The sequence below is a fragment of the Oreochromis niloticus genome, linkage group LG14 (assembly GCF_001858045.2).
Source record: "Oreochromis niloticus isolate F11D_XX linkage group LG14, O_niloticus_UMD_NMBU, whole genome shotgun sequence".
Classification (NCBI taxonomy): domain Eukaryota; kingdom Metazoa; phylum Chordata; class Actinopteri; order Cichliformes; family Cichlidae; genus Oreochromis; species Oreochromis niloticus.
Window position 1 is genome coordinate 34,683,762 of NC_031979.2, and position 121,311 is coordinate 34,805,072.

A 121,311-nucleotide genomic window follows, 5' to 3' on the forward strand; every position below is an offset into this window, starting at 1 on the left:
GGGGTTTTGATTATCTTTCAATGAGCTTTTAAAGGGGGCATGTTTTCAGGTTTAATATTAAACAGTATTATTTGCTAATAGTTCTTGTCTGTTAATCAATAACAGCAAAAACAAAGGAGATGTACAGCAGCTGTTCCTTTCGATTGTTATTTTTTATTTGTTTTTAACAATGAGCAGACCTGCTGTTTAATTCATACTTTAAATTATCAAAAAATGTTACTTCCTTTGTGATTTTCAGCAAAAGCAGAAACAGATTTCTGGTAATATTAGCCTACTCTGTCTCTCTCTCTCTCACACACACACACACACACACACACACTCAAGCATGTCTGTATGAATGGAGTAATTGTGCCTTCATGCACACTGGGGGGGAAGGGTGTTGTGTTCTGATGCTGTTGCAAACGTGGTGTTTTGTTTAAGCTTTGCATGCACATGAAACACAGAGCTTAACTTATCTGGGTGAATATTTCAGCCTGCATGATGAGCTTCTTCAAATTTCAAGCAACCACAGAAATAAAGCTGGTGTATTATTCGAGCTCTCATCTACAGCCAGAAAGGGGCATAATAGGTCAGGAGGTGGATGGTGGCCTCACTTTATCAGAGGTCAGTCACCATAATGTGGTTCAATAACTTTTTAGAAGCCGTATCCTTGACATGGTCCCCAAAATTTAGGGTCCAGCTTTAGGGTCCAGTTTCTGCAAAGCTCTGGCTTTTGGAAAACTACAGGCTAGAGGGATTAAACTTTGCCTTATCCCTATTTATTTTTCACAGTCCTTTCTCAAGTGTTTTCCTCTGACTCTCTGCAGTTTGAGATATTTAAGAAAGCAACAAATCAACCAATGTCCTCTCACTTGAGCCAAACAAACACACATTTCTGTGCCTCACATTGAAAGGCTTGGAAACGCAACAAATTCACTCACTATAGATTTATAGTCATTAGTTAGATAGTGTGCCTGTGGGCCATGCACGTAAAACCCATTTGTATATTGTGTGTAATTTAAAAATGTTTAAAAATTACTAGATAATAAGTAGATAAAAAAAGTGCTGATAATAATCTATTAAATATTACTTTAAAGGTACTTTTTGTAAATACTATATATAAAATTTAACTTGACCTTCCACCACCAGGGGGCGGTGTTTCACAGGTGTGCTGATTTTCTTTTGACTTTTAGTTTTTAGCTCTGCCTCCATTTCTTCAAGACGCTTTGCCCTGTAAATAAAAATGTTTTCATAATGACTTGGCTGATTGAATTGCTGCACCATGTTCTAGTATAAATGTGCAGAAGTACCGATGATGACTCTTCCACAGTCATCAGCAATTTTAATTATTCTTCAATGGCTGCCCATTTGTTTTAGAACTGATTTTAAGATTTTACTTGTTTCATTTAAAACACCTCATTTCTTGCCTGTTGCTTCCATAAGAAAGAGAGGTTCTCAGCCAGAAACCTGCTCACTTTTCCCACCTCACATTTATTAGTTATTATCATATCATATCGCTTTAAACATGTATATAACTTTTCCTTTTTTTTCTAACTTCTCTTTTGTTTTGAAGGTGTAGATTATATATATTTCTAGATTTCATTTCTTAGCTCATGAGTTACTTCTAAGAGTTACTCTTAAGTTTTGCATGGCTCTGTTTCAAACTTAAATGGTGGAACTTTTATTTATTTATTTTTCATTTTGTAAGACGCTATAAAGGATGTATCTAGGCATTATGAAGTCGCCCACTGGTTTATGAAGCCCAGAGCTAAGCATTTTCACCACTGCCATCTTAGTGTTTTGAAACTGGATGTGATATGTGAGTGGTGAACCTGATTGTAAAACTCCACTATCAGTGAGTCATTAGTCATGGGCCTATGTGAAACACCGAATGGCCAAACCTTTTAATTTTCTATGCAATATGAGATGAAAATAGCGACGGAGCCCATAAACGCACCAAGAGTTCACTGAGGTAAGGGTTTTTCTCCTGCTGGTCATTAAAAGGATCGCAGATAAAAGACACTTTCAGGCCTTTTATAAACAACCTTTATTAACACAATACATCGCTGTATGGGACATAAAGTCAAGCTGATAGCTTTTGTTCATCCTGGAAAGTTTACCATGGGTCTATAACAAGTATCTTTAACTTACGAGCTCTGATAAATTGCCGGAAGACTGATTTTTTTGCGGGGTACCTGAAGGCAGCTCAACAGATGAGAGAATAGCGCGTGTCTGTGTGCGCGTGCGTGGAAGGCAGCAGCAGCCCTGCCTACCGTTGACGTTCCTCTCTCTTTCTCTTGTCACTGTTTTTCGGGAGGCGAACTGGGGGAGAGGTCCGCTCTTCTCTCGTCTTTCTTAGAAAACAGATGGTGTGTTCGTGACCCAGCGGAGACGTATCTTCGCCCTCACACGCCGGTGACTTCTTCATTTACCGCTGCAGCACTTTTAACCAAATCAAAGAGGAGCGGAGAGGAGCCAAGGGCGGACTGGACAGAGAGGAAGAACCAACCGGAGGACTCACTCACTGGGAGGCTGCACGTCCGCCTGCTCTCTTCAATACATTGATTTATTTACCCGGGCCCTGAACGTCTCCCGGCGTCCAGAAGTGCTGCCTCAGCCGGTTCCTGCTTCCTTTTAAACTGACTGCGTCTTCGTGGACTGTCCCCCAGAATTATTCAGCAAGCTAACAGGAACACAGAAAGTCCCCCTGCTTTTTTTTTCTTCTGAACTCAGACCGTGGTGGCCAGAGGGACACTGAGTCCTCGCCTCTGTTTCCTCTTATCAGCCCCTATCGGTTGCTGTGTTTTCCACCGGCTGTGCGTGCTTTCCTCCTTTCTCAGCAGAAGACGATGCAGGTGGAGGTAAACCGGTGACCACAGGGGCTGTTTTGTTAACTATCCAGCAGCGTGTCAACAGAGATGATAGGATAGCGTCTGGGAGGATTTGGGGGAAAGTGAAGCGCTAAGTGGGGGGTCAGTGTTGGTTTTCCTTCTTCAGATGAGGCAGACACACCATAAAGACATGAAGTGGATGTAGCCAACCGGTTCAGTTTTTTTAAAGCATCAGTTTAAGCTGGATCACTGTCTTGGTGATCTGTGCTGCCTTCGCGGACTGTGACAATGAGGATTTTATGAGAAGTGAAGCCTTTTCCCCCCCTATCTACATACAGCTAGGCTAATCTGGGGTGGCATTTCTTTCTTTCTTTCTTTTTCACCCGGTGTGAACACAACCCCGACTTTTATTTTTTTCTCCTGGACGGCGAAGCTCACTCAGGGACAAAAAATGTCTTTACGCACAGCACTGCCTGGAAACGAGCGGAACCCGGACCATGTAAGTAAACAATTAAAAACCATAGGCGTCTGTCTGTGAGAGGTTGCACTTAGGTTTTTATTATGCTTTTCAAGGAGCTGATCATAATAACCCCCGTCAGCCCGCGGGCCCAGAGATTAGTCTGCCATGTGCAAAGAGCAGCTGCAATCAAGCAAGGCGACGCAGACGCGCTAATCTCCCCTAGCTCATTTGGGACAGGGTGCAGTTGGACACACATGCTGTCCAGGATGGAGATATGAAGATTAGACTTTCACCTCCACCTTTCGTCTACCGGTGTTTTCATTGCGCATGTTTACCCCCCCCTCAGCTCTCAGCTGATCAATAATTAATGCATCTGATGCAAGACCACCCAGCCAACCCTCACCTCCACTCCATCACCTCCACCCTGTCTGGCCCGCCCAGTTTCCACTTTAATAAAACCGCGACAGAAAGCTCAGTGGGCAGCTCAATATTGCAAAATCTGCTGTGTCAGGCTAGCCTGGTCCATCCTGCTGATAGCCTTCTGTGTCTGTGGCAGCGTGGGATTTTGGCAGACTGGGTTTGAGTTATGTGTTCTTGATTCAGTTTTTAGTGTTTGTAAATATGTTTGTAATTACTGTGAACCTCTCTAATGTCCTATGACATCAGTTGAGCAGCTGTGCAAAATATCCCCACCTCTGTCTCAAGGGCACCCAGCTCAAAGCAGCCTGGAAAATCACTCACTCTTTTTGGATGTGAAGGTCTAACAAAGACCACTTCCTCTTAGTGCAGCTAACAAAACACTGAATACTTCCTTTCCTGCTTTTTAAGGTTATTTAAAGTGTATGTTGTCACTACCTCAGGCCGTGTATATCTTTTGTTTAGATAGGTACAAATATTTCCAATACCAGTAGTGTCTCTCATTGAATTTTCCTGCATCCAGGGTTCTCAAAGTGCAGACCCGAGGCCAGTGGTGGCCCTTGGTAACATTTATTTGTGGTCATGAACACGACATGGAATGATAAAGCATACACAATGTTTCCCACATTTCACAGATGGATTGTAGGTATTGGTAATGACTAATTATTGCAAACGTAACACTAATAATGTGGAAGATTTGAACTGTTGCACTACAACAATAAGAATGTAAGACCTTTAGAAGTCTAACTAGCAAACGACAGCTTTTAAACATGTAAACTTGAAGGGTTGCAGACGTGTATTGGTAGCTACTGATGAGAATCCTGCTTAGTGAAAAGACACGACATCCCAAGGAAGTTAACATTAACAGCATTCATCCTCAGGACACATAGACATAATAGACAAATTTTAGCCTAACTGACTCAGGATATATCAGAGGATCAGACTCATTCCAGTGAAAGGAGCTGAAATATATGATGCTGAAGTTGGTGGAGAATGATATACTGGAATCTAGGCAGTGTAACACCTTACGTTAGGCTCACAAACAGCATTCCTGTGCAAGTGTACAAATCTTCGAGCATTCAATGGGCGAATTAGACTTTACTTAGATGCAATGCCTCTATGAATTGACAGCAAGTGCATTATTAGTAGGACTGCAGCCAAAGATCATTTTGGTAGTTGGCTAATCTGCCAATTTTTCTTCGATTAGTCAACGATTATTTCAGTAAGTCTTATCTCCTCTTCCTGTGGGCACACCTGTTCTAGGCTCCAGTGCCTCACCTCCTCAAGTCTACCCACCTGTGAATATCACCCTGTTTTCTCTCTCTCTCTCTCTCTCTCTCTCTCTCTCTCTCTCTCTCTCTCTCTCTCTCTCCCCACACATTAGCTTCTTAATGTTAGGTGGAAGAGGTTTGCTATAATATTAATGTGTGTAAAAAAAAAAAAAAAAACAAACAAACAAAAAACAACAACAAAAAACCCCCAACAAAAACAAACAAACAAACAACAAAACAAAAACAAAAAAACAAACAAACTAGGAGACAGTGTAGCTATCTCTGTTTAATGGTTTACTATCGCATTTCACTCATTAGCTGCCAAAAACTGATTTCTAGTATTTGCCAAAAATTAATTGCCCGTATTTAAACTGCTCTAAATAACGTTTTGGCCTTTAATTTGTGAAACATATGTCAAATGTATCCCTATCAAGTCATCTTGAGCCACAAACAGCATTCCTATCGAAAGGTGGAAGCCCAAAAGTGACGTTTATATCCTTTATTTATCCAGTTAAAATGTCTCATTGACATTAAAAAATGTATTTTTAAGAGTAATCCGGCCAAGAGGATCGCAGAAATTGCAACAAATATAAGAATAGGTTTAAAAAGATGTCTTATGTGGCCAAAATGGATTGGTTTGAATGTAGGTACTAACACATAAAGTCATAAAGATACTTGAAAAACAGGTAATTTTTACATTTTATATATAATCCCTTTGTTAATCGTGTTCACCAAAGTCTATTTACCAATATAAGTAAAGACATGACACATAAAAAAGTACATGAAAACAATGGAAATCAGTTTTTAGCAGATGATCTCTTTTTGGCACAACACCGGCATTTTAAATGCTTGTGCACTGCAGTAGTGCTGTCATAGAAGGAAAGCTCTGCTTTGCACTGTCTGTCCTGATGAACAGAACTAACTTTTTGGGATTTCCTTACCTGGATCATTGAGCATGCATCAAGACATTCTTCTTCGTTGGTATTGAGTGCAGTATTGGCAGATGATGATGGCGATAATGGCCACCATAGTTTCCTGCAGTGTATTACAGTTACAAAAACACATTTATGTTGTATAGTATATGACGCATCGACAATAAAATTTTGCTTCTGCATCATCGAGTATGTTGACGAATCGTTGTAGCCCTAATTTTTAGTAGCATTTTTTAATCCATCCAAGACAATAGTGTTATTGATTATTATGCAGTCCTCTTGCTCTTATTTTAAAAGAGGATGCTAACTTGAACTTGCTAGTGCCTCCAGTCTAGTCTTTCCCTGCTGGTTGGCTATTAAGGATGTCGTTGCTCTGAGCTGTCTTTACTGTCCGATCCATTGCTCAGACAGATTTGAAGTCCATTGTCTTGGATTGCAGCTGCCGGCAGTAATCTGGAATCTGCACCATATGGAAAGATAGCACACTAAGTTCACAGAGTACCACGATTGCAAGCAGCAGTCCAGGACCATGGACTTTGAGTCCATACACTGGACTAACTGGATAAGAAACTAACTGGAGAAGCAGCTGACTAGTGCTCCATCATTTATTGCCCCAGTTTATATATCATTTTATAGCATATTAAATTATCTAAATACAGTCAGTCGGAAACACTGATATAGCAATGTAGAACCAAGGGAGTGTTGCTTTTAAATGTCACTTCCTCTGTTCTTGCCATCTTAAAGTACTTTTGTGTCGAGAAGTGTCAAGAAATACTTCCTTGCTAATGTTTAAAAATTAGAAGAAGATTAAAAATGATAAACCATTCTCTGAACAGAAACATTTCAGACACTGTAAGGGATCAACTGGCACTTGGCCATCAAAACATTGAGAACCCTTGGGCTGCATCAGCTGGTTTCCTTGGTGTTCACACTGACCTTTCGAGTTGATCTACTGACATCAGTAAAGTGTGGTTTTTCCTGTAATGTGAAGTATGGAATGTATGAAAGGTATGATTAGGTCACTCTGGTTATGATATTTTATTGCACGACTCATTCTGGATTGTAGCAGTTAGGTGTTTATTGCTTATACTGCTTGCTAGAACGCTGAAGTACTTTTAGAGGTGGCAGAATCTTCTTTGACTTTTATGCAAACCTGTGTAGCTGGTTTGGACATTTACACCACATCCAAATAATAAAAATTCAAAAACATTAAAGTTAGATCGAGGCTTGTGTTACAATAAAGATTAAGACTAAAGAAGCCCAATCTTCACATTGAGGAGGATCTGTTGCAGTTGCTTCTACGCTTTCTGAAAATGCTGTTTTGTCCACACTGTGAGATACCAAATAAAAGCGAGAGCCACTGGTGGATTCTTTTCCCTGTTTTTTAATAACTGCAAGAGTCATAAAATGATTTCTCCTGAAGCAGAGCAGTAAACTAATAATAGAGCCTGTTAAATGCTTGATGCGGTCTCCTCTTGTCAAAAATGATCCTTGTAGAAATGCATATGTAGCATTAAAGCTGGTGAGAACTCGACATTGCAGGGAATAAACCAGAATGATTGCTGTCCTTGCTCAAACACAAGCCTTTTGTCTTAGTAACCTCACCATGGCTACAACATGGGGTCCTGCACACCCCACCCCCACCTTCCCATTATTCCTCACCCTCTCCTGTTCATTTTAACACACACACACACACACACACACACACACACACACACACACACACACACACACACACACACACACACACACACACACACACTCGTTCACTCACCGACTTTGTGCCTTCAACTTACAGACCTTATCCCATTTTGATTTATAGCGACGTCCTTCCGGAAGCAAGTTTAGCCACTTGGCAGACATCTCAGCAGTGCATCCTGGCAGCTGTTTTAAGGCCTTTATCTAAATGAATGGTCAGACATCAATAACTTATATTTCAGGCTTCACTGCATCTACAGAGTCACCTGGGTTTGCTCAATTATAGAAAAAATCCCAGTCACAATTATTTTGATCAATACTGAAATCATAATTGACAGGATTACTTACAGACTCTGGAAGAATAGAAGAGTTATTGAAATTTTAAAAGCGGATTTCTTTGTACTTTCATTACAATTTCATTAGAAAGAAAATGTTAACTGAACCTAACATGCTGCAGCTTGGCAGGGAGTGGAAATAAAACGGTTGCTCTAAAAGAAAAAAATAAGAGCATATTTGACAACAAGCCAAAATTGTAATTGAAATTAAAAGTTGTCAGTTTGCACAGCCCTAGACTTATCATTCAAATCTGCTGAATGATGCTTGATTATCGTGCTTGGTGCAGCTTCGTAGAAAAGTAACTACATGTCGACACAAACCAAAAACCAGCTGCTTACAACTAGATCCGCTTGGTCTTAATATGCAGTGCAAACACAATATGTTGATTAGCACAAGCATAGTCACAGTCAAACACAAGGTAATTGGCAGTAAGTGTCTCTCACAATGCTAATGCACATGCTATCATTCTTCCAATATAGACATATGCCATTTTCCCATTTTCATAGCTCTGATAGTTTAGCTCCATCACCTCTGAAGTCTTTCTCCTTCCTCTGTTGTAGTAAAACTGTTGTTCAATACTTATTACCTCCAAGTCCAACAGGATTAGCCCTATTTCACTTGTGATTGCACCAGCGCACAAGTATAAACGCAAGCAGTATGTTGGCCAGTAGGTGTAGGGGCTGCTGTGATTTGATGCAGGACTCTAAACCCACCCAAGAACAATTTCCAACACTGATTAATTAAAAATGTTGTTTGTGCTTCAGATCTTCACGTTGAATGCCAGATTTCATCGCAGGATAGTTACAGATGGTAGTAGAAAGACAAATAAAAGTAAATGGAAGTTTTGAATGCAGCACACATGTGGTTGAACATGTTGGCGCATGTAATTTTGTGTTCTGCATGTAAGACAGAAAACCAGAGACCATCACAAATGAGATTATCGTGCTGTGGCTTCGTCTTCTTCTGAGATCATCATCACCACATTGACTTATCATTCAGTCACATCACACATGACATGACAGTCTGCACTTTCACACCACGCTCTACAATTTACATGTTCTTACTCTCTGTTCTCTGCTTTGCTCTCTTCTCTTGTTCAGGCCTTTCATTTCCTTTAACCTCGCCGTGTATATTTCTGACTCTGTCACAAAAGTCACAGAAACCAGAACTAATACCTGACATGTCCTCCATCTTTTTTCACCTTTATACCCCAAAGTTAAAAAAGTCCCAGCTGCTTTTGTACTCTTTAACTGCTTTAAGTCCTGGTAATTACTCTTCTGTATTGTATCATCTTGTGCTTTTTTTTTTCTTTTCTTGACACACACTAATCAGAAAATTGCTAGTTGTACAATACTTCAAACCTGAACAAACCAAACCAGAATATCGGTGATGTTCTTGTCCATAATGGCAGGATTATGCTTCCCTGTAGGCTGTGAACATTTTAGTAAAGAATCACTGACAGAAGGCACATCAACAGTTTACGGTAGACGACATGAATAGCAAATAATTTCTAGGCTCCACCTTTCAGGACGAATGAATAAATTACATTTTGTTTTTTACTTCCAATCTTATTTTGTGTGCTATGGATAATTGAATTGTTTTCAAGGACGTTGTTAATATTTTACATCTTTGTACCTTACTGAGCTCAGTCTTGAGCTTATTGTGACAGTTTTACATCTTTAATCTAAGGGTACAAAAGTAAAATGATGTGAAGCAAAAAGGCATTGATATAGCACTTTTCCCCAGTCAGGCAGTCATTCGTGTATTTGACCAGCTTTAAATTCTTAAAGGAAAATGAATATTTTCACTAATATTTTTGTTAAACTTATATGAGGTGTTATTAAAAGTTCCAGTAAATCAACTTGATCTGTTTTGAAGTTGCATCTGTGTCAGTGTTCATCTCCCTCTGTAGTTTCCTTGTTTCCACATGCGGATGACTTAACCCAACCTACTAAACCTGCATCTGTAAAAGGCCTGTGAGAATTTTCATAGAATCTTAAATGTTTTATTTAATCACAGGATCTTTTCTCCTCTTTAACTTTGTATTGCCTTGTATTTGTGTTTTTAGAAGAAAAAGTTCCGTCGGATTATCTCTTGAGTTTAGAATATTTTTAAAGTCTCAACAGCAAAAGTTAATTACAGGTGTAATAAACAGGTTTGCATTGCTCTTAATGCTGAACTGTGGGAATGGGCACACTTTTTTGCTTGGGGCTAGTCATAAGGTTTTAATGTGTGTGTGAGAGAAGGAAGTCATATAGAGGGTGTGGGTGAGTGCTTGTGTGCACATGCACAGCTGTGTTTTCTTACAAAAAGGCCAGCATGTCTTTCTGTGCGCCACTGCAGGGCACAGCGAGGCTTTTGTGTTTCCCCGGACAAGCAAAAAGATTCAAGTACTTGCTGTCCAGACATGTTACCCGAAAACTGGCACCCTCCTTTGATGCCCACGTTGGCATTCATTTCACCTAGAAACACTCCAGATACAGTCATAAACAGCCTTAGGCTTTAATTCATCTGGTCCGCCGAGGCCAGCCGAACCATGCATGATGGGTATGAAATTAAGCGGGCTGCTGTTAAATTGCATGCCCAGTTCTATGGAAAAATGTGTATTTGTTTGTGTTTATAGATACAAACTGTCATGTTGTTTTGTGACAGCACAACTCTGAAACTGAAATTTTTTAATAGGAGGTATATTTTGTGCACGTAGCACTGAGGCAAACAAGAAAATCGACCTTTAAAAGACACGAAAAACTTTTTGTTTTCACCAAACCACGATCTTTTTCTAAATGTAATCAAGTTATTTTTAATGCCCAACCAAAACGAGTCGTCTTTAATAGCCTGACCTAGTTGTTTTTATCGTTTGAGCCACTTCCAACAGTAACATATTTGAAATTAATAACACTTTAAAAATAAATGAAAAACAAATGAAATGGAAAGATTTGTTATTCGTGTAGAACTTTAACTGAGGTTTCTTGTGTGAGCAGCAAAACCCCGCGAAGCCTCCACATGTGGACCTTTTTGCCCTTTAAAAGTAGAAGACATGATTAGTACACATGAAAATTCATGCCCAGAAATACAAATCTGCAGATGAAAGCTTGTGATTATTGCACGAGGTGCATTGAAACTGTGAGATAGCACGTACTGATCGCAGTGGCTTGCTGATGTTTACTTTTTTGTAAGCTTGCCAACTGAATCCAACTTAAAGGCGTTTTGGATTACAGCTGCAACAGCGGACCCAAAAGGTCAGAGAAGCAGAACACTTGGAGGGAAGTTTCCAGCTCAAATCCCTGGAGACGTGATTGAGTTACCCTCTGTTTAGCCTTAACAGCTACAGCAATGTTGCCCATGAGCGGGTCACAGAGCCCCCAGTTTCCCTGGTTATATTTTACAGCGTACAGTAGTAAACAGTGAAACTGCGAAAGCATGAGTGTAAAGCAGGGCAGCATCAGGAAAAGAGCTTAAGAGCTTACTGGACCTTCCTGAAAATGGCTTGCTCAAGAGCCTCTCAGTGGCAGATTTTTAAGGAAAATTTAAGGATTTGCATTCCCTGCTCACATTACTGGCTTAAATGCTATTGACATTAGCCGCTATCTGTTGTTTTTGAATTGCATTTTCTAAATTGCTTTTCAAACACCCAGTGTGTCACTCAATGGGCCATATTGTTCCTGTTGATTTAATTTGAGCAATTTCTGATGATTTTTTTGGTTTCATCTGTGCCCATAGCTACTGTTAGAAATCTAAAATCAACAATAGCTACTTATAGTCTGATAGAAATGTAGTTTTTTAAAAACAAATGCATTAAAGATCATCATTGAAAAGGTCTTAAATTAACGCTGAAATGATGAGATAATAATTGGGATTAGCTTTATGATCATTCCAAAGAAGGAACACGGTGTTAGATGCAGGTTAAAGAGCCTAAGCCAAAATAATAAACACAGTGATTAAACTTTGCTGGCACCAAATCCAAAATTAACTGTCTTGGCATTTTGTCAACACAGATTGTTTTCTCTCTAGCAATTATGTAATTCTAGTTAAGTGGTTAGGCGACAAACGCTGAACAGGTGGCGTTTTCTGCAGATCAAGCTACCATGTGCAGAATGACACTTTTCACGGAGCCTATGCTAACTGCCAAACGCTCACAAAGACCCCTGCAGACAAGCAGATTTGCACAATTACAAAATCTGAACCAGCAGACAAGAATAAAAGACACTCAGATATTCATAGTCAGAGCACACAGTCAGGCTGTTGTGTTCATTGTGTAGAGGGCCTCTTCGGCTGTCAGGTGTCGACTTACTGTCCTCAGTGTTTCTCCTCAGGCCTCAGCTGCTGCAGTTTAACCAAAAGCCCTTTTAGTTAACAGCCATCCAGTGTTTTTCAACCAGGAAGACCAGGTCGCTCTCCAAGAGCCATAACTACAGTTTTAGTGCTCGCTGGGAGATCTCATCAAATCTGCAAAACTTGTGTGCCCCTTGAAAAAAATAATTTCATGCCCAATTTGGGTTTTCGCAAGGAGCCATAGAGTGAGCTGGATTTTTGGGAGTGAAGGTTTGTGTGATGTGTCATTCAGCTGCCTTCTTTGGCGTCTTGTTCCCACACCTGGTCAAATATCAGATCTCAGAATGAAACTGGTGGTTTCTACACAACTAACAAAAGTTGGTCCTCATGTACTTAAGGCAAGGAGTCTCTCTTTGGGTGCTATGATGTCTTGTTTACAGATGAAACCCTGCTTACCAACTTTTTAAAGTTATTAAAAGCTGTATGTGATAATGATGGAATCATGTCATTCATGTGTGCATGTGATAATGTTTTAGTAACTAAAGTAAAATTTTCAGCTGTCCAACATCTCTAGCTCATACTCAAAAAATAGTTTTTTTTTTTTAATTGTGGTCAGTAGAAACGCAGAGCCTATGATGCAAGCATTGTCACAATACTTGCTGTTCCTCTATGTGTGTTTTTGTTTGAGCTAAGCTGACTTTTTTTGCATTTATCATCTGGTTATAGACAGAGAGCTAGAAGTACATTGCAAGTGTTGTCAGTAACTATGGTATGACTTCCCCTTGGCAGTGTGGTTAATAGCTTCCTGCAGCAGACCATAATCTTAAAGAACACTACTTCCGAACTTAAATGCCTAACATTGACATCCATTATTCCCGCTTTGTCAGAAAGTCTGCAAAATCCTTGTCTGTGAAGCCAAACCAGCAATTACATTTAATTTAAGAGATGTTACCAAGCAGGTCATGTTTCTCTCCGATCAGTGTGCATGGTTTCATTTTCTAGACAAATTGCTTTGGGCATGAGGAACAAACATAATTGTGAGAGGTTGTGTAGGTCTTGTAATTTTAGATTAGGTAGCAAAAAGGGCAGAAACAAGGACTGAGCTGTGGGAATGATGGAAAAGCGAGTGGGTAGAAGGTAGTGAACAGAAATTAAGAGGTCAACTGTCAAATGATTAAGAGGACTTGACTCAAAAGTGTATGCTTATATGATATAGACTGGTATGAATGTGGAAGTATGCAGCAAACTGTGAGTAAGACGGGCTGCTAGTTTCACAGATTACAAGTTGTCTTGACTAATCCAGTCATGTTCAGTATCATAAGTTTTATCTATGAAAGGAAGTAAAGACTTCATACGATTTGCCTAGTTTTAGCAATTTTTAGTCCCACCAGAGATAACACTCGATCGTACTCATCTCTGACATTACTGAAAAAGAGCCTGATGAGCTACTAGCTCAGAAAATGAATTAAAAATTAAAACATTATTACAAAAATCTTTTAAATGGAAACTATTATGGTTCGACTTCTATTCTAAATTTCACCCTGTGTACTGAACCCTCCATTATTACATGTCCACAGTTTTTGTTTGAGTAATACTGAATGCTGCCGTATACTTAAAACTAATCTTAGTAGTCAGTATTTCCACTTGGGTGATTCCTTTGGTGAGGGTGGGGGGCTCCCCAGCCTTCCTATTTAGTACACAAAAAAACAGACTATACAAAAGTTGGTTTTGATCTCTACAATTTGACGTCTAACACTGAAGTTTCCTCTGTTGCCACCTGGCAACATCTGGTTGCTATGGAAAAATGTGCATTCTCTGACCTGTTGGTGAGTGGTTGCTGGCTGTTGCTAGGTGAAATTGGTTGCAAACAGGTTGCTGTACCATAAACCTGTGCTGGTTTGCTGTGATCACTAGCAGATCACTACGTCTGCCTGTCGTTTGCATGGAAGATGCCGACTTTTCTGAAAACACTTTTAGATTAATTAACACGTGTTGGGAAGTTTTCAGTGTATTTACAGTAGGCTGTCATGATATGCTGTTTTCATCTCAGTGTTGTACCTCCCTTACTGTGCATGCTCAATCCCTCAGTCCTACCACAAACTATGAGAGAAATGAATGAGATCATACATGACTGCAAAAAGCAGCAGAGAAACTGACACTGTGGGGAAATGACACAATGTCACCTAAATTAGCTAAATCAAGTAACTCAAAGGTTATTGAAATGGACAGTAAAATTTTTCCCAAATGGAATTGTGCCTTTTCTTTGCATTTATGGATATAAATTTATACAGTGATGCAGGGTTTAGGGAGAGAGGAGCTGAGGTCTAGCCAAGGAGTGACTCAGCTCTTTAATCTGCTGCTGTTGATCCACACAGAATAAATCTGACCCTTACTCAGCCTGTACTGATGATTACAGAGCCATGGCGAATGATATGCTGAGTAATGTGGCACATTTCCAGAGGCAAAAAGAAAGCGTGTGTGTGTGTGTGTGTACATTTGCAGTCCTGCCTTGTCCAGACAGAGGAATCCAGTTACATTTTGCATACTGTGGGGCCAGATGATGTCACACTGGAGGAAGGAGGCCGCATTTAACCCACAGTGTTGGGTAGTTGTCCTCTTAATATTTGTACCGTCTGCCTCATGTAGGGGATGATATTTAAATGCCTTCTCTTAAAACCTCTCTGAGGTATTTTGACCTAAGAGGGTAATGGATTTAACAAAGGGGGCATTGTGGTGCAGAAAACAGTGATTTATTCATATTCGTTTTATTTTTTTTTCAGAACAATTACTGCTTTTAGTGAAGACTTGGTCATCACAAGATGACTTTTTTTAAATGGGGTGTTTAATAATAGCCAGAGTAGCTGACACTTAACAGGGTAGTTAACATTGTCTTGATTTTTCAAATTAAGGTCAATTTAATGATGATTTAAGCCTTAATAAGTGCTATAATGTACTCGGCCTGACCCGAGGGCACAAAGAACCAGTTTTAAGCCATGTAAAAATAAGAAAATGGAATCAAATCAGGCTGCTCTGAGTGAGACTGCTAAATGCCTTGCTGTGTTATTGCATTTAGATCATAAATCAGAAGGTTAACATTGGACTTCCCATAAAAGACAGAGAGGGAGAGGAGCAACACTGGTCTGACTCAAGTTTGGGCTAATGGTATTGGTAGGAATTTGACTGACTGTGGCAGAAGCCAACCAATGTCTATCTGCTTCTTTGCTTTAGTCATCCGCGGATAATCTGAAACACAAAAAATGCTTTAGGGATGTTTGAATATCAGTCATTTATGTTGTTTAAGGGGCAACATGTGGAAGCAATGCTTATTAGTCACAGCGAGAAATAGTTGTGGGTTATTTAGACTCCCTTTGAAATAAAGTCAATTCTTCTTTCCGCTCTCATTTCTTCCAAAAATACACACATTTTAGTCCAGTGTGACCTTCATCTATTCATCATACTCTTCTCTCACACATTGCCTGCCACTCTTTATCATCTGTTTACTAGTACAGCAGAAAGTGTTACAAAATGGTTCATGAGGAAATATCAACTCCAAAAGATTATTTCCTGCGATGAACACAACACGATGGTGGGGACACAGTGTAAGCGCTGAAATGTTTGCGTAAGGACTGATAATTATGCTACATAAATACTGTCAGAAATCAGTATTAAGTTAATTAGAACAGAACTCTTGAGCTTTACAGCATAGCTTTGAAAGTAAAATAGATGAGCCATTAGGAGATTTCTTTTGTGATTTCTTTTGTATATTGATATAGACTTAATATATGCTTTTTATAAAATAGAGCTGGGTAGTCTTATCCATGATGAGGGTTTTTAGCCAACCCTAACTGGCGACCAACATTGAATGGACATCAGCTAAACGACAACATTTGCCTCGCCTTTCTTTACTTTTATTCTTCCGGACTTTAGTTTTACTAACTTTGCCATGTTGTTTTTATACTTGCATATAAAATGGTTGTGTTGTTCTTTCTCCACTCTTCACCGTGCCTTTGCCACCAAGACTCGAGTCTTTCACGCACAGACATCTATGCCTGGTGAGACAAAATGTTTAGGAGAGGATGTAAATGACTGTCTCTGCAAGTGCATGGTTAACCACCCTCTATGTATGCTGCAGTTTGCATAATTTTCCAGCTGATTTTAGGTCTTTGGTTGACACTCTTATTTATCACTCTCTCATATGTCAACGTGTATGGTCCCTGAGATCATCATCTGTTAGTGCAGTACTGCTACGAAATGCAATATCTTGGAGTTCTGGCTTTAAAAGACTGGTTCCTCTTTCGTTCTCAGATATAAACAGATGCAAGATGACTAATGTGATTTTTCACTCCTTTGTGTAAGCCACACAAAATGCTTCCTGCTTTTTCAAACAAATCGGATCACATGGAATCGATCACATTATGAGGAAAGTGAAGCTACAGCAGCTGGTTGAGCTGAAGCTCCATTGCATCAGACAGCTTGTCTGTTATGGTCACTGGCATGTTTTCAGCTCTTTCTTCCTTTTGGGGCCTGCCAGGAAATGCTCGCTGAGTGTTGCAGCGCAACATGTGACACGTCTGCTGTCATTGCTGTGACATCTCTGTCTCCAGAACAGGATGTGACGCAGGTTAAGTTCATGCAACTTCCCGCTGCTTTTGACACACACTCCTGATGGATGAGTGAGATGTGACAGGTTTATACAGGGATCCTGAGCTCTTAGAGAGGAAGAGGAAGACTGTCTTGCGAGCGTGGACAAAGCTAATGTCTTTCATGTGTACTCCCACTAGCAGTTAGACTTAAAGCATAGATTGCCGGTTGCATGAGAGGAAATTAGAGCTGCCAGTCAACCTCAAATTATATGATCTGGGGCCAGTTTCACAATAATAGAGTTTACTACAGCTTAGATAATGGAAATATACTTAAAATAGATGTGTAAATTCATGTTGTGTATAGTTTTTTAGCTCTTTAGACCTTAAGACCTTAACTTTCTTAAGCAGGAGTACAATTAATAAGTAAATAAAGATGCTTACATCAAAAATAATGGCACACTAAGTAACTGCTGCAGAAATTGTTTGTCTAAAAAAAGGAAGAGGGACTAAGAAGCCTAAAAAATGCTGCTGAGATTATAGTGGGTAGTGTAACTCTCGTGTTGGTACTTTCTAATGGTCTAGTGGTTTATGTAGGCTAATTTTGATGTTGGGTGTAGCTGCTTGACTAATAATTTAATTACACAGCTTAAAGGAGAGCTTAAAGCAATTTATTTCAGTAAACACCATAAATTGGTTTTGATAACAAAGTAGTGTTTGTTATGTGTTTATTATTCTTAGCAACACATCATGAGTCATGTTGGGGGTTTTTTTGGGGGGGGGCGGTGCTTCTTCTAAATGAAGGTGTAACTGCGTATTACAATGGTAAGGTAAGGATTTAGTTAGCTTTGGCTTCAAATGAGTCAATTTTTATTTTTATGTCAAAGTGTAAGTGGCCAGAAACCAGTGGTCCCCCAGTTGAATTCTTGTTAAAACAAATAATAGCATAAGGTCAGTGTAGACCACCTGCTGTGGCTCTGTGCCCCACAGAGAAAAGCACTGCCTTGGACTAATGCATAGGAAAAGTCAAAACTGTCTTGGTGAAACTAGCGCCTGGTCGGCTACATTCAAAGCAAACTATTGGAGTAAAGTCATTGTGGGACTTTCCTATCACTGCAATAAGTATGTATTTCCCTAAACTGGTTTGCTTCTTTGTTTTCCTTTAAATACCTTTAAGTTTTTCCTCCTTCATAGTTTACAGCTGAACATGCTTTAACCTCTCGGGCAGGACGAGAAATCTAACATATCGACCTCACTTTTACTGATGGCAATTTCTCTTTCCTTTTTTTAGCATAAGATAAGAATCCTTTTTATTTCCATCCTTCTTATCTCTTTGTTGTTTTCTGTTATGTTATGGAGATGACGTGTTTCCAGTCCTGTATAATAGAGCCAGTGACGTACCAGTCTGAGGCCAAGAGCCTCGGGAGCAGAAGAGGAAGCTGGACTGGTACTGTAGGTTACTGTGTCTGTGACGATGGCTGAAAGTTACACCATTCCTCTGCTGGACATAAGGTCACACATCCTGTCTTTACTTAGTACCTCCCTACCCAGCACACACACACACACACTCAGAGCAAAAGTACGTCCAAGACACCTCCCTCAGGGTGTGGTCCATTGTGTGGAAGCACATTTGTATTCGTCATAGTGCGTGTCTTGACGTAGTGTTGCCTGCCTCGCCTTTACATTCCTCCAGCTTAATTTAAAACTAATATAACAGACCACAGAAAAATCACATTTTAATTCTGCCTTTGCAACAGTGAGTTGAGTCTTTTGTATTGAGTTATTTATGAGTCCTGCTACACCATATAAGCAATAATCCCTATAACAACAACAACAAAAGTTTAATTTACAGAAGAGAAACAGCATCCAGAGAACTGATAAACTAGACAGGCATGTTCCACGGAGTATAAAAGAGGAAAATGTTCCTCAGTCAGATGAGGCCCATATTGAGAGTTGATGAGATTCATGAGTTTCCATTCATCGATTCATATCCATTTTGTTTGGCTGTACGCCCACACAGATCAGTGCAGATGGAAGATGACTCCTATGCTGTACAATGGCCAAGCCAGACATGCAAACATGCATGCCACCGCAATGCCACCACATACCTGAGCTAACACTTACCTCTTATTACAGACTAAAAGTGATTTCCTGTGATTTGTAGCTCATGATATCTCTGTAGTTTTTCATAGAAAAAGACGGGACCAGAATGCTGCAGATCTGCTTAGAAAAACCAGTTAAATGTGTTGAAATGATAAGTTTCTGTGGGAAACTGTGTGTGTACTTAAATCCACAGGTGATCTGCTCAGAGGCTATGAATTTTTTTAAAATTTTTACCAAAGTAAATGAACATTCACAACTCGTTCATTGCTGATTAGTTGGGAGTTCAAACTTGACCGGACCATCTGTTGAGCATAAATTCAGTCAGTCATGAGGTTTTATTCTTATTTCCATCTTCAAATCATGTTTTGGGCTGAAAGCACAGTTTTTGTTTTGTTTTTTGTTTTTTAATATTCCGTCTGATATTTTAAGAAACTTTCCCACAAACTTTTTATTTTCAGATGTTAATACGTCACTTTGAAACACGAGAGAAATGGCTAAAACCATATTGAGAAATAATCAGAACCATTTTTTGCTCTTGGTTTAAGAAAGGATCTTTATCTGCTTTGTTGACACCTGATCACGATCATCATCCTTCAGGCATGTCACACCATCATAAAGATCTGAAAATTCTGAGAAACCGCACGAGAGGCTGTAGTTTTATTTTATCTTATTAATTATGAGATCAAAATTATTCTGTTATAGCAGCCAGCTTATTTTAAACTAACACAAAATCTAATAAGAAAACAGCAGCCAAAAGTAAATAGCTCCACAAAATCAAATTACTGTTTGTTTAAATAAAGTAGAATATAAATGAAATACAATAAAATGGCTATATTAAGTAAATTAGCAAGTAAAGCAGAAAACAGCAAACACCAGATTATATTAAAGTGTCAGAACAGAGAGTGTAAAGTGTAATGAGCACTGCAGGTTTGAAATAAAACCATTAAGGTGCTTGGACAGACATGTTGTGTTGCCTGATGTGGGGAAAATGTCCTGTAGCTTCCTTGTGTATATAAGCTGATTATAGACGTGGATGACTATGCATACAGTGCAGAAACTTCTTTAAACAACTTTTGGCAACTTTTCAAGCTAAAAGTCAGCGTCAGATCTTTCGGCATCATGTCAGGCCCTTTGGCAGCTACGCTCACACCTTCAGCGCATTGTTGTTTAATTGACATCAAGCTGTCATTCGTGTAAGCCACACATGAATTTATAGGAATAAGCTGGCATGCTTCCTTTGTTGAGTCATTGACAGCAGCCTTGCCTGTCAACAGTGTTACTCTCTAAGTTGGTGTCGAAGGAATTATCCAGAAAGTAACAAAGAAAACCTAACATTTCAGGTTGGTTTTTCTTCATAGAGACTAAAATGTAAACTGTAAAATGAGAAACTAACAAAACACCAGAATCTCACTCAGCGAAACTGAAGCACAAACTTCTTGGGTGGTCTTTAAGAGTCAACAAGCTGTATTGTCGGATAATTGAATTAAAAACGCTTCAAGAGGCACCAACAGTACAAACACAGTGGAGCAGTCCACTTTAGTGACTAATTTTACACCTTAGCAGCATCCAAGTGGATTGAGTTCTGAAAATAGCTGCCCACTATGCAGCTGTTATCAGCAGAGTTCAACATTTTTTTGAACCAGACCATAAATTTGCTTTTAATGGTTCAAAGTTGGGAATTTTAATACTGGGATCTGGGGATTGACTCAGTTCTTTAGAGTTACCCTAAGGATCATTAGAGGGAGTGCTGTTTTTGGTACTTCATCATTTTTCAGCTCTGGCGTATGCATACTGGAGAGGAGCAAAATCTGATTTTATAATGAGGATAAACATTGTATTGGTTTAAACTCGCATACTTTCTTGTTACAATGTAACGATGCAGAACATGGACACCAAATCTCAGTGCTTTTAGTCTGCAAGGACAAGGTGCAGCTTGTTTGCTGAATGTGCAAATCATTTAGCAACAACCACCGCACCCCACCCCAAACACACACACACACACACACACACACACACACACACACACACAGAGCCCTTCATCCATCTATATCAAATGTCACCTTACACCCATACCGGAGGGGAGGGTGGGGGGCTTTAATCGCCCCACTCCCCACCCTATAATATCTTTGCTGCTGCAGTCTACCAGCAATATAGACTCCATCACATATTGCTCAAGCACACACACACATGCACGGGCCTGCTTGTGAATGAAACTGCGTGGTAATCAGAAGGATTGGGTGAATCGATAGACTGCACTCCCTGAAGATGGGGAGATGGCCACCGGGATGCTCAAAATGATGAGAGGTCGCTGAAAATGAAGATAGCGTCGCGAGACAAAAGAGAGGGCGTGTCCAGGCATGGCGAGGAGAATAGAGGGAAAGGAGGCAAATTGATTTGTCTGGGGGAAGGGATGAAGCAGAGGAGGGAGAAGAGGAGGTGAAATTAAAGGGGGGAAGGGTGAGGAAGAGGAGAAAATGAAGGAGCACATTTGTTTGGTGGCTATGGTGTTTTAAATATCATGTTCCAACTCTTTAGTTATAATCCTTAAATAAAATATTAGTTTGAGCTTGGACTATTTTGGTCCGAACCTTGATGTGTGTGATCAACATCAGAAAGAGAGATGAAAGAATAACAGCTGAGGGCGATTTTTATTTGTTTTCTGGTGTACTGATAAATGTTGCAGACAGCCCACAATCAAATTTATTCTTCTAAACAATAAATTCGACATCTTGTTTTTTTACATGGTAGTTTAGCTTTTAATTGTATTTTTTTTCACATAGCATATGAGCTAGAAACATCCCCTTTCTTAATTTACAACCAGTTAATTCCCCCCAGGGATGTAGCACATTTCTCAAAAACCTGCTTTTCTCTTTGTCTTTGCTGTTTTGTATTAGAAATATGAGGAAAAATGCCTCAAGTGTTTCAAAAAAAATGCATTGTGGAAAGCTAATAAAACCTAAGAATGAAAGTCCACAAAGAGAACGACGAAAAGGAGGCGCGATAAAAGATTTTTGAGTTCTGAGAGATGCAAACAGGTAAAACAGGCTGGGTTTAAAAGGTCCTAACAGCAAATCAGAAATGATCTTAGCAAGCAGAAGACAGACTGAAGTGGAATCACAGATCTTCTTGACTTGAACCTCATCTGTCTGCAGGTTCTTCTTAGGCAACACTTTGGCGGTGACATTGCCTAATCTAGAAATTTACCAGTGATTCACAGAATATGTTAATCGTGATATTGCTTCTGTGGAAATATACCAACACGGCAACATTTACCAGATAAAAATGGTATTGGAAATGGTACATTTCCTCAAACCTGTGAAATATGCAAATATGTTCCTGCACTACTGAGTTGGTAGAAACAGGGTCGGTTGTTGAGTCATCTAAAAAAACAGACATGAGTTTTATAGAAATCTTCGTTTGTTTTTTTTTCTGCATCACTCTGGAACTTTTAACATCAATGGTGCTGCATGTCTCTGCAGTTTCTTATTACATGTAGTTTTGAATATTGAGTAATTCTCATTTGTCTAAAAGGTCTCATCTGACAGGGCTGGGCATGAACTTTTTCTGGCACTTCTTCTTTGTAGACTTAAACTTTTTGCTTGTCCAGGCAGAGTTGCCTCTAATCTGGGGTAAAAATGAAAGCAATTCATTTGAATTGAATTTAAAGAAATCAGGTGGGAGAAAAAAATTGCTGCCTCAGATGAGCGGACAGATCTTAATGCCAAACTTTGACATCTGTATGGAGTGCTATGCAATTTATTTGAGCTTTTTCATTTTTAATTGACGGGGCACTGTTTTGGTCCTTTGAAAATAATGCTAATTATTCATGCTTTACATGAAATATCACCTTGTAACATAGTGAGTATCTCTCCAAAAGTTGAATCTGTTCATCTGGACGTAGCGTTTTGTGGGAGAAACGTGGGAGAAACGTTGGGAAAAACATAGTGAGTAATGAACATTTACTTGTTATTTGAAGTTTTCCAAATAAAGCGGTCTATAGCTGGAACATTTCCTGATGGCTTTCACAGAGAAAAGTAGTGATTTGCTAAAAATAGTGAAAAGTGTAGCGAGTCGCTTTGCAGGAACGACTGAGTCTCATCCGCTGTTGAGTTACAAGGTGAAAACTGATACAACTGTCAGGAAATAAATGCTGCATCATTAATTGATTGTGAAAGTAGTTTGTAGCAAGCAAACAATATTTAATGCCCAGATTTTAGAATAATGTTCACCCTTCATTTTAGATGTTTGTTTTCATTGTAGTCAGGTCTTGTACCTGCGTTTGCCCTGAAGCTTCCTCTGTTTTCTTGTTTCTTTGTTCCTCATGTCATCCTTACTGCAGATGGGTATTTATGTGTTCATTCAGTGCTCGGGAAAGAAAATGGAGATATTAAAACTTGAAGTAAAGCGGTCAAATAAAACCGACAGTCAAGCCTGGGAGATAAAACAATAAAGATAGATGATCAGAATACATTTTACTCCAATCGAAATATGAGACATGATCAATATAAAGTCAGTAGAACTTATTCCATTAATGTGCTGACACACAACACCAAAGGCCAATGATAATAAGAGTAGCACTGCACTCAAGTACTCATATTGCTGGAGTAGCGTTGGGTCTGGCTGACACACAGAGCGTTAGATTTGTCAGACCTATATTACCTGTCTCTCTCTCATCATTGTGAAAAAATGACATAAAGTGCTGGTTGGTTGGCTGTCGCCGTTACCCTGCTGTTTCACCCACTGATCATTTCTTTAAATTCTGTGAAGGGTGATTAAATTCAGACTGTTGTGGTAGTTTTAGATATGAGCATGTTGTGAGTATCAACAGACGCTCAGGGATGAATCAGTTTCCCACCACCATCATTAGGAACACGAGTCTAACGTCACTGACCCTGCAGCCACACATGAGTGTGCTGAATAAAAACACTGAGGGGTGCTGGGTGCTCTTTTTTTTTTTTTTTTTCCCCCCCAACTTCTGGTGTCTGGTACAGGCATGCAGTTACATAGTCAGTGTCACAAGGTCTCTATAGGCATGGAGATCATTTGGAGCTTGTGACTCTTTCACTCTTTCAATATTGGTGCAAGTATGTTAAATATGTTCGGTCTGCAACTAGTTAAATTTCCTCGTAAATAATTATTTAGCCAATTAAACGTGAAAAAATACTTAAATTTTATATCTATTGAATTTTTAATAGGTATATTCCATCTACTATCATTTATTTTCAAGGGAGAGCTGCACAACTAAATTGTGTTTTGCTTGAAAAATGTGTTGTTGTTTTTTTAACCATTTCAGCTCTAATGTTGTTTTTATTTAACGAACTGTGAGTGTGAATCTGCTTTCAAGCAAAATTTGTTTTCTCTCATAGTTAGAGAGTATTTGCTCGTTTTAAGGACAAATAGCTTTCATGCTGGTATTATGTGATTTTCGTCAGGTACATTTTTACACAGTTTAGACATGGTTTCTTGTGTACTGGGGAATTTTTGGTAGCCACTCAGTTTTAGTCAAAGTCCAAAAAAATCTGTCAGTGATAGAATATTATTTTCAGAAAGATTTTTTTCTTTTTATGAGGCTTTTATTTACAAGAGCATAATAAACATTTTTCTGCATAGATTTCTGTCCTCCAAAGTATCATATCTAAGATTTCACATCGGATATAGTTCTTAAGATTCCACTAAACTAAATTGCCTTTCTTTCCTAAAAAAGCTGTGTGTTGTTCATTAAGAAGGAATGGTGTCAGTCACAGTAGTTTATGTATTTATCTCTCTCTTTCTTCAGCATACCTCCCTGTCGGCCAGCCGCTCAGAGAAGGGCACGGGCTGGTCAAGCCGCTCACTTGGTGCCAGATGTCGTAACTCCATCGCCTTGTGTTCAGATGAACAGCCACACATCGGAAACTACCGACTGCTCAAAACCATCGGCAAAGGCAACTTCGCCAAGGTTAAACTGGCGCGACACATATTGACCGGCAGAGAGGTGAGTTCAAAGAAACAAGAAGGAGAAAAAAACAATGCACAGAAAGCAAAAAAAAAATCCTGATAATAATTATGCTGAAGGGCAGTCGTGCACAGCGGCTCATATGAGGCTAAAAGAAAAGAGTTTAGGGGTTGGAGCAGAAGTAAATACTGCAGATCCTTGTAGCGCAGTCAAGGCCTTTAAACCTTTTGAAGAAAGACAGTGTTTGTGTGTGTGTGTGTGTGTGTGTGTGTGTGTGTGTGTGTGTGTGTGTGTGGGTGTACGTCCATGTGTTTAAATACACTGTAGTCTTTCTTCCCATAAAACCCTTGACCTACATTAACTCAGTTGATAACTCAGGGCTCAAGAAACTTTGTGTGTCTGCCACTGGCTTAATCATGTGATAGCTGCTGTTTCCACCCACATAAAGCAGAAGACATATATGGTGGTTTAAAGTAGTACTGCTGTTAAACCTCTTGCTTCATTTAGTAAATTTTAGCTTCTGTGTCTTTTCTGTGTTGTAAAACATGGTGTAGTCTGATCTCTTTGGCCTCATTACAGTCTGTTTTGAGTCACGTGTATTTTCTCATTTAAGACTATTGGATTGTGTTGTGCTTGCTGCAGTATTCCCCAATGCTAAAGATTCTTCAGATTATTTTAGTTCAGGGTTTATTTAGTCCGGAAGCTGGAGTAAACTCATCATCTAAGCATATTTTTCGGTAGCCATCAAGTGTCAGACTGTCTTGTTCAATATGGACACTGAAGTAGCTGATAATAAATACAATTCAAAAAAACCAGCAAATTAATTGATTAAAAAAATAAAACCAGTGGAAATTAGACAGGAAAAGCAAAGGGCCACAGATCGGACTCAAACCACTACATTTCAGCCGTGTGGTATGCGGTCACCAGCTCAACCAGTGAGCTATGCTGGCGTTAAATAAGCCCATTTTTGTTGGGCAAGTGTGATAAATTCTCTGCATTTATTTTGTTTTTGTTTGTTTATTTTTCTGTCTTTTTTTTCTCCCAGGTTGCAATAAAGATCATCGATAAAACACAACTGAACCCAACCAGCCTTCAGAAGGTGAGTGACATGTTACTGGATCAGCCGGTGTGTATCAGTTTAATGAGCTGGCCACTTAACGTTGAACTGAGCTCTAGATTTAATTCATGTACTAAGAGTGTAGGATTTCTTTTCTTTTTAACCTATGTCATCCTCTGTGTGCTTATTTGTGTTGCCTTAGATTAAAACCCTCAGTTGAGCTTTGTGTGCTGTAGTCATCTGACCTTTTACCTTTTTGTTGTTATGCGGTTAAAATGTGAAAAAAACACAAAAGCAACAGTTCAGGGAGGATTTAAGCACTGAGGCATCTGCGTTGGCTTTGTCAGTGGTTGCAGGGAAGATTCGTCTCTCCATCTTCAGCTCTTGCAGTGCTGCTTGATAAAATGCTTGCCTGTCCAGTTTTATGGGTTATTTATATCTTTTGTGAACTCGGTATAGTATATTCATTCAAAGAAGCCGGCAAAGCAATGACTTTTGCTTTGTGTCATTGTAATGCATCCGTCACATCTCCACTCAGTCCTCCAGAACAAAGCCGGACAAAGACTTGGAGTAACGTACGTCACTGTATGCTTCCGTGGTGACATTTAGGGTTATGTATTAACTACATGCGTTGCATTTGTGTCCTTAATGAGATTAAACCCTTTCCTGTCTCAGCTCAGACTGCTTGCATCTATTTGTGATTTTGTGTGCGGTGCATGTGTTAATTGAGCGCGATCTAATGAAACAGAATCGACCACTGCCTCAGGGCTGTGTTCTGTTTTCAAGCAGTGAAAGTTGCGGTATTTTCTCATTCAGCTATGATGGTGTTTAATAATGCAGCACTGAAATATTAATGTCTTCACTGAGTGTATGATTTTATTTGATTTTGTTCTTTTCCCCCCCGCATCCTGTAATTTAAGGTGAACCTCTTAGATAGTTGAGCAGTAAAGTTAATCATTATTCACTGGACCATAGTATCATACCTCCATTGTCATAATATCTAAAGCTTGACTGGGTAGCTGCTGTGATGTCACCCAGTAGTTAATGAAGTGTGAACTTTCACCGTTGACTAACCAATCAGCATACAGAAATATTCCTCCTTTCTGACTCCAGTAATGACCTTAATTTACAAAATTAGCTTCATGTTTTATTCAATAAAACCTGAAATTCGTGACTGAGCCCATAAATCATCAGGAGATTGTTTACCAAGGTCAGAGAGCAGAGGAGCCCAGGGCTGTTTTTCCATAGATTTCTATATGACTGCAAGTGTTTGTGCAACCACATCAATCGCCCCCTGTTGGTCACTTTAAAAAAACAAAATGCAGATTTGAAACACTTAAGCATTGGCTATTTTTTCAGACCCAGAGGCTGCGTCCATATTTTTTTACTGCCTATGCGAATGTCGAAGCTAGACTGTGGTTTAGACATTGGTTCGGTTATGGGTTGCATGTAGTACTAATATGCGGTTTTCACACGTGAACTCCAGACAGTGGCAGCTGAATCAGCTTTGCTTTCCCACATTTAGCCAGCAGATAGTTAACATTAGATGTTTTCTCACTAATGGAAACAGTTTGATTTAGGTGTGGGTTATTTTGGGACCACTGGCTGTGAATTCACCAGACAATCAATCAGACATCACGTGGACTTAGTAGTATGAAGCTGAAAGGCTCTGGTCTCACATGCAGCTTCACCATTTAATGTCTGAAAATGGCTTAATTAAACGCCTGTAATTTAAAAAATACAATGAATACTATAAAAAAAATACTATGGGTTGTAAAAAATGCTGCTAGTTTTTGTTTGTCTTGTTCCGGAAATGTTAGTTGGTTAAAGAAATGTGCTACTTATTTCTTCACCTTCAGACATCTGAAGTAGGAAATCATTTTAATAGACTAAAAAAGCAGAGCTGTACCACAAGCTTTTATTTCCCAGCAGGTTTTTCTGGCTCTTCATTTTGTCATTTGCGGGTTTAACCTTGCGTATTTGTGTGATGGACTCAGAGCTGTAAGAACCGTTCCCAGAGTTTAACAAGGGATTTCTTTGTACAGCCTCAACCCTGCTGACCAACCTTTGTCCTTGTTCAATTATGACTTTACTTTATCATGCACTTCACAACAAAAAGCACACTCTCTCACCTCATCTGGATCAATACTGCACCACATACACACATTCAAACTGGCCTATTGATGAATTCTCAGCTGGTTAGGTAACTAGTCCAGGCTAGGTTTGGCTCAACTGATAACACAAAGTTGTGTTATTGGTGACGTATGGTTGTCCATGACTATTGGTCCACTTGGCCTAGATACTGGCCAGGATGACTGATTGATGATGCTGCTTCTCCGCTTGTCAGCAAAATGAAAACATACATGTTTGTAAGAAAAGTTAGTTGGTATCCCAATCCAAGTCCTCCTATCAGTAATTAAAGGCAATTACTCTGTAAAATTCACCAATTTCTTAACAATAATTGGTGAATTTTCTTTTTTGTTTTTCAAAAATGTACATTATTTGTATTTGGTGAAAGATAAATAATTTTATTAGACTGCTGGTGGTTTTCGTTTTGCCTCTGACTAAAACCTTTTTTTCAGGGGCCACAAATAATTCCTCAATGCAGCGAAAAACACTGTGTGAATCTGGGGGATGAATTTGTGTGTTGTGTGTGTCTGCTGGGAACACAGTGCTTTTGCTGAACAGCAGTCATGAGAATGGCCGGGCTTTCTTAGAACAGAAATTGCCTTCGGTTCCGGTGGTGATACGCCGACTTAATCACACCGTTAATCTGCTCTTCATGTGTTGAATCTCAGATCCTGGTTTTATAAGGCGTGGTTCAGAGCTGTGTGTGTGTGTGTGTGTGTGTGTGTGTGTATTCTGCAGCCTGGTAGTGGTGTAGTGCTGCATAGCGCAGCTGTATCGGGGCAGGGGCTGCCCATTACGTCCTGTCCTGTCAGCATTATTGTAGTTGGTGTAGGACACTATGCATGCTGCCAGGTGACACTGTCTCTCTGCATCTCTTTGTCTGTGTCTGTCTGCCACTTTTCCCCTCACTCACTCACTGCCTGTTGCTTTCTCCAGTTATCACTTTCTGTGTGGGCTGAAAAAGTGTTGAATTTCATCCTAAATCAATTTCAATGTTATGTTTATATAATATAAAGCTCCAGCTTATGATAAATTAGTAACAAGCTGAACTTTGTTTGGGTTGGACAGTTGTGTTGTTAGCAAATATAAAATTTTACTGTTAACGTTTACAGGTGTTCATAACCACAGGGGAAGAACCTTTGGTTCTTTGGTACTTTTCAACAATCTTCACTGCTCAGAACTTCCTAAATACATCAAATATCCACAAGTATCAAAATGTTGGTTTAAAAGAAGACCTTTTATGTGCTGTAATTTGTTTTGATCAGCCAGGTATCACATCTGGTGGTAGGATCTTACCCATGAAGACGGATCAAACATTCAGGGTGCCAGGGTTTCTGTTACTCTACGTCATTAAATTGGTGCATTAAATCGAAACTATGATATGTTCATGATATTGATGTTATGATTTTGGCCTTAGATTCTAACTTGAAGTGGTTTTACTGATTCTGAAGATGTCATGTTGGGAGGGCCTGATTGATTTTCCATGGAGTGACACATAAAACAGGAACTCTGTAAATAATGTTTTTCATTATTTTTATGGATAAAAATACATTTTACCAGCTAAATAATGTGGTTCATCAGTTGACATGGTTTAAGTTTGGTGAATGTCCTTGTGAAACTAGAACATGTCAGAACCTTCACCAATATGTCATCCTTTAAAGGAAAATAAGAAGTAAACACAGCTGTAGCTCAGAGTGAAGAATATTTGTCAATATTAATCAGTCTTTTGTCTTTCATGGAAGATTGATTGATTTGCTTTAGTGTACCTAGTGGAAAAGCACATAATTTGCATTTTAATTTTCACGGCATTAATATTCAAAAGTTGTCGTCTTCACAGTTGAGTTGAAATAGAAACGCGCACCGGCTTCTTCCAACTCTTTCATTCTCTCCACGAAGCTCTTCGCTTCATCTCGGTCTTCCTCGCAGCTCACGCTGCGGTGCCTCAATCTATGTTTTGTCAACTGTAGCTTTATGCCCCACTTACCTCTCTCTTCTCCCCGCTGCTCCATTTTCTCTTTTTTCTCCTCTTCGTCATCTCTTTATTTTGTTCGCTTTACTGTAACACTGCGTCCCACTTTCTCTGCCTTTCTCCCCGGGCGGTGTGTTGCAGTAGTAGCTCTACTGTAATCACAGCTGTACTCTCTGCCATCTGTAGCTCTACAGTACACTTGTTTAAAACTACAGCGACACCGGCACTGTCATGTAATGAGACTTTAAAAAGCGTATCCTGCTTCTAGAGAACTGCCAAATTTCCACCTTCACTTGCAGCTGACACACAACAGATCAACCACATGACTGATGCAGGCGTGATAAATAAAGGGATTAAAGGAACAGCTTCAGATTTCATCAAAATCAGATGCATATCTGTCCAACTACCTGAACTGACATTGATATATTAATGTGCAGTTAGACAAAAAACATTTAAACACTGCGTCCTAAAACATTATATCCCAGGACATCTTCTTACTATTTTAGATGATTTTAATTTATTTTCAGTTACTCTCTGTGGAGCATTTTGTACCTTTCTTAAGAAAAGTGCTGTATAAATAAAGTGTGTGGTTATTGTTAATATTATAAATCCGGGTATTATCTTCTGTTGTTGTACCCGCAGGCTGTGGCCTTCAGCAGAGTGCAGATCTCTGCCAGTGTTGCTTCTCTGCAGAGCTTTTCCAAATTACAAAGCTGCACCCTCTGTAAACAGTTTGTTTTAGTTCAAACTTCTAGGTGTTTATGGTCTTAGAAGAGATCGTATAATGAGGTGGAAATCATGATGCCAGACTGAGTGTAGCAGAACATTTACACACATTTAAAACTGCACATTGGCAGGAAAAGAAGAAGGTCTTCCAATGATTTTTAGATGAATCTCCTTGTGAGTTTTTGGCAGTGGACTCCAAACAGTCTTGTGTTTGTGTTCATATCTTTGGGATCTAATAGCAACATACAGGATCAAATGTTATTGTCCTTGTTTCCCCTGTGGTGTGTGTCGTTGGATAATCACCCAGACTATGCAGGGCCCCACAAAAAAGATTGGTGTTACTTTAAGAACAGGAGAATTTTGTGGGCAGCAGCTCAACTTTGTGAGTGTGCAAAAAGTAAAATAACTGTTTGGGCCACTATCTAATGCTGTGAAGTATGTTTTGTCCCTTGCCCAGGCCCCTTCAGCCAGGAGCTAAATTCCAGACAGGCAAACAAAAGAGGCCGTCATGTAGGGATGGGGAGGTGGGGGTGGCTTTGGGGCACTGGAGCAGGAGCAGGGACCCTAAGAAAGACAAGATACAGAGCGCAACTGAAGACAACAGACGGTGTTTGTATAAGACTACATGGGTTATAACAAGCAGATAAAGCCACTGTCCAAAACACACTCTGCTCTGCCTTTGTGTGCATGTGTAATGCCATTATCTGGATTGCTACGCTGCATATTGTCCCTGTGTGGGTGTCTGCGCATAATCATATTGTTGCTGCTGTATGCATTGTTGTTATTGTGCCGGTCTGTGATGGGAATAATTAGACAATAAAGGCACAAGAGGGCGGGCAGACCAAAAGCAGAAGGTTTTGTCGCAAGCGCTCTCCCTCCGCTTGCTGTGTCTGGTTTAGACAACATCTATAAAACTATATGTCTCTGTTTTTATTAGAGCTGAGCCAGGATTCCTGTGATCTGGGTCAAACACCAAGCAGTAAAAGGCCAGAATTTAACTCCAGCTTCTCTTCATTAATGATTCATCTTCTCTTATCAACAGCCCTGAGAGCTCCGATTACTGCCGTGCATTAAGTGAATGGGGGGACTGGGAGGTGTTCATTTAGTGGGAGCTTTTCCTTCAGGATCAATGATACGCAAGGTCAAACATGTATGCAAATGTTCCCTGGCAATAAGCAAAAGAGGCAAAACCCTTTAGCAGTGCAGCTTATTAGACTGCTCCAAAGCAAGTGTTTGCTTTAAACCGTGCTACACAAGCAGCCACGCATGCTGAAGTGCTTCATTAGCTTCAGGCTTTTTCTCAGATGTTTGACTGGACAAACTGGATTTAAAATGTCTCTAGCAAATCACTTTATCAGGTCCAAAGTTGAGATTGTTTATAGACATGTTTAGTTATCCAGATCTGAAATTATGCTGCTGCTTCTGAGTCCACACACATCAGCTGTTTTCTCAACCTTTAATGCAAAAAACCCAACTTCATCTCGTATAATGACCAAACATTTTGTATACGAGGGGCAGCTAATCAGAAATGAAAGTGGTTACAAGAGCTTGGCCTTAAAGGGGAAGAAACTAAAACACCTTGTTCTGAACTGAGGAGCTGCACCAAGATCCAGTACAAGATGAAGAATGATTATTTTGAACTGTGAATCATGCAAAGCTTCTCTAGTGCAATCAGAAAATACAAATATGAAGCTGGACATGAGAAAAAGAAGTTCCCCTTAAGCTAGCAGGCTAAAGTGTCTTTTTAATACATCGGCAGCAACAGTATCTCAGCAAACTGTTGCTAACACATCAGGAACACCAAATGATCTGTAGTGTTTTGTGCACATGGACCGCCTTTGATCGAACTGTGCCGTGCTGAAGGGCAAAATGGCATTAATTGTGTTTTTTGTTTGAAGAGGGCTGGTGCCTAAAAGCCTGTGGGCGTGACACAAATGCAGTTTTTAAATGTGTTTATTTCACGCGGACAGCTCACGGTAATGGATTTCAGTATAAAATAATAAGATGTAAACATGCCAATTTAAGCTGAACTGCAGGTTATGTAAAGCTATGCAAATGACATACAGGGACACAACAGAACACACATAAACACACAGACGATGCATCATGCTAAGTTTTAGAGCGAATAGTTCCCAACAACAGACTGATGTCCATGTTTCACGGGCTCAGAAGCGGGGCTCTCTCATTCAGAGTGTTCACACACTCACAGACAGAGGGTTATTCACAGCAAGTACTCTGACGTGGGAGTGGAGAGTTTATTCGTCAACATCATTCTGCTGCTCTTTGTCTTTCACTCTCTTCCCTTTTTTCCCCTCAGATTCTCTGGTCTTGTGATTGGCTTCAGCTGATGAGAGGAAGTGTGTTTTGTGGTTTGAGTTCTTTAGTGTGTTAAACTGTATACCCTGCAGTGGATAGTTGAAGGGGACAGCTATCAATACCTAATTTCTCTATTTCAGCTTGTTTGCTTTCTTTCTGCTCCTTCGCTAACTCTGTGTGTGTTTGTGAGAGCATACTTGTCTGGATGGTTAGGGAGAGAAAACAGACACCCAGCATGGATGAACTGGTCAAAGGTTAATAGACTTGGCAGACCAGACACATGAATCAAAAGTGTGCAGTACTCCTCACATTATGAGAAAGAGACAAGTAAAAATCTGCAGCAGTGGGTCATTAAGTTGCTTAGTGTAAATCCTCAGAAAAGCAACACTGAATTCTGTTTCCTGGCAAGGAGAGAGAAATAAAGGGTAACAAAAAATACAGAAATGCATTTAAAAAGAAAATAAAGCTGCTTAGAAAAACAAGGAGAAGGCAGGGAAAATGAAGGCTGCATTCAGAATGCAGATTAATTTCCCGTATAAATATTTGCATTTGGCGAACAATTCGCTTTCTAAACCTGAAAATTTTAGACCCAAAATCAATATTTTGCTATAAAAGGACCACATATGGCAGTAGCTGTCGGTCTGTGTCTTTGCATGTGTTTGGCATTTCATGACTTCCCACAATCCCCTGGGCAGCAGGAGATCCAGGCCCAGGGATTATTACCTGGGTTTGCATGGCAACTGTGACGCGGAGCCATCACCGTGAGAGAGAACCAGGAAGTGATTAAAGGGAGTATGAATTTAGGAAGGCACACAAATATTGAAATTAATTATGCATTTAATCACAATCTAAAAAAAAACTTTATAAACATTACACTAATTCTTAGTAATCTTCAAAATGGACCTAAAGTGCAATAAGAATCTTCATTATTGCCTCTACAGCAGCACGAGCTGAGGATTAAATGGATCAATACTGGTGACTCAACAGTTTCCTGGCCAGCTGCTAAAGTCTCCTTTCACACATACCCCATTTTGGAAACAATTCCCAGATGTCATTCACATCTTTAAATATGCAACATCTCAGCAAGCAGTGCTCACAGATTGATTTCTCACTTAAAAGACCGAGCAGGCAAGAAAAAGGAGAGAAAATGTGGGAGAGCGAGGGTTAGTTGAGTATGGAGGAGAAGGAGAGAGGTGAATGAGTGTGCTGGTGAGGGAGGACAGGCTTAACTGATAATACTTCTTAAACCTCAGATGAACAGCTGATGCACCGTGCACCTAATTCAATTACACACACTCCCACTGGACCCACTGTGTCTGTGTTTATGACAATGCAGCTTCCCATTTTAGGAGCACAGGATAGATAAAAAATTTAACAGAAGAAGAGAAACTCGTGTTAATAACACATTAGAAGCCAGAGAACATCCTCTGTGGTTCTTATGTGTGAATGCTTCTCCTACACAGCGTGGCACTTTGCCACACATGTTCACATCTGAGAGCTGTTTCTTCAAGTCGTTAATACAAATCAGTTAACAGTTGCATTTCATTATCTTTTGATTAGTCTGTCATGTTTCTTTTTCAATCAGTTAGTGTCACAGCCTTGGTTTTATCTTAAGGTGACTTATTCTGTGTGACCAAGGATCCAAAACTCCAAAAAAGTGAAATTTCAGACATGTTTATGATTTAGTGTTATTAGGTGTTTTATTGCTTTTTATTCATATTAATGCTTTCTGTTTTATGTCTTCTTTTCCTGTTGTTTTCAACTCAGTTTAATGTCATTGCATCTTGTTTTTTCCTTCAATATCTGACTTTCTGTTTGACATTCATATCCAGTTCTTCCTGTGTGTCAAAGCGTAAACTCTTAAATTAGTTTTAACAGTGCAAGCGCACCACTTCTTGCATCTTGGCTGTTAGCTCTTTGTCACACTTTTGACCAATCGACACCAAACAGGAAGCTTCTGTGTTGGCTGCTCTAATGCGAATCGGTCTGTGAGAGGACGTCTTCTTATGTAGGCAAACCAAAGTGTTTATTTTCTTCTGGGTCCACTGGCTACGAGGAATCTCTCCGATCATGTTGATTAAAAACAACCACAGGTACAGGCATGTAAAGCACTGCTGCCTCAGGTGACTGTAATGTCGTCGGGGAATGGTTTTTATTGCAATGTGAAAAAGCAAATTCCTGGAACACATGTCTGTGTAGGCTCTCAGTCTACCAGGTCAAGTAGTCTTGAGAGCTTAACACCTTGGCTCATGTGAAGACTCAGATGATCGATAGTGGGTCGATGACCCTCAGGACCACCTCTAAAGGGGACAACCCCGACTACGGGCTAAATACTTGAGACTCTCAATGATTTGTTTTTAGTAAACCAGCCTGCTGTAAAATTGAATTTCTGTGAGTCTGCAGCGTATGTAGATAAATGTATACCGACTAATCCCAGGATTTACTGGATAAATAATGGTTTTAAATTGGGAAATGTTTTTTTTTTTTATTTCTTGTAAGTAAGCCAATGTCTGTTAAAGATTTATATGTAGAAGCCCATTGTTTAGTGTGTAATATGACGGTACTGTGGAGACTTGTCACAGTAGCTGTTTTTCTGTTTCAAATGTCTTTGCAAACAACCTGCTGTCTATACAATAGCTTTAAGTATTCACGTTCTGTGTCCAGGGCAAAGCCAAGGGCGAGCCAAAATTTAAAATTATACGTGTATTCATATTTGCAGAAAATAGTCGGTATGTCATCTGAAATATCCTTCGTTTAACTATGTATTGTTAGATGAGAAGATGCAGAGATTCCAGCAGAAACAGATGGAATTATAAGCCTGAAGATGACGTGAAAACATGAGTGGCATTGGGTTTTCTGTTCGATGAAAAGTCAGAGAGTGAGAGGGCGAGATAAGGGAGGAGCGTGTTTCCCAGGGCAGCTGAGGTTCTGCGACCAGAATGAAGGCATCGGAGCATTCCTGTTTTTGTATTCTGGTTCTTTTTCACTGGCTTTTCTCTCTGTCTTTTGTTCTTTTTCCATGCTTTCACTTTTTTCACTCATGTGTAATATTTTTCTCAAAGAATTTTTAATGAGGCAGGTTTGCGGCAGCGCTCTGAAGAGGGAAAATGACACAAACACTCATATATATGTTTCTATACCTCCGTTTAGTTTATCATGTTTTCTTGGCTTCACTGAAACACTCCTGTCAGTGAAGCCCCATTCCCCCTTCATAGGTAGAATCTCTCATTTTGTCACAAATAACAAAATGAAGCCTAACTGATGATTGATGAATGGAGTTAATTGCATTTGTTCAGTGTGCAGGTGGTTTGTTTGAAGTTTTCTCTGATGTTGATTCATTTCTGTGGTGAAATGTGTTTTTAAAAAAAATGTATGACTCGCCATTGGGATGTCTCGCTGTGAGTCCTGGCACTTTCTCTCTGTAATCTTTTAAATGGTGTTCACAGTCAAATGCATTACTTTAATGAGATGGAAGGAAAAAGAGAGAGAGAGAGGGTGATTGCATAAGAGTGGCAGGATGAGGCAGCAGTCTGGAGCTCAGTGATGGATTGGGAGGGGGGTAGGGAGGGTCCTCAGGGAAAGCCACCCTGGAGAGGAGGCCTTATTGTCAGCCTAGCATCAGTGGGACGCTCCCTTGGGTGACCCCGGGGACTAGAGGTGGTCAGAAAGATGAGCATCTGTGTGTGTGTGGGTGAGGAGGGATAAGATGAATGATGGGAGCAGTATATACACCAGCTGTGAACTGTATGAACTAACTGTTCATTTGGAGAATAAATTAGAGTAATGATGGATATACCTGAATTTCTGCCCTTTTCTTGACCCGAACTCAATTCAACTACAAACAAAATAAGCGTCGTACTTTGAAAGAGATTCAGATGTAGATTAAATTCATCCAGTTTGATGTAGTTTTAATTGCTGTCTTCTTTTATAACTTTATTATTGTGAAATCTATAAAAAGCCAGATTAAAAATAGCTGCGATTCTGACAGTTTCCTCTGTATCCTCATTAAATGTGTGTTGTCTCTATGACGGGTTAAACGGTTCATTTAAAATTAATAAAAGCCATATTTTATTTTGTGTTCTTCCACAAATAATCAACTCCTACTTTGGTATTATTTTCATCCCACGATTGACCAAAAGCAGCAGTTTAAATGACCTTCATCCTTTACATACCTTTGCATCATGTATCCATTTGAGATTTGTCTTTCTTGCTCTCCTGTTCAGGTGTTTCGAGAGGTACGCATCATGAAAAACTCTGAACCATCCAAACATAGGTGAGTCAACTCACACAACTTTTTGTTGTATATGTATCTTTGCACAATGACCTTTGCACTAACGTCTTTTTCTCTGTGTATTACAGTCCAGTTATTTGAGGTGATTGAGACAGAGAAGACACTTTACCTGATCATGGAGTACGCTAGCGGAGGTGAGTGACACCATCACCTCCCTCATCTGCATTGCCAAGTATAGATTTGTGCCAATTAGCTTCATTACTTCTGAACTGTACAGTCCAACCAAAGAGATAATTAACTTAGGGTATATACTCCATTTGCATTAGTGAGGTCTTGCTTTACTACTTTAATGTTTTCTCCTCCGTCTTTTTTGGAGCTGTTCTTCTATTCATCTTGCACTCAGGCATTATTCAGCAGTTTCCCAGGCACTAATCTATTTTTGCAGCGTCTTTATTTTTCTTTCTTCTGTCTTCGCGATCCCTTAATCTCTCATCGCTGCTCTCTCTGTATGTTGTGTGATCTCTTACTTCCAATGCCTAATAAGGAGGCATCAGCTCACCAGCCGACATGCAGCTCAGATCAGCTCAGCCTCAGCCTGCTTCATTGTTTAACAAATTAAATGTTTAGAGGGAGGACAGGCAAACAAAAGGATTTCATACTTTGTTTCCTGAATATAATGTGTCCAAGTACTTTGCTTATATTATGTTTTTCATGTATCTTGCCCTAGAAATATAGCAATCACATTTTATTTTCCTCTTACCCACCCACCTCTGCATACACATGCACTGGCTGATTTTAAATTCTGACATTTATAACATTTATAATATTGCTGCAATTAAGTTTTTATTATTTGAATATGGCCATAAATGCTCTAAAACAGGAGTTGGCCCAGGGTCCAAAACTGGCCTGCCAAAGGGCTCTTTGGATGGATCTGCAATGTGTGAAAATTACTGAATTTAATAACTCGAATTAATAACTTTGTACAAAAAAACTTTTGTGATGTTTTAAATACACTGATGCTGCTTTTGGTCTCTTTTTCTCAAGGAGTCACTACAGCAGGAAACGACACATTTGATTTGTCCAATTTTACAAATCTTTTCCCCTCCTGATGCAACCCTAAAGGGATTTTTGTCTCCTTCTGATTTTGAACCAAATGTTGTTCGGCACATTTGTAAACCCACTCACTATAATCCTCAAATTTTATTGCAGTCTAATGATAGTAGATTGGGAATGTTGAAAAAACTGAGAACTATTTAAGTAATGCTAATTTTCTTTTTAATCATTCTTAATCTTTGTAGATTGGTGGTTCATTAAATAAGAACAATGCCTTTAACAGTCCGACTGACGACTTGGCGACTTCCACGCCCACTTTAAATACATTTCAAATGTTTTTCTTTGGGTTTTTTAAGGGGAAGTGTTCGACTACCTCGTGGCTCATGGCAGAATGAAGGAGAAAGAGGCCAGAGCCAAGTTCAGACAGGTCAGTGAAACTCCACAGCTGGCCTCACCTGCATGTCTGAGTTTGTCACAGCCCTAAACCTGATGCACAACTAGACTTTCAGTTTTAAATAATTTATCAATTTATTTATGAATTTAGTTTGGAAAGTGGGCATTGAGCTCGTAGTGTAGGAGCCATTCATTTGAAAGAACAACAACTAACTCATTTTGTATTTCTGCCGCCTCAGATTGTTTCAGCGGTGCACTACTGTCATCAGAAGAACATTGTTCACAGAGACTTGAAGGTGATTACCCAGTATCTTGGCACAAAATATTAAAAGTCTTCCTTTTAGATAAGAACTCTTAAAGATGTCTGTGTCCATTATTTACAGGTAACTGAATTACCTGAAATATTTTACTTAAAGCTGCAAAGCTTAATTTAGGCACAAAGTGTCTTATATAGATTCAAAATAATAATCAGTTATACATGATAGAGTTCATGCACTTTGTCTGTATTCAGAGTTTTCTGCTGTCTACCATGTTTGCTGCAGGCGGAGAACTTGCTCCTAGACGCCGACTCCAACATCAAAATAGCCGACTTTGGCTTCAGTAATGAGTTCATGGCGGGTAATAAACTGGACACGTTCTGTGGCTCCCCGCCCTATGCTGCCCCGGAGCTCTTCCAGGGGAAGAAGTATGACGGTCCAGAGGTGGACATCTGGAGCCTGGGGGTAATTCTGTACACGCTTGTCAGCGGGTCCCTGCCCTTTGACGGACAGAACCTAAAGGTGGGTGACATCAGGCCAGGGTTTTTCAGATTGAAATGTCACTTGAGGTGACTCAGAGCTTACAGCCTTATCTGTTTGATTTTTTTTTTCCTCTTCATTTATTTTTTATTTTTTGAGAATAATCCACCACGGAGATGTTTTTGTTCATTAATTTAGATACAGTCATGTGCCTCTGAAGCCCAGATTATTAGAGAAATTTAAACAGTTTTGAAAAAACTAATTAACCTTGTAGTTTACATTTACAATGTTAACTAGTTTTAATTTGTCTGAAGTCATTATAAATAGCTCTTAATCGCAGTTCTCTCTACATTTAGCCCATTTACAGCTGCAGGATCACATAATGGACAATTATGAAAAAACAATAAACTTCCATTTAATTGTGTTATTGTTTTTTTTATGTCTTTGTGCACCTGTAGTTTAAACTAATGGTGTCCGGATGTGTGTTGTGTTCAGGAGCTGCGAGAGCGTGTTTTGAGGGGGAAATATCGCGTGCCCTTCTACATGTCAACGGACTGCGAGGGAATCCTGCGCCGCTTCCTGGTCCTCAACCCCACCAAGCGCTGCTCGCTGGAGGTGAGGACAGGTTTATTGCACATTTAGTGAAATAAATCCAAGGCGCATACACAGAAAATATCAAAAAGAAAATATAAATGTCAGATTTGTCATGTTTTTTTAAAAAAATCAAACATAGCAATTTTAAGCTTTCTGTGTTTTCTCTCATTTTCTTTCATGACTAGCAAATAATGAAAGACAAGTGGATTAATATTGGCTATGATGGCGATGAGCTGAAGCCCCACATGGAGCCTGTGGAAGACTTTAACGATACCAGCCGCATTGGTGAGACATATCTTAATCACTAATATATTTTCTTAATAATTTAACATTAAATGATATCTTTTCATGAGGTCACTGAAATGAAGGGTTAAAGAAATATTCAGTAAGGTCCTATAGGCAGAGTTTTTATCCCTAAACCTTTGGAGGCATTCCTCTTTATTTAGTGGGAGGTTAAGATAAAAAATAATAGTGGGTGCCTTGATATTCAACAGTGGCCTAATTTTAAGCTTTTGAGGAAACTATGCAGTATGATAGGCTAAGCCTCTTATGTAAAATGTCAGTACAATGTTACCAATTAGCACCATAATTTTAAACTGTCCAGAACGTTTCGTTGTACAGAAGTTCAGAAGTATTTCTTGTTTTAGATGTGATGATTGGGATGGGATTCACCAGAGAAGAGATCAGAGACGCGCTGGCCAATCGAAAATACAATGAGCTCACTGCCACATACCTGCTGCTGGGGCGCAAGACGGAGGTAAATCGTTTCCTTTGCTCCTGACCTTACGATGAAGATGTTAATACGCTGTCATGGTTAATACTTAGATATTATTACATAGCAGTAAAACAGGGTTGAGAAGATAGTTTTGGTGCCATCACTTCTTAATTTGTTTACAGTTGTGATGTGCTACAGTCATGACACCCAGACTAATTAAGACTGACATATGAACTGGCCTCTGTTGCTCTCGGTTGATGAAGATCAATGATCGAGTCCAGTCACGTTGTAATTTTATATCGTTTGTGTGTCTGTGCATGTCTGTATCTCAGACGGAGGTCGCTGACTCTCGGTCTAGCAGCACTTTAAGTCTGGCTCGAATCCGGCCCGGCACCATCACCAACGGAACAAGCAAGCACTCCACTTCTTCTTGCTCCTCGGGTGCACAGTCTTCCTCTTCTGGCCATAAGGCACAGCGCAGTGCCTCCACGTACCACCGCCAGAGACGACACTCTGATTTCTGTAAGGCAAAATACAGAGACTGATGACTTTTATTTGTTTCTATTCATCTTGAGACTTTGAAGCATCATGAATTTAGCTCACTGAGAACCCTTTGCTCCGTTAGGCGGTCCAGCTGTTCCAGGATCAACACACCCCAAACGAAGTCCCAGCGGCGTAGCTGAAGGGGCGGGGCTTAGAGAGGAGCGGCTGTCGATACGCAAGCCAAGCACCAACACTGTTGGCTCCCGTAGCATCCCCACCCCCTCCAGTCCCATGGTTAGCTCTGCTCACAACCCAAATAAAGCTGAGATACCTGACCGGCGTAAGGAGGTTAACTCAACCACGGTAAGACCAAAAGGTTTATGTGCGGGTGGGAGGAACCATCTAGTGAATCCAATCTGTCACTTTTTGACCCCTTATCAATACAACAGATGGCAGAGCCCTAACAGTCCACCTAATCCAATTAGTTCAGATTACAGCCCTTTAAGGCTACGTTAAAATAAATATAATGGGAACCAAAAGTAAAATATCTTCCACAGACAGGAGAGAATCAGAGCAGTAACTAAAACTATTACATGTTTTGAGATAAATCATCAGATTAGAGATTAAACATGAGAAATGAAGAGCATAGTGTGCATGCAAAGGGATGAAAACTGCAGTCAGAATAATCTGAGATTAACTCTTTAATGTTCTCCACGGCAGATACAGGCAGAGCTCAGAGGTATCAGAGGTCAATCCAGGGCAATCTTTGTTTTCAGATAATCTCAGCTAGTAGTGCAACTTTTTCCTGAATTTCATTAGTTTTGCAGCTCTTTGCTTTGAGAGGTAGAGCATGATCTAAGAGTCCGTTTTATTTGTGTCATAGTTGATTTCACTAAATTTACAGGCTTTTTTTCTCCTCCAGAATAACATCCCTGCTAGTGCTATGACTCGAAGGAACACGTATGTGTGCACAGACCGATCCAACTCTGATAGACACGCCCTGCTACAAAACGGCAAAGAAAACAGGTGAGAGTTGGAAATGTGTATATGAAGTATAAGATCCACTCAGGGGTACAAATGAAATCTTTCAAAAAGCAGACAATTTGTTTCTTCTTTATTTCCCAAGAGGCCTCTTCTGAAATCATTTTAAAAGGGGGCAGATTAGCTTTATTTGCGTGAATTTGGACCACATTCAGTAGCATTCATGTATATCAATATATTTATTAGTAGAACACAGCCCGATAAATCGCCTGGCACTTCAAACCTCAAGATCAGAATTTTGTTTAAATATGATAAAAATCTCTGGCTTACATTGATAGACTGTTAGGTCTGGACAGCTACACCCTCAGCTCAGTTCAGACAGCTCTAAATTACACCCATTCTGTCCCTGAAGAGCCTTAAAGGCAGTGAGTTAAGTATAGAATTGAAGCTCAGGCTGGTGATTAAATGGCTGGTTTCGCTGGCACATTGCATCTTCACATTGCATCTATTTTAACTATTTTTAACACTTTCAGAAATGCATTTGTATTAATTGCAAGTACAGTGGAGCATGTCACTGTAATAAGTTTTGTAAAGACTGGTTTGACTGGTACAGCTTGTCCCCTTTTAGCACAAAGCTTAGCATCTTCTGGGCTATGCGTGTTTCTCACACACATTTTGTCTCTTCAAGACAGGATGAAGGGCTTAACACTGCACATCAGTGGCTTTGTCTTTGTTCTGTGTGCAGCTCTGTGTACCCAGTGTGAACTGTCTGTTGTTACGACAGATGGTTGTCTCCTTGTCAGTCTCTGAGCATGGCAGTCACCGTCCCCTCTCTTGCTGTGTCTGTCTCACTCTACTTCACTCTCTTTCTCTTTTCCTGTGGTCACTTTCTCACTTTCAGTCTGTCTGCCCTGTTTTCTGCCCCTCTGTCTCTTTATCATGCTTTAATTTTGTCTCTCAGAGGGAGAGCCTGAAGGTTTCTGTCTGCTGTCTGACCTCCAGTAAAAAAAATTCTGCACAGATGGGGCAGTTAGGGGTAGGCCAGGCGAAGGGTGTATCAAGTGCATACGAGTTTTCAGATCTTAGTCAATGAAATCAGTGCACAAAACATGAATGAAGTGTTTGTGCAAACCATTTTTGGTAAGAAGGGGTGTCATATGATGGCAACAAAGAAGTAGTGAATGTTGGTATGAAAAAAATGCCAATAGTGTGACATCAGTAAACTGCACAAACGTGTCTACCTACCATCATGCTTTTCAAGATAGATACGAGGAAGAGGGTTAAAAAAAAATATCATCAACTAGTGATTTGGATGAAATGCTGAATCACTGCTGTTCAGGAGACGCTTACTCTCCTGTGAGCAGAGAAGACGACACACCCCACACTGTTCGATTCAGGCATTGCACCGAGGCAGCATCCTCTGCTGTAGCTCGCCATTATGATTTAACAGGTGGTGTTAGAGCGTACGGGATAAATGTCTGCTCTAAACAAAGGAAGGTTGAGGAGAAGAGAAAGCACAGGGGGGAGGAAGAGACGGGAGAGGAGGTGAACAGGAGGGAGCAGCAGGATGAAGTGAGGACTGGCGTTGCACCAACATAACCCTCCATTTGCCTCAGAGGCCTTGTCAATGTGATGCCATGCCAGAGTGGTTGATGGGAAAATCACGTGCATGGAAGAAAAAACACACACGCACAAATTGTACATGAAAACTGTCTAACCTGTAGTCCTAAAAGATCAGAATAAAAGCCCAAAATACTGAGCATGTTCGGTACTTGAATTTGTGTAACTGTTCGTTCGTTGATTGCCTACATCAGGTCCTCGCACCGAGCTCAAACTATGTGTGCAGAAGCTGTTCTCACAAATGCGCTACAGCCCTCAACATTTCAAGGTCTCACCTAACAGAAGTGCACGTGAGAGCACAAATATCTGATGCAGTCAGATCGAATATTAGCTGATTTCTAACCTGCCAGCAACCAAGTACATCGGATTCTGGGGATTGATGTGTGACCAGGGCGGGTAATAGCTGAGTGCATTTACAGCTAGCAAGTGGGCATCATGTGTCCTGCCTCCTGCATGCTCTACCAGGGCAACTCCCTTACCTAAAGCACACAAAGTATTTGCAGTAATGACAAAGCATTAGGCGGGTCATTTCCTGGGGCGTGCTACATGTGAGAAAGGAAAGCTGTGTCCCGGATTCCTCAGAAGCTGTCCAAAGTTCATGTTTGAGGTCAGCTTGTGATAAGACTGGAAGATAAGGGACATTATCAGGACATAATGCAGATGCTCTTTGGTATATGAAAAGAGAAATGGGTCAGCTGTAATAATCCATGTATACATTAAAAACAGAAATCAGAGTTCCTCAAACTCAGGGATGTCAAACTTATTTTACATTGTGGGCCCATTTTTATCTTAAATGGGTCAGACCAATAAAACTCCCCTATCTGTCAGTGTAAACAAGCTTAATTACACATTTAATCTTCAAAATATCTCAATATAGGAGAGAACATTTTCAACAGTATGCCTCAGGTTTTCTACGTGATAAAAAACTCGTTTTTTTTGTTGTTTTTTTAAATAAAAAAACAGACATTTCTATGACAGATTAAGACGTCTGTAAACCTTTAATTGTTTAACTACTTCTTAATTACGTTGGTATTATACCAATAGCCACGGGGAGGTCTTCGTCAGTAGGAAAACTATTAAAACCTCAGAAAATAAAGTCTAAAAGTTTACGCCTCCTTCACATTTTCGGAGTCTTTGCCGAGCCCATTCTGGTCCCCGGGCCTTATGTTTGACATCTCTGCTTTAACTAATCAAGCACTCACATTAGTTTGAGGCACTGGTGAAACTTGCGTACAAAACCATGCACAGCTACAGAACAGAAATATTCTTTTTGCAACCATTCCCGGTCCCGCTGTCCTCTGCTCTCTCCAGCCCCCGTGTGCCCCCTGAGGTGAGCCTCAGTAGGCAGCCAGTTCACATTGACGCTAAACGATTTTGCTCTGCAACGGCTGCGTTTCAGCTTAACCCATCTAATGGCTCTGTCCCACTTGAACCCTGTGTGTGGGTGTTATCTAGAGCGTTATGAAAAGCAGCCTCAGGCCACCAGCCAGCCTGAGAGTCAGGGGTGGAGAGGTGCGCCTGTGTATGTGGTTTATGTGCGTAGGTGTATAAATGTGTGACAGGAGACTGGACATGAGGCAGTGGGGCATGCAGGGGCTCACAAGACAGGGAATATTTTAGGTTAATTTCCAGGTTAGAAAACAACCTGTGGGAAATGTATGATAGCTAGCTCTGCTTGTCTTTCTGTCTTTTACTTTTAGACTTTATTTCAGACTTTTCATTCTTCTTGAAACGTCTGAAATAAAGTCTGTTTGCGAACAGCTCATTATATTTCACCTGTTGACGTCAAATCAAACCGGACAAATAACTATTTTTTAAAATGTAAATTGCTAAGTTGTTAAATATACTGAAGGATAATACTCAGTCAGCCAGTTATCAATGTCCATAGATTTTTTAATACTGCACACTAATGATGGAGCTTGTCTTTAACCCCAGTTTAAGCCATGAAGAAACCCTGTTTCGTAATGATTGATTAATTGTTTTTAAATGCACTTGGCATGTTAAATCCAACTTAAAACCATAAGTCTGCTAATAATCTGCACTTGATGTCAAAAAATCCAAATGAAAGATGAAACAACTTATTCTACTATCAAGTGATTTCTGCCACCGATTCATTCGAGACTTTGTTTGTCACAAACACATCAGTGAGTCACATCCCTGCTCGAGGTAGCGTGTTTTTCCAGTGAAGATGGGTCACACTAGTCTATTTGAGGTCTGAAAGTGAAGTGAAAATGCGCAGTTCTGTGATTGTTGCCTAACACTGGCTCAAACAGCCCACGCTGCAGTTATAATGTGAATGTAACTTCTCTGGTTTGATTCTGTTTATGTTGAACGCACTTCGTTCCAGATGTTTGGAAAACCGTATTTAAATATGTATAAACGGTTTGGTGCTTGTATGGTTCCTGAACAGTTGCACTTGTTCTAATGGTCTAAATTGCAACTTCTCCACCCTCACCCACCTCTCCAGTTCCACATCCCACCGCCTCCCCCCTGCCTCCCCCTCTACCCACAGCATTGCAGGTGCTTCTGGGACCTCCTCGTCATCCTCCACACCTTCCTCCCGTCTGTCCCGGGGATCCACCGTTAGGAGCACTTTTCATGGAGGGCAGATTAGAGACCGTCGGCCTCCCTCTCACGCTCCTCCAGCGTCTCCTACGCTGTCCCACGATGCCAGCCCACTGCCCCATGCCAGAACCCGGGGTACGACCAACCTGCTCAGCAAAATCACCTCCAAGTTGACTCGCAGGTAAGCGGAGAAGTCAGATGTTTGAATATCGAGTCTTACTGTTTTTGAAAGTTTAAAGTAACAAAGAAATAGGGAGTGGACGGGGGCTAACTGGTAGAAAAACAGTGGCTCGTTAATAAATCTGCACGTATTTTTGTTAAATGTTTAGTAATACTGCTAATCCTTGTGGTAAAGTGACAGTACAGGCCTTTGTGTAGTTCTGCACATGAAGATCATTTAGCTAACCTTGCTGCCTGTCACGTCTCCTTAACCAGTACTAACCTACCAGCCTTCCTTCTCTAATAATTCAGCTTTACAGGCTTCAGAACTTGTCCTCCAGAGTGTCAGACCTGGGTCTAATAGTGTTAAAATATTGTTCACCAATTTAATTTGTTCACATTCAAGATTCGGAGTCTTTTTTTTTTTCGACAAATCCACATCTTGGTGGAAATATCCACCCACTGCTAACCACAGATCCAAACATGACAGAATACTAAAGTTAGTGTTTACTGCACTAATTCATTTTTAGTTACTTAGATTTGAGTGTGGAGGCTATGTAATGTTCCAAGTGTGTACATCTTACTACACTATAAGAAAAATATGAATTACTCTGTCCTGAAGAAGTAAAGCTGTCTGCATGTAACAGTAAACCAAAAGTAAACACACACCCACACAATCCTGCGACAGCACTGTCTCTTAACTGATCATATCTACATCGATGGACAGTATATGAAGACCAGTTTAAATTTACTACAAGCATGGTTACCTCCTATTTTCAGTTCCTCCCATGAACTGTATTCCTGAGGCACCTCCGCCTTACTGCACCTTACTAGTAATTAAAGCTAAAAAGGTAAATGATAACCTATCTGACCCAGGTCTGCAGGCTAGGTGGACACACTGTATGTCTTTCACGGTTCTTCTTGGCTGCTTATTGTTGCTTTATCTGTTTGTTTGTTTGATTCTTTAACCACTTTGGCTTTTTCTTGCCAGTCACCTGCCAGTCTTCTATCCTTCTTTTCTTGAACTACAGTACCTGATGTTGAATTCTTTACCTCTTCTACCTGTGCTTCTTACTATCACTCTGTGTTGTCTTACCCCTTCACTTGCTTTTTCTTCCACTCACGTCTCTCTTTGAAAAACTTTCAATTTTCCATTTTTTTCCATTCCTCTCATCCTCTCTTCACCTCCTTCTCTTCTTCCTCTCTCCTCCTAGGGTCACTCTTGACCCTTCTAAACGTCAGAGCTCAAACAAGTCCATGTCGGGCTGCACCCTCCCGCAGGGAACAAAAACAGTTAGTAAGTCTTCCTTTCCCATGTTTTCTGGCTGCTTCTGTCCATCTGACTGTCTGTCTGCCTGCCAGTGCTCAGTCATCCCCTCTACCCCTCATTTGCTGTCTGTTGCAGGTCAGAGTTTAGTTATACAAACTTTTATCTGAGGCAAAGCTACTCTAAAGGTAGTAATTAAATCAATAACTGGGTCAAATTAAGCCTGAAGGATTCTGTTTACAGTTAATAAAAAAAGAAAAACTAATGTAACAACCCTGTAACTCGTGTTGCCCTATCTTAATATAAATAAGTCAACTGTCTCAGTAAAATATTTCCACTAAAATTAATATTTTAGCTTCATGGTGCTGAAATCAAATGGATGGATGAAATAACATAAACAGGTCTTAAAAAATCTTAGATGACCTTTGAAGTATTATCCACAGACATGTATGCAAGACGTCCGCCCCCACCAGTGGATTCAAACCTAGAACCAGTTTGCAGGATATGTGTGAGGAAAAATATGAAACAGCCTAATTGGTCCACTTTAAATATTTTCTTTTGCTTGCAGTTGGAATTTAGTTATAAAGCATATTTGTCTTGTGATTGCAGGCTGTTAAAATACACTATATGCTTATAGACTAAAGGCGGGGTTCTTGTGAGCATTGAGTGTGCATATGAAATGCTGCCTTTCTTTATTTGTGCAGTTTTGGTCAGCACTATTTGATCTGCAGCATCGACATTACTGCTCAAAAGTTCTTCGATTTATTATAGACATTTTTATTTTTGTAAAATCTGTTTATTATTTATTATTTTCAATACATCCATCTTCTTATTTGGATCAAGTCTGAGCAAATCCTTTACTTAAATATATGAATACTAAAAACATAATAGTGCATAACTTTAGGCTACGTTGTTTCTTCTGGTTAGTCATTGTGCATTCATACACAAAACAGATAAAAACAGTTGTTGCTGCATTAAAAATGAAAAGCTTTTTAAAAAGTCCCACGCTTAACTTGCTTACCATGCAGAAATTTGTTGTGATAAATCTTCTCCTTTTATGTTACATTATGTGCTTATTCACCCATGCTCGGTCACTGTTTGTACACACTTGGTTTTATGTTTCCATTAACTGAGGTAAAAGGTTATAAAAATCCAGGATTCAAACTTCCCTTTAGAAACCTGAAATGCAGTAAGACTAAACTCTGCAGATTTGTGACTTAAAGTTGATGAAATATTTGATGGTTGCTTCTCCCAGTAGAGCAGCTTTATCTCAAAACCAGCATGTTTGTGTTTCTAAAACTCTGATCAGCTCCTCTCTGCTTTAGTGTCTCTTTGTCACTCCCCCCATCTCCAGGGGCTCAGCTTTAGGCTGTAGCACTCACTACAGGCTGTAAACAGCACAGCACCATTACCTGCTTCCAGCAAAGCACTTAAAAGCAACACAAAGTGAATTATTTCTATTTTAAATGTATGTTTAAGTTTTCCTTTTTACTGTAGTATGGCTTTAAATGTTACCATCAGGTAGGATGTTAGGTCTTTTAGCTTATATAGCTAGAAATCAGTCCTCACAAACAAGCGCATGGACAACACACACACTCTTGTTCATGCAGAGTGTAGAATAAACAACACTATGGAGATGTGTGTGTGTGTGTTTGTGCGTTCCCTGGAGTGTGAGTTTATTGCAGACCAACTGCACTACTTTGAGTCACAAAATCAACACCATATGTTTGTCCATGCTGTTAACAAATCATCAGTCGTGCAGCAGGGCTTTGGATTCTCAGAGAAAGCAGAGAAACCAGGACAGAAAGGAAGGCGATGTATTCTATTGGCATTTTATACAAGACACGGGGGGGTAAAGGAAGAAGGGCCGAGATGAAGACAAACAGGTTCTATGCCTCTGAGAAGTGTGACGTATGTGCGTTCCTGAATGAGTTTTAGCAGCAATGTATGTCGAAAACATCACTTTTATCCACTTCTAGATAACTAGCTTGACTTCTTCTTCACATCTAATGTTATAAAATATTATTTCAAGTGTTTAAAAAGGTATTTTTGACATCAGTCCATAGCTAAGGATTCTTTCTAGAGCAAACAAACTGAGGAAAGGTCTGAAGGGTTTTTAAGATTGGTATTAGGAGATTACAAGGCTGTGCACAGGATGCACAGGACATGTTTTAATTTAGACTAAGGCAATGTGGAGATTGCTGTCACTATATGGTATACAAGGTGGCAGAAAGTTAATGGATCATGCTGTAACTGTTGACAATTAATGCGACATAAAAAATACACTGAACCGTGACTGTAAATGTACCCAGCATGTGTCTAAGCGCTCCGCTGGAGCAGAGGCTTGTAAGAAGCATCTCAGCCTGCTACAGTCATCCTAACCGACTGACCCAGCATCACTGCCGTCTTAAACCAGGATTAGTTATATAACCACAGTTTATCTGTGTCTTAAACTGGGATCGTGCACAGCTCTCCCTCACGATACTAGCAGACGGTTTTGTTACACTGCTGCAAAGCGTCTCTGTCTGTCTCTCGTCCCAGTTTCGGTCTTTTTTCCTCTCCCTTTTTGCGTCCTTGTCCTCTTCTTTTTCTTCTGCTTCTTTCTCCCCCACACAATCTGTTTTTTTGCAGTTTACATACTTTCGCGTTTGCACACAGTCACTGACTCACAGCAGAAGAGTCTGGTCAGTCTGCCACTCCACATTCGTTGCTCACAAAACACTTGAATTCCTTCATAAGGATGTGATGCTGCTTGTTTTGGAGGAGCAGGAGAGTTGTTCTCGTTCTTCACACAGACAAGATGTCAAGGTCATAATCTTTATAGAGCACCTCAAACTCTTCTATTAGATAATATTTACATAATTATACTGCACAGCAGGTCGCATTCACCTATTGAAGGGAGTGTATTTTGGTATCTTTATGAACATTATAACGGTCAGGTTTAGTGTTCTTGATCCTAAAGAATTCCCCTCAAGATATTTGCTCAATAATTACTTGGATAACTTTTTCCCGTAAACGTGTATCCCAGTGGTTATTCCTGAGGATTAGGACGGATCGCTCTCTACTTTTTATTTTGTGTGACGCAATCTAAACATTTGTTTAGCTCTGATTAAAACCTCTGCACCACAACAGCTCCTTAGTCAGAGCAACGGTCATCTTAGTTCATATTAGGTTTCATTTTTCAAACTTAATCTGTCAGTGAAAACTCACTGCTGGCTCCTTCAAAGTCACCCCCATTTCCAGGAATAGAGATCAGGTTGCCATGCTGGCGGGAAGGAAGCCATCAGTCAAATACGTGAATAGCTACAGTGGCCCCCAGTGGACACAGATAGGAAGTGTATTAACCAGCCCGTCTGTGTGAGTGTAATCGTAGCAAATCATGTGGTCCTGGAGACGGCACAGACTACAGGAGAGAGCAGACAGAAAGTCAGTGACATGCAGCACGGGCTATTAAAGAGGGTGGAGGAGAAGAGGAAGTGCTCAGTGCATCATGGGAACTAACTATAAACTTCATCAAAAAGGAAAGTTTGAATCCTAATCTTAAAATTAGAAAGGGCATCTGTCTCCTGAATCCAAACTACAAGATGGTTACAGATGAAGGCTCTATGTCATAGTGTACTATATCTACTAACCAGAAGACCGGTGGTTCAATCCCTGGCTCCTCTCGTCTGAATGTCCTCAGCGAGACACCGAACCACAAATTGCTGCTGATGCATCCATCAGCGTGAGAGTGTGGACATCATATGAAAAAAGAGCGTGCACAGAATAAAGCACTGTCTGAATGTGTGGTCTGTGTGAGTGTGTGTGAATGGATGCATATGGCCGCTCGCAGTGCAGTAGGAGTAGAAAATGGCAGTCTATTTGTCGAGTGTTTTTCTGCAATAAGCTAAAACAAAAGTCATGAAATGCAGACATAAAGCCTGTGAAGAAGTTGGCAGTACAAATTTATCTCATGAGTACCCTGCTGGCATATTTTAACTCACTAATTTGTGCTTCGACCAGCATTAAAATCTGTGTTTGCGTGAGTCGTGTAACACAAACTATATGTTGAAACCTGGTCTGCTGCCATAAATTCACCCCCTCGGCATTTGTTCATCCTTCTCACTCGTTTTGTCGGTGACGTTTTTGTGGTTTCACATCCATCCAGTGTTTCAGTGCAGTGAGTGCAGGTCGGTGATCCATCTGTGATTTGAAGATCATGTTCTGTGTCGTGATTAGTGGATCGGTCCATTAGCTGTGCAGCTGACTGACAGGAAATGGGGGTGGGGGGTGTAGAAGGGGAGGGGTTGTGTGAGAAAGCGATTGGCCGATTGATTTCTAACAGATACTTTTTTGTTTTTCTTCTTGAGGGTCACAGACGAACCTGAGAGAATCAGCAGATCTCCGGTCACAAGGTGAGTAAACACGTTTCAACCAGTAGAGGATATAAAGTTCCAACAGAGGCCATTTTTCACACTGAAACATGTCGAAGCACGCAGGAGGCAGAAGGACACATCGTGCATACTCACTGAATTCAGGGTTCAGTTAGCCAAGCGGTGTTTTCACCAATCACAGGTTCACATGTGATGCAGGCTTGCAGAAGTAACCCTCGATACCCTACAAAGTGTTTTTTTTCCTTACGCAGCCGAAACAGGTCATGAATAATGAAACGCATGAGGCTATTTATAAGAAAGCTCAGCAGTGTGAGTGCTTCAGTCACATTTGTCACCAAAGGTCAATGCTTGTGAACTGTTACAGATCAAAGGTGCTTTGCTGCATTTGTTAAGGATTTAGTTACCAATTATTTTTCAAATTCAAATTATTAATTAAGGAAATGATCCCATCCATGTAGCGTAGATTAAGAAGAGAATCTTAGGCTTTACTGTTAGGTATAGATTAAGTTACTCAGCAGTATAAAGAATAATTAAAATTTGGTCTCTTTTTGGGTTTTTTCCAGTGTATTGTGTAATTACCTGCTCTTTTCCCTCTATACAGTTGTCTCTATGATGTGCTATAGCACATCTAGTCATGGTCATCTTAAAGTCTTTGTTAAGTTTAAAAGCAAATACATCATGTAAAGTCTCTTACTTGCAAGCATCTTAATTAAAAAATAAAAAGACGTATGTAAACCTCTGTATCAGAAATGTGACCTGCTATAAATGGCTGTTACTGCTGTCCACTCTTCATATATTTAATACTCAGAGGCTACAGAGATGAACGTGTGAGGAAATGGCACTCATGCTGTTTCATATTATTTATATGAGACATACTTTAACAGAAATCATGGCCAGCACACAGAGATATTTTTCACCTCTGGCTGACATTCAAAAATATTTTTCTCAGCAATCAAAAGCCACATGAGACGACTGAATCATAGCTCAGAGGTTGCATTCATTTCTTGTACTGTAATCTCTGTAAACTGAGTCTCGGTCTCTCTGTATTTTACTAAAACTGGTGTGCACTCCCTCTCGGCCTCAGCTGCTCCAGCCCAGTCTCAGGTTAAAAACAGCAGGTAAACCAGCTGCACCAGGCTAACATTAGCAAACAGACTGTGGTGTGGTGGTAGATGCTGAGTGTGTCTCCGTGTGGTAGATAATAGAACTGTAATGTTGGACTAATAGAAAATGCATTAAATAATATTTTTTACCAACAGCTTTTGTGCTGTTTGTTGTCATGTGTTGCTCCAGAACAGAAAGTCCATTACAGACGATAGTTATTGATTACACTGAACAGTGCACTCAGTTTCATGCTACTCATTATAAAACGTTTTTAAAGAAGAAATGAAAACAAGTTTTTCACTTTATTTGCATATCTTATTTGAACAACAATTATCTGTTAGTGTAGAAAATAGACTTTGACTCATCTGTGTCATAGGAACTGAATCAAACTCCAGTGATGTGTGTGATATTAATTGTCTTTCTTTTCCTCCCCTCCCCCTAACCACTCATGTTCTCACACAACCACACATTCAATCACTTGTCTTCACACTTTACCATTCATCATCCTACATTTAAATCTCTTCTTCTGCCTTTGCTCCTCCTATTCTCTTAAATCTATCTCCATCTATCTCCTCCATTTGCATCACCCCTCCCTTTCTTAACCTTTCCAGTCGCCATCTATCTGGGCATCAGAAAGCGGCCGAGCCCCGGACCCCCCGATGCGGCTGGGATGTGAGGGTACGGAGCCCCCGTGACCCGGCCGAGGTGGTGCTAGCGCTGCGTGAGGCGGCACAGGGCTGCGGCTGCCAGGTCCACCTGGCCGGGCCTTTCCTCCTGTCCTGCACCCACGGAGCAGCCGGGGCCCGCGTGGCCTTCGAGGCCGAGGTCTGCCAGCTGCCCAGCGGGCTGGGCCAGAGCAGCGGTGTAAAGTTCAAGCGCCTGTGGGGGGCACCGTTAGCCTTTAGAGACATTGCCACCAAAGTGTCCAAGGAGCTGGAGCTCTGAGGGCAACCGGAGGTGGGGCAGATTGACAACGCACAGGACAGGTTAATGAATGATGAGGGATGAAGAGGAGAAGGGTCAAAAGCCCTCTTCTCTTCATCCCTGGGCTCCACCTCAGCTGACGTGGCTAATGATGCCTCGCCTCCGCCAAAGACCCTCTTCTTCTGATGCCACCAGTCACAGGCAGACAAACGGATACACAGATGTGGATAGGCCACCGCCGCAGGCTTATGATGACCCTTGACCTTGGAGCTGTCAGTGACCTACAATCCCTGCTTAACATCACCACCATAAAAAAATGAGCCCATAGAGTCAGACTGTTTTTGTTTTCATGATTTCATATTTGATGATGATGATGGGGATGGTGCGAATGATGGAGCTTGATAAGTTGTTGTTGTTGTTGTTGTTGTTGACATTGTTATTCCTTTTGTATCATATTTGTTGTCATTCCTTTTTAAAGAGCTGCTATTTAAAGAAATGTTTTAATTTTTGTGTATTAAGTTTATTTTCTTTCTTTAGTGCTTTTAAAACGGGCAGACATTTGGCAAACATCACATATTTAAGCGAGGGTGTAGTGTGACCTCCGGCCTCTAGAGGGAGACATGCAGAAATGCAAAGACAAGCGTTGCAGAATTTCTGCCCATCCATGAACAAAACCGGTGTTTCTGCTCATTTGGGAGTCTGACATGTTTGCATCATTTCAGGTAAACCGCTTCTCTGCCTGCTGGGCTCATATCTGGCAGGTGAAGCCCTTACAGACAAGCAAAGCTGCCTAATAATACAGGACCAACCTGATTATTTAAGCGTTCGCTCTGATCCTTAAAAAACAAATACAACTTCACCAAATGTTTGTCCTTTAAAGTGCTAAGTTTAATGTGTTCCTTGCAATAGAAGAAATTAATTTTAATATCTAGCAGGATGTCCCTGTATCCATGTTGGTTTCATCAGTTTTATGTTGTATTTTTCCTAAAAAAACAAAAACAAAAAAACAAGCCAATCGGTGTGCATTATTGTGACACAGATACACAAGTTAAACAACCAGTGTGTAGGATTTTGTAGCATGTAAGAGTGAGGTTGCAGAAAACATCCCTACCACCACATGGTAGGTTCTCTCTTGAGCTGGTGTTTGGGTTTCTTAGTCTGACCCAACTGACGGTGCGATGCTCCGGGTGCAGGACAAGCTCCCGCTGTGTAGATAAAAATGGCTAAAGTTAAGCTAAAAAATTTGCAATGCGTAGTTACATGTGCTTATACACTAATGTAAACATAACTATGAATGCCATATACATTTCTGCTAATGGAGCTTCAGGCCTCCTACACACTGGTCCTGATGAAAGCAGTTCCAGTAAATAAAGAGTAAAATGCACGTAAAATGCATTTAATGAAAATACATTTTTGCCCATCAAAATTTTTAAAAAGAATATTTATTTAAAATGGCAGCAACAACAAAAAATCTCTTTCCTGTTTTACCAGGTTAATCCAAACATGATTTAACCACCTTTCTACTGACAGTCTCCTAGATCACTCGTGACCTGCTCAGGGTTTGGGTTTTAGCCACATGTCACATGAAGTCTTATCAGTTCACCCTGGAATCACTGTTTTCCCTTCACCTAACCATAAACGCTTGAGCTGGCGGATGTTGAGGTTAAAAACTTGGTCCACTTTCCAAAAGTGATGACTCATATTTTTAATAAAAACATTCATAAAAGGAAGAAAGAGACCTTTAGGTTTTTTCCTCATAATTTTACCCCCAAACACGTGTTGTAGTGTATACTGGTTTGGTTTCCAGTGGAGGAGCTGATGCTTCACTGGGTAGTTAATGGTAGGAAACAGTATCCCAGCCTGTTGCCACTGCTTCACTTGAGTGTAGTGCAATACAGAAACAAAGCCAAGAATCAAGACTTGAATAAGCACTGATTATGATTAACAGGGCTCCTTGTTTGTTTTATTTTTTTGTATTGCTGGAACGTTTTTGAAATTTGTTAAGCACTTTCTTTCTTTTTTTAGCCACTTTTTCTTTTTAATATCCCTTTTTTTTTTCTTTCACCCATTTAAAGCCCACTACAAAGAATACTAGGAATCATCCTGAATGTCTTTCTTTGCTTATATGGCTTCTTGACTTTACATGGTAAAACCAGCTGTGACGTCTTCAGGTTTCCAGGTCGATGTGCCACTTGGTTACAGTGATGTTACTGTAACCAAATTAGAGGGAACCGATGTACAGGTACGTTTAAAAAGTACCAAATTTCTGATGAACTCTCAACTCAAATGAAAATCTGTCTTACATCAGTCTTTTTTTTGTGCTTTATTACACTGATTTCTTCTTTGAAAGATCTTTACCAAACTGTAGACTTTATCCTCTGTTTACCAATCAGACTGCAGCACTGCTGAAAGGTGTATGACTGTTGACCAATCAGACTTAAGTATTGCTGTAAGAGGTTTATGACTGTTAACCAATCGAACTCCTGCCTTGTCAAAGCTCGCGGTGTGTGCGTTGATGAGACAGTAGTTTAAAGGGGGAATGTGACCTTGAATGACCTTTAATAATTCATTTTTCTTTTATAAAAAAAAAACACTTTGCTGCTCATTAAAGATCATAGTTACCAAAATTATACCAACAGAGACTTGGCTGAGCGCTACGCTGATCACACATTGGTGCACGGACACTGATAACTCCAAAATCAAAAGGTTGTTGTACGTCTATTGTAACTCTATAAAGCTACGCAACTATAACTTGTCCTTTTCAAGTATGCAGCATCTGACGAAACACTGGGAATGGAAATGTTGGATGTTAGAGCAGATTTGTGATCTTTCACTACAGGAATTTCTGTTTCATGGGAGATTTCAGCCGCGGCAGGTCTCCACCGCTGTCTGATAATGTGAAGCTGTGATTTAGGGCTAGTTTTGCAGATTTCTTTCTTTTTTGTTTGTTTTATTTTTTATTTCGTGTATAACGGAGCCTCGCCCCGTCGGGCTATTCTCTAGATACGGTTAGGGCCGCGCTTTAAGGCTACAGTTCTGTTGTGTAGTGTGTTTAAAGCCGTCGCTGTTATCAGTAAAACTTAACTTATGGGCTGAAATTACAGAAATGATCGACCTGCAATCCTGCATGTCTCCTTGGAAATAACGTGTCACACAAAAATAAAGACTTTCAACCTCTTTCTTATTTTATGTCTGGTTTTTTTTTCTTTTGTTTTTACCTATGTGCACCCAAAAAAGCTGTTAGTGTTCAAGAATCGTGCTTGCTGTCAGTGAAATTAACGTCCTCTGCAGGTAGTTGTCAGGAGATCCCATAAAGAAAAGATGACATAACCAGGAAGCTTGATTCTCACATGGGGCATCATTTAATAGTCCATTATATTGTACAACCAAAAAAAAAATTCCTTTGGTGTGTGTGTACATAGCCACGGTCAGACTATGCATGGATTGATCCCAGGATGTTACCGAGAAGATGGGAAGAGAGATGGTTAGAGTTAGAAGAAACCAAAGAAAGTGGAGAAGAGGATGAGAGGAGTAATGATGGCAGAAATAAGTAAGAAAGGAAGGAGGATAAAGAGAAGTGGAGTGTCTGTTGATGGAAAGAAGAAAGCAGAAAGTAGCCAGTTGGCCAAAACCAGTAAAATAACTTTACAACAAGGCTACCGCTTCATTTTTTTATAAAATAAAAAAACAAAACAAACTCCGACAGTCATTCGATCGTGGGATGTCTGTCCACTTTACTTCTGGGCGGGGATCATGCCATCAATGGACTCTCCCTTCTCGAGCTTCTTCTCCATCTCAACCATCAGCTTGACACCATCGACCACCAGCTGGACCTGCTCCACCTCAGAAGAGCCCAGACGGTCAGCGTTGGAGATGTCGAACACGCCGCCCACAGAGGCTGTGTCCACACCGCCTGTGTCAAAAGATGGGAACAATAAGAAGAAGAAGGGTCAAGAGGAGGTGTAGGGGGAGGAGGAGTTACCCTTTAGTCACTGACGTAGTACATGCCATCAGCAAAGACAACTACTCCCATTTATCAGCTTGTTTCAGAGGCACAGCTGGATGACGTGAAATTAAAGGCTCATTCCCACATCAAGTAATTTTACTGGAACTTAGACACACACACACACACACACATACACACACACACACACACACACACACCATCCCTCCCAAAAAAGTGACACTGAGGTGGTTGTTTGTACACTAAATGCTTAATATGTCTGTTTTTAGCTTCAAAAGCATTTTTCCGCACCTGTGCCACGCTTCTGCAGACGCAGCCTGGTCAGGATCTCCTCAAACTTGGGGTGTGTGCTGAGCTTGGGCAGCTTGACATGCACGCCACCACGCAGGCCGGTTCCCAGGTTAGAGGGGCAGGTCAGGATGTAGCCCAGATGCTCGTTCCACATGAAGCCGTGGTTGTGCTTCTTGAAGATCTCCTCAATCTGAACAGTGAAGAGTAAGAAATTATTCATCCTACGGTTGTTTAAGAGCCCAGCGAGTCCAAAAAAGGAAACCATAGAAAGTCCTATTTGTGAGTATTACCTTCTGCAGGCCGACACAGAAGCGTCTGAAGACCTCCTTCATGTTGCCTCCCTTCTGCATGGAGATGACACGCAGGTGATCCTCCTCGTTCACCCAGACCAGGAAGGTCTTGTTGTCGTTGTGCCTAGAGGAATAAAACCCAGCTCAGTTTTCTTTGATTTACAGGCAACAAGCAGCACTTCCTAAAGAAGTTTGTGCCACACTTGTAGGTTTTCTCTCTATATTCAACCAATAAATTGTTAAGTTGACCTTGAAGATCTCTGTGGATGTAGTCAAATGACTTACATCCTTTAAAAATTCTTTAAAGGATGTAAGTTTAAACTGCAGCTTCAGTAAACATGAGACGCTTTAAGAGATGTTTAAAAGAAGAAATAATTGGTGTTTTCTTTATATTATGCAGACAGATGGTAATGATGTCAAAGATTTGCTGAGGAAGGGCAGATGGGAGAATTTCTCTCAGATGTTTCTAATGTGTTTGTGTTTTCATAAACAGAGAAAAGCTGCTGTCACGGCTGATTACAGCACATATCGGATCACCCTGCTTTTTAAAGAGGAGGAAAAAAATGGAATTGTCTTCAGATTTAATGGTTGATTTCCTATTTCTGTTTCTCACCAGATGCCTCTGGCGTCAGGCCAGTCACGGGCCATACCGGCGCAGGTCAGCAGGGGGGACACAGGCTTGTCAAACAGGAAGTGATCGGCAATCAGCTGCTCCTGCTCGGCATCAGTCATGCCATCCAGGGGGTAATACTTTCCCTTGAACTCACCCTCCAGGCTGGACAGGGCTGAGGAAGGAAGGTGTGCGGCACAAAGATGTCAGTCTGTGAATAAAATCCTGAGTTTTATGAACATGTGGGTTATTCTTATAGGTTTGACATTTAGCGTTTACCCTCGATGGACAGATTCTGGATGGCTCTGCGCTCTCCACGGCTGTTGTGGGGGGGCAGGGTGAATCCCTTGATGCTGCGGCCAGTACGAACACGGCTGGAGAGCACATAGTTGGGGTCCAGGTCATCGCCACCCTGCAACACAACGCAGACATTATAATCATGTTATAGTATATCATAGGATATATTTTGATTTCATTTCTATAATAAATGAATGGTGTCTTTCATTGACAAACTCAAAGAAATGAAATGTGGACCCACATTTTGAGTGATGTGGAAGTTAACGTCTAAGTTAGTCCAGTTTAAGTAAATCAGTTTTAACACAGTTTAGGGAATGAAGGCAATTAGTCTGGTGTAAATGTGGAATATTGAACAACACTCATGCATCACTTGACTCTTCACCTTCAGGTTCTCGAAGTTCAGGTCGGTCTTGTGCTTGTCGGTAGGCTTGTATCCACCATGACGGTCGGAGATGACGGGGTCCAGCAGGTCCTTGAAGACCTCATAGGACTCCTCATCACCAGCAACGCAGCCCACAGTCATGATGAAGGGGTGACCTTTGGACAAGAAGGAGAACAGGAAAGATTTTAACCATGCTGTATATCAAATAAAGTAGCGGTAAAATAAAAAGTATACAGGAAATGTCTTCACTCTTAATCTTTGTCCGTTTGGTCAAATTCATGAACACAACCAGCCTGACGAGCCAGATGTTAACGAGTCTGGGATGTTGTGCTGTGTTGTTGCACAGGTGTGAACTTCTTAAATCTTACAGCCTGACTAACACCACCCATATTAAACAAACAAAAATTTAAATGCCTTTGAAAATTAAGTGAATCGTTCCTGAACCGGCAACAAAAATGTAAAATTAGGAATGGAATAAAAGTAAAACCTATAATGTCAGTAACCTAATCACAGGTCATATTTGGTTACAGGTAGTGCTACAGTTATTCATGTCTCGTGGTGCCTGTTTGCCTTTCCTTCTTACCAGGGTTGTCGACACCGGTCTGGATGACATCATCCACGGTGAAGCCGCTGGGGGTGGACTTGCTTCTCAGCTTGGCGTAGATCTCCTTGGTCAGTGCCTACAGCAGATAACACATGCAGATCAGCCATGTGACTCACCTGTCTTTACCGTGAAATCTAAGAGATCCCGAAAGAAGTAATCACAGCATTTTGTGACATGCCTCTTAACAAAACCCAGAGTCATGCCATTTTGAAACTACATAGCATCTAAGCCCATGTGTGTGGCAGTAAAGTGTCCATGTTTAGACCGTGTCAGAGCAGGATTTGTACCTTGGCCATGTGGTTGTTGTGCTTGGTCAGATCGGGGAACTCGTCGTCCACCGAGAACTTCATTTTGTAGTCGTTGTGGCAGTTCTTCGTCATGGCTGTGATTCTTACTCCGCCTGACAGGAGATGGGGAAAAGAGGACAGTGTGTTTTTGCTGTTTTCATTATTTAGGCGGGATCATGCAATGTTTCCCTTATCAGAAAAATATGACATGAAAAAAATGTGTTTAATTAATTTACCAGTTATCACTTGGTGTCCATCTGGTGTAGTTATGTAAGAAAAGAAACTGGAAGAGAGCCTAACAGAGCAGTGAACACCCATCTATGAGTCTTCATTCTGTCCATCTTGATCTTTATTTTTTACTTTTTTGATTTTCCCATCTGCCTGCTTCACCCCCCCCCCCCCCCCCCCGCCCCCCCTTGTCAGCTGTGCTGTCTATGTCCTCATCCCCCTGCTCTTCCTTTCTCTCTGACGTCCCACCACCTGTCTTCCCCTCACAGCAAACATTATTAATAGCATGGTCATGCCCCCTCCTGCACTGCACCCGTCCCACCTCAAGCTCATAATGATGAATGGCTTTCTCTCCTATCTCACTCAATTCAGCGTAATGTCAGCTTCCAAGGGAGGCAAAAGCCTGCATCGAGTAGTTTTCCACAGAAGCAATTCAGTTTCTAAAATAGCTTTAACAAAACGAAAACAGCAGAAAATATTAATTCTCAGAAATAAATGAGGTTCACCTTTATTTTTCTATGCTCTATGATCTATTTTGTTTATTTCATTTAATCCCTTGTTAGCTGAGAAAAAGTAGTAAGAAAGAAGAAAACTACTTTGGTCACATAACCTTTTTAACTTCTGCAGAAATTAATTCAATAACAGTTTAAGAATCTGAAAAGGCAACCGGCGCTGCAGCTTCACAATCAATCAGGTTGTGGTCAAGAATAAATATGCAACTCCTCCTCGCGTCTTTCTTTTTCTGTTTGCTGTCGGTGTCTCTTTCCTTGAGGCCGAGCTCAGTTAGTGGAGGTGCATTACACTGATGATGACACCTGGTGCAGCGAAAAGGTCAAAGCCTGCATGCCTTACAGATGGCTGTGCAAGTTCCATGACTATATCAAGCGCTCCTAAACTATTCAAAGACATACCTCAAGCCAGTGCTGCAGCCGTCAGCAACAGATGACAGATAGACGCAACTGCTGGCGCGACACTACAGTACTACAAATGGATATACCCTCAACCCCACACTGCTGCTCACATCCAAGAATGTCTCGTCTTTCAAAGAAAAGCCTACGTTTCAGGCTACAGTGTGCATCGGTAGAAGAGTGATTAAAGTTTATTTTAGTAGCTTCCATGCCAGGAAAAACATTTCACAAGAATCCAAGACAGAAATGCAGACGGGGAGTACGTTTTCATGGCTCGGTGTTCGCCAGCGGTGCAGAACCATTCAGTTTTCTGGTTGCCCTCTCAGACCAATTTTGTTCTCAAAAGGTTTGATCCACATTTAAATGGGAAAAACATCAGAATATTTCCCTTTTCATTTACCAAAAAGTCAAACTGAAACATTGCATTCAGGGTTTTTTTCTTTTACCTGCTTAGGAGAAAAGAAAGAAGTAACAGATCCCGGGATCAGATCCTATCCACCAAATATAGGGGTCGCCCAGCTCTACCAGGTGATGGACTAAAGTATTTATACTCAGACCTCTGCTGCTATTGGCTGACTGGACTTGGGGTCACCTCATTTGATTGGGCAGAAAGGGTTTTCCGTGCCCGGCTGAGTTTCTAAAAGGCAAGAACCGAGATCACACAACACTGGAGACAAGGGACAGACAAGGCAACAGCTGCAGCTGGCGGTCCAACCTTTCACCTTCTGTCTGCATGTAACTGTTTCATAGCAGTCTGCAGGAAAGGACACGGTTATCTGGAAATATTTGTGTATTATATGCATGCAAAGCAGGGAAATCGTGTCCACATGTTCCAAGTTATTTAACCTGGTTACAGAGTAACTGTAACTGAATTTAGATAAAAGGTACAAAATCCCAAAGTCATGCAGAGGAATGTATGTATCTAGCGTTTAGTAAAATACTGTGAAATACTAATTCAGAAGCACATTTGCCTCATCTGTTCTTTTATTTTTTATGTTTAACATGTTTTATTTTAACCAGTCCTTAAAAATATATCTTGTTTTGTAAACAGTAATAAAAAAGGGGAAAAAGTGGAAGGAGGAAATTCCTTAGTTCAACCATTAAAAATATGGAAGAACATTATTTGTTATAAATGTTTTTAATTAAAAACATACTAAAAGGTAATTTTTGTTGTGATCAAAATATGTTTTGTTTTTTTAAACAGGCTAATACGGTGCAGCCTTGTGTCGATCATGCATGAAGCTTTTAATCTGGTTTTACTTGGTCACTTGTTACAGTAAGAGTGGGAGGCTCTGATGGGCTGGGCATTTGAACCCTGCTTTCGTGTTTCATAAGTGTTCTCGGAGCAGAGTGACTGGAGTTCTCCCTGTTATCACATTTAGCAGCTAAAATAACCACTTTGTCTTGGATTACATCACCGTAATATTCTGGATTACAGATTGGATTTCACTGAGCTGTGGCCCTCTCATCGACCAATTTGCTAAATGAAGGATTCTCCATGTGTGAGTTTTAGATATGGGGTACAGCTCTCTGTATGATGTTGGGATGCATAGTGACAGGCTGTGCAAACTCAAAACATTTGGCAAGTCAGAGAAGAGAAAACCTGAATGCCTCTTTACATGTTTGTCTCTGAAGATGTGAGAAGTTAAGCGTCTATCTGCTTCCTATTCTCTCCTCTGGATTTTAACCAGTTCCACTCAGTATCCTGCCTCATGTGGTTCAGATTGCTGTCATTTTGTACCTCAGGTCCAGCTCTGTTCTGTACAAGCGCCAGCATCATTACGCCCCCCAGCAGTAATATGATAGACCTGGGTAATCTACACGTAGACAGATGCTAAATCATCCACATCATGTGACAGAAAGTAGACATTGTGGGGTGGAGCTGAGAGGCGCTGTGACGCAAACGACAGTCTCACTTAAGATCCAGGTTTCCCCAAAGCACAGCAATAACTGAGATTACGCCACATTTCATATTTCACATATTTCTGTGCATTCATTTCAAGAGATGGATTACAATTATCCCTTCAATCTCACCAAATAAGCCTTTTGTCTTCTCAACTAAATGAATTATCTGAGTAATGGGAATAAAGATTGGTGCAATAAGTCAATCATATGTAACAGATAAGTGCAAAAAAAGAGCCTGGAGGACATTTTAGTACAAAAGAAGGAGATTGTACAAAGCTGGAGAACCGGTTTGGAATCAGCATGATTACATGTTAGCAGGAACACCAACCCTGCATCTGACAATAATCACAGCTCTGCTGACGTTTCTGAGACTGTGGCAGTCATAGCTCACGTTCCTTCCTCTAAACTCTTTGTGGCTGCAGCTTTATCTGTTCACAGAAATTACTTGTAGCATACTTGTAAGTATGTCACTTGTACCATGGTTGCTTAAGCTTAAGCATGCAGTGTGTTCCAGCCTGCAGGACAAATGTTGACCTGCAGTCAGAGCTCACAGCCCGCCTGTGGACATCCATCTTCCCAGTGAACTAACCGGACACTGTCTGCTGTATATAAGTGTAATTTAATGCGTGATACTTGCAGTCTTCTTGTCTGTGTTCTTATTCTCTTTGAAGAATTGGACATTGCTGGCTGGGTTTTAGAAGACGAGTAGATTATGTATGCATTTCTAGCATTACTTTCTTTGACCTCCATGTTTTAGAAGCAGCTCTTGTTGTCCTGAGAGAGGTTCCTGTAGTGAACTGAGATTTCCAAAACACTTGTTTACTACCCTTGTCTGGTTAGTTAGAAGTGATACCTGTCAGATGAAAGCGACAACTTTTTATGCTACCTTTGCATGAAGCTGATGTCAGCTCGACACAGATTTCCTTATATGGTCTTCTGTGTCTTTGGAAGTGGAAGTGAGCATAGCAGGTCACCTTTAACTTGTGCTTTTGAAATCATTGTTAGTAGCAGTGAATGCACGGCATTTCATGGTAGAGCCCAGAGTGTGGAGCATTTAAATCAGCTTATTTTGTAGCAGAACAAGTTTGACATTCAAACCTGCAGAGAAAACAAAACCAAAGACAAAACCAAAGACGTTTCTGTTTAGTAACCGTCACAGGGACGTCATACTGTGTTCAGGTTAAAAGGTCCACCGGTCATTTAAATGCCCAGTTTTCAAAAAAATTGCTATCACTTGAATATAAATGGAATATCTGTGATTCAGTGTACTTTCACAGTCAGTGTGGAACAACGTTTGTTTTCACACAACACTTTTCTGCACATTTGTGGCTTCAGATTGCTGCAAGAGTGTTGTGTTCATGAGTGCAGGACTTTAGAGAGTCACCCTGAGTCTCTGCTCCTTTGCTCTAAATCAACACTCGGGCTCCAGTTTCACAGCTGTGGCCTGACCATCCACAGACACGGCTTTCCAAATTAGTCTTTCCCTCATGTCGCTGCATGTTGCTCGCCCGCTGTGAACACGCGCTCGCATGAATGAATGTGCACCCACTTATTGCCATAACAACCAGTAACAGGACGTCAGTGTGTGCTCTTTAATATAAACAGCGACACTCGTGCATAGCTTTTAATTAGTCAGCAAACAAATAAATCTATCCCCTACATACCTCTAACATGAAAAAAAATGATACCCATTCATATCTGATTCAAGTGCATGAATAATATAATATCTAGCAGCCCATAACTGGTCTCTAAACTCTATTTCACACTTTAATGTGCAGTTTTACCCTCCACTGCATCCTTTCAACACAAATCCTCGTCAATAAAACTCAAAGGTCAGGCTGACTGACGTGAGATATCTGCTGTGTGTGTGTCTTCAGCCCATTCAAAGCAGTTAGTTCTGTAGCTCATTTGTCACTGAGGCACAGCTCCAGCATCCCAGTTTAGACTGTCACCCTATCCCCCAGCACTCGCCCATACTGCACTCCACCTCTCCGCCCTCCAACACATCCCCAGAACCATGCAGCTGCCTTGGGGGAAACGGGCACCAAGGACAGTTATGTAAACCAGGAACACCGTGTGACTCATTTGTAATGATTTTCATCTGAAACTCAGAAGCACTTACAAACACGATATTGACGTGAGCACTTAGTCCAAGTTTGTTTGTTTTTTCCCCTGATGTCAAAGCGATGTGTTGTTAAAAAGATTTGTAAATTAGTTCTGACACTCATGAAGCAACAGGATAAAATAGTCTGCACAGATTCAGTTTGTGTGTGTGCAAATGTGTGCACGCATAGTTGCATAATTTATTATAATCAGTTACAACAGGCTTGTATTTTTGCCTAATGTTAGACTAACACTTAAAAGTTTACTTATTTAAAGTAAACATTTTTAACATCCGTCCATCTGAAACTGGACTGAACTGAAAATAAAATAAAAACTAATTTAAAAACCCCACTAAATATAACAGCTGTGGAGGAAGTATTCATACAAACATGCAAGATCTCATAACAATCAAGGATGTGGCCTTTACCATTATGTTGATCCCTGATTTCTAAATATCGTTTTAAGCATTAAGGCAGGAGACACGGAGTATTTCATAAACTCTGTTTGGGTCGGCTTCAGCGTGATAGTAGATTCTTATTCACAGCAGAGGCTTCAGGGAGCAGCTGAGGGCTACATGCATTCACACATTCACACATGGGTGTTGCCAGGAACAGCTGGCAGCCTTGGCCACTGATGGCATCCCCTGATGCATGTTTGGGATGTTTCTTTCTACGTTATTAGGCAACTTACAGCTTCTTAATTTGCTCTTGTGGTACTTGTATTCAGAGAAGAGAGAGAAATAAAACCCAGAGGATTTAAAGTTTGTAACGCTTCAAACGAGTGGTGTTGTTTCAAACTTAACCTGAAGCAAAATCTCCTCTTAATCCCTGGGATAACTTTATAAAGTGTCTCATGAAAGATATTAGAAATCTTAGGAAGTGGCAGCAGCCAGGATTTGAGATGCTCGTGCCTTCTTAACTTCTGATCTGGACTAACAGCTTCAAACTAACAAGTCCTGAGCCAGAGGAGCAAAAAATTATGTTGGCAGTTTGCAGCACCTGCAGATAGACTCGAGCATTTGTAAGACAACTCCGTGGACCTGTGTGGATCATGTGAAGGTTAAGGCTGTTACACAGTGAAAAGTGCCGGGCTCACTGAAGAAGAATGATGTATATGCATGTTTTAGTTTAGGGTAAAACACTGATGAGGACAACAAGATGTGCACTGACGAAAAATAACTGCTTTTTCTTTATCTGGGTGCACTTAGGTTATTTTAAAAAGTTCTGCAAGATAGTTACGTCAACTTCCGAGGTGTGTGTTATGTTCACATAAAATTAATTTTTAATGTAATTTAATTTAATTTCTATAATCTTAGTTTAGTTCTTTTTAAAAATAAACTGGAAAAACTAAAGTACAGAATTTACTGCACTTGTTAGGAGATGATATCTTAGTTTTTTCTTTTATCCTTGTGTCCAGTGACTGCACACGTACAGCAACACTGGTTTTATTAATATTTGAAGAGCACTGAACAGTCATTGATCACTGCAGACATTCATGGTGGCCTGTTAATACTCTGTCCTACAAAAATAAAATAAAAGCATTAGAAACTATCTGACACATTTACACGAATTCAAGTCTGAACACAACATGATTGGAAAAAATCATCGTAATCACAAAGAAAATATTTTTCTTGAAATCATTGTGATGAATTTTTACACATCAGTGCAGAAATGTTTCATAATTGAAAAACAAAAGTAGAGATGCAGAACTACACTAATACGTATGTGGCCGCAAAATGCAGAAAACGTAATAAATTCAATTTTCGATGCAGTTCAATTTTATTTATACAGCGCCAAATCATAACAACAGTCACCTCAAGGTGCTTTATATTGTAAGGTAGACCCTACAATAATACATACAGAGAAAAACCCAACAATCATATGCCCCCCTATGAGCAAGCACTTTGGTGACAGTGGGAAGGAAAAACTCCCTTTTAACAGGAAGAAACCTCCAGCAGAACCAGGCTCAGGGAGGGGCGGGGCCATCTGCCGTGTCCAGTTGGGGTGATAGAAATAAATGCATTTTGAATCAAGTAAAAATTTATTAAACTTAATAAAGTCAAATGCACTAATTTACTCTCAGTAAGGACAGGATTTGCATTTACCATTTGACTGGATGGTTGGTTGAAATTAGAACATTTTCAGAAAGTTCTTCCTGATTTTACAAGACACTCCTCTGTGTTTGTAAATGAAAGTCTGTCCAGATGTTGGGAAGTGTGAATACTTATAGTGCCAGCTGACACTGTGGCTAATGTTTTAAATATATATCTTTGTATTTTCATTTTGTTTAACAATAGAAAGTAAAAGATTTCCTTCTTAAACTTGCCTAAACTTTATACACAAAGGAAAATAAAACCTGAAAAATTATGTAAGTCACTGCTATCAGAGGTTGAATGTGCCCTCATGCAGCATCACCAGTTCTCAGAGCGTGTTTATCAGTCTAGTGTCCATATTCAGCGATCAGTAAGTGATATCAAAACCAACAGAGAATGGACACAAAGCAGGGAGATTTACTGAAAAATAACAGGAAGATGATGGGCCATCACTGCAGCATCACTTTTGTGTTCTGTGTGTGCCCGAGGAACACAGTGGGAGGGGTTTTTGAATACAACATCATGCAACTAGTTTATACACTTTTCAGATCCCAGTTTGTGACTCTCTGTGATCTTGGTGTAAATCCTGTGGAGGCTGTGGAGGTGAGGCTTCGGTGAAACACGAGCTGCTCGTGAGGGGAGCTCGGGGGTGAACCGTGGAGGTCTATCTTTAGCCCCGCCTGACCGGCCCTCGGATCTCCAGTGCCAGTTCTCCTGATTGAATTGCACTGACTCAGCCGTAAGTCACGCGTTCCCTCGCTCTGTTCATTCATTCGCCGTCAGTTGAGTCGACCGAGAAGAAGACGGTTTAATAGACACACACCAGGAAACTGTTAATATTTAACAGAGTTTTGTTGTAAAAGGCATTCACGTTCTACCTGAGATTAACTCACAGTATTTCCATCCATCCATTCGCTTCCGCTTATCCTTTCCAGGGTCGCGGGGGGCGCTGGAGCCTATCCCAGCTGTCATAGGGCGAGAGGCGGGGTACACCCTGGACAGGTCGCCAGTCTGTCGCAGGGCCAACACACAGGGACAGACAACCATTCACACATAGTGACAATCTGGATTATCCAATTAACCTATCCCCTCAAACTGCATGTCTTTGGACGGTGGGAGGAAGCCAGAGTACCCGGAGGGAACCCACGCAAACACGGGGAGAACATGCAAACTCCACACAGAAAGACCCCGGCCAGATGGTGGAATTGAACTCAGGACCTTCTTGCTGTGCGGCAACAGTGCTAACCACCGTGCCACCGTACTGCCCTCACAGTATTTATTATTCATAATTTTCCTTTTAGCTTCACATGTATGACTTTGTTTACTATCACGAACCTGAAAAGGCTTTTTAGGGACCTGCACGTCGTTTTTTTAGCCATGCCAGCAGCACAGGGATAGCCCTGTTGGGTGAGCAGGCCACCTCTTTGGTTCACACCTACTTGATGGATTGCAGTAAAACTTGATATTCATGGTTCCCAGAAGATGAATCATGTTGACCTTGATGATCTTGTCCTTTACATTTCATCTGCCCAGTTCTTTGGTTTCCAACTAAATGAAACATATTTCTGTCCAGTGCTTATTGGCAAATACAAATTATACAACCATACTAAAATGAGATGAGGAATATAGACTCAACATGCCCTCGGTGTAGAGCGAGCAGATCTGACACATATGTTCTGGCCTTGCCCAGGATCGTCTCCCTTATGGTTAAGAATTTTTAAAACATTCAGTAAAAATTTCAAAGACAATTCGTACATTATGCTCTTGCATAATAAACTACTTCAAAAATCAGTAAAAATTAATCTAAAATAAGAAAGGAGGGGCAGAACGATGTAGCTTCTAAAACCATGGATGTTGTTTCTGAGTCAGAAAACTGATGCTAACGTAAAGGGCCCTAAAGCTGCATTTTTTAAAGGCCATCAGGGGGTGACACATGTGATTCCCAAAAGACTTCCTATAGCAATCTCTGAGAGAACAAAGCTCTGCCCTGACCTTTGTTCACACTTTGCAGTCAGCTGACACTGAAGAAGTCACTTGGATGAGTGACGAAACGTTTCTCCCACCGAAATCCCTACGTCCAGATGGACAGAATCAACCTTTTGGGACTTTTATGGTCTCAGTAGCAACACATTTCCCTGAGGGGGACAATAAAGTATATTGTATGGTATCGAATTACTTTTTTATTTTTGCTATGTCCTGCTGGGAAAATCCCCATGAACCTGCACTATTTCTGATGACCAGCAGGGGGCAATCGCTGTGGCTGCAAAAGAACAAAGAAGAAAACAACTCTACTGCTCCGGTGCTGCATGACCTCAGTAAACTCTGTCCTGATGAATTTGTGGGTTCTGTCTGAATACAAAATGATGATCATTTAAATTATGGCCCTAATTGGAGTTGAATGTATGTTATCTTTTATGTACAGTCTTTTATGTACAGAAACCAAATACCTGTGGAATATCTGCATGCTGAACTTTTTCTCTACCTTAGTGTATGTGTGTTTTGTCATTGTTCCCCCATCATTTATTTCTAATTTTAAATCATCAGAGTGTTGGCCAGGACAGCTGTAACATTTAAACTGTGTGTGTGTGTGTGTGTCCGTTGCATAATTCTTTGAGCATGCTCGTTTACATACTGAATCCCTGAAGTGTTTTAATATCTATCCCTGTCCATGACTGTGCATGCAAACAGGGTGCAGGGACTTCCTTCCTGTCAGCTGCTAGTTGGAGCATAAAATACCAGCACCTCTGTAATCCCAGCTTTGATGTTATACTCTGTCAGTTTCTCATCTATCTCTCCTTTGCACCCCACCCCAAAAGAGCATTTAAAAAATATTCAGGCATCTCTTGTCTTGTGTTGCAGTCACAGGCGACTCCATATCGGTCATACATGTGATATTTAGCATGTTATGTGTTCGTTAAAAAAATAAACAGGGGTGTAGAAAAATAATTAAGGATGCAGAGTTATAATGTTGGTATTTTTAGTGGTGAGGCTGTAATGATAGGCAGTGCTGCTAATGTGTCCTCAGAGCTGGTCACAGTGAGGTGACAGCAAAATGAAATGATATAGGATATCCAGTCATGAAAGTAAAGTGTGTCTCATTAGAGATGTGCGCGTATGAGTATGTTTGAAGACTAAGCTCCTCAATAAAAAAGCTTTCGTTGACATTATAATAAGTGATTTAATAAATGCAATGCGTTTAAAAATGCCAATTAGAAATGGAACACTTTGCAGAACAATAAAGAAATAATGCAATGAGTAAAAACTGCTGCCTTAAAGCTGGCATTACTTTACATTTGGCTGACTCAGCAGCCAAGTCTTAACACATTATTATGAAGGTCATTTTGGTTTATAGAAAGATCTAGAGGGCTGAACTGATTCGGTGGGACTTAACCTTTGCATTAAAGCAGTGCTTGTCCCCACAGGTCCTCAGTGTAGTTACACTGGCCTAAAAAAAAAGACTCACTTTCCCATAATCCTTCTCTACCTCTGCTGCTCCAGATGTGCATGACTAAGCCCATTAGGTCCTCCTGTGAGTTATGGTAAATCTAAGTGACGGTCTACAGTTTGAATTACACAGTAAAAGACACTTAAACGTCTCAGTCTGACTCCTCCATCAGCTGGTGGGCGGCGGATCTTTACTGATTCAGTTTCAGAGGCAGGACAGCTTTGCTCTTTATTATTGTGTTTAAGGCTGAGTGGAACTTTCTAAAGACCAAAATAGTGTCGATCATTAAGGCCATTGTGTAACTCCTCTGAGGGATTTCTTTGGTCTCTGGAGGGCGACTTTAAAGGTTTATCACTCTTATAAACAGCTGTGGTTATATACAGGGTGGGCCATTTATATGGATACACCGTAATAAAATGGGAATGGTTGGTGATATTAAAGTCCTGTTTGTGGCACATTAGTATATGTGAGGGGGCAAACTCCTCAAGATGGGTGGTGACCATGGTGGCCATGGTGGCCATTTAGAAGTCGGCCATCTTGGATGCAACTTTTGTTTTTTCAATAGGAAGAGGGCCATGTGACACATCAAACTTATTGGTTATGTCACAAGACAAACAATGGTGTGCTTGGTTTCAACGTAACTTTATTCTTTCATGAGTTATTTACAAGTTTCTGACCACTTATAAAATCTTTTCAATGTGCTGCCCATTGTATTGGATTGTCAATGCAACCCTCTTCTCCCACTCTTCACACACTGATAGCAACACCGCAGGAGAAATGCCAGCACAGGCATCCAGTATCCGTAGTTTCAGGTGCTGCACATCTCGTATCTTCACACCATAGACAATTGCCTTCACATGACCCCAAAGATAAAAGTCTAAGGGGGTCAGATCGGGAGACCTTGGGGGCCATTCAACTGGCCCACGACGACCAATCGACTTTCGAGGAAACTGTTCATCTAGGAATGCTCGGACCTGGCACCCATAATGTGGTGGTGCACCATCTTGCTGGAAAAACTCAGGGAACGTGCCAGCTTCAGTGCATAAAGAGGGAAACACATCATCATGTAGCAATTTCAAATATCCAGTGGCCTTGAGGTTTCCATTGATGAAGAATGGACCCACTATCATTGTACCCCATATACCACACCAAACCATCACTTTTGTTGCTCCAACAGTCTTGGAGGGATCCATCCAATGTGGGTTAGTGTCAGACCAATAGCGGTGGTTTTGTTTGTTAACTTCACCATTCACATAAAAGTTTGCCTCATCACTGAACAAAATCTTCTGCGTGAACTGAGGGTCCTGTTCCAATTTTTGTTTTGCCCATTCTGCAAATTGATCTGGGTCATCCTCGTTGAGATGCTGCAGTAGCTGGAGTTTGTAAGGGTGCCATTTGTGAGTAGCTAATATCCGCCGAAGGGATGTTCGACTAATGCCACTCTGCAGTGACATGCGGCGAGTGCTACGCTGTGGGCTCTTGCTGAATGTGGACAGCTACAGGTACCTTGGTGTTCATCTGAACAACAAACTGGACTGGACTCATAACTCAGACGCCCTCTTCAGGAAAGGGCAGAGCAGACTGTACCTGCTGAGGAGACTCAGGTCGTTTGGAGTGGAGGGCCCACTCCTGAAGACCTTCTATGACTCTGTGGTGGCCTCAGCCATCTTTTACGGTGTGGTCTGCTGGGGTGGCAGCATCTCTGCTGGGGACAGGAAGAGACTGAACAGGCTGATCCGAAGGGCCAGCTCTGTTCTAGGATGCCCTCTGGACCCAGTGGAGGTGGTGAGTGACAGGAGAATGGCGGCTAAGCTGTCATCCCTGTTGGACAACATCTCCCACCCCATGCATGAGACTGTGACAGCACTGAGCAGCTCCTTCAGTGGGAGACTGCGGCACCCACGGTGTGGGACGGAGAGATTTCGCAGGTCTTTCCTCCCCACTGCTGTCAGACTCCACAACAAAGACTTTAACTGATCAAACACACACATGTGCAATAACACTAAGTGCAATAATCTTCCTGGCATCGTTGTATTTTTTACTCAGTTGTATATAGCATTTGTATTCTATTTTTATCTTATTGTATATTTTATTCTATTTTATTCTACTGTTTATAGTATTTTATTTTATTCTATTCTGTACAGTTGTGTACTGTATTTATTCTTATTTTATTTTATTCTAATTTTTGCTTCATAACTTTTGCACTGTCCACTTCCTGCTGTGACAAAACAAATTTCCCACATGTGGGACTAATAAAGGTTATCTTATCTTATCTTATCTTATGAAGCTAGGACAGCCACTGTGACAGTTTTCTTGCGTCCACATTTTGGCAAATCCAACACTGAACTAGTTTCACGAAACTTAGCAAGCAGTTTGCTAACTGTAGCATGGGAGATGGGTGGTCTCGTAGGGTGTCTTGCATTGAAATCTGCTGCAATGACCCAGTTACTGCGTTCACCAGATATCAACACAATTTCGATTCTCTCCTCACGTGTTAACCTCTTCGACATGTCAATGGCTGTGAACAAAGAGAAACTTGTAAATAACTCATGAAAGAATAAAGTTACGTTGAAACCAAGCACACCATTGTTTTTCTTGTGACATTACCAATAAGTTTGATGTGTCACATGACCCTCTTCCTATTGAAAAAACAAAAGTTGTATCCAAGATGGCCGACTTCTAAATGGCCACCATGGTCACCACCCATCTTGAGGAGTTTGCCCCCTCACATATACTAATGTGCCACAAACAGGACTTTAATATCACCAACCATTTCCATTTTATTACGGTGTATCCATATAAATGGCCCACCCTGTACATGTAACTCATCATCAACATCCCTTAATTTATCAGCATTTGCTTTATTTTTCATAATATGTTACTGTGGTTATTCTTGTATTGTTTTGTAATATTATGGTTAATTTTAGCTGTGCTGCCTGCAGATGATCAGCTGTAAACAGTCTGCATCCATCATTTCCACCTTGACAAACACCAAATGTGGTTTAAAGTCCATTGTAACTAATATAATAATTTAATTTTAGTAAATTTCCAGTCTTTGCTGTTCCTCTGAGGCTGATGAGTTTCCAGGATGCACTGCAGACTGAGTGATTACTGGGCTTCCTGTATTAAAGTTTATTTCTTTATTACAGCTGCACAGAATACTGAACCTAAAGTTATGTAGGAGCCAGTGATGTTAGTAAAACTATTTTAATTAATTCAGGAACTGACTAGCTCTACTTTAAGACACATGACCTGAGTTTAGGTGTTTTTAAACAGTTGCAGCTTTAAAAGGAATTTACCTGCAAAACATCAGCAAAAGACAAACAAAGAGACTGCTTCTAGTTATTCTCACCAAGTCTGTCTGCTCCTGTAAACAAGGGTGTGTGAATTTTACATTGTCTCACACTTCCCTCTACACACACAGACCCACACATGCACATTTTTCAGATCCTGTTTGTTTGCAGTTGTCTGTTGTTAAGCTGCTGAGCCGCAGCCCCGCTGACTCCCATTAGACCTGCTGTAATGCTCATTTGACTTTAATAAGACTAATGCTGGTTCAACAGTGACCTCTAGGTCTCTCTCTCACACACAGACACAAACACAGACCACCCAGTTAATCTGACTGAAAGGACGTGCTAATCTCTGACAACGCAGCAACAATACAACAAAATGAGAAAACAGAGGAAGCAAACAGGAACTTAAATAAACCACAGCACCGAAGGGAGCCTGGCTATTAATATGACTGCGTCTCCATGGACACATAGCAAAGCTACGACCACTAACCTTTTTAAACACAGGACTGTTTTAAGCAGCAAATAGTCTGCATTTTAAATTATAAAGAAACCAAGATCCAAGTTTGCTTATTTATTTATTTAAATAAATAAACAAATAAGTTTACACCCACAGTTATCACTTGTAAGGTATAAGAACCATATTTACAGTGAGAAGCCAATATTCCTAAAAAGAACAGCTGCCTGGAGCGAAGAGAAAGTTAAGAGCAGAGAACAAAGCAGACAACAGATGACATAAATATAATGAAGTGTTACGTGAACATATGTCTGATTTACTTCAAAAATAACACTATGATACTAAACTTAGCCTCAGATGTGCATTCATCCTCACTTTACCTTTACCTTTAATTTTTAATCGTTTAAAAGTTAAAGGTAAAGGATAATCACTTAGAAAGACACCACATTTTAAAATGCACATTATTATCAATATTTTACCATTAATATTAATATTAGTTATATTTGACTAATTAATATTAGCTGAAAAAAAAATAATGATAGATAGATAGATAGATAGATAGGCAGTTCGTCTCTTCTGCAGATAGGTGGCTTTGTCCTGGGACAGGACGTCACAGTCGCGGTGTATGATGGGAAATTTGGGATCAGGTAAGCTCCTGCAAGTCGTTCAGCGGAGCGGACACGACAAACAAACAAATACCGGAAATCATGCGAGTTTACCTTCAAAATTAAAGCCTTTCTTTCATTATGAATTTCTCTTCCTAAAACGATTAATATTGAGGTTTTTAGAATCAGGGATCAGGATACAGGGAATACAATTTCTTTAGTGTCTTTAGTGTCTTGTCCACATTGTTTCTCCAATAATGTGGAGCCATAATACAGCTTCATTTGTGCATCGTACTGTGGAGCCCTTGGGTCAAACACAGCATTTTATGTCTCTTTGCTTGTGCTGAGAAATGCTCATCATAAATGTTTTTTATGGAACAAGATACTAAGGAACAGAAAGACAAATTATATTCTTCAGAATTGGCGAGGACCTTGTGCCAATTTAGTCTAACTGATTAATAACTTTGCCTGAGGGAGAAATAAAATGCAAGCTGTGTTAAAAATAGCTATGAGGAAAAATATTCATCCATCCTTTCATCTATTGAAAGAATGCAGAAATCAAGCTCATCTGACAGGAATTCACTTTTCTCAGTGTTTCCAGTTATTTTTCTTCTAGTGATTGCCCTATTTATGACTCACTATAGCGGATCATCTGTCTCACCTCTTCTGTCACATCAACATGACACACTCTGCATGTCCCTCCTCAATATCTTCTCTTTTCCTCCTGCCTGGCATCTCCATGTTCAACATCCTTTGTCCAACACATTGTTGAGGTATGCAGTCATTAATTATTTTTATCATTAATAATTGCAGTTTAACATTCTTAAACTGAAAATAGGTCCATTGATTAAGAATATATATGGATTAAACAACAATTATAGAAATACAAGTGAAATCATGAAGTACACGGTCCCTTGTACAACATTTATTTTGAAGTCGATAAGCGGAAGTTCGGTGCTGCTAAAGCTAGCTTGATGCTAGGCGGCTGCGTAATGACAGGAGGAGGCGGCAGGTGAACGATTAACAGCGTTCACTTTTCTCCGTCCCTCCTCTTTAACAATAAATAAACTGAAAGTTACTGTGAGCGGAGATGTTCCGCAGTGACTGACGGGCTCCAGTTTACCCATAAAAACCATTATTTCATTCAAACTGTGCATCAACACGAAAGCGCGCCGCGGGAGTTTGGACTTAGCAGGTAGGCTATAAATAACTGTCGGTTGTTGTGGATCTGAAATGAGGCGCAGCAAGTGTGTGTGTCTGTGTGAGAGAGACATCTTTTGTTTTGTTTTTATTGTGTTGTTGTGCAGGAAGATGTTTCTGTCTTGTAGCTGCAGCAGCCGGTGGTGTTTAGACTCTGTGGACACTTTTAAAACTGTTAACAAACACACAGCTGAAATGTGCTGTTGAAATGTGACGCAGCGCTGTTTGTGTGCAGCAGCATTATATTAACACCAGCTTCCTTATAAAGGTTGGAAAAGACACTTAAATCCATCATGGCTGCTTGGACAGATGGTCAGACATCCAGTTATAAACACATGGGCGGATTATGAGATACTGGGGCCCTGGGCACAGGCATGGCAGAATCCCCCCCCCCCCCCCCCAAATCATCCCACCTTTGCCGGAGTTTTTTAAAAAAAAAATTGTTTTCTTTTTTCCTTTTCTTTTTTTTTGTGACTCTTGCTGGCAGTTTTGCAGCTTCTTTGTAGTAGTTTGCATTGGAAATTGGACATTAGAGGAACTACAATCCCAGTGGCTGCCACTGTGGACGGATAGGGTGGCACATGATACACCCTGGTGCCCGATAAAAGGAGCTGCCACAAGAAGAAGAAGCAGCAGCTCTTGTTTGTCCATGTAGAAGTGGATTTAGTGTCTTGTCAATTTTCGAGACAGGTGTTGTGTGGGGCTTGATTTTGACAGAATAAAAGAAAAAAAAATAGACACAGTAGAGACACATTACTTTAGTTGAACTGCATGATAATAAGATGTATTTAACTGGCATTTTCCATCAGCACTGTGAATCAGATCTGTGCTACTCTGAAAGAGAACCCAGTTACAGTGATACACAGCATTTTATCACTACCATGAGAAGACAGTCTGCACTTGTTTCTATTATACATTTGTTTTTCTTAATGTTAAAACTCTTAAAAGCATAAAAACAGGTGTTTAATAGCGACTAAAGTGACCTTCATGTTGTTTGTTTGCTTGTGAACCCTCGTATTTGGCTCCAGAGGCTCACTTCGCCTCTGTGTGTGCCCAGAAGAGATCAGAAAAGAGGAAACTGAAAACTATGAGTTTTTCTTTGTGGTGAAGTTGCTGACAGCTGTGAATTGTGTTTCTGGGTTTTCTCCACAACATTCCTGTTATTGTTCGCTTCTCACAGTAGCCAAGTACGCCCTGACAGTACTGAATTACAGTGTTCTTTACATTTATAATCTACTTTACACTGAAACAAGTGTATTCAGTGAAACCAATAAGAATCTGTTTCTGTGTAGTGTTAGGTTGGAGTTACCTGTGAAAGGTAACTCTCCTCACACACTTTGCTTTGAGAGTTCATCACATTTAATACTGTTTAAAACCAGCAAGCCTTCAAGTGGACAGAGTTAACGCAGGATCTGCTTTGAACTCAGAACGAGTAGGTCTTTGTGTGGACACAAAAGGCTAAATTTACCTTTGTACCTGCTGTATTTATGTCTAGTGGTCACTCAGTCAGCGTTATTGTGGTTTTAATTCTTTGACTAAATAAAGTCTAACATTTGGAGAGTGCTTTTTTTTTTTTTTATAAAATGACTATAGCAAAACTATTTTCACTCAGAAGGAACCTCAGCTGTAAGATGCAACACATGTCACCATTTAGGTATGAATGAGACCTACAGGGTGATGTGACCCTTAAAAGTTTCCTGAAAAAGCAGCAGACATGGTCTTAATGAATCCATCTATTGCACTATAAGTCAGCTTCTGAGTGGTTGTTCCTGTTTCCATTGGTCCCAAAGCTTGTTGCTGTAGTTCTATCACAGCCGTCAGCAGTCACGAGGCTGACTCAACAGAGAGTCACTCCCTACATGGGGCTGGATTCGGATTAAATCATCGTTATCAAAGTTTACTTCTATTTTTGCTTGCTTTTCTCACAAACCTTCCATGTAGTCTATTTATCCCACCAGCTGTGTCACGTATACACTTCACCAACAACACTTTTAAATTATGCTTTAAGCCACCTTTCATTATTTAGAAAATAAATCCATCTGTGTTTACTATAGCACTGCTGCTTCTACTACTAGTACTTCAGTGGCTTCAGTTACTGCTGCTGTCAGCTTCTGATATCACTTTTACTCATAAATATTTCAGCCGCATGTAGCACTGATCCCCCTGCAGCTCTCACTCTGCCGTTACTGCTAAATAAATGCATAATAATCTCCCACTGCAGATAATGCTGTAACGATGTGCTGTTCTCAGGTCGGTCGAAGTGAGGGAAGGAACCTCGGAGCAGCAGCCATGTTGTCCGGGGAAGAGATTCTGTGTAGCACGCAGCAGGTGATCGCAGGGCTGGAGGCGCTGAGAGGGGAGAACCGCAGCCTGCTGGAGAGCCTGCAGGAGGCGCTGGAGAGCCGGGCGGCGTCAGAGAGCCGGGCGGCGTCAGAGAGCAGCAGCGTCGAGCAAGAGAAGACCAGCATCATCCACCAGTCGCTGGAGAGGATAGAGCTGGGCCTGAGTGAGGCACAGGTACCACCAGGAAATAAAAAACGCAAGGAGTCACAATGAAATCTCGTGTCGCACGTCTTTGTCTTCAAGCTTTTTTTAGGGCTGAAATGGAAGAAAATAACATTCCCAGATAATTTAAAATTGAACTTCTTGCACTTTACATATTAAACATGGTGGTCTTTTATTAAATAGTTTTGAGTTTACATTCAGTTTTACTTATTTAAACTTACTGTGTTTATATTTGAACCTTAACAAACAAATTTGTTTAGCTTGCCAGGCACAGATTTATTTTGAAAAGGCTCTTTAAAAATTCATTTTGAGACTTGCATTGCTTTCATGAGTGGTTGATGACAAACTTATTTAACTGATCCATAAACATATCTGATGTTTGTCATTTTCGATTTATTTTCTGTTCCTGTTGGTGTCCCGAGGCACTGATGACTGTTTTTCTTTTCATTTGTTTTGTCTGAAGTCGGGCGAATGACAGGTTTTGAGCTCATTTACTGAAGCATAGTCGATAAGTCACTGATCTCACTTCATGGTGCAGCCAGTCTTCTTTCTGTTGTTTCTGTTTCTGTTTGGTTTACATTTTTTACATTTTTAAAATTGTCTTCAGGTGATGATGGCGTTGTCAGCTCACCTCGGTTCTCTGGACGCAGAGAAACAAAAGCTGCGAGCTCAGGTGAGTTTGTCGGAGACACCTGTATACTTGCGCTGACACTCATCATAGGCTACTTCATTAGGTCTACCTGTTTAAATGTTTGTTAAAGCAAATATCTAAGTTAGCACTCACCTGTCGTGGAGGCAAATTTATATATCCATCTTTAGATTCAAGATATGAAGCATCATATGTCTTGCCGAAGAAGAAGGCATCCTCTTCATCAAAGAAACAAAATGCAAAGGAAGAAACGATGTCTTAATAAATTGTCTTCCTCTTCCTGCTCATCTCACTCAGGGCTCTAACACATGCGCATAAACATGCTAATCTAGTCCTAATTTAGCAGATTTGACATGTCAGACTCCTTTTACAGCCTCGACCAGAGTAAGTAGACAAGCATGCGTCTCACCCGGCATTGACAGCTGAGGTAAACAGTGGACTGACAACCTGCCACAGATGGGGAAAAACTCCAGTCTGGAGTCACTTTGCTATCTATAGAAAACTCGCTACAGATGAACAGCGGATAGAGTTTTTGAAGTGACTTGGATGAAAACATAAAATACTGCAAAATATTCAAATGGCACATATTAGTTTTTTGTTTCTGATGTATTGCTTATTGTTGATATTTTTCAAATATGTTAAAATAGAAGGTGTACAAAAACTTCAAAAAAAAATTAATACAAACTGGTAGAAACATGCCGGCTGGATGTGACTGAATGTAATGTTTTTGATCTCTCTTGGCTGACTAAAACATGTTTGTCCTACAGTGGCCACCGTAGCTTAGATTATGCACTCGAAACACTAAGAAAACAGGATTCAACTGACTGCATATTGCATTCTCCTGATATCTACTGTTTAAAACTTTACACACTGTAACTTTAAGTATTTAGATAAGGCGGTGTCTCCATTTTTGTGGCATGGCCCCTTCATTTTCTTGCCCGTTTCCTTTCTCTTCTCTTCGTTATGTATCATCCTCCCTCTCAGGTTCGTCGTCTCTGTCAGGAGAACCAGTGGTTGAGGGATGAGCTGGCTGGCGCTCAGCAGCGGCTGCAGGACACAGAGCAGGAGGTGGTCACCCTCGAGGAGCAGAACAGACACCTGCAGTTCATGTCCTCCATACGCAAGTATGACCAGGATGAGCCGCCTCTGGTGAGGACAGAAAACACGCTAACCCACATATGTCTGCCGAAGAGTCTGTTGGTATTTACCAGCCAGCTGAGAGTTTGAGTAACAAAAAACAACCTGCCCTACAAGATGAGTAACTGGGAGAGTCAGCTCTTCGCTGTGTCAGCACAGGAATCTTAACCACGGTGTTTGTGTGTATATTCATCAAATTAATATGCTGAAAGTTTGTCTGCAGCTGGAGGTTTGGAGGACTTCACTAAAGCTGTTGTAATTATATACTGGGCAGAAGGACGTCATGTGCCATCTTAGCAAGTTTTTGCTGATGTGTTGGCAAACTGTTTAAGTACTCTGTCATAGAGCAACATTAGCATTCATTTGGATTCCAGCTGGTTTGCATCTGATGAATGTACGCCCAGTTTTCACTCTCTTTTTCCTCTGCTTTAGCTTCAGTCAGCTGCCTTCTTGTTGTTGCCAAATTTGCTGCTGGACAGGGACAGTGTGCAGGTGCGGGTTTATGAGAGCTTGCTGACAAAAAACAGCTACTGAAACTGATGAGAACACTGACAATGAGCCATGCAGTAAACTTGGATTCAAACAAGCCACCAAAAGCACCATAAAGACTTCAGTCAGAGCGCTGATTCAAAAACTGTTGAATTGGATAATCGTTAATTATTAGTGTTAAGCTTAAGTTAGTATTGCTGTTTCCTAAGTCGTGCTGTGTGTGTTTCTTTTTTCAGGATGACAAAGACACTTCCTCCAACAAAGAGTCTCTGGATGACCTCTTTCCTGCTGAGGATGAGGAGCAGTCTTCAAGTAAGGCTGTGAATTGAGTTTTTATTATCGATTTGAACGCCTCCCTGTCTCCAAAATGACAAAACCCTTTTTGTCGATGGATTTTTTGGGATACAGAGGAGGTGTTGAGTAAATGCAAACTGTTTTTAATTTAAATTAGTCAATACATTGAGCACTATTCTCATCGTGATTTAGTTTGAGTGCTTTAAGAAGTCTCAGCGTTGAAACTGGAGGCAGATACTGGTTTACATCTTCACTGGGCATAGATAAGCTCAGGGTGTAACTGTTGCTTCTGATATTTGAGTAACTGCTGACACTCAACAAACACATTTTATCAGCTAACACATGAATTTAGAGCGCATGAAGGTGGAAGCATAAAAGTGATCTGTGAATCTCTGTAGTGTGAAATATGACGCCAGTCTGAAGTTATCTTTTAGGACAGCAGCTTCTTTTTAGAAAATGGTGAAACACGAGTATATATCGCTACTGAGAGGACCCTTCTTCTTTTTTTCTTTTTTACAGCATTAAAGCCTGACAAAGACTTACAGATATAAACTTAAGTGTTTTTAGAGGTTAGACGACTGCAGGTTGAGCGTGAGTGACCAGGGGGAAAACATGAAATGGGAAAATAAGCATTTTCGCTGGCATTTATTGTTATGCTTAAACTTTTCTATTATCATCAATTTCACTTAAGTGCCTGAATAGCAGTGCAACTATGCAGCCAGTTTTCATGTAATACATCTTTATTAGGGCTTAACACCATCCGTACATTCATCTAAAAAATTGTTTTCATCTAAAAATGTCTTTTATACTTTATTTCTGATACATACAGTATAGAAAACAGGTCAAATTATATATTTGGTTCCACGCTGCCTTGTTTTTGGTCCTTTCTGTTTGACCTGTTAAAATCATCCAAAAGGTGTTTCCGTAGCAGGAACTGGGCCCTTCTAAAGTCAGCACAGTCTTGCTTTTTTTTGTTTGTTTGTCATTTAGTGTCCCAGCCTCACCACAGCAGTGCAGCAGCTGCAGCCCAGCAGGGCGGCTACGAGATCCCTGCCCGCCTTCGAACGCTCCACAACCTGGTCATCCAGTATGCATCCCAGGGACGATATGAGGTCGCGGTACCGCTGTGCAAACAGGTGGGAGCGGCTTCCACTGTCCTAAATGTTGCTAACCAAAACAAATCACCCGACAACCATTTAAAATAACCTCATCGTGTCTCTGCAGGCTTTGGAAGACCTGGAAAAGTCATCTGGCCACACCCACCCAGACGTAGCCACCATGCTCAATATACTGGCGCTGGTGTACAGGTGATGTCATTTACCATGGCAAAAGCGTCTGTATTGGTATTTACAGCTACCGCGTGGCATTATCAAGGCTGGGTTAACCGTTCAATGTCTTCCAGACAACTCAGAGTTCATGCTTTATTTGCTCTGGCCGAGTGCGTCATGTGACTCTCCTCCCAGCTTTCTCCTTATCTAACCCATCACAGCAGTTTGTCTTACACGATGCAGGTTTCATACAGTCAGCAGGTGCACGTCTTTTCCTTCAGCTCTGCCTGCAGAATGATGCACTTAAAATGTTAAATGTCTTCAAATGTTAAAGATGTAATGATGCTGCAGATAAACTGACTTATTATTCAGTTTTAGATGGAAAGAAATGGTTTGTTGTGCTTGTATCAGTTGAGGTAGGCGTATACAATGCTTTTCCTGCCCGGTTTGAGCCGAGCGTCCCGTGTGAGTGGTTTAATTGGTGTGCAGTAATCGAGCAGATCGTCTTCTTTCTCATCAGCATTATATTTCTCTGATTGGTTGTGGCTTTGACTCTGGGTTGTGATACCTGGCCAATTTGAGGTTTAATAAGAGCTTCTTGTAATAGATGATAGATTATCTGAAACTCTTAGGAGGAAGTGTCCTTAACAAGCCAAACTCTTCTCAGTGGGTGAACAGTGTGGTTTGTTTTGTTTCCCTACAGAGACCAGAACAAATACAAAGAGGCCGCCAACCTGCTGAACGATGCTTTGGCCATCAGGGAGAAAACTCTTGGGATGGACCATCCGGCTGTAAGTTACTCAGCTGCACTGGAAGAAAACTTATAATGAGGCGGCTAAAACTGGTTTCAGCGTTCTCTTTCATCAGCGTAGACATGAAACATAAAACCTTGTGGGTTACAAGAATTTTGATCCTCATTTGTTGTTCGTTGCTTCCGACATGCCTGACCTGCAAATGTTGGCATTGCTCCCTTTGTAGTCATTTCATGTGGTTTAGACTTTAGTGAGTGAGCTGGTGTGTATTTGTGTGTGTGTGTGTGTGTGTGTGTGTGTGTGCGCAGGTGGCAGCGACGCTCAACAACCTGGCAGTGCTTTATGGGAAAAGAGGAAAATACAAGGAAGCAGAGCCGCTTTGTAAAAGAGCTCTAGAGATCAGAGAGAAGGTAAGAAAACACGTTTGTATTACAACAGATATCCCAAATTCCTACTAATAACTCACTTTAACCTTAATCTAACCTAGATAAGTCCAGCATCCATAATCTAACCTAGATTATGGATGCTGGACTTATAACAGAGTAAATGTTTTACTAATTTACTTCCATCCATCCTCTGCTGCTTATTCTTTTCAGGGTCGTTAGGGCGAGAGGCAGGGTGCACCCTGAACAGGTCACCAGTCAGTTGCAGGGCTAACACACAGGCAACCATTCGCAGTCACAGGCAATTTAAAGTTTCCAATTAACCTATTCCCACTAACTGCATGTCTTTGGGAGGAAGCCGGAGAGAACATGCAAACTCCACACAGAAAGACCCAGGCATGATTGTGGAATTGAACTCAGGACCTTCTTTCTGTGAGGCAACAGTGCTAACCACTGTGCCACCCTGCTGCCCTTGCTAATTCACTTAAAAATCTATATATGTCCTCTTTTGTCGCCTCCTCAGGTTCTTGGTACAGACCATCCGGATGTGGCCAAACAGCTGAACAACCTGGCTCTGCTGTGTCAGAACCAGGGGAAGTACCAGGAAGTGGAGCAGTACTACGAGCGCGCTCTGCACATCTACCAGAGCAAACTGGGACCAGACGACGCCAACGTGGCTAAAACCAAGAACAACCTGGTGAGAGGGAACCTCGTTGTCTGGTTTACTGAGGCTGTTAGAGTTTACAATATTATTATTTTTTCAATCATCATTTAAACCCCTCCTCCCCCTCCCCCTCCCCCTCAGGCATCATGTTATCTTAAGCAGGGGAAATACAGACAAGCTGAAGCTCTTTACAAGGAGATCCTGACCAGAGCGCATGAAAAGGAGTTTGGGTCTGTTGAAGGTACAGACAGATTACTTCATGTAACTGCTCATGTTTGTGTAATTGTTCTCGTGACACGATGACATTTTAAGAACGTGAGATAACCACAAGGGATCAGTTCCACCGCTGAGTACTGAGAAAACTACCCAACGCTGGCATAACACATTCATTTTTATCATTTTAAATGAGCTGATTCATTCTGCTCAGTTTTAGCTTTCTGTGTTGTTTTTGTGTATTCATGTTGAATTCGGCTAATGTACGTTGTTTAATGTTTGCATGATTCGCATTCAAATATAGGGGCCGCACCCTATATTTACCCTATAAGCCCCGGAGTTTGTCCTTGGGGTCTTCTCTGACAGCAGATACATGACACATAATAGTTTCTTTGCCTCATACAAGTCTAAGTCAGACTCAGTGAAAATCTGTCATGTTTGTAGTTTTACTTCAGCAGTTTTTTACTTCAGCAGTTTTTAAACGTAGGCCTGTCTCAGTCTTTCTACAAAAAGAGTTTTATTTAGATTTTTTTCATATACTGTACAGTTTTATATTGTTCTTATCGTATTAATGTCCCAGTGTGTCCCCCAAAAAAAAGAAACTTCAAATTTAAATATAAACAATTTAAAAGCAACAAGCTTTTTTACGTCTGTCGTCCAGGTGACGGCCGTCCCAGCTGGTCCGGCGTGGTGGAGGACGGCGGCTCCACACAGGATGGACTGAAGCGCAGCGGCTCCTTCACCAAACTCAGAGAGTCGATAAGGCGAAGCAGCGAGAAACTGGTCCGAAAGCTGAAGGGAGTCGGAATGGAGGAAACGACCCCAAGGAATGCTGGGTAATATTCTGTAACCAAGGTGTCTTTGCTCCAGCTAAATGTTGAAAAGCCACCTGATGAATAAGAGTTTGTTCTGCCCTGTTTTCAGGATGAAGAGGGCAAACTCTCTGAATGTTTTGAACGTTGGCGTCAGAGAAAGTCAGGATGGCAGCAAGGTGAGCAGACTGTTAACCATACAGTCTGAAAAGCAAAAATCTAAAAGCATCTCATGCACATTCAGGATAAACGTCACCTCTTAATACCCATTTTGTGTTTTTGTTGATCAGTCGAGTCAGCTGACGGATACTCGAGGCCTGAGCTCCAGCACTCAGAGTCTGTTGAGAAGAGGCTCACTCGGTGGGAACAGCTAACACAAAAAAAACAATATCCCCTATAAACGCAACACCTCTCAAAGATAAGACGTCACATACGATCGGTACAGAGCAGTGTGTTTAATCGGTGTGTGAACATCAGGCCTGAGGGGATTCATCATTTTTAGTCTTCAAGGAAAAAAGATAATTAACTCGACTAAGATGCTTCCAAAAATCTGACTTTTAAAATTAGTTTGTTTCATTCTAAAAACAGATAATTTCAGTTTTTTTCTTTAAAAGAAAAAAAAAAACATAATAGAGGGCTGGGTCATGTGATGAATTTTAACTTGACGTTATCTGAATTGCACTATGACATTTCCTTCCGGATCACTTGAAGTTTTAAATCCCGTCATTCCTGGTTTTAGGTTCAGTTTTATCATTTCCAGTTAACTTTTAAGTTGATCTTGAACTTAAACTCATAGGACCTGGCGTCCACATGTGTGGACATCACATTTTGGGTTGTCTAGACCACAATACTAAATTTTTCCCCAATCAGCCCAAATAGCAAAGAGAAATTAAAAATGCATGCCATGAAAGAGTTCGGGTCTCAGGAGGTTAATTTTAAATTGTGCTAAAATCACTTTAATCTAGTTTAAATGCATTTCCCCTGCAGACTGTGTTTTTACACAGACATGACCACATTACACTAAGGAAAAAAGCAATCTGTAGTTTAACATTTGAACTATGGGAAATTTTAAGACACTTCACTTGATGCTTTGATACTAAAGATCATATTTTTTAAATGGAGTTGTTTGTAATTTGAGAAGCAGCGCAGGGATGTAAAGTGTAATTTTACGTTTGAGGAAGATGATAAGCTATCAAAGTTTACACCGTTTAAAGTAAAAAAAAAAAAAAAAAGGTATTTGTATTTTGCCTTTAAAATGTGTGGGTCATGTATAATTTATATTGTTAGACTGCTGTGTTATTGGACCAGACGTCCTGCTCGGACATGATGAAAATAAGGAACAACTTTAAAAAAAACAAAAAACAAGTAGGAGCAGTTTCAGGATTCCAGCTGTTGGTTTGCACCTTGTGAAAACAAATAGTCTTTACAAAAGCAAATATTTAACTTAGTACTTTTTACAGTCAGTACTTTTGCACATATGTACATAGGTAATATCTTCTAACTGCTTATGGATGTAAATCATTCTCTAAGTTCAGTATTTATTGATTATCTGTTTGTTAGATTTTGAATTTCAGATGTGTAAAAGTCTCCCTAAGTTTGTTGCTGTGTGCCCAAACATCAGCTTTGGCCTGATTATTTTAAACTGGTTTTCGAGGTTGAGATGAAACTCTTTACCGAAAGCCGCCGTGTAGATTTATAAAATGTTTCAAAGGCAAAGCACAAGAACAAGTAGTAAAAATAGCAGCGGCGGTACAGCTTTGCAGCTGAGTTGAAAATGTTTCTGGCAAACATCACTGATGAGAATCAAAACACAGCCAACGAGCAACAAGAGAGCAAAGGAGGGGATGGGTGGATCGCTCAGCAGCCGAGTGATACATAAATACGATGGTGTATTCGAGGCTTTCACTCCACGCTGGTAGAAGTAGCTTAAAGTAGCATTATCAACTACTGAGGTAGCCTACGTTTAGATATTGAGGTATTCTTCTAATGTTACATCTGTGCTTTTCACTGAAATGCCTGAACTCTACTAATACAAAAAGATTCAAATAATGTGGAATGTCGTTTTACTTTCTGATATTTATTAGAGATATTTTTTTAAACTAGTTGAACTGAAGATTTGTTACAAACAAGTTTTACACAAACTCCCTTAACACCTGAGAATTCTGATAACAGACTGGGTCCCTAAGAGCAGCATAACCACCTGATCCATGAAGGTTTTTATTTCATGAGACTCCTCGTAGGAATCTTGTTTTGCATTTGCTGTGGTAGAAAATAGCCACTGCAGTCTGTTTAAAGGGCTGAAGTCGCACCGTGTTAGCTGCTGTTAAACGACAGTCTGTTACAAGCTGAGTGAAGCACATGTAAAAATGTGGAGGAGAGAACATGTAGAAACTGGTAAAGATGAATATTTGTTTTATATTTGCAAATTTGACCTGTAATAAATTAAACTAAGACACTGATAACCCTTGTGGATGTGTTTTCTTTCCTCTCTGTGTTTGTGCCGTTTGTCTGAAAATATTTTTAGGGTTTCATAAATTAAAGCCCTTTTCTGTCTAAATATTAAGATCAGCGAGTGATGGATGGACACTTTAGATTCAAACACTTCCCACAGAAGAAAAACACAAGTCAGCTGTTAAATACAAACATTTATATTCCAGCTTCCTGGTTGGAAAACGGTATAAAACAGTATTTATGTACAGCTGCAGTAGAAAAGGAACCTGACAGTATTCTTGTCTGTATGACAGACGCTGCACAGACACCAGTGTTACTCAGTGTCACATCTCTGATGCAACACGCTGACCTACTGACACAGTTTTCTTGCTTCACTCAAAAACAAAACATTTCACCAATCAAAAGTAATTTAAAAAAAAGCTAAATTAATTGAAACTACTGCATTCAGGGAATGATGAAGACTGAAACACCCACATTTAGAATTTAATCTGTCAGTGTTGCTTGATTTCCTGCAGTATGTGTGTCTGCAGAAGCAAAGGCTTCTTCCTTTGATTAATAAAGGGAAAAATAAGTTTCATGGCAGCAGTTTACTGCTCCGTACTTCAGTGAAAAGCTGTACAAAGTACTGAAATATGTACTTAAGTGGTTCAAAGGTCTGCAGATGGTCTCCCCTATATGAGCGGTCTACTCTGCAGACTGAGTGCGACCTTAAATACTGACTGAACCACGAGTGGCTTTGACTGATGCTCACATCGTTGGTGTGGGAGGAGCTCTCCTGTCAGAAATCATTACTGTGACCGGCAGAACTGAAAATACTTTAAATACTTTTACAGTATTTTTACCACTTGGAGGAAAACAGACACTTAAAAGGTAATTCTGAGTTTTTGCTTAGTGCCAACAAACTTCCTAAAGTTAAGGTGGATCTGCCCTTTTAGAGCCGACACATATTTAACCCTAGTCTGGTAACAGCTGATGACTCTGTTTATGGGTGCTGCTGTGGTAACAATGTCATACGGTTCGTGTCACCTTCAGGTCTGATGAGCAATCTGAGTGATTTTCTGCAGCATTTCCTCCGACTCCAGCTGCTCGAGAGTCAGCAGAGACAAACCCAACTGGTCCTCCTGGAGAGAAAGAGAGAAGCAAGCATGGCTGCCTGGTCAGCTGTTGTCCATAAACGTCAGTGCTCATGCTAATATGAGCTGTGCAGCTCTGTGCAATTCAAACTGCTTTAATCTACAGCAGCATTTATTCATCTGATCAACAAAGCTCATGATCTCCCTGGCAGTGGATTTCTTTTTCTGGCTCCGCTGGTGCCAGAGTTGTGCCAGTTAACAATGACACCAACAACTCGTCAGACACATTAAGCTTAACTTGCTAGATTACAATCCTTTTCCCCATTTAAGGTTTTAAATTATAACATTAAGTTTAATTTACATCAATAGAAATGAAGCAGACCCTTAGACAAGAGGATACATGTTTGAGCCAATCACGGGGAGAAGATCTCTAAACCCACTGCTTTGCTCATTTTAAAGCCACTGTGTTGCCCTGTGTTTGTTTACTTGTTGCAGTGGTGCTTGTGATGCTTGGCGGGTTGTACCTGTCTGAAAGGCTGAGCCATCTGCCGCAGGAAGTGCTTGGAAAGCTGCACGGCCTCGTCCACGGTGAGGTTCAGACTGCCGTCGTTGATGTGCTCCTGAATCCAGCGAGGTAGCTTCCCACGTTTGTCTGCTCGTGCGTAACGCTGCAGAGCACAGAGGGGGTTAGTACAGGCTTCGCTCAGCTACTTCAGTGTTAAACTCAAAGGACTGCTGCTGTGAAGCGGAGTGTAGAAGCCTGGAGTACTGCGGCAGGATCAGACAAATATTCAGACACACCTTGTCAGCAAAAATCATGAGTCCATAGTCAGTTTTGCCTCGGATGGCTCTGCCTACGCACTGAGCCGCGTGGCGCATGGCATCAAATGTCAGAAAGTCGTTCTCCCTGATCTGAAACTGATCCCGAAGGTACTCCAGCCGAGCCTGAGTCGAGTTACAGAGAGAGAAAAACCCTTAGGGTGACAAAACTATCCAGACTGAGAAAAAGCAAAGAACACAAACTAAAATGTGTGGTTTGTTCCTCATTTGATAATATAAATCCTTAAATAGCAAACATCACAGCTCAAAATATGAATAGATTTAACTTCCTACGCTTTGACTCCACACAGAGCTTCAGACACAGACGTGATTCTGACCTTTAAGATGCGACTCTGCGTATAAACATACGGCACTCCAAACATGAGGACAGCACGGCCATAATGGTGCACTGAACAGAAAACACAACGAGACTCAGAGTCAGCGACAAAACGCACGTTTGCTTCATCTTATCGTCTCCAGCCACGCAGGATTCTTCTTCTGCTGTTTGCTTTAATTTGTCCTGCTGGAGCCGCACAGAGTAACCTGATGACTTACCGAAATCTATCCCTTCAGACACTTTTCCTCTGGCCACAGACAGGAGGATGGCTCCTCGGCCGTTCTCACACGCCTTAAACAGCAGGGACAGAGAAAGGTCAAAGGTCAAAGTCTGAGACCAACACAAAGGACCTGAACAAAGTGCTGAACATCTGTTTGTTTGTTCATGGCTCAATTTATGATTTTGGTCTCTTTGTCTTCTCTGTTAGTTAAATGCTGTATACTACTACAATAATCAGTCTGACCTCTTGGTATTTCTCCAGGGCCATGCTCGTCTCTGCAGCATCCTGAGTCTCGATGAAGATCAGCTTGTTTCTCTGGATATTCTCCAGGATACCCTGCAAGCGAACGTGACCCCAGAAACAACAAAAACACACAAAATTAATTTATTATTAATATATTAGTTACTAAACGGATTGGGATTAAATAACAGAATGCTTCTTCCTACTCCTGTTTGAACATGTAAAGTTATCTATTGTGATTATTTTTCTCTTTATGTTTTATTTTGTTTGTGTTTTTTCCTTCGTTGTTGTATTTTTTTTAACATGTTTAAAATAAAGCCACTTCACAGATTACAGAGAGATATGTCAGATTTCTGCAGCTTTAAACAAACTGCGGTTGTTTCAGTTATTCAGATACTTGTGGATTACACACACACTGACCTGTTCATACCAGGACGCCACGATGTTCTCCATGTACACGTAGCTGGTGAAAAACGCCACAATCCCATCAGGAACGATCGCAGACATCTCCAGAAGCAGGTTACCATAATTCCGAATCACAGCTGGAGAAGAAAACATGAATATTCATCACGTTACATGTTGATGACAACACAGTGTTGTTAATTTAATGAAGTGGTACAGCCTTTGATTTGAGAGATCACGTTCAAATAGCACAAGTTATTTTTACTAACCAAAATCTTCTCTGGTCTCAAACTTGGAGCTCAGGGCCACCTGGTCGTTTCCTCTGCCAACAATCTGTGGAAGACAGAAACAAAGAAATGATGCAGCTGATTATGTTTCTCTCCTCTTTTTGTTCATGTCTCCAAGAGTTTGTTTATTGGGCTTCTGTTTATAATCATTATAAGATCGTTATAACGATTGTCATTGTGAACTGGCACTAAATTTATAAAATTAACTGATGAAGGAGGTGGTGCTTTTGTGACTCCATCCTTATATTAAGTGTCGTTACAGACCAGAGGGCAGAGGCAGGTGCGCGCCAGTGTCATGGTGAAGGACGCCATGGTAACCGGGCGAAAGTCAAGGATGCGGGGATAGATGTCCAGGGGGGAAAGTGTCTGAAGAGAGGAGAAACATCAGGGGTAAGATGGTGAAATTAGATCAGGCTTTCATTTAGATCCTTCGAATTAGATCTTTCATTTCAAATGCTTCAAAGAGGCAATGACCCGATGTCTGTTCATTCAGGAACACACGAGGTGCTTCTGACAACTTTACTGAGACGTTTAAAACTAAGAACAAGACACTGCAAGAAGGAATTCAGAGTCCTGCACGTGTAAGAAAACCTCAGCACTCACACGTTTCGTTGAATAAACAGCAGGATTATATTTCAAGACAGAACGTGTTGAATGGAAGTTTTACAGTATTATGATGTTATTATAGGAGGTCTGCAGGGAAAAAATGAACTGAGAATTTCACCTAATTTTGTTTCAAAGAATAAAAAGGCAACTTTGCTTGATTACGTCACTCACTGTGCGGACGTCACCAGATTGTTTTTGTACCTTTAATGAATAAACATTGTAAATTAAATGTCAGAAAGGAGGTCTAACGTACCCCTGAGGTGATGACGACTGACTGGAATCTTTGGAAAACTGGTTTGATGGCTATAGACGGGTCCATGCAGCTGAGAGGGGAACAGAGAAACACACAGAGCTGTGATACACAGATATAAACCTGGCATCTCCTTTTACTTGTGTTAAAACGCTTTGTGTAAAAAAATGAAACTAAATGACAGTCACAGGTAATCTCCTCTGCAGACGGCGGCACATGAACTCGTTCAGAATTCATTGTGCAGCTCACCTGAAATGCAGCACGGGGTTGGCAATGGTCGGAGTTCTGTCTTCAAAGGGCTCGATGATGATGGTGAAGCCTTTTCAGAGACAGAGAGACACTACAGATCATAATCCAACAGTATCTGCGTTTGTTAATGCCACCGTGTTACTTGGAGATGAACAGAGGCGGGACTTTTTACTACCTTGGCTGTAGGTGCTGACGAGAGTGGCGAAGTTCGAGATGAGAGTAACAGCTGAGAAGTCTGCGATGTCGGCGATCTCAAGAGTTCGAAGCAACGACTGCAACCGCTCTGCACAAAACCTGGAGATACAAGGAGGATGGATCAGTGATAAAGAGACGGGAAATAGAAACAACCAAGAAACTGAGCGAGGCTGTTCGCAGCATTACAGCGGAAAAGAAGCAGAAACTGACCTGAGAGGCTTGCGGTCGATGCAGACTTTGTCGAAGATGTCTTTAAGGAACTGAGGCGCGCTCTCCTGTACGACGTGTTGGACCCTCAGACGAGACTTCAGATACTCCAGGAAGCGTCTCATGAAACCTACAAAGTGCTCGGCTGTACGAATAGAGCCAGGCACCGCCTCTGACAGAAGGAGAGGACAGTTTGTGTTTTAGATTTTTTTTTTTTTGGATCATGTCTACAATAAGATTCGGCCCTTCATCTAAACCCAGCCAGAAAGATTACAGTTACAACGTCTGGAGTTTGATGTGGACAGAGAACTTTATAGAGACAACTTGAAATGCTTACTACCAAACTCTGCTTCTAAACCGCGCTTTAAAATTTACTCTGAGCTGAGAGAACAATTAAAGGAAAAACCTTGAAGGATTTCATCAGGCAACACCGGATTTGCGAGGTAGATGTCGGTTTCTCTCGCCACATTGGCTTCCTTCAGCCCCTCCACCAAGCGCCTGTACTCCTCCCTCAGCTTAGCAGCATCCGTCTCCTTTATCCTATCACACAGCAGAAGAGGCAGATTACAGTAGCTTAGATTAATACTCTTTGGTAATATTTGCCTATTTTCTGTCTGTTTAATCTGTTCTGCAAAATTACAGCCAGTAAGAGGAGCAAAGACGTTTCAATTATTGGTGCAATCTTTCATTCGTTCAGGAAAACATGGATGCATTTCCATGTTGCAAGTAATGATGCAAGCATTACTTGTGTATGGTGTTCTGGAGAGTGTCCACGTTGTTCTGACAGCGGTCCAGCGTTCGCCTGGTGATGTTTACGCTCATGGAGTCGATGCACACGTTGTCTGAGGAGAGAGTGAAAGGAAGCATGAATTATTTTAAATAATTACAGTAAAACAAATTCCTAAAATAGACAGATAAATTCAGTTAAATGCACTGAATTTGCATATTAGACTCAGATCAACTGCTCACCGATATTATGAGCCTCATCAAACACCACTACGGATTTCTTTGCCAGCTCTTTAGACACCAGATCAGCTATCTTGGGGTCCAGCAGGTAGTGGTAGCTGTACACCACAATGTTGGCGTGCAGGATCTGAGAGAAATCAAGAGGAAACAAGCTTCAGGATACAACATTAAACTCTGGATTATTCAGTAATGAGCAGCTGTCGTGTTATCATTTATTTTCCAATTAGTTAGAGCAGCCAGTGAGAAAAATGTTTTTCCTATAAAAGCATCTATAGTGTGCTAGAAAAGCAATTTTTAAGGAAAATGCAAAAAGCATTGTACATGTAATAAAACACTCAAAATCTCATTCATGTTAATTTACATCACATGGCCACATATTTGGCATTTTCACAGTAAAGGTTTCCCCAGTAACTCACTGAATAGCGAGCCAGATAGTAAGGACACCAGCCCTTCCTCCTGCCAAAGGCCTTGAGGTCATCAAGGTTGTAGATGCCAGCAGGAAGAGGCACCTGTCGGCCGACTGAATCGAACTCCTGCAACACAAAACAGGTTTTCCTGTTTTCCAGTTTTCAGGCATTGTAAACCTACAGTTTGTATCTGTGTTAAGATCAATGAGCTAAAAAGTCTCAAACTGAGACCTATAACACTTCCTGAGTTCATGTAGGCGACAGCCAGAAACCAAACACTTTTTTAATCTGCATATCTGATGGTGTCGAGTAGTTGCTGGATTTAAGTTTTCAGGCTGATTAAATGCTCCTAACTAATCACGTCGAGCCAGTAAGTTGTAATCATCCAGCACAGAAATGAACAGATTACTAAAGAATAGAAACCTGAACTTGTTTTTAAACTTTTAATCCATAAAGATCACAGAACTTACTCGTCTTTAAGCTTTATTAAGCATTCAAATGTATCTAAGTTTGCATGTAGCACAAAAAGGATCGTGCTTAAAGACAGCAGGAGTCAACCACATGCAACGCAATGCAGGAATAGTTACTAAGTTATACCTTCATATATGCATTTTAGTTATAGTGGTAAAAAACATTTTAGGGGGTTTAAATCTTATAAAATTCATGCATCTATTTTTGGATGCAAATCCAAGAGAAACACTCACAGTGTCACCACCACCACCATCTTCCTGCCTCTTTACCTCAGCAACCTCTTACACTTCATTTAAATCATGAGAGCTGATTTAGCCAGTTAGCATCCTAACTCAGTAGCATCACCGCCCCAAAAGCGCCTGACCCCACCGGTTATGTTGAACCCTGATGCTGTCGTGTCAACAGCCATTACAAAAAAATATCTTCTGCTTCTGTTGAAAAACACCATCTGATGTGAGTTCTTGCCTCGTAGAAGCGACAGACGGGCAGGTTGGGGTTGCTGTGATGTTGTGCGCGGATGTATGATGCTGTCAGACTGTGGCACTTCCCATCGACTTCCTTACCGAAGCGCAGAGAGCTCACCTGTGAGAAGACAAGCGTGTCGGTCACTTTTGAAAGGAGAAAGCTGAATCCTAAATCGCTCCTTTAGCTTCGTGGGATGCGGGTGTTCATACCTCAGGGTGGATGCAGAGGTTCTTCCTGGAGGAAAGAGCGAGAGCCAGGAAGTTGTTGCTCTCTCCTGTTTCTTTAGTGTAAAACTCCATCAGCTTCCTCAGCTCCTCCACAACCTTATCGGAAAGAATCAAACACACCATGTGAGACGTCGGGGCTTTGAACGCTTCTTCTTGTTTAATTCAAAAAGAAAGTTACACAGTAGAAACACGCTTCACTGACGACTGATTTGACGTCCACTCACCTTCTCGATCTCCGGAACTGTTCTAGAGCAGTAAATTAACTTGGTGACCTCCAGAGGGAAAGCCTGAGAGAGAGAGAACATATTTACATGCTGATCTACCACCAGCTGTTAGTATAAACCACTTATGAGAGAGGCTGAACTCACCCTTTGGTAGGCCACAATGAGGGACAGTAGAGAGATGGTCTTCCCTGTTCCTGACGGCATCTCCAAGACTCCATGACCCTGAACAGGAACAGGTTCGGTTAACACAGAAAGCAGCAGCTGAAAGTAAACACTCACTTTTAAACGTGAGCGAAATCTGAGATGGACACACTGTACTTCCCTGAAGGAGCAACACAATACGACACAGTGACACAAAAGGTAAAATCTGGACTAAATACTGTAACTTTAGGAATCATCTCTTCAACTCCAAGGAAGGAAAGAAGGAAAAAAGTAACTCAAATTTTAAAATACATACATGACTAGACTGATCACATCAAGAAAAAAATAGAACTTTTCTTTAACTGGAAACAGCAAAGAGCAGAAAATTTGATTATCTTAAATAACTGAAATAACAACTGGATAAAAAAGATGACTCGTCTTCCACCTTCTTCAGACCAAAATGAATCTATTGCTATGCTTGCATCCTCCTCTGTCCCCGACAGCAGCTGTACAGGCTTCATATATCAACCCCTTCGCATGTCCTCCTTCACCACATCCATTTTCTCTGAGTCCTTCCTCTTCTCTCCTGCCTGGCAGCTCCATCTTCAACACCCTCTGATCAATATATCCACTATCCCTCCTCTGCACACGTCCAAACCATCCCAGCCTCTCTAACTTTGTCTACAAACCATCTCAACCCTCTGATGTATTCAACTCTAATCTAACCATCCTCGTCAATCACAATGAAAATCTTAACATCCTCAGTTCAGCCTCCTGTCTTTTTTCAGTGCCACCGTCTTCAAACCAAACATTATACCAAATCTCACTACCATCTTGTAAACCTTGCCTTTCACTCTTTCTGATATCATTCTGTCACAAAGGACTCGTGACACTCATCTCCATCCAATCCACCTCTCTTCTCCACTGTTCATTCACACGTGTCATCCAACCTCTGGACTGATCGACAGTCCAGCTTACACCCAGGGTATTTTGTGTAGATAGGAGCACAGATGAACCTGTGCATGAAAACCACGCCTTCAGATTAACCTCTGACACCACCCACCTTGGCATCCAGCGTCCTCTTCAGCTCCAGCATGTAGGAGTACTGCTCGGGGTAGATGTAGTCATAGGGAAAATACACCAGCAGACCCTCAATGTTGAGCCTGCAAGGAAACAGCAATGATGCTAACAGTGCACAGCAGCTGTACAGACTTCATACTGGACTATCTTTAAGCCAAGTATGTGCGAATGAGTGCGAGACAGCTAAAATAAAAATTAAAACAGTGATTTGGATAAACTAGAGCCACAAAACTCTGATTTTATGTGGACTTGGCTCAGGTATGTCACAGTTGCTGGAAACGAGCTAACACTGAAAGCCCATGTTGTCTGTTTGTACTCAGTAAAACACTCACTTCATCTTCACAGCACGTTTAGCGGCAGCTCCTCTTCTTTTTACGTAACTTATGTTATTTTAAAACAGTCATTAAAATTTGAATGTGCGCAAAAAACACAAAACAAAACGCCGCATTAGCAACGCCACAGCCTGCTGCAGCATTTAATTCTTCTTCGTTTGTCGTTTAAACGCTATCAGACGGATTACGGCCCCCTACAGGCCAAAAGAAAAACTAAATAGTCCACTGTAATGCTTCGAAGTTACATTTAAAAACCCTTTATTTAATTAGTTTATAGTTAATGTCTCCTTATATTTATTTTATTTATGTATTTATATTTAAATTTGACGACGATTACTTCAACTGGAAGTGTTAGCCTGCTGCTATCGGCGCTAACTTTGACCACATTCGAGTCATATAACAATTTAATTTCCGGTGAATAGTTTGTAATATAAACGCTAAAATAACCCATCAGTTAGAATCGCACGAGCTTCAGTGTTTAATGGTATACTGTGTATTATCAAACAGCCGTTACATCTTACTGTGTAGAGGTAAATGTGACTTTTCGGTCGTTTTACTTTTTACGTTTTAATTATAATTCACAGCTGTGCTTTCTCGATGCTTTCGTTTATTATTTGGGCTTCAGCGTGTACAGCAAAGGCATGCATGTGTTGGGTAATTTCATTATATTTTTTTGTATTACTTGGAATACCCTACCCGAATAACTTTATTTTCACAGGCTTTTCCGGAAGTAGTTCTAAGTCAGCTGCATTAATGAGATTTTAGTCATTTTAAAGAGTTGCCATTCCAAAGAGTGACCACACGGGGGCAGCACATAGCAATAAAATCGCCCTTGTGCACACTATAACGTCTGATGTATCCTTTCAAAATACTCCGATTAGGAAGAATTTTTCATCCGCAACCAAAACAAAGTAATCTGAATTCTCAGAATATATTAATAAATAATTATAAATAGACCGACAACAAAATTAAACTTTTTTTTGCTGTCCAGATTCTTTAATTTCACACATATTAACATTTATTTATACAGATTTATACTTTTACTGCACCTGCACTGAATTGAAAACTAGTTTTTAATGGTTTGAAATTTAATCTGAAAACTATTAAAAAAGACTTTTTTTCCCTTTTTTTTTTTACTGTAATTACGTCACTGTGGTTCAGAGGTTTGGAAATCTTTATTCATCTCATCGCTGCATGTGAAAAACACCCATAAAGTATGCCTACTAGTGTTAATGTCTATAAAGCGTCTGTCTGCGAAGAAGAAACCGCAAAGTTTTTGCAGTAGGAAACATTTTATTCGTACATTTACAGATTAATCATACACCATAGATGACATTTGAATAATAGGCTACTGTGATCATGCAGACAGTGAATGTCAGGGAGGCAGAGAGTGAGCCACAGCATGTATAAAGACAGATATCTCAAAACTGATCAACAAAGCAGCACTTTTTCTTATTCTTACCCTTAAAGCTTTTAAACAACACCAACATTAAGCATACCCAGCTTCTCTCTGATGATAAAAAACTAAAAAACAAGGTTAAACCTGCCAGTGAAATGTTGATTAAATGGGATACAATCATATTAGAGGATGACAGTAAAGTCAGCAGCAGCGGAGTTGATGTAAAAGAGTGAAGATGTCAACATTTCAGCCCCAAATCACACCTTAGGAAGCCAAAATGAAGAATTTAACCTGCAGCATTAAACTAGTAGTATTAGCAGTTTGTAGCTTAGTCTATGTACGTAACATGAACTCTGCTGCAGAAATACACATTTATCCTGAAAGAATTAATAGCTGTGCAGCTGGAGATTCCTCCTGTTTTCCCAGGCCGATCTGGAGACAAGTATATTTGACTCTGCAGAGAAGTGAGCAGGAAATCCTCAGTGAGAGTCAGATTAACAGGCGATACAGATTAAAGGGAGCAGTGGTGATGTTACTGCAACTGTGCTGGTTAACTTGGAGCAGGGTTGCCAACTTTCAGCTGTCAGTTGGGGTGAGATGAGGGTGGCGATGTTTATGTGGGATAATTAAACACAAAAAATGATGCAGGTCACAGGTGAAGGACAGCCTGTATTTCCTCTCATAACTTGTTTGTGCAAGCGATTCGGTAGTTTTGGCACACTTCTCTATCCCACACTGGGATGTACTTGTGGATCAGCACAGCTGTTTCACTTTTTTATACTAGGTCCATTAAAAATTTGGGAGGCTGTCGCAGAATGTGGGACAGTTTTTAAAGATGATAATCTTTTTTTTGTCATTTTTGGATCACTCCTCGCTTTAAATAACCTAGAGAGAGGTGCTGCGACATATTTTAGGTAATTTTCAGGATAAATCTGCCAAATTTGTTTTGCTAGTAAAATTCTAAACACCTCTTGGCTTATTTTATTGGTTAAATTAATGATTAGAGGTGTCATCCTCCTATACAGCCTGCTGTTATGGTAAACATCCATAAACACTGTAAGTTGAAAAGTTTTGTTGCAGGGTTAGTTAATAGTTCTAAATAACTAATAAAGTTAGCTCTGTTGGACTGTTTTGGTAAATATGTGCAGCTGTTTCGCTGTGGGGACACTCACATGTATCCTTGTGAAGTTGCAGGTATTTAATACACTCACAGGAAAGACTTCCCCCATCAGCTGAAAGCAACAGGATGTTTATGGACCTGTTTTGTTCTAAAATGGGCAGAAAACACCTGCCCAAAACATACATGCAAATGGGTGTATTTTTTTTAAATAAAGGAGGGTCTGCAGGTTTCTTTGGACACCGTGAGAATGACGGTGTGCACGTAACCGTTGGCAACCCCATGTTATAGTTTAAAATCTATGTGCATGAGGTTCAGCTTTGAAGGCTCGAGCAGCAACGTCCTGCATTTCAAGCTTCTTGAAGTCTTTTATCACCTTCAGACTCGGCTCCCAGGAGTAGGCGGAAATATAAGTTCCCCTCCCTCCTCCGTCAGTCCCTCCATCTTTTGTCTCCATCAGTCTGTTCAGAGTTTTAAAGGATATATTAAACCATGTATAAAAATATCTTTTTGTCTCATTAATCTCAATCACAGCTCGCAGTGGTTGTCCTCAGCTTTGTAGCGGTCCATGATGCTCAACACATCCTCCAGGATGGATGGGCCCAGATCCAGGTTCAACCCCGCAATGGAGTCGGAGCGCGACACACCGGAGGGCTTTGTGAGGCCGGCGGGGTGGAAGACGGTGCAGGGTGACTCGCTGCGTTCGCTTCGAAGATCCTCGTTGCTCAGGTAGGTGTCGGAGTCCAGGCTGAGGCCCCGGCGAACGTCCTGCGGCCCGCAGATCTCTGACATGGAGTCCTCAGAGGAGCCCTCAGAGAGGGAGCCGGAGGAGGGGACGAGTCTGCGGATAGCTGGGGAGAGGGAGATGTCACGGCAGGGCTCGGACGCCAAGCGACCCACCACGCCATTCTCACAGAGCGACACGGTCGGGTGCTGCTGGCGCTGACCGTCTGTCTGGCTGCAGCCATTGTTCTGTTTGGGGGTCGCCGCAGGAGGGTGCTGATGGTGGTGGGAGGGACCATCCAGATGGAGGCGTGGCGGTTTGGGTGGAGCCTGTTCGTGAGCGATGAACACAGGCATGGAGATGGTGTTCTTCAGCAGGCCGCTGGACGAGTGCTGGTAATGGTAGCCGTTAAAAGCGTAGCTGTGCACGTCCTCTTTCGCGGTGAGGCCGTCTCCCAGGTCTCTCTCCACACTGTGCGAGCGGGCGTGGCCGTTCTGCGTCCGGCTCGTGGGTGGCAGCATGTCCATCTTACCCTGGAGGAAGCCGACGTCTCCAAACATGTCGCCCTCGCCTTCAGGCCCCACGTGGGCACTGTGACGCACGTCGCCCAGCGGGGGGCTGATCATGTCACCTGAGAGGACGTCCCGGAGCTTCAGCTTCTTTCCCTTCTTGGGAGTCGTTGTCTTTAGGTACATTGGCGTCTTTGCAGGCATCTTGATGTGGATGTTGGGTTCCTCGGGCCGTTTGAGCTCCAGCAGGAGAAATTCAGCGGAAAGCAAACAGCACTGAGTTGATAAGAAGCTCTCTTGGCTGTTTTTCCCACTCTCAGCTCAGATATCCAGTCTGTTCTGCTTCTCCAAGCGAGTAAACAAGTATTTGGGTCGGTCAGAGTAGCGATAGCAACCTGGCGGTTGAGCCTCACACTGACATGTGACTCAGGAAGGGAGAGGAGAAAGGCCTTGACCTCAGATCAGCTCCCTCTGTCTTCCCCTCCTACGCAGAAAATCCATATCAAAGCAAACGCCGAGCCCTCGTCTCCTCAAACTCTCGTCTTTATCCCGGCTCAGGCAAACAGCATGCAGGGGATCAAGACTGGGATCTCTGGCTGCCTCGCCGTCTGCTGCCCGGTCAGTCCTCCAAGTTCCTCAGAAACTTCAGGAATGTGACATCAAAACACTGGAGATCTGTGAGGAGAAATCAGAGCGAAAAGGGAGTCAAAAAGAGGCCGAAAGAGATCGAGGGGAAGAGGAAAAGCAGATAGATGGGACAGAGGGAGGAATGAAGCCAGGGGGGAGATTTACAAGCACTTTTTTCAGAGAGCCAGAGGACACTTGAAGGAAAACACTCCAAGAATCCACAGTGTTTGCTCAGAGGGCCCTGCCTGCCCCACACTGTGTGAAAATGTGTGACTGGAGGTCCTCGGGCTGCTCTTACAGAGTCACGCATTAGTCTCGCATTCCCAAAGACCCTTCAGCTTCGTCAGTGGAAACACAAATTACCACACCGAAACTGTCGGTTTTAAAACACCTCGTGCCTAATCACAGCATCTCATCAGGAAATAAAGTGTCTTTCCCGAGAAAGACACAGGGAACACCCGAAGCCTCGAGATCAGAACTCCAGTTATTTAACTGGTTAAACATGTAGAAGTGCAGGTTTTTCAGGACCACAGTTAATACAGTTTATCCACAGCTCTTCAGTTTCCACTCATTTACTTTAGTCATAGCAGATTAAAGCTACTAACACTGAGAGTCGCCTCACCAATGGTTAGAAAACAATAAAAGGGGTGAAAAAACAGGCAAATATCCGATACTGACAAAGTGTCTGAAGTGTGAATTTGTTCTGTGCTCAGTAACGCCATGACCTTATGCCTCTGTGCTAAATTGCTTGGGTATGGAAAAAAACGGCTAGTGTGAATGGCTGAAAGAGGCCAGTAGTAAAAAGCAGTTTGTGTGCTCAGTAAGAGCAGAAAAGAGTAGTTAAGTACCAGTCCTAAGTTTTTACATCTACAGTGCTTAAAAAATGTATTAGAGCACCTGTCATAAAGACAAGTACACAAATAATTTAGACATCTGTCAGAAAAAAAATGACTGAATTTACGTTTAGATACCCAAATCTGAGCTGGCACACCTGAAGTCTGAGAAGTGAGAAATTAATCAAGCATAAAATTCAACAGCTAAAACAAATTTTTTGTTCATGTTTGCAAAAAACTGTAATTTGGCGCCTTAATTAAAAAACGTTTTAATATTTTTTTAGTATTTTTGGTAAAAGTACATTTGAAAATTCACGGATAACAACAATTATTATAATTTAATATTAAAAATACAATTTAAAGAGTAAATTACCATTAGACAAATATAATAACTGATTTTTGGTAATTACCAGTTCTGTTAACTTAGCTGAGGCATAAACCTTAGATTGGGTGGTGATCTAAAAAAAATGTTTTAGTTTTTGATTTTAGTTTATTTAAGGTTAGTAACCGTGGAAACAGCAGTACTTCCCTTGGTAAAAGCTACACTCGCTCGAGCCCTGTCAGTTTAGACACCGTCTCTGCTGCACAGAGCTGTTGCTTTTGCTTCTTCAGTGACCCAAAGACTTGCATTCTCCTGCAGAGGAAATCAGACGAGCCTCCATCATTTAACAGGCGGATTAGAGAAAAGCTTTCCATGCATCGTTTAGAAAAACAGAGAAACAGTAGAACCAGTTCAGAGCCATCTGGTCGTATGTTAAAAACCAGTTGACCAACTTTTGATGAACCTTTGGAAGAATTTGGTCTTTAACAGTTTGTTTTCTTGTATAATTTTCAGATCTTGTGAGTCAAATTGCTGCTTTATCTGCGGTCCCCGTGTTTAGAAATGAGAGAAGCACGCTCGCAATGAGCATAAAAACATTTTTCTTTAAATCACACAGCCGTCATGTGTTTCTTGTGACTGCCCGACCCTCACTGGGTGTGTTTACTGAGGAAGTACATAGAGAATACTTTGGATTGCTTAAACAAATCTCTTTCAACAAATAAAATCTGCTGTCTTGAGTCATATTTGTGCCTCGGTCTGGGTGAAAAAACTGTTTATCAGCAGGGTTGATTTGTGCAGCTCTGAATCGTGTGTTAAATCTTTGTATTTCTGATGACTGTTATCAGTTCTGACTCAGTCGTGTTTTTGTTTTTTTAGCTTTTTAAATACCTAATAAAAATTAAAAATACCAGAATGAGATTTTTAGCTCAGCTTCAGAGTTTCCAGCACATCACAGAGGCATCTGAAGGGGACCTGTGAATCTCACACTGGGGTCAGACTGAGGTCACGCTAGAGTGCAAAACACATGCGGCTTGAAATTTGAAAGAGGGTCTGAAATGAGTAAACTACGAGTTCAGTTTGAGATTGAACCGTGTTTGCTTCTTTTATACAAGTTGCTTCACTTCTTCAGAAATTCTCAGTCCTCCTGTGATTTTGCTCCGGGACAAACTCTCATCGGTTCATCAGGATTTTATTTCCGTCTTTTCGTATTTTCCAGCTGCCCCGTCAGACGGAGTTCTTGGGAAACCGCTGACACAAACGGGAGAACTTTATCTTTGGTGGAGTCTTTTCGCGTTGCAACATGTATCCTGCGACACATGCAGGCCACCCCGGGGACACGCTTTAATGAGGCCTGAAGTTTCAAAACACTCCTATGTGGAAAAAAAGATTCCTTACAGGTTACACCCTGGAGTAAAAAGAGTCCAACTAACAGGAGCGTTTGCACTGAAGAACACATGCAACGCAAGTGAAATTTGCTTTTCACAAATTCAGTAAACAGAAGGAGAGGGGGAGGTTTCTTTAACCAGCGTTCAGAGTGTGAAAACAGAGAGTGTGGCTTTGGGTTCAGGTTCATTTAAGGCTGAGGTCAAACTTCACTGTGCTGATAAATGATTAGAAACTATGCAGCTCTCATTTATTCTTTAAACCAAACCGACTGGATGTGTTTTAATGACATTACAAGTAGTTATTGTCTCTGTCACAACAGAGCCCACTGAGCATTGGTGGTTTTTAGATATTTGAGTGAAAAAAAGCGAAATCTTATTTAAAAGCTGCTAAAAAAACCAACTATGAGATACACTCCCCGGACGCTTCATTAGGTACAGCTTGCTAGTGCTGTTTTTTCTTTCAGAACTGCGTTAATTCTTCATGGCACAGGTTCAACAAGGTGCTGCAAGCTTCCCTCAAAGATTTTGGTACATGTTTAGATGACAGCATCACACAGTTACTGCAGATTTATCAGCTGCACATCCATGATGTGAATCTCCTGTTCCACCACATCCCAAAGGTGCTCTATTGGATTGAGATCAGGTGACTGTGGAGGCCACTTGAGTAACTGTCTGAGATGATTTGACGTGTGTGACACAGTGTGTTATCCTGCTGGAAGCAGCTATCAGAAGATCAGCACACTGTGGCTGTAAAGAGATGGACGTGGTCAGCAGCAACACTCAGGTGGACTGAGGACTTTACATGTTGGTACTAAGGAGCCCAAAGTGTGCCAAGAAAAGCTGACAGGAGTGCGCACTGTGGTCTTCTGCTGCCATAACTCATCTGCTTCAAGGTTTGATGTGCTGCATGCTCAGTGATGCTTTTCTGCACAGCTATTTGAGTTAGTGCTGCCTTCCTGTCAGCTCAGCACAGTCTGGTCTTCTCCTGTGACCTTTGACATCAACAAAGCATTCTTGCCTAGAAAACGGACGCTCATTTTCTCTTTTTTGGACCCTTCCCTGTAAACTCTACGGATGTTTGTGTAGGAAAATCTCAGCAGATCAGCAGTTTGTGCAACACTCAGACCAACCCGTTTGTCACCAACAACCACACCACACTCAAAGTCACTTAAATCACCTTTCTTCCCTTTTCTGATGCTCAGTTTGAGTTTTAACAGGTCGTCTTGATCATGTTGAGAGTTGCATTAATGAGCAGGTGAACTGTGTATAATTAAATTACTGTCTGTTTTGAAGGATGGTGCAGAGAAACGGTCCTGGCAGTTGACTAAAGTGGCTCCAGTTAAGCAGACCTGAGTCATTTGTTGTACTGTCTGTTTTAATTAGCTCAGCTCTGACACACGATGATCTGATGAACTCAAATCTCCGGGATGAAGACACACGCCTCTCTTCTGTGATGAGCAATCGGTACGAGGAAGTTCAGACAGTGTCTGATGGGTGAGAACACCCCAAACCCTTCCCCCGATACTGGCAAAGACATCAAAGGGTAACTTTCCACCTATTATTAACACTCCAGGTGTTTTCAGCCCAGTTAGTGTTGGGCCTCTATGGAGGCCTTAAGACTGTCTTCATGAGTTTATTATTTAAATTACGAGTTTTAAGTCTCACTTAACACAACATGACATTCACTCAAAATTTTGTTGTCCAGGAATTAGACCAAGAAGGAAGATGAAGCAGAGTATGAGTGAGGGTGTGGCTATTTTTTGATTTCTCCCCCCCAGCTGAAAGAAGTCAAGATCATAAAAGCCAAAGCGCTCAGCCCGAGGCTTCAAAGCCCCACTGATGGGTGACGTTACACTGGTTACATCCATGCTTCTTCATCATCATCATCATGTTTCAGATGTCAGATCTTATCCTGCACGACAGCAGCTACTGCAGGGTAAACGTAGTGTAGTTAAAAGTGAAATGGTTCCTCCGGAGTTGTATGCATGTGGCTAAACTAGCCACTACAGGCCTGATCTGTAACAACAAACTGAAACCTCCTAAACCAACGTGGAAGTGCCAACAACTGCAATTCTATGAACGTCCACTTGATGTAGCCGCAGTGACGTCACCCACCAATAACTAAAGTCCTCTGATGAAGTCTCGAACTGAGCGTTTTTGCCGTATCCAACTGAGAAACGAGGGTCACTGCGTACTCATATCCCAACTAAGGCCTGCTATGAAACATGCTTTATCCTTCTTTGTGACTCTAATGCAAACCATAATTTCCAAAAATAAACATGCCCTGTGTTCAGTGACACTTCAAACAAGCAACTGAGACAACAAACTCACCAGAAAGGTGTTTACCAACGTTACAGAGCAAGGGACGTGAGGGCTGTTTTCTAATAGAATTCTATACATCCAGACTAACGACAAGTCGCCCCCTGCTGGGCAACGGAAAGGGTGCAGGTTTAAGGCACTTCCACAGGGGTATAAATCACCCATTTAAGCTGTTTTCAGGCTCTGAGCTTGAAATTATTATCTGAATGACAAGTGGATGCATGCACTGGCGTAGGGCGCCCCTCCACTAACTCACCCCACTGAATTGGACGTCTTGAGTGGAATTTTTGGAGCATTTTTAATGATAAATAATGTGGGTTGTTATGTGGATATTTGTTCTATGAGCCCATCCAAGAAGCTCCAGTTCTGATGGGTGAAATTCAAGCCTATGATTAGGGACAAAACAAGACTTCATGATATGACTTCACCATCCCATAGATGACATTATGGCATCTTTTATTGCCTATTGTACCAAATGTGATTTACACCCTCATTTCCTCCATTTCTCTCTCTGCTCCTCCAACAACACTTTGCACAAACAGCTACGAGCGGCAAAGGAACCGAGCAGAGCAGCAATTCTCTCCGTCTGACAGCGAGAACATTTCAGATGACATCATAAACAGCTCCGTCTAATTTGAGCCTCTGAGAGTCATAAAGAAAGCGACATTAACTTGTCAGCGCTCATTTTAACAAAGGGGGCAAAAAAATACCAGTTATATTTATGCAGCACAAGTCCAAGCAAAGAAACACCACGCCTGATGAACTCGCAAAAATAATGAGACTGACCACAACAGTGCAAAGACCAACAGGGATAATGGATCGGTCAGAACTGGTACAGAAGGGCGGAGGCATCTTCAGACGCTGGAGAAACAGTTTCTCTGGATTTTATGAGTTTTATGGTTAAATTTGCTAAATTTGACTCAAAAGGCCTGGAAAAGGAGACAAAATGCTTTCTTTTTTTTTTAAATGTTACCCTTATTTTTAATGGATTTCTACATGTTAAAGCTTTTTAGGCTATATATTTGTTATTTTCACATTTGCCAACTAAACTTTCGATAACGTGGTCACCAAAATGTATCTCCAGCAGTTTCATGGCCTAACAAACCTAATATGCATCTACAATTACAACACCTACAGACTCAGAAACAGCTGAGAGCAGCAAACAAACTGCTGGGCCTCTCTTTTTCCTCCGGGGGGATATTTTGCTTGCATGTCCAGGCACTCTTGTAAATTTGGAGGAAGGGTCACTCCAACAAAGCTGGTCAAAGTTTGTGGCGAGGTGGAGACTGAGACGTGTTTTGAAGCAGAGAATCTGTGATCTCGTTTATTTTTACTCTGGCAAAAATACTGTCAGAGAAAAAGTCATGTTTGTCCACTTGCTCTCAACATTTACTTAAAAATACAGTGAGGACTCAGGTATAGAAAGAGTTTTTAGATTTATCCCTGAACTGTTTAAAACAAAAATCTCAAAGAGTTGCTCAAGTTATTCCAGTTAATTCATCACAAAATGTGTAAGACTCTTTTAAAAAAAATAGTAGCTATCAGATATAACTCCATTTCTAACTAACAGGCTTCATTATTAGTTTTGTGAGATGGGCATGGCTGGCTGGCCTCCTTTCTGAGTGACTGCTTTTATCCGGTGATGAAATAATGGGGGTGGTTTCTTCTGGGATGAAAACAGTCAGATCCATAGAGCCTGAAGGCTCAGTAACTAGTCTGATTAGTGAGAAAATGATATGAATCATATTCTATTCCTTCACAGTCATTAGTCATCTTGACCTAATTGAAGTACTTTTGGACCAGTGCTCCCCACCACCATCATCAAAACCACCAAATGAGGAAGAATGGCACTCCTTTTCTCCTCTGGAAAATCATGCCTCAAAGTAATCAAGTTGTTCTGGCCCTGAGTTTTCTTTCCTTTTATTTTAATTTGTCACCCTTTTGTAGGAGAAAACGTGGTCATATTCCTGCAGTGAAGGCAGTTTTGTGTAGAAGGAGTCGCAGAGCTACAGAGAGGAGACTGTTGTGTAATGTTATTAGTGAGGAAATTCAATCGCTGCAGTCATCACGATCACACAGAGACCCACTCACACTGATGGCTGTGACAGACTTGAATTACTTAATACAAGATCACAAGAAGCAATTAATTATGCAGCTAGTTCCCAAAAGATCAGACAACCAATCGCAGCGCTTCTCATTTTTTTAGTAGATCTCTCTAGTAAAACCAATTTCTTATCCCTGGCTTTTACCATCGTTTCTAAAAACACACACACGTCTATTAGATGTCTTGTGGAGACATCTAATAGACATAATGCTTTCCCTAGCCCCTTACCCTAACCATGAAAAATGAATGTCTAACCCTCACCCTAAAGATAACAATAACCTAATTGTAACCATGTCACTAAAACGACATTTTGAGTCTCAAAATGCCTTCAAACTTGCGGCGACCAGGATTTTGGCCCCCATAAGGGCTGTTGGTCCCACAAGTATAGTAAACTTTCAATTTTTGGTACCCACAAAGATATGAATACACAAATACACGCTTACACAAACACACACACACACACACACTCACACACACACACACACACACACACACACATCATGTACACGTACCCCTACTGGGAGCTTTGTAGTGTCGATGAAGCGTGACTCCAATGTTTGTTGTCCTTGAGCTCAAGCGTGGGTTCCCAGCGCAATTCTGTCTGAACCACAACATCAACATAAAACTGACTGACCTCTGAGCCTCACTGTGACACACGAGGTGGGCATCACATACTTGTGTACTCCTCTTATTCGCCCTATCAGCCTAAATACGAACGGAGGGAGAAACTCTTTCAGACGGCTGGTTGGTATTTCTTTGCATCACCTTTCCTGGAAGCTGGAATTTGGGCCACTGCTGATGATGCAATCAACCACAGAGGAGGCCGAACTAACATCTGTTTCTGCTCTCAGGCCCAGTTTGTTTAAAGTCTCTCCACCAAAACGGACCGGAGCCACCCATGAGTCCTGTCATCTCCTGGGACAAACACGTACTACACGCCTGAACGCACGACTCTGCGGCTGCTTTCATTGTTGTTATTCTCCGCAGAGTGGCGCGTAATTGCGCTCAGCAGGCGACTGTTGACAAAAGCATTTTTTCTCCTCCATTAATCCGTTTATTTTTGCCATAAAGCAAAGCTGACTCCGTCTGTTATCTGGCTGTTTTCCCACACGGTGGTTTCACGCTAATGCAGCTTGTGTCTGAGAGTTAATGGTGACTAATTTTCCATATATCATTCGTGCCGTGGGTGTACATCCAGCCTGTTTCTCCTGATAACTCACAGCGATTATTGTTAAGTACCAGTAAACCAGACTGCATGTGAAACCCCAGGTGAAGCAATGTGCGCTCTAATGAGTCTTTAATGTTGAACAACCCCCTTTTTTCCCAGGTTTAGGTTTAACGTTACCGTTCCTCCCCCACCCCCTCATAAATGTCTGGAGGATAATAATCAAAAATATTCTATTTTTCTATTCTATTCTATTCTATTCTATTCTAAAATGCTGCCAAAACTGAATGAAGGCGAACTCTAGTTAACTTTCCCTCTCTCCCTCCGTGCGCGTTATGTAACTGCAGCCTCTCAGATCATCCCATGTCCTCCTGAAGCCATCCTGCAGCTGACTGATTGGTACCATTGGAGCAAATCTTTGAAGTCTAATCGACACAGGCAGCCACAGATACAGGTCCAGTCAGCTCTGACTGGCCCACAAGGCTTTTGTTTTTAAGTATTAATAAACTTTAGCCGATATGCATACATATTTTTTTACAAAAACAAAACATCAGACTCTTACAGCGAGTGTCTCCTGGCTGTGACCTCCACTCTTGGGTAGTAGTTCGCTCCTGAAGCACCACATGTAGCAGTGATGTGCTATAAAATGGAGTAATATGCCTGCCTCCCCCCGTCTGGGGGGATGTCTAAGGCGCTTCTTCTGCAACACTTAATCTTCTTAGAAATTAGATCATCACGAACCCAGATGGGGAGCGATTGTCCAACATCGCCTATTCTGTCACTGCGCGGTGAGTCAGCGATGACTGGTGGATGAAATAAGAGTCTGGCGTAATTGTGTCACCAGAAAAAAAGTATTTTATAAATTAAATTCTTTAAACACGTATAGCTTTACGTTGTTTATGACGTCAGGAGTCGGGGACACGTGCTGAAACCTTTATTTTTAAACACTGCGTTCCTTCAGATTTGTCAGCTCGTTGAGCCGAACTGCGCACGCAGCGCACGCTGAAACTAAAGGGAGTGCCTCTCAGAAAACACACACGTTTATAAATAAAATCACACACAGCTTAATTTTTCTTATTTTTGTTACACAAAACTACAAATCTCCTCAAAGTGTAATCTATAACCACAAATCAACAGCTGACCACACAAAAACCGCAAAAAAAGATAAAATAAAGTATTTTCTCTGATATTTACCTACAGCTCCGTCATTCTCCGGGAAATAAACCCACTCTTCTAGTTTGGTCGTAAAATCCACGACACAGGGCTGAGGTGCAGGGCAGGTAAACCTCTTAGTGACGGCTGATTACTGTCTCTGGAGCGCTCTGAGCGGAGAAAGTAAACTGATCAGCTCTTCTTCTCTTAGAGGAGTCAAGTCTGCAGCACTGAGCAGGGAGTGCTTCCGGTCATGATTTTCACAATAAGATATTTCTCCTCTAAAGCGCTATCGCATTTTGTATCACCCACCACCCTTGGACTCAGTGGAGACATTAAATAAATAAATAAATAAATAAAAAGAACGAAGGCAGTATAAATAACCTTAAACGTGATATTTGATCGTGAACATTTTTTGAAATATTTGTTACTTGTTTTATAAAATGCAAATATAAAAATAAATACGTATCCTTTAGCCCTGTCTTTGAGAATCACTTTGATAATGAACCAATTTAATGCCTTTTAGTCAACACAGAACAACTCATTTTGGCAAAAACGAGTGTGGGCTTTTATTTTAAGGGTAAAGATCACAGCTTCCGGTGTCACTTTGCCTCACAGGCACTGACGGTGCAGACGCTGTGATTAATAAACTGTTACATGGGTGTTTATATCAGCACGTGGGACTGAAACCACCAGAACTTCTCAGATAACACACGAGTGACAATGTTAATCATACAAATGACCACGAAAGAGCCGCGAAGCCGCCGAGACACTGAGGTGATGAAGCACCTCTGGGAGTCTCTTGGATCTACAGGTGTGAAACCATAAAAGGTCACAGGTCACAAGGTGAGAATTAGCCTACTATCAGGACGTAGATCTCAGTTTATGACTTCTTTACTGCAGAATGAACTTGTTCATATTTAATTGATCAGTAATTAAATCATCCCCACTGACCCCTCTGTACTGTGCAAGTGAAACGGATCAGTTTACTGACCATCTGTTCACTTTAACCAGCCAATTACAGAGCTCTCTTACTGTTGATCTCCTGATGTGACAGACGGTGTGGAGGTGATGAGGGTGCTGTTCTTTAATTTGATTAACAGCAGGCGGAAACCGCAGACCTGCTGCTTTGCAGCCAGCAGCCACCCTGATGCAGAGTGATTAAGAAAACGGAGAGCAGGTCTCTCGGATGCCTCGCCAGACTTTGTTCAGTGTTCATAAAGGAAAGTATGGTGAGATGTTTGGAGAGCTGTGAGCTGCATTCAAAATCTCAGCAATTCATGCTGCAGTTTCTTTTTTTTTTAGTTTAGCACAGAAAATAAATGCTGTTTTAAATGACTGAATCTTTATTAATCTGTTTAGACATCATCATGCTGTTAGGTAAGAAATATATCAGACTCAAGGAATGTGAATGCACTTAAAAATATCACGACAGACCAAACATTTTGCTTCTGCTGAACTTGGTTCTGTTGACTATGAAGTTATCACAGAGTTTTGTGTACTTGAGTTCATATACCGACGGCTAATGTTTATGTTAATGTCATATATCCTTCTGCAGCAGTTGGATCTAGGTCAGTGAAATAAACATTTATCCTGTTGTCTCCACAGAGCTATAAAGTCTCAGCATTACAGGGAATAATTATGCATTTTAATTGGCCTTCAGTTTATTTTACTGCTGGAGCACAAAATTTGGAGGCACAGTCTGGTGCTCCCAACAGCATTGGTGCTGGGTATAATTGCTGCAAAGTAATGAGGACTCAACAAATGGAGAATGCAGACGTTTGCTGTTCGCAGGTCAGATTGCAGACACATCTTGTTTACAGCTCCTGAAGGACGCCCGCAAGGCAAATTAAACCCATTCCCTCTTTGCTCATCCACTCGAGTGTGCTTTGAGCCCTTCTGCAAAGAAACACTGGCGTCTTTTCCGCTGAAGCAGCATCACACAATAAAACTGCACACGTGCAGAACAACCTCCAAAGCACGGGAGATGTTACTTTGGGGATTTGAGGTTTCATTGTGTGCGTTTCTGGAAGCGCTTCATCTTCTTCTGTGACACACAGGGAAGCAAAAAGGGCCCCAGAAGTTCAGCAACGGTTAAATCTAAAAGTTTCCCGTGGAATTCCTCAAAGCAAGACCAAAACGACGCTCGCTTTATCTCGCTTGCCCACTGTATTACTCTCACTCGCTATCTGCAAGTGTTTGAAGGCGTGTGGAATGTGTAAACTAGATAAGCAAAGAATTACACAACCTCACTGAAAGATGTGGTTAGATCACTGAATCGCAAACACACACACACACATTTATGACATCACCTAAGTAATTCAAGATGTAATCAGGGCAGTATGAGGTGGGTCCATGTGCAGATCCATAAGACCACTATCATTTGTCTCTCCCTGACACACACACACACATACAAACGCACAGGCCGCCAGGCCCCCCAGGTGCTGCCCCATGCAGAGACCCCCTGAGAGGTTGGTGTTTCTCCACTTCTTAAACACAAAGTCGGGGGTGGAGGTTTGTGTTTGCATTCAGTAACAGAGCTTAACCCCAAAGCAAGGACGAGTGTGAGGTCTGTTTAAGTTATTCATGTGAGAACAAAAACAAGAAGGCTATTAAATTAAATCTAAAACTATGAATTGCTTTCATATGAAGCGTTCTGCTTTGTTTTGTGTCTGCAGTTCGTTAAGAGAGGGAAGAGAAAAGAGAAGCAGAATTGCAGGAAGAAGGAAAAAGGTTGCATTTCCTCACGCTCTGGAACATGGCACCACGTTGGTCCTGGAAGGCGATGCTGGCAGGCAGGATCACAGTCAGGGCCAGTCTGTCCTCTCTTATTGTTGGTTATTATGCAAGAGGCTAACTCAGCCAGGTGGAATTAATCTGTCCCCACGAGACACAGATTTCACAATAAAAGACCTGGGATTAAATTCCAGTGTTGAGTCATCTCAAGACTCACTTCCCAGGCAGATTACTTTCTGTTACACACAATTAAACCTCCATAAAACTCATTTAAATGTAGATTCCGATCATTTAGTATAAATACTCCATATCTGTGGAAGTTACACAATATTTTTAGTCTACAGTATAAAATTAAGCTCTCTTAGTTTCAAGTTCATTATTTGGGGTTTGTATTGATGTGAAATGAACGGTCCTACTTAACATCTGCTCATTTATTCTTGTCTTATTAGCGCTTGTGTCAGTGTGTCTTTTTTATCTGTATTAGCTTCCTAAAGTACTTCAGATAAACCCAGAAAGCCATAAATCTCAAAAATGCTGTAGCCTCACTGGTCTTGACCCACACAGTCCAGCATGCAGCCCCGCAGTGGTTCTTGGTGAGCGTAGGCGTGTACTTCCATTTCCGAGCAGCGAGAGTCACGAACAACATACAACGGAGACACAAAGTGACCTCATAGGCAGGAATTCTGGGAATCTGTGAGTAAATGAGCCTCCATGTGTATCCATTTAGTTTGCAGTGATTGAAGCAAACTGCTGCTCCTCAGGGGTGATTGGCCGAAGGAAGAGGGAGAAAAAGAGGAAAATGAATGCTGGAAAACAGATGAGGAAAGACGAAGAGAAGAGGAAGAAAGACACCAGCTTTGAAATGAGGGAAAGGAAGTTAGTGATACTGACTTGGTTGGAAGTTAGATGAGTCAACTTCAGATTATATTTACAAATTTCTTTGGAAATTTTATCAAGCCTTAATAATTTAATGGTAATCTAAAAGATTAAACTGGAAATTTTTAAAGAAAAACACACACATTCATAAATACAAACACAAGAAACATAAACGAGCCCTCTGAGTTTCAGCAGTGAGTTTCAGCCCTTGACAAACACACATCCACTGTAAGGACTTGCAGACTGGTCATTTCATGTCTCTGCATGTGTTTCTGATCGTTTTGTGGATTTTCACTGTCTTTTTGGTCCTGGGTCTCTGGGTAAGGTGACAGAAAATATCCCAGAAACTACAGGGTTTGAGATTTTATATGAACAGTCAAGTTCCTAATTAATCCTATGAAATATTTTGTTCCTCTAGCTCCAAACACAGGACAGACTTTGCATTTATGTTGCATTTATTAGGTCAAAAACCACTCTACAGCCACCTGGGTAACATCTATAACACTCGAAGCATTTAATGATGTTGATTTCTCTTTATTTCAATTCTTTCTTATATTGTTCCTGGCAACAACAAGAAATGCCTGTGTTATTAACCCTGTATCACCAAGTCTATCATCTGTGATACACAAGCTTTTCAGACCTCTACATCATCAATTTGATTACCTGCATAAAATACTGGATGTAACAAAAATGATACAAATTAAAACTGATATCTGCAAATTGATATTTTGTTTCTTTTTTACTTTTAATTTGACTGAAGGTTCAGTTAAACTTGATTTAAAAAAATTAGTACACGCTAGTGTACACCCAGCGTCATGGGTGGATGGACTGAATCTATAGGTGGATGCTCCAAAGGTAAGGATGGAGGTAGAAGTTTAACTTCGAGGGGATAAAAGCTTTTTCAAACCTTTTTTTGGGGCAAAGCTTTTAAGCTTTATTCATTTATTTAAAATGAAATGTGACAGCTGAGCTTATAGATGCAGTTTTTATGTACCAGGGATTGTTGAAGATTATTTTGAGCTTCAAAATAACTGCCCTGATAATTAAAGTAGTCTCTCATATGCTATTGGAGGGAGCGTTGTGAAATCAATACGGTGAACATGTAGAATTCATGAAAAAAAGCTTGACTCAGCCACTGTGACATCACTGTGATGTCACCAGGGTTGTAGACAATAACAGAGCCCTTTGTTTGGCATTTTGGTCATTGCCATATTTATCCAGCATCTGTTACTAACCATCATATCACAGTAAATTTAAGTCTGGTTTTTGCAGCGAATCAGTCATCGCATGTAAAATAAAACAATACTGGAAAAATTGGACGCTTTAAAATGTGTTTTAGTACAACCAAATGCTGACACGAGGGCTGGATGTGAGTCACTGCCTGCTCATCGTGTAGTGACTTGTATCCACTTTGAGTATAAAATACGCCTGTGGATAAACTACTATAAATATTTAAATCAACCAAATCTATCTGTTGTTGCAACGCTTTTGTAAATTATCTTGAGCATCATCAGACTGAAGACATAACATAACAGAGTAATTTCAGCAGTGAACAATACAATGCTCCTTTAAAAATAACCACATGGATCAAATTAGCCAGATAAAATCAGCTGGCGCGGTTTTGAACTGTGGGGAGTTAAGTTAAAGTGCTTCATGTGCCACTGGGCTTCCCTACACATTGACACTGTAAATGTCATGCCATTTTTCCAGCTGGGCTTCCCAGAGAGTCGCCCGGCGGTGGAAACCAAAACAATGAATGATGTAAGAGGACCGAGGGCAGGAAAACACAGGACACTGTAAATGTGTCACTGCGGCCTTAAAATATTCAACTGTTAACATAAACGCTTGACAGAGACGTGCACACTTACACAAATACACAATTTCACCTCCACAACTGCAGTGTGTTGTTGCATTAGACATAAAGCTACTCCATATCTCACTTTCTTATACCATCTACCTCAAAACAGTGTATTAAACACACTCTGGGCTGCTCCTCCAGCCTCTTCAGCCTCCTTCCTTTCCCACAATGCTCTCCTCTTCTTTGGTCTCCCTGCGTTCCTCCCTCTCTCCCTGCGCTCCTTCCTCTTTTCCCCCTCCTCTTCTCTGTCAAGGCTCAGAGGTCATGTGGAGGGTCAGAGCCACCGCCCTCCTGGAACAAACACACTGAAATAAATAGCAGCAGAGAAAGAGAGGAAGGGAAGCGGCCGGATGATTGCTTTTCTACTTATCGCTGTGCCTGAATGAAGCAGGGAAACAGGCTGCATGTATGCGTCCAGAAATTCATTTTGAAATCTCGAAGGTGAGGATGTGCAGCATGGTACTCACTTCCTCACAGGGGTGTTTCAGGGTCGAAGTGGAATTCAGATGAGCTGGCAGGAGAAAGCTTGCCCGCGAGTGTCAACACACGTTTAAAATACTAGAAGTGCACTCAACAAAACTGGAGGTCTGTTGGTACAACTAAACACACAAAAGTCCTATTATTTCATTTTTATTCATATATATCGCCAAATCGCAACAACAGTCACCTCGAGATGCTTTATAAGATAAGATAAGATAAGATAAGATAAGATAAGATAAGATAAGATAAGATAAATCTTTATTAGTCCCACACATGGGAAATTTCTTATATGGATTTTTATTATGGCAAGATAAAGGGGGCGCTGGTTTGGCTCAACGCGTTGAGCAGGCGACCACATGGCGTGCAGCTGTGAGCGCCCGGTCCAGGTTCGGGTTCGAGTCTGACCTGCAGCCCCTTGCTGCATGTCTTCCCCTCCCTCTCTGCCCTCGCTTTCCTGTCCTTTCTCCACTCTATCTGTCAAATAAAGCTGAAAAGGGTAAGATAAAGAACCTAGTAGAGAGAAACCACTGATAACCAAGCATTTGGTGACAGTGGGAAGGAAAAACTCTCTTAACAGGAAGGAAACCTCCAGGCTTAGGGAGGCCTGCGTTTAATTACATTAAAGGAACAAACACCACAAAGACAGCTGATAGATCCAGTTCAGCGACTGTTCAGATTTTAAAATTAGTTTATGCTTGAGCTTATCACACTGGCACACAGGGGTTAAAAGTGACATCGCAGCTGACACGTGCGGTCGTTTTGCCTCGTGCACCTCGATCATCAACACAGTTGTTGCTCTTTTCCCTTTTTTTTCCGAAACCAGCACTGATGCTGTTTTTTCTGAGTCGCAGTAATGAGGCATTTGCTGCAGTAAGTCTGGTTCTGAGGTGCCATTAAAATCGTTTATGTGGCTGCGGTGACATCACAGTTCATGCGAGCGTTGGCCAGTATCAACCATATTCCCTGCTTTGACTTGCGGCCTAGACGGCGCTCTCCTGTAGGCAGTCTTTACAAATCACTACTATACCTGAAGCACTCATCAAAGCAGACTAGTGGACAGGTTCAAGGCTTAATGTAAATTAAATAAGTGAGTTATATATTAAAAAAAAAAATCTCCCTCACCAGCAGGTACCATGAAGGGAGACATTCACTAGAGACCAAAACTGCAGTTGTTTATTTGTGGGATTTTAACCATTACTGAGTTTTGGAGTCAGCCTTGTGTGGCCATTAGAGGAACTGGAATTCTGAATTAGCCTCATTTTTTACAGAACTTACAGATTTTCAATTTATCGATACAAAAAAGTTTCCAGCAACTTAAACAACATAAACAAACTGTATGTGTGAATTAGCGAGCTGGCAGGTTTACTTTGGACACAGTCAGATTTGCTGTGCCAACTTAGGTTGGCTAAATACAAGGTGTAGCATCATATTTACAGTGGAGACATAAAAGGGATATCAGTTTTCTCATCTAACGTTCTGCTGAAAAATAAATAGGTGGATTTCCCAAAATATCAAACGTTTCCTTTGAGGCTCAGATCGAGGGTTAAGGTCAGTTAGTTTAATGTTAGCGGTAGGTTCAGGGGCTATATGGAGTGTAGTCGAGTTTACAGTCCAAACACGTGTGTTTATATGCGAGTGATTGGCAGACAGCATAAACCTGGGAACCTCAATAGTTGAAATACAAGACAAACAAACATCCAGCATGCCTTGTTGATCCTGGAACGTTTCCAGGGCAACTAAGGTGTGTGTTTGTGTGTGAAGCGTAGGAAAAGCAGAGGAAGCTTAACAGATGGAAGCTTTAAAACACTCACCAATGTTTATCTCGTAAAACATCAGGACTGAGAAGCAAACCATGCTTGTGTGCATGTGCTAAATCCAGCGTATGTGTGTGTGCATGTCTGTCTGTGTGTGTGTCATTTGGATTAACAAGTGTGTATCTCCATTCTTAAGAAACACCCAACAGAGGCGAGTCCAAAATCCGGTGCCAATGTTTACTGCACTGTGTTTAAGTGTGTGATTGTATGTGTGTATTTCTGCGTGAGTGAGCGCGGTTCTGGGAACACGCCAGCTGTGGATAGCCACTTTTAAATTTGGCCTGTGGACTGGTTCAGTATGCTCCACAACAGGAAGTTGAGATGTTGATGTTGGAGTCTCTGGGAACGGAGGCCTCGTGCAACACTACAAGCTGTGCCGACGTCATTTGAAACGATTCCCCTGACTTTAATAAAACTCGGTGCTTCACAGGGTGAGCTGCAGCTCCGTTTGAGGAATGTGTGTTCAAGCCTCTGAAATGTGGTTCATGTTGCTTTGGCAGCTTTCTGAATGGCAGGTCGTGCTGTCATCTTCATTTAAAAAAACATTTTAATTGGTTCGCTTTCCTGCTCTTACCAGCAAACCTAGCTGAAGGTGATTGTGTTAAATGGTTTAGTGTCATTCAAAGCTACTGTGCGTATTTTCCATCGGCATGTTGCAGCGTGCTTTAACAAAGCCAAGGCATTCTGTGCTCAGGCGATATCTTCCTGATCGCGCAGTATCAGACAAACTGGAGTCATGAACACTTGGGTGAAAAAAAAATAACATCAGCTATCCGTTTTATATTCACAGTCAGAGATATGGGACATTTTTCACAAATGTAATTTAAGATTGTAATATAATAATTACTACAAATAAATCTGAAGCAGATGAGAATCATTGATATGTCTATGTTTTGGGTTTAAAAATGATTTAATGAACCTCTAGGGCTGAAAAATAAGGCCAGCATGGAAGGGCCAAAAACAGCACTTCCTCTTTGAGGCTGACTTCAAACGTGTGATGACGCCCATGTTAAAATACTACTTTACAGCTGAAATAAATATGTTTATATTCTGGTGGAAAAATAGTTTTGTCCTTCATAACAACTGTGCAGTGAGCAAATATTTTTATAACTCAACTAGGCTGTCTAGTGACAAGTGTTTTGAGAAGGTGTAGTTCTCTGCTGTAAGTCTGGTACTGGCCTGATTAACAGAGGTGTGTATCTGTGCATCCACCTGTGGAGGGCTGCTGCTTGCTAACCAAGTTTGCTAGCGTTACCTGTTAGCTTCACACGCCACCTTTTTGTCCAAATATGGCCCCTTCGAGTTCCAATAACTGACACTGTAGCAGCAAAAACACAAACACCGAGTCTAAAACCAATTGTGACGTCACTGCGGCGATAGCCGTCTTACATATACAGTGTATTGTTTCACAAGTCGGTAAGTGGCTGTATTTATTTACAAGCTTTTTCTCCCTCACCGATTCACACGTATACGACAACTACATACAGCCAGGAATGGCACCAAGTTGGTGGCCTGACCTGCTGAAGTCTGTTCCATCCATACTTTGGCTTCCCTCACCTCCATGCGAGGGTCAAACGATCACAGGTATGATACCTGTGATCATTTGACAAAACATTCATCATCCTGAGCCACAGCAGACCAGACCAGATGACACTGGGAAAAATAGCACATTTAAACTGTTTCAGGCAGTGACACGTCCTGCACGAGAAGTAACAAAGGTTCTTTTTCCCAGTTTTCCAGTTTTTCCTCTGCAGGTTTATGAAGGTGACGTTCAAGCAAGTCTTGTATCTGACCATTTTCAGCTGAATGTTTGTTTTGCTTATTAAGCCAGCCACTCAACACTGATCTATGAATCATTTAAGGATTAAAAAAAGACACCTAGCATAAAGAACCAATTTTAAACCGTA

At 41.0% G+C, this 121,311-nt stretch overlaps 5 protein-coding genes across 7 annotated transcripts; 2 read left to right on the top strand and 3 right to left on the bottom strand.

Moving 5' to 3' along the window:
* The first annotated feature begins 2,184 nt into the window (after positions 1-2,184).
* mark4b (MAP/microtubule affinity-regulating kinase 4b) lies at positions 2,185-57,396 on the top strand. Its single transcript, XM_025898062.1, is given in 19 exon segments — positions 2,185-3,309; positions 24,656-24,853; positions 25,860-25,913; positions 37,236-37,265; positions 37,267-37,285; positions 37,372-37,437; positions 38,653-38,723; positions 38,929-38,985; positions 39,232-39,468; positions 39,922-40,041; positions 40,206-40,305; positions 40,668-40,777; positions 41,068-41,257; positions 41,361-41,581; positions 42,141-42,244; positions 46,287-46,565; positions 47,758-47,840; positions 52,168-52,204; positions 53,899-57,396. Coding segments are annotated over 19 exon segments (2,358 nt in total). The 5' UTR covers positions 2,185-3,261; the 3' UTR covers positions 54,233-57,396.
* A 153-nt stretch (positions 57,397-57,549) lies between these two features.
* ckmb (creatine kinase, muscle b) lies at positions 57,550-62,670 on the bottom strand. The gene is made up of 9 exons (XM_003456381.4): positions 62,519-62,670; positions 60,937-61,049; positions 60,629-60,725; positions 60,046-60,200; positions 59,646-59,778; positions 59,370-59,541; positions 58,757-58,880; positions 58,467-58,656; positions 57,550-58,124 (listed from the first exon to the last, which is right to left on the bottom strand). The coding sequence occupies exons 2-9, from the start codon at positions 61,027-61,029 to the stop codon at positions 57,946-57,948; spliced, it is 1,143 nt and encodes a 380-aa protein (XP_003456429.1). The 5' UTR covers positions 61,030-61,049; positions 62,519-62,670; the 3' UTR covers positions 57,550-57,945.
* A 14,261-nt stretch (positions 62,671-76,931) lies between these two features.
* klc3 (kinesin light chain 3) lies at positions 76,932-88,797 on the top strand. The gene is made up of 14 exons (XM_003456394.4): positions 76,932-77,164; positions 79,420-79,686; positions 80,282-80,347; positions 81,308-81,472; positions 82,186-82,261; positions 83,234-83,379; positions 83,468-83,550; positions 84,215-84,302; positions 84,572-84,673; positions 85,170-85,343; positions 85,452-85,551; positions 86,185-86,359; positions 86,448-86,514; positions 86,626-88,797. Exons 2-14 carry the CDS (start codon positions 79,459-79,461, stop codon positions 86,707-86,709), a joined length of 1,554 nt encoding a protein of 517 aa, XP_003456442.2. The 5' UTR covers positions 76,932-77,164; positions 79,420-79,458; the 3' UTR covers positions 86,710-88,797.
* Positions 88,798-88,965: 168 nt separating this feature from the next.
* ercc2 (excision repair cross-complementation group 2) lies at positions 88,966-98,166 on the bottom strand. Its single transcript, XM_003456395.5, has 23 exons — positions 97,985-98,166; positions 97,636-97,735; positions 96,576-96,653; positions 96,432-96,494; positions 96,190-96,303; positions 95,981-96,097; positions 95,054-95,170; positions 94,641-94,764; positions 94,417-94,513; positions 94,078-94,211; positions 93,675-93,843; positions 93,445-93,563; positions 93,270-93,339; positions 93,024-93,093; positions 92,429-92,530; positions 92,147-92,210; positions 91,896-92,017; positions 91,479-91,571; positions 91,234-91,306; positions 91,017-91,087; positions 90,661-90,804; positions 90,384-90,527; positions 88,966-89,907 (listed from the first exon to the last, which is right to left on the bottom strand). The coding sequence occupies exons 1-23, from the start codon at positions 97,987-97,989 to the stop codon at positions 89,815-89,817; spliced, it is 2,283 nt and encodes a 760-aa protein (XP_003456443.1). The 5' UTR covers positions 97,990-98,166; the 3' UTR covers positions 88,966-89,814.
* A 1,091-nt stretch (positions 98,167-99,257) lies between these two features.
* zgc:154093 (cdc42 effector protein 3) lies at positions 99,258-111,848 on the bottom strand. Of its 3 annotated transcripts, none has more exons than XM_005461129.4 (2): positions 111,683-111,848; positions 99,258-102,408 (listed from the first exon to the last, which is right to left on the bottom strand). In XM_005461129.4, exon 2 carries the CDS (start codon positions 101,935-101,937, stop codon positions 101,029-101,031), a length of 909 nt encoding a protein of 302 aa, XP_005461186.1. In that variant the 5' UTR covers positions 101,938-102,408; positions 111,683-111,848; the 3' UTR covers positions 99,258-101,028. The 3 variants fall into 3 exon arrangements, with proteins under 3 accessions (XP_005461186.1, XP_019223176.1, XP_019223174.1); XM_019367631.2 differs by lacking the exon at positions 111,683-111,848 and adding an exon at positions 111,051-111,279; XM_019367629.2 differs by lacking the exon at positions 111,683-111,848 and adding an exon at positions 109,836-110,372.
* Between the last annotated feature and the right edge of the window lie 9,463 nt (positions 111,849-121,311).

Bases quoted from the DNA above. Each gene is read 5' to 3' on its own strand.
- ckmb (XM_003456381.4), bottom strand. From the start codon at position 61,029: ATGACGAAGAACTGCCACAACGACTACAAAATGAAGTTCTCGGTGGAC. The intron at 60,726-60,936 runs GTACAAATCCTG...TATCTGCTGTAG, and splicing joins ACAACAACCACATGGCCAAG to GCACTGACCAAGGAGATCTA. The intron at 59,779-60,045 runs GTGAAGAGTCAA...GTTGTGTTGCAG, and splicing joins TGAACTTCGAGAACCTGAAG to GGTGGCGATGACCTGGACCC.
- klc3 (XM_003456394.4), top strand. From the start codon at position 79,459: ATGTTGTCCGGGGAAGAGATTCTGTGTAGCACGCAGCAGGTGATCGCA. The intron at 82,262-83,233 runs GTAAGGCTGTGA...TTTGTCATTTAG, and splicing joins GGATGAGGAGCAGTCTTCAA to TGTCCCAGCCTCACCACAGC. The intron at 85,344-85,451 runs GTGAGAGGGAAC...CCTCCCCCTCAG, and splicing joins CTAAAACCAAGAACAACCTG to GCATCATGTTATCTTAAGCA.
- ercc2 (XM_003456395.5), bottom strand. The intron at 95,171-95,980 runs GCAAGAACTCAC...TTTGTGTTGCAG, and splicing joins CCGTCTGTCGCTTCTACGAG to GAGTTCGATTCAGTCGGCCG. The intron at 91,088-91,233 runs GTAAGTCATCAG...TTTTCTGTTCAG, and splicing joins GTCTGAAGGGATAGATTTCG to TGCACCATTATGGCCGTGCT.
- zgc:154093 (XM_005461129.4), bottom strand. From the start codon at position 101,937: ATGCCTGCAAAGACGCCAATGTACCTAAAGACAACGACTCCCAAGAAG.